The 144,179-nt window shown below is 42.0% G+C and overlaps 1 protein-coding gene across 1 annotated transcript; it reads right to left on the reverse strand.

Moving 5' to 3' along the window:
* Positions 1–21,667: 21,667 nt before the first annotated feature.
* LOC145401673 (UDP-glycosyltransferase UGT5-like) lies at positions 21,668–81,988 on the reverse strand. Its single transcript, XM_080273862.1, has 9 exons — positions 81,839–81,988; positions 78,210–78,479; positions 77,384–77,574; positions 76,721–76,816; positions 76,238–76,331; positions 39,430–39,521; positions 26,408–26,541; positions 26,047–26,266; positions 21,668–21,824 (listed from the first exon to the last, which is right to left on the reverse strand). The coding sequence occupies exons 1-9, from the start codon at positions 81,986–81,988 to the stop codon at positions 21,668–21,670; spliced, it is 1,404 nt and encodes a 467-aa protein (XP_080129988.1).
* Positions 81,989–144,179: the final 62,191 nt, after the last annotated feature.

A 144,179-nucleotide genomic window follows, 5' to 3' on the forward strand; every position in this document is an offset into this window, starting at 1 on the left:
GAGAAATTTCTTTGTGATAGCAAGCTGTTGTCTGGTGCACTTTTGGAGCACTTTAGTGCTCAAAGCACAGGCTTGTCGTAGAGAGCTGTTCTGATTGTTTGCAATGCGCCATGAACTAATTAGTTGTTGGCATTCACTGCTTTTGTGCTGAAAATACATCGCACACACATAGCCATTTGTATTGGCTCAGTTACGAATGGTGGTTAATGTGGCCACAAGCTTCCCTCTCTCTCTCTCTTGCATACCTACTCTCTGATGTTACAACAGTTCTTGAAACACCTAATGTATTTTCCTTATGAGTTTTCTTAGAATTTCACTCACTGCACTCGCCACTGATTCTTCATACACTCCACTAAGCTCACATTTATTCCTGAAACACCTATCTGTTACATTTACTTTTTCCTGGCAAAGTCAGATTTCCATAGTTTCAAACTTTAGTCGATGCAGTAATTAAGTTGTCACAAATTGTAAAAAAAAAAAAAAAATGCTAAATTAGATTAGTTATGAAGCTCTGAAGTTGGATGTCCTGATCCTTCGGCGGGCCTGTAGCTTTATGGCACAGCAGGCACCATTGGCAAGAGGAATATCAACATTAGTGTTGCGGTCATCGGCCACTCTCACAGGAAATCATTTACAGCGCTGGGTGGTAACCTTATAACCAACCGACACGTGTTCCCTACGTGACAAGTGGGTTAGCAGAGGGTTAGTGCCCCTCCCTGGAAAACAAACTAAAAATATAAACAAGAAACCTCGGACCAAGACTGACCAAATGATGGCGACTAAGGACCAAGCAAAGGACATGATACGGATGGCGACGCGAAATGTAAGGGGTGCAAATGATGGGGTGAAAGAGAGATTGTCCAGGTGCTTGAGGGCGCGAAAGTGGATGTATGTGGATTAACTGAAACTAAATGGAGAGGTAAGAGTGTGAGAGAATGGGAGTATGGGTTGGGTATATGTGCAGGAGTAGATGAGAATGAGAGGGCAAAAGAAGGCGTGTGTATTGTTGTGAGTAACTGATGGAAGGAGAATATAAAAGAGTATGGATCAGTTGGCTCAAGGATTGTGTGAGTAAGACTGAAAGTTGGACTACAAATGTGGGAGATTGTGTGCGTGTATGTGCCAACACAAGATCAGGGTGAGAGAAGAATTCTGAACAAATGTGGAAGTGTGCATGGAAAAGTTTGAAAGGAATGAGAGAGTGTTTTTGATTGGTGATAAGAATGGTACAGTAGGGAATGTGAACGTGGATCGAGTAGTTGGTGAGTGGGGTGTGCCTGCTGAGACAGAGGAGAATGGCAGTGCTTTAGTGGACATTTGTGCCGGGAGGGGGTTGGTAATAGCCAATACCCTCTTCAGGCACAAAATTATCCACAGGTATAAATGACGAGTGATAAGGGTGGATGGTGAACTGAATGAAAGGAAGGCAATGATTGATTATATGTGGGTGGATGAAAGGATGCGAAGATGTGCAATGGAATCAAAAGCATATAGAGGTTGGGGATGGACTTTCTGACCACCACTTGGTGGTGGTCAGAATCAAGGTCCAAGTAAAATGGAGAAATAGAAGAAGAGAAGGACGGGAGGAAGGAGTATATGCAAGAAGAGTGGAAAGGTTACAAGAGGATGAGAAAAAGGCAGAATATAAGAAAGAAGTGGAGGAACGATTGGGTAAATATGAATTGGAGCAGATGGGGGACATGGACGGTGTGTGCAAGATATTCACAGAAGAAATCTGTGCAGCATGTGAGGTGGTGTGTGGGGTGAAGACAAGACGAAAGGGGGTGCAAGGAACAGCATGGTGGAATGAAGAGGTGAGACAGGCTCTGGCACAAAAGAAAAAAGCATATAATGAACGGATGAGAAATAAGGACGTGAAAGAAGTTGAGAGACAGAAGAGACAGTTATATCTGAGAGAGGTGTAAAAGATTAGTAAGAGAGAGTAAGAAGAGAGTGGATGAGGAATTTGGAGGGAATTTGAGTGTCAAGTGGAGGGAATGTAAGACAATGTTCTGGAAAGAGGTAAAGAAAATCAGACAGGGTGGCAGTGAAGTTACTAGGGGAGTGAAAGATATAAATGATATATTACTAGTTGAGAAGGGAGAAGAAGTGAGCAGTTGGAGAGAACACTTTAATGAATTGTAGAACATAGAGAATGAAAGTAATGCGAGTATAAGCGGCTGGGGAATGGCTGGGAGAAGGAGGAAGGTGAGAACACAGGAAGAAATCAGTAGGATAGAAGTTCTGGAAGCAATGAAGAAAGTAAAAATAGGGAAAACCCCAGGACTTGATGGAGTGTGTGGTGAAATGCTGAAGCATGAGGTAGAAATAGTAGTAGAATGGATGTGGAAGATGTGCAGATTGGCCTGGGAGGAAGTTAGAGTCCCGGAGGATTGGAAGTCAGGTATAATTATTCCCTTGTACAAAGGGAAAGGGGAAAAAGAAGTGTGTGGTAATCATAAAGGCATTTGTCTTCTTAGTGTAATAGGAAAAGTATATGGCAGGATACTTATAGACAGAGTTAGGGAAATAACAGAGAAATTAGTTGGAGAAGAACAGGGAGGCTTTAGGAAGGGAAGAGGTTGTGTAGATCAGATATTCATTCTTAGATCTATAATGGAAAAGTTTCTAGAGAAGGGAAAGAAGTTGTATGCGCCCTTCATGGATTTGGAGAAAGCATATGACAGGGTGAATAGACAAGGATTGTGGAAAGTATTAAGATAATGGAGTAGATGGGAAGTTGTTCAATGCTGTGAAGAGTATGTATGAGGATGCTAAGGCTGCAGTGCATGTGGATAGTGAACTGAGTGAGTTTCTCTATTTGAAGGTTGAGTTGAAGCATGGATGTGTCATGTCTCCATGGTTGTTCAGTCTGTATATGGATGGGGTTATAAAAGAGATACAAGGTAGGACAGTGGATGTTCGAGTGGCCCTAATGAGAGAGGGCAGTGTTTGGAAACTCCCTGTACTGTTGTTTGAAGATGATAATGTGTCGTTAAATGAAGACGAAGGGGAGCTGCAAGGCTTGGTGGATGAGTTTGGGAGAGTGTGTAAGAAACGGAATCTAAAGGTGAATGTAGGGAAGAGTAGTTATGGTCTACGAGAGAGGTGAAGTCAGTGAATGTACAGTGAGGTTGGATGAAGAGGAAATGGAAAATGTGAGTACGTTTAAGTTCTTGGGTGGTGTGATGAGTAAGGATGGAAGTTTGGAGGGTGAAGTGCTTGAAAAGGTATATATAACAAGGAAGAAAATTTGCTGCTTCCTTGAAGGCAATGATAAGAAACAGGGGAGTGAGAATGGAAGTGAAAAAGTTATTACATGACAGTATTGTGATACCAACTCTAACGTATGGAAGTGAAGCTTGGACGTTGTTGGAGGGACGCAAGTCAATAGTGAGAGCAGTGGAAATTAGTTATTTGAGAGGAGCCTGTGGCGTCACATGGAGAGACAGACTGACAAATGAGGATCTGAAGGAGATTTGTGGTGTGGATGTGATAGGAAGCGTTAGGAGAAACACACTGAGGTGGTTTGGGCATGTGGAGGGGATGGAGAGTGAGAGACTGACGAGGAGTGTGTATGTTAGTGAGGTGGAGGGTGAGAGAGGGGGGGGGAGGTCAAGGATGAGATGGAGTGGAGTGGAGAGGTATATGAGAGAGGGGTGTGTGAATTGGGAGCAGCGCAGTGAAATGGCGAGGGACAGGATGACGTGGAGGCGATTTGATTGTGACCACCCCATTTCAGGGATGAAGGCGTCTGGTAATAATTAGATAGGATCATTGGATGGAGAGGAAAATCAAAGATGGTAGTGAATATTGAGATCACCTAGTATGGAGATTTAAAGGAATGGAGAAACTGATAGAATGTGATTCATCTTAAAAGAAAGATATTCAAAGAATTTTTCATAAACAGTAAAATTGTGGGATAAATAGACAGCACGGATATATTTAGTTTGAGATTGATGGGATGGCCTAAGCCAGAAAGTAGAGAATCCGGAAGATTTAAATTAAGAAATGTGACAACAAGTTATGTTGCATACATACACACAACAGTCATCTTTGGCTGTGAGGTAGGTATAAGCAAAGTAGTAGGATACAGAGATAGGTTTGCTATCAGTCACTTCAGACAACTGAGTCTCTGTGAGGAAAGGAAGCTGAAGTTAATAGGAAGAGGTGTGGTTTTTACTAAAAAGAAAATCAGTAAAATGGTCACGAATGCTGTAGCAGTGACTAATGGCTGAGCTGGACAGTGGTCCAATACATCTCACTTGCTCGTCACTGTGAGAAGGGCGGATGGTGGGGATTTTTATGACTCCTCCCCCTTGAGGACTTCTAGGCTGGGTGTAACCCATTTGCGCCCAGTGTCCTAAAAAAAAAAAAAAAAAAAAGGACGGAACTGGGCATTTTCAAAATTTATCAAAGAAGGGAATCCCGGGGAAGGGACGTATGAGCATCGCGACTGTAAGCCGAGAGGCGGAGGGCGGTACACTAAGTGTCCTTCCAGCAAAATCCCTCGCATAGGAACTCTGGGCACTTACGGGTTAATGCCATTTCTTCGTAATATAGAATTGGAAGTGTGGTGTGTAATGTGCATGGAGCTCTATGCTGACAGTTAGAGAAACCTGTATAGGAGTGTATGGTGGTCTAATCTCTATGTTACTGACACCATTACTACACTGCTGCTACTACTACTTATACTCACCAAAATTATTCGCACATGATACTGAAAATTATTATAATACATGAAATAAAAAATGTTATGATTACAATTGGTGTTACAATGTACAACACGTCCGAAATCCTTTGAAATTTTAAAATGTGTAAGTACTGTGAAAAAAGACTAGCAACAGATATTTCGTAAGGCATATTTAATTGACAGTGAAAATATAACAAACAGTAGCCTATATGTTGCTCAATCAAGGCAATCATTATGTAGCAGTTATTAGATGTCCATGTTTCAGACACTCATAGAGGCTAAACAAATTCGTCAAAGCCTGCACTGAACGAAGAATACTTCACAATAAAATTTAAATGATACAATAAGGCACGCCACATCATAACAAAAAAGAAAAAAGAAAAAGACTTAAGTAACTTTTTCTTATGCATGTCTTAGAATGCCTTATTTTTTTATTACTGTAATTGACCGAAAACTTATGTACAAACTCATCAATATTGACATTCTTGGTTGTTTAGTTCCCAGTACACCGATGTCAGTAAGGCGTGAGTTGGGTGGAGGGTCGTCAGAGATATTTTGGGAAGCGTAATCCTCCCACGTCCCCTCACCCTCATAGGTATATACGCTACTGCGCTCAGGAGTTGCTTCTGACCATCCCCCTTCGCTGACCTCTTCTGGTGTTTCGGTAACATAAAGAGTAGACCAACAAACACGTACTTTTATGTACATTTTCCTCTAACTGTCTACATCAAGATCTATGCACATTTCACATGATGCTTCTTGTTTCATAACTGCAATGATAATGACTCAACATATAGCCTCGAAAACCCCAGCGAGGAGTTGGAATGCTCCCACCATCCGTCCCTCTCCCATTGATAAAGATGTGAGATGTACTGGACCAATAACTGACTCACAGTTTATTCACTTCTTCAAAATTTGTGACTGAACACCACATCTTTTCCTCTGAACCTCTTCCTTTCTTCCTTACTAAGATTTATGATGTCTAAAGTAACTGGCGGTAAAGCCTTATTCGTATCCTCCAACTTTATTTATCTATCTATCTATATACCTAACCTGCTTCCCCCAAGAAAGGGACGTTGCCGAGACAGGACGACACACTCTCATTTTACTCATCCACACACACACATTCATTCTTATCTTAGTCCCAATGGGAGATGGGACAGATCCTCACCGCACCACACCGCACGAAGGTCAACTGCGCAGTGCAGTCAGCAACATCCGCAGTAAGGCCCAACAGCAGAGCTGGTTTACCCCTGTCACATCATAAAGGATCCATCCCCTTACGCGCACCTGCTCTGATCAGCTGAGCAGACCAAATGCTGGAGAATATCCTCTCAGGGCTGCGTCATCATTTATTCATTCACAATTTCTTTCCAGTCATTTCTATCATGCTGCTGTGTTAAGTAAGCAACTATATATCTTGCTCTTGTGTTCGTAAACTTCAACCCTTTCAATTCTCTACACTCTGGCTTTGGCGATCTAGTCATTCTTTAACTGAATATTTTTGTGATTGGTATTTATTCCTTATTCAGTTGATTATGAAAATTTTTTAGATTAAGTTCTAAGATGAAACACATTTTATAAATTTCTCCTTTCTCTGAACTCTCCATTGAAGGTGATTTCAATGTTCACTGCTAGTTCTGCCTCTTCTCTGAACTCACTGATCCATCTGCTGAACAAACCAGAATATTTTCTATCCTGAGTGACATAGAGTGGCTATTGCAACATTCCTCAAGTAACCTGGCTGCCTTACAGAAAACTCAAACATACTTGACTTTTTCCTTACAACTAGTCTGTCTGGCTACTCTTCTAATTTATTATCTCATGCAGGGCTCTTCTGATCACAGCCTTATAATGTTAACCTGTAACATTGCACCAATAGGGCGTATAGACCCCACCTGGAAGCAGTGGCTATGGCACTTTCAAGCTGCTGACTGGGGACTCTCAAATAATAGTTCTTTGATATTTATTATCGTAGAATGATTATTACTTTTAAGGCCGATAGCCATTTCTGTGTTTGTCAAACATTACAGAGGTTACTGTCTCGGACATGGAAGCCTACTGTCCTTGCTTTTATCCTGACTGATTAAAAAAAAAAAAAATCATATTTCCATTGCTCAAATGTTCATAACAAGGAGGAGAGGCCTTCAAAAGGTGCCAGTACAAACACATTCCTGAATCCCATCTCTTTCTATGTCTCTGCCTGGAATCATGCTCATTTCTTCTTTATCCTTCTTAGAAAAAATGCTCTGAACTCTCTAGCCCAAAGTCTTCCCACTCATTTGCACATTAAAACAAACCTTTCAAATAAATCTATTTTATTTGCCTTCACTCCACCTTTCCATTCTGATAGCTCTACAGCTGTTTCTTCTATTGAAAATGCAGAACTCTTCTCCTAGACTCTGTCCTCCAGTTCCACATTGGATAATACTGGTGTTGTTCCTCCAGCTTCTCTCCCCTCTATCGTCCTCATGACTGACAGTAAAATTTCTTCAATTGATGTACTTTCTACACTCATTGACTTCATTACTACCAAGGTGTACGGGCCTGGTATGTTATTCCTGTTGTGCTGAAATTATGCTTTTGTGCCTACACCATGACGAGGTAAACTCTTTCGCCTTTGTCTATAGACTTGTATCATTCCTTCTTGCTGGAAATTTGTTCTCATTCACCGTGTGCTGAAGAACTTTGACCGTTCTGAGCCCTATAACTATCGCCTAATTACTTTAATATCCTCAGTTTCTAACCATTTCATCTCTGTTCTGAAGAAAAATAAGTAAATAAAGTACCTTTCCTCTCATAACCTTTCCCGTCGCCAGTTTGTGTTCCAGCAGGGACACTGCACTGGCGATCTTCTCACCTTCCTTTCTGAAAGTTGGCCATCCTACTTTCGTGAAATGGTATAAGCTTTGTCATTCAACATAACATCGCAAAGGTTTGTAGTCGAGTGTCATGAATACTTAAAGGTCAATCTGATTCCTTACTGTTTCTAACCTTCTGTCTGAGCCTTCATCTCCAGCATCCTTTTTTATTGTTCTATAGCTGTAGCAGACAGACACTGATCTCCTAGGCTATAATGGTGTTCTTCAGTGTTCAGTCCTGTCACCAGTTCTATTAATTCTACCAAGTGACCTATCCACTCACTTGCTGATAATTTTATCCTTCACTCTCCGATCCACTTCTCATAGCATCCATCACATCAGTTTCTTCCACAAACATGGGATGTGGCTATGCCACACCTGATGTCTGACTTGGTTCATATATCTGACTGGGAGTAAAAATAATCTTGTTGGTGTTAGTGCATCATAAACACAGTACCTACATCATTTGACATGCCAAAATTTTACACAGGAGTATTGTTGAATATTCAACAAATTTCAGCTCAGTCTTACATCATCTTTCAACATTCTTGGGGTTTCATTCTCTCGGGAATTATCTTGGAACTTTCATATTACTTTTTTTTTCCAAAATTTGGATCCAAGTGACTAGGTGTGGTAAACTGACTGCATCTTTTACCTCAGCACATCTCTTGACTTTATACAGGGGGTTTATTCGCCTAATGTGGGAGGGGGTTCTCAACATAGGTAACACCTCTCCTCAACAGGGTGGAGACAAGGGTTTTCGTCTCATTAACTCTCCTCCTTCAAAGTGTGGGAAGGGATCCGAATAAGTACGCTGAACATAGACCTGAAAGAAATGGCCTGATAGAAAATTCTTCAAGCTTCGGCTTTCTTGTCATTCTCTGACTAAACATATTGGCACTGTTTACTTATCCCCTAATTCTACTGACTATGAAAAATTCTTCAACTATCTTACTTCTACAGTGGAACACATCCTATCCATTTCTTCTTTCTCTGAAATCTCCATTCTAGGAGATTTCAGTATTCACCACCACCTTTGGCTCTCCTCTCCGTTCACTGATTCACCAGGTGAACAAGTCTACATCTTTTCTAACTTTAACCCGAGGCGTCAAGTTGACGTATGACTACGTTGCAACATTATGTAACTGCCAGTCCCATCAATGTACTGGTATGTCGCGCAATTGCAAGGTTCATGATTTGCACAATTTTCAAATCTTGCACTTGATTTTGGGTACGTAGGGTCGCGCGACCTTCCCCTACCTGCCACCAGGCGGGGACACTCAGCGACCACGCACGACCTGCACTTACCCTCAGCTCGGTCACTCACCTGTTAGCAGTGACCCAGGTCAGACATGGCGCACATATGTCTCTCGGAGGAGGAAATTCAAGCTGCCCTGGACGCCTTCACAGGTGACAGTGATTCGCCCCTCGATGACGAGGTGGTGGACAAGGATTATGTCCAACCAGAGGAGGAGGAAACTAGCACCAGTGATGAGGAGGTCCCGTCCCCCAGGAAGCGGCGCTACGTGACATATCGTGCTGCTGGAGAGGGCCAGCCTGCACAAAAACAACATGCAACAACCTCTCGGCAACCCCTACGTGATGTGGAGCCCGATTTCGAGGACGAGGACGAGGACAGAGCCGTGGGACATGCTGCCACGTGATACGAACGCGAGATTATCACGCATTGCGGCCCTGAGCGGACAGCACGTCGTATAAGCAGGTATGGGCCTAGTGTTTGTTTGGGGAAGGCGAAAGTGGCATGGAGGGAGTAGGGAGTGAAATCGAAAGTTCTGGGGTGATTATTGAAAGTGAGAGTAGCAGGAGTGAGTCATCGCTCTCCTGTGGTGGTGTGAGGCGGCGGGGTGTATCACGTGGGGCAGTGAGGGAGCATGATGAATCACGTGGTGTGGTGATGGAGCGAGGAGGTGAGGAGCCACTCCCCAGCACGTCTTATGCTCTCCAATATTCCCGGACTTTCTCCCCACAGCCCCCTGATGTTCCCCAAGGCCGTAAGAGTAAGGTAAAGGGGAAGGGTAAAGGCCGAGGGAAGAGGAGTGCGAGTGGGGAAGCCCTCCGCACTGCTCCTCCCCAACCTCCCCCACCAGCATCTCCTCCCCACCCTGATGAAGGCGATGATGGGGATGATGGGGGCGAGGGTTATGTGAGTTGGAATTAGGAAGATTGCAGTGATTTTTCTCCCATCATTCACCCCTTCACTGAGCAAGGGCGCGCTGGCTGCACGGCTCCAGGAATTCACTGTTGTTCCACCAGGGTGAATTTTTTCTGCCTGTTTTTCAGTGAGGGTTTTGTGGAGCAGATAGTGGAACAAACCAACCGTTTTGCTAGCAGCCAGCACCGTGAGAGTGAAAGACTGGGCACAAGGAGCAGGCATTCCATCATTTATGATTATCCTGTCTCCCTTGCAGAAATGTTTTTATTTTTTGCCCTGGTACTTTTGATGGGTATAGTACGTACAAACAGAATTCTGGCATACTGGACAAGGGACCCTATCATGCAGACACCAATATTTGGCAAAATCATGAGCCATAATCGGTTTCAGCAAATTCTAAACTGCCTCCACTTTTTTGATGCTGATGATCCTGCCAATGCAAATGACACTGATAAGGTGAGGCGAATTAGGTTGGTTTTTGATCACCTATGGCAAACATTCCGTTCCTCATTTTATCTCTATAGAGACCTTGTCATAGACGAGAGTCTTATGTTGTGGAGAGCCAATATTTCCTTTTGGCAGTACATACCCAGCAAAAGGTACAGTTTTGGGTTCAAGATCTTTGTTATGTGTGACTGTAGGACTGGTTATGTGCAAGACATAGTCTTATACATCGGTGCACAGACATAATAGAAGATCGGAGTATTGGACTGTCTGGAGCAGTGGTAAAGACAATGATTGAAGACTTCCTTCATCGTGGCCACATCCTTTACCTGGATAACTGGTACACTAGCCCTCTTCTCGCTCGTTATCTCCACCTGCATGGCACGTGACTCTGTGGTACCGTCAAGGTGAACCGGCGTCACATGGTCAAGGTGGGGCGTAAACAAGAAAAAAATTAGGTGGTCTTTTTCCAGGCTAACAATATCCTAGCTACAGTGTGGAACCACAACAGTGAAGTCAGCCTCTTCTCCACGGTTCACCGCCCATTGATGCACCGTACAGAATCCGTTGATTACCGCAGTTAGAGGAGGCGCCACATCTGGAAACCTGAGTGTGTGCTTGATTATAAGATCAACATGCGCCTGGTGGACCAGTCAGACTCCATGATATCCACTGTTGAGTGTGCCAGGACCACGATGAAGTGGTACAAGAAGCTCTTCTTTCACCTGCTAGGTAAAACTGCCCTCAATTGCCACCACCTGCATGCCATGACAACAGGAGTGCAAAAACCTTTCTAACAACTTTACCTCATCATCCTTCTCTCCTTTTTTTCTACTCTGATGGCTCTGTAGCTATTTCTTCTACAATAAAGCAGATCTCTTCGTTCAGACTTTCTCTTCCAATTCCACCTTAGACATTTTCGGTGCTGTTCCTCCATCACTTCCCCCCTGTGACATCCTCATGGCTGTCATTAAAATTTCTTCAGCTGATGTATTTTCTGCCATCACCGGCCTTAATACTAACAAGGCATATGGGCCTGATGGAGTCCTTCTTGTTGTCCTCAAGAACTGTGCTTCTGTGCTTACACCCTGCCTAGGTAAACTCTTTTGACTTTGTCTTTCAACTAGTACCTTTGCTTCTTGCTGGAAGTTTGCTCTCATTTAGCCAGTCCCAAAGAAAGATGACCATTCCCAGCCCTCTAACTACCGTCCAATTGCTTTAATATCCAGTGTCTCAAAAAATTTCGAGTCAATTCTTAACAGAAAAATTTTAAATCATCTTTTCTATCACAAAATCTTTTCTGATCGTCAGAATGGTTTCCGTCAGGACGTTTCACTGGCGATCTTCTCACCTACCTTTCAGACACTTGGTTATCCTCCTTTCGGGACTTTGGCGAAAGCTTTGCCATTGCACTTGACATCTCAAAGGTTTTCATCGAGTCTGGCATAAGTCTTTAATTTCCAAACTGCCCTCTTACAGTTTCTATCCTTCTATCTGTGCCTTCAGCCATAGCTTGCTTTCTGGTCGTTCTATAGCCGCTGTTGTAAACGGCCATCATACTTCTCCTAGATCTATCAACATACTGGTGTTCTTCAGGACTCTGTCGTATCACCAACTCTCTTCCTTTTATTCATCAATGACCTTCTAAGCTGTACCTCTGATGATTCCACCCTTCACCTTTCCATTCGGTTCTCGCAATGTCCAACTCAGCAGTTACTTCAGCAATCAAGGGATGAGGCTATGGCACACCTAATGTCTGACTTGTCTAGTATCTCTGACTGGAGTAAAAATATTGTTTTTAATGCATCAAAAACTCAGTTTTTACACCTTTCAACCCGACACAATCGTCCACAGGAGTACCCACTAATGTGTAAAAATATCCAGCTCAATCCTGCATCATCCTTGAACATGCTTGGGATTTCATTCACTTGATACTTATTTGGAAGGATCATATTGCATCTCTTGTAAATTCTGCTTCCAAGAGATTGGGTGTGCTAAGCCAACTCCGTACCTAATTTTACCCCTGCTCAGTTGTTGACTTTTTAGACGGGTTTTATTCGCCCCTGTGTAAAGTACAACTCTCATGTGTGAGGAGGTTTCCCACATACAGCTCTTCTCAATAGGGTGGAGTCAAAGGCTTTTCGTCTCATTAACTCTCATCCTCTTACTGGCTCCCTTCAATCTCTGTCTCTTCGCCGTGCTGTTGCATTTTAATCTCTTTTCTGCCGCTACTTCAAGGGTCACTGCTCCTCTGAACTGTCGGCTTGCATCCCTCTGCCTCTATGATGGGTTCTAGCAACAAACTTTCATCGCTTTTCTGTCCAACTCTCTAATGCAAGAGTTAACCATTACTCCCAGTCTTTCATTTATGCAACTGGTCAACTCTGAACTGTCTCCCTCTGTCTGTATTTCCTACTTCCTATGATCTGCAGTTTTTCAAACATAGTTTGTCCAGGCATCTTGAAATGAACGGATCTTGAATTTGGCTCTCTTTTGTATTTTTTTGTTTATTCCTGGAAGGAGCGGTTTGTGGGCTCCTGGCCTATTGTTCCTTCTTTCTTGCATTAAAAAAAAAAAAAAAAAAAAAAAAACAAGAATGAACAGTGTGCAAAATATGAAAGCGCCAGGCAGTATCATATGCCTTCTCAAGATCAAAGAAAACTGCATTAACAGATTGGTGAGTGGCAAAGGCAAAGTGGATATAAGCTTCTAAAGTAAGGAGAGGAGTTAAGGTACCACGGGTTTTTCGAAAACCAAAGTGAGAGGATGACAAAAGCTGTTTGGATTCTAGGAGCGACATAAGACGATGACTTACCATACGCTCGAACAACTTCCAGAGACAAATGGTAAGAGAAATGGGGCGATAATCCTGAGGAGCATGGTCTAACTATCCCGGCTTAAAAAATGGGAGAATGATGACATTATGAAAAGGGGGGGGGGACATCCTTGGTCCAGATACGATTATAAATAGCTAATAAAAAGGATAGGGCCGGGGGGGTAGACGTGCTGGAGCATATTGTAATGTATGCCATCTGGACCTTTGCAAGTGCTCTTACTGAGACGAAGGGCAGAGGACAATGCTTGGAGTGTGAAAGGTGCATTATACAGCTGACTAGAAGACAGCTGGAAGATGACAGGCGTACATTCAGAAGCAGCTTTAAGGACATGAAATTCAGGGGAGAAATAAGAACTGCTACTAACATTACTAAAATGAAAACCCAAGCCATTAGCAACTAGATACGCATTTACAGTACTACTGATTCCCTATCTAGATGAAGGACAGAGGAAGGCATGGGAATATGTTTACAGGCTATTTTGTGAATACGTTTCCAGACGGAAGGAATGAGCGTATTGGTGGTTACAGTGGAAAAGTACAGCCTCCAGCCACGGTGTTTAGCCTGTTTAACAGTCTTGTGAAGAGAAGTTCGTGACTTTTTAAACAAAAGAGATGCACTCTGTTCATCTGAGGTGTTGCGTTTGTGCAGGTAACTTCTCAAACGTGCACGTTTGACACGTAGTGCCACGGTGCAGAGTCCCACCAAGGCACACATTTAGAAATTAAAGGACGGAACGGCCTAGGAATCGCAGTCAAAGCTGCCCTCAGAACTAAGACATTAAAAAAGGTAATCACATTTAAAACAGCAGGAAAGAAGTAACGGGGTATAGAGGAAACTGACAGAGAAGTAAAAGACGGCCAGTCAGCTTTCAGAATGAACCACCGAGGAGGTCTGAGCACAGGACAATAGGAAGTAAGCGTAAGTTTAATAGGATAGTGATCGCTATACAAAGCATCAGAAAGAGTAGACCACTGGAAATGTAAAGAAAGAGGGGAGAGCAGAACAAGAGACTGAGACATGAGAATGTCTGAGTTCTGGCATCAAAATGTGCCATTGCTGCTGTATTCAATAAGGACAAATCGTTAGTAAAAACGAATGACTTAAGGTGCAGGCATAAGAATTAGTAACAGTATCGCCCCATAAAGCATGACGACAATTAGAATCACCTAACAATTAAACTGGGGTGGGTAACTGGGACAATAAAAGAGATGCAGCATGAAAATGAATAGGCTGGAGGGGAGAGAAATAAATATAAATCACAGTAATCCAACGGCTAAGAAAAACACGAACAAAATTATATGGAACAATGGTGCTGATTGACAGATGTTAATGAGGAACTGTATAGAGGACTAAGATAGCTGAAACGGATAAGCAGGGCAGAACAAGAAACAATAGCCAGGTATAGGTACCGAAGGGGAACACAAACGAAGTTCTTGTAAACAGACTATGGATGGACAGTGAACCGAAAGAGGATAGCGGAGGTTATCGCGATGGGCAGTAAAACTTCGAATGTTCTATTGTAATATAGGCAAACTATAACTTTAAAACACCAATTATAGATAAAACCCAACAGAAAAAAAAAATCTAGGAAAGAAAAAAGGAAATAAATACTAAAGATAAAATATAATACATAGGAAGTAAAATATAACACAGGTTAGTAGAATACATTCCCGAGTCAGTACGTTAGTAGGAAATATGAGCATGGCAGGAGTTGGAATAGGCGGACAAGCAGGACGGTCACCATAGCCCGGAGGCATAAGGAGAGATAAAGGGGAAAGAGTATTGGAAGAAGTGGAAAAGGAGGGTGGCAAAGAGGAAGGAGGAACAGAAGTTGAAGGAGGATGAGATGAAGGAGGGAGAGGAGTGGGAGGGAGGTCAGGAGGCACAGGATGAACTTCAACAGAGAGGATGGAAGGAGAACTGGTCACTGAATCTGGCATGGAAGTTAAAATATAATCCATAATCTTGGGGATGGCTTCACTGTTGTCATTGCCAGAAGGTTTCGTGCGACAAGTAACCAGCAGTGGATCGGTCAGGGGACGGGGCTGAGGAGACTGCACAGATGTGGAATTCAGAGAGGCTTGTTGTATAGGTCTGGAGGGGCGGGTACTTGTTGCATGGACTTTACGAGCTGAAGAAGTAGAAGGATGGGCAGAAGAGGCCTTACAGTCTGAGGCAATGGACAGACTGGGCTTGCCACTAGAGGAGGATGTGGGTCGGATATTACGATGGGCTAGAGGCGTCAAAGGTGGGTATGAGAAACATAACTAGAGGAGTGAGAGGAGGAACGAGGTTGGGAATGGGGGGAAGGACGAGAAGAGGGAACAGGTATGGAAGGGAATTGAGAGGAAGTAGAGGTAAAAGAATCTAAAACAAAGAAAGTATTAGAGACAGGAACAAGAGGAGTCTGTAAGGAGAGCACTGAACTAGAGGGGTGTTAGGTAGAGAGAAGGGATTGCTGGAAATAGGAGTACTGGGAGGAAAGGAAGAGGAGACAACAGTTAGAGGGGTAGGGACAGAGTGAGAGGTGGAAAGACGAGAGGTGGAAGAAGAGGAAGAGGAGACAGATACAGAGACAGGTGTAGAAGGGGAAGAAGAAATAATACTGGTACTAGTAGCCACTATGGGAGGAGGACAGATGACACGTGCATAGATAACTGTAAGATGGTGATCGAGGCCGCGAACTCTACAGCGAGCCTCATGAGGGGATAGACCAGTTTTCCAGCAGATGCTAGACATTTCTGCCTCAAAGAGGTAGATGGGACATTGCCGGTAGGTGGAAGAATGGCTACCCTGACAGTTAGGGCAGCACCAGATGGTGATAGTGCAGTCTGAGGAAGCACAACTAGCCAGTGCACAGTTAGTGCAGACTGTAATTGATCAGAAGTATTTGGCAGGGTGGCCAAAATGCCAACAAGATGTGCATTGGTGAGGAGATGGCATAAACTGACACACCTGGACAACAGTACCCCCAATGAACACAGTAAAGGGCAGATCACAACCTTATCACCGTAACCTGTCCTATCGCTCAGGTAGGGCCTGTGGACCCTCCAAAGAAACGTCATATATGGCACGTTTGAGCTGAGGATTGGGAGGCCATCAGGCAGTACTTCTTTGATTTTCCCTGGAATGATTATTGCTTCCATGGCCGGGAGCCATCTGAATGTGCCTTGCGCATTACGGAGGTTATTCTCTCGGGCATGGAAGCATACATTTCTTTCTCATATCCTTTGACTAATGCAAGAAAGCCTTGGTTTAATCACGCTTGATCTAATACTGTCCGCAACAAGGAGAGGGCCTATAAAAGGTACTGGAACTAATCCACCCCTGAATCACATCTTTTATCCGTTTCTGCCTGGAATTGTGCTAAGTCTGTTCTTTGCTCTGCTAAAAATAATTTCATCTGTACTAAATCCCCTCAACTCTCCAACTTGAATTCTTCCCGCTCCTTCTGGCACCTTGCAAAAAACCTTTCTAGCAATTTTACCTCATCATCCTTCCCTTCTCTCTTCTACTCTGATGGCTCTGTAGCTACATCTTCTACTGATAAAGCAGATCTCTTCGCTCGGACTTTCTCCTTCAATTTAACCTTAGATGATTCCGGTGCTGTTCCTCCATCACTTCCCCCCTCTGACTTCCTCATGGCTGACATTAAAATTCCTTCAGTTGATGTATTTTCTGCCATCACTGGCCTCAGTACTAACAAGGCATATGGGCCTGATGGAGTCCTTCTTGTTGTTCTCAAGAACTGTGCTTCTGTGCTTACACCCTCCCTAGGCAAACTCTTTCGTCTTTGTCTTTCAACTTGTACCTTTCCTTCTTGCTGGAAGTTTGCTCTCATTCAGCCAGTCCCAAAGAAGGATGACCATTCCCAACCCTCTTACTATCGTCCAATTGCTTTAACATCCTGTATCTCAAAAGTTTTCGAGTCAATTCTTAATAGAAAAATTTTAAAGCATCTTTCCTATCACAACCTTCTTTCTGATCGTCAGTATGGGTTCCGTCCGGGACGCTCCACTGGCAATCTTCTCACCTACCTTTCAGACTCCTGGTCATCCTCCTTTCTGGAATTTGGCAAAAGCTTTGCCATTGCACTTGACATCTCAAAGGATTTCGATCGAATCTGTCATAAATCTTTAATTTCCAAACTGCCCTTTTACGGTTTCTATCCTTCTATCTGTGCCTTCATCTCTAGCTTTCTTTCTGGTCTTTCTATAGCCGCTGTTGTAGACGGTCATTGTTCTTCTCTTAGATCTATTAACAGTGGTGTTCCTCAGGCCTCTGTCCTATCACCAACTCTCTTCCTTTTATTCATCAATGACCTTCTAAGCTGTACCTCTAACCCTATCCACTCATACGCTGATGCCTCCACCCTTCAACTTTCCATTCGATTCCCGCAACGTCCATCCCAGCAGTTACTTCAACAAACAAGGGATGAGGCTATGGCACACCTAATGTCTGACTTGGCTCGTATCTCTGACTGGGGTAAAAATAATATGGTTGTTTTTAATGCATCAAAGACTCAGTTTTTACACCTATCAACACGACAAAATCTTCCACAGGTATACCCACTACTGTTTAATAATATTCAGCTTAATCCAGCATCATCCTTGAACATGCTTAGGGTTTCATTTACTCGGGACTTATCTAGGAAAGATCATATTACATCTCTTGTAAAATCTGCTTCCAAAAGATTAGGTGTGCTAAGCCGACCCTGTTCCTTCTTTACCCCTGCAAAATTGTTGACTCTATACAGGAGTTTTATCCACCCCTGTGTGGAGTACAACTCTCATGTGTGGGGAGGCTCCCCACATACAGCTCTTCTCAATAAGGTAGAGTCAAAGGCTTTTCATCTCATTAACTCTCCTCTTACTGACTCCCTTCAGCCTCTGTCTCACTGTCCTGTTGCATTTTTATCTCTTTTCTATCGCTACTTCAATGATCACTGCTCCTCTGAACTGTCTGCTTGCATTCCTCCACCTCTACGACGGGCTCGTAGCACCCGTCTAGCAGCAAACTCTCATCCCTTTTTTGTCTAACTCTCTAATCCAAGAGTTAACCGTTACTCCCAGCAAAAGGTCAACTCTGGTACTGTTTCCCTCTGTCTGTATTTCCTGCTTTCTATGATCTCCAGTCTTTCAAACGCAGTGTGTCCAGGCATCTCGAAATGATCGGATCTTGAATTTGTCTCTCTCTTGTATTTTGTTTTTCTTTTGGAAGAAACAATTTTGTGGGCTCTTGGCCTTTGGTTCCTTCTTCCTCATATAAAAAAAAAAAAGATCGTGAGAGGCAAAAACTATTTTTATTATATTTGCTGGTTCATGTCAGCATCCACAAGGAGGAATCTTATAACAACGCACTGATTGTATTTGCCGGTGTTGGTCAGAAATAATTAGCTCAATGTCATTAAAGCATTCTGCAAAAGCTCTATGGCCGAAGGACATTGACGATGGTAAACGGACAGTGCCAGTGAAAGAATTAAGTTGGATATCTGGGGACACAGAGATTGGTTGTCCTGAATTGTTGACTAGGGATGCCACCTTCTCGGCTTTGGCAGCACTGTGAATGACAAGGAGGCAGGAGCCATTCAGACGGACTGAGAAGGTGACATCTCTGCCTACCTGTCTAGTAGAGAAAGGTGGCGTGAGAGGTCGTCAGTCGTACCATGAATATTGAAAATTTTCAACCATGTCTGTAAACCGAATAGAGAGAAGGTGAGGGAAGAGGCAGGCACACAGGAAGAAGGACGAGGTCGGGATAGGGAGACAGAGGACAAAGAAGGAACAGAGACAGGAGGTGAAGGTGGAAGGTAAGGGTGAAATGTGACGATAGAAAAGGGACTGACAGAACAGGAGCTAGCAGAGTGGAAGACACAGCAAGCAAGGAGGATGAGTTGTTTAACCCATTAGTGCCCAGAGTTCCTGTGCAAGGGAGTGTGCTGGAAGGGTACTAAGCACACCACCCTCCCCCTATTGGCTCATAGTTTCTAAGCTCATAGGTCCCTACCCAGGGATTCCCTTCTTTATTAAATTTTGAAAATGCCCAGTTCCATCCTTTATAGAGGACACCGGGTGCAGCAGCATGGAATCGAACGTGTAGGAGGAGAGGAGGAATTCGAGGCCACGGTCGAAAGGGAGTCCTGGGTCGTCATCATAATCGGGTCAGTAGAACTGACAATATCCATATAACTGTAAATGGTAGATTTCACCACACCACTCCCCACCCATCACCAAGCCCAGCGAGGGGAGGCTGATGTTGGGTCAAACTCACTGAACAGCCCCTGGGATAGCAGGAGGGGTATAAGCGGACACTGTTCGGTGTGGAGTGGCAGCCAAAGACCAATCCACCAAACAGTGCAAGTGTGACCCTAGCCGAGGTCAACTGAGCCAACACATGGCCAGACGATTTGCCCAGTGGGGCCACACTAGACTGCCAGTCTCAATCCAACCCACCTAGCAAAGGAGCGTGTTGCCCACCACAGGGAACCGCATCCTGCCATATGATGGACTCAACTCCCAGATAGAGGGGTGCAGGGAATATACAGGACGCCATGCATGGCAAACATGTGGGGAGGAGAAAGTCTCGCCCGAGATGACAAAAGGAGTGGAGACTAGTAACATCACCAAAAGACCTCCAGTATCTGGTGATGATAGGGAAAAGGAAGGAAGAAGCAATGGAATAAGAAAAAGAGACCTGCAAAATTAGTTGAGGCAACGACAGGGACCCAAGCAGAGGGGAAAGAGAAGAGTAGAGACCCCGCCATAGCTCCTCCACTCGTCAAGACCCGATCGACGTCTCTGAAGCCCCCACACGACGACAGTGAGCGGGGAAACGGGAGGACCACTAGTTTATAGGGAGTTCTCCGTCACTCTGGTTAGGAGGAAGAGAATTCTAAAAATAAATAAAGTGGGACAGTGTTGTCAAGAGGTTAACATAAGGTCCGAACCTGGTGCAGCCACATGAACGATAATGAATCAATAAACATTTTTCAGTATATATAGGCCATGTCTCTGTCACATGGTAGGAGGATGAATATAGTTTTGAATGATGAGTTGCTTGAGGAGGTAGAGTGTTTTAAGTATTTAGGGTCACATATTGCTGTGGAGAGAATAATAGATGCAGAAGTGAAGTTTAGAATGAATGAAGTAGGAAAGGTGTTGACAGGAATGAAAAAAGTCTTTAGATGTTGTTTGTTTAGAATGGATGTAAACAGAAGGCTTTATGAAGGTGTAGTGGTACCGACAGCATTATATGGGACTGAAACATGGACTATGTGTGTAGCAGAGAGAAGTCTGAATGTAATGGAGATAAGGTGTCTGAGAAGTATGTGTGGAGTGACAAGTATGGATCAAATGAGATGTGATGAAGTGCAAAGGAGAACTGGAGTTTTGTGGGAGATGGCTGATCAAGTTGAGCAGAGGGTGTTGCATATGGTGAGAATGGATGGTGAGCAATTGGTGAAGAAGATAGCTGGATCGGATGTGAGAGGTGTAAGGCTGAAAGGAAGGCCACGAATAGGATGAATAGACTGTGTGAAGAGAGCATTGGATGGGAGAGGGATGTCTGTTAAGCAGGGAAGAGTGGCTGCGTGTGATAGGAATGATTGGAAACTTTGAATGAATAAAAAATGACACAGCCCCGAGGGGATATTCTCTCGCATTTAGGCTGATCAGCTGATTAGGTCAGGTGTGGGTAAGGGGATCGGTCCATTATGATGTGGCAGGGGTAAACCAGCTCTGCTGTCTGGCCTTGCTGCGGATGTTGCTGATTGCACTGCGCAGTTGACCCTCATGCGGTGTAGTGCGGTGAGGATCTGTCCCTTCTCCCCTTAGGGCTAAGATGGGAATGAATATGTGTGTGTGGATGAGTAAATTGGGAGTGTGTCGTCCTGTCTCAGCTACCTCCCTCTCTTTGGGGGAAGCAGCCTAGGTATACAGGTAGATTTATAAGCATTATTAGGAGAAGGGTAGAGTCAAAATGGCCGAAATAATAAGGACTGTTGTGGTCTATCCTCGGCCTCAGCCATGCTTTGGCCCCCAAACGAGTAACGAAAAATTCTTTCAATTTTTAGCTATTCCTACTATGCCAAGTAAATAAATGAATCATTATTGTGATCCAGAAATTCAAACTAAAGTAATGACTAATGTAATAAACTAAAGGTCACAACTATTGCCACTTATATAAACTAATGAAAGTCAATTATATATCCTAGCTGTTATGTGTCTACAATATATTATGTAGTACAGTCTCGGTGTACATAGACCAAGCACTCTTCTACCGAATCTCCTTTTCACAAGTTAATCAGACAGTAAGAGATAAATCCTCAGCCAGTATAGTTCAGCACGGTTTTGCGGTCAAGCAGTACCATATTTCACTTTCATATATAGGGTAATTTCACGCCTGTACTGTCTCATCATAAGAGTATGCATTTGGAATTCTCTTTATAACTATAAATATCACGAATTCTTTCTTAAGTTCCTCCTACAAAAAGCCGTAGTTTCTAAATCTTAGTTTTACCTGTGTGAACAAATAATACAGTAATGTTTCCAATGTAAGATATTAATTATAAAACTACCTATATCAGTGATAGGTAGTAAAAAATCCTAAAGTTGCTACATAACCAGCATCATAGGATGTTACAAGAACTATTGTACTACCATCAGAATTCATACCATGACATATCTAAAGCAGGGCAGCGGAGGTGTGCAGCTCCCTTATGCCTCATGACATATTCCACCCAGTACACAGCTACCTCACTGGGATGCTGAGGTTGGTCCTTCATCACCGCAGATTGGTGCGCTACCCGTGTTTTGAACCTGACGGGAAAGTAATTATTAAACATTGGCGATGCTACACTTTTGCAATCCTCAGTCTGATCAAGAACATACCCCCCACCTCCTTGCACACCTAAACAAGCACATGACAGCCCTCACCCCCATCTTTTCTTTAAAAGGTGGGCATAAGGAGAACACCTTGAGGACACATAACCTGGGCCCTTCAGATTCCTTGTGCAGGCCAAATTAAAATCTCTGGATTTTGTCTTTATTTTTTCCTTTTTTAAAAAGAAAACTACATAAGATACAGCATTCTACATATCAAAGGCACTAATTCACTATAAGACACATAACTGAAATTTCATGACCCCATAATGAATACTTTCCGAGTTCTGGCCCAGAAACGAAATCTCTACCCCCGGCTAGCTGACCTGCCGCCCAGCTCTATGGACGGACACCTGTTGATCCCAGTGGTAACAACAACCTCCTTTGTCTGTGTCAGGTGGAGGACACTTCAAGGATGTACATTAGGGTGGGCCAAAAATTTAAAATTCGACTATAGTATTTTCACATGAACTAATTATATTTTTTAAAATTAGTTGGTGGTACTCTAGAAACTTTCAATTTAGTTTTTACGGTACTGACGCTCCAAGCACTCAGTGATTACCGTCGATTGGCAACTCTGTAAATGATAACCCATTGTTCTGCATTTCTGGTACTGGTTTAGAGTACCAGCTTACGAACTGGTACTGGTTTTCTGTTTCGAATTTTGTATGAGTCTGCGTATTTTATAGGAATCATGGCCAGTTGCAGCAAACGAGAAAGCACGAAAGACTGTTTTCGGCTCATCACGCAGTCTTCCAGTAAATCAGTTGTCCACTAGCTGTGATGTCATAAGGGCATATTTGGAACATAAATCATAAATCCGTCATTGAGCACCCAAGTCTATGCGGAAACTGTTGCACTTGAAGTAGAAGGAATTTAGGAGAAAGCTTCCATCTCAAATAATGATTTCACCGGTGCTGTTACTCATGTGAAACGCCTGATAGCAAAGGCACAGGAGCTTAAGAAATATCCAGTGAACAAAAGGGCTTCCAACACCTACATATATAAACTCGCCAGCTTTGACACCTTATCTGACATTAGTCGCTGCAAATGTTACAAAAACTTCAATGCACATGAGAGGCCTGAGTGTCAGTGCGCTACAGCAGACAAGATATCGCCTTAGGAGTGGCCTTTCTGGGTTGACCAAAATAGTTGCAGAAAAATGTATATTGGTGGAATTGACAGGAAGAAGACAGCACAAAATAAGTGAGCAGCAAACACCGTGATGAAAAGGAAGCTCTATGAAGAGTCCACTAGAGATACTAAGCAAAATAATGAAGATATAATGACGGCATGTACTAATGAAAGTGATGCCTGTGACGAACAATATGATCAATATGTTGTTGATGATACTGCATAAGTAGATGGAAGCAAACAGTCAGAACAGTGTCAGAATAGATTATTCTATCCTGAGCTGAATCGTGTAGCTGATCGATGTCAAGTAAGCAATAGAGACATCTTTTCCATTGTGATTGCAGCGTTGAAAGAAATGAATATTCTTTGTGAAGAAAATAAAGTTGATCACAGTAAACTCTGCCGTCAGCGAAAATACTGGAAAGATGTCACATTGCAACAACATAAAAATGACTTGAAGGAGATCGTTTCAATCGGTTTCAATGGAAAAATCGATCAGACGCTCAAGAAAACCCACGGTCAGAGAATCGTGAAGGAAGATCAATACTCAGTAGCAGCTTTTCCTGACGCCGTTTATCGACCACGTTTATCCCGAAAGTGGAAGAGCAGCAAATATTGCCAATGATGTTGTCTGTTATTCGAGAAACAGATTCAACAGATTCGTTGCAAGCTAACGTCTGTGATGGGACAAATGTCAATACTGGAAAGAGAAATGGAGTGAACCGTGAGCTCGAAACACAGCTTGACAGACCACTACAGTGGCTAGTTTGTTTGCTGCAAGTTGCTGAAATCATTTTCCGAAGGTATTTCGAGGCAGTTGATTGTAGGACAACAGTTCCACGAGGCTGCAGAGGAGAAGTAGGTCAATCACTTGAATTTAACCCAAAAGATCTTCCAGTTGTTGATTATGAACGTGTTGCTGGAAAAACTTGCATTTTACCAGAAGCTGTTAGTGATCTCAGCAAAGATCAGGGCTACCAGTACCGGTCATATTTGGCAATGCAACTGCCAGGTGGAGATACTAATGGTGTGGGACCATCTGCACAACCAGGACCGCTAAATCATGCCAGGTGGCTTACAACAGCTAATTGCGTACCGCGACTTTACATGTCAAAGGAGCAACCATCACCATCCCTAAAACGTCTCATTTCATTCATTGTGAACTACTGTAATCCTGTGTGGTTCAGGGTGAAAGCCAACAGCTCGTGTCAGGATGGAGCCCCAGATTTCTATTTCATGGTGGCTCCTTCAAAAGCTGCCGTTGGAAGATCAGGTGGTCGTTCCTCCTGTGCTTGCCAATAACAGCTACTTCTGTCACCCAAAGAACATCCTGTTGTCGGCTGTTGTTGATGAAGATGTTGGCGTACGCTCGATGGCGATCAGGTTGATGAAACAAGCACAGATGAATGACAATGATGACCAGGCCTCAATTAGAATATTTGAAAAATCAGCACTGAAGATAAACTTCGATGCCAAGAAGTGCACTGAGCTGGTAAAGCTTTCTTCTGCCACAGTTCCTCCATTGCTGAAGAACTGACTGGAGCAAATAGACGAAAGCCAACCCATCATATTGGACGTGGACCCTTACCATTCCCAAGGAGTGGAACGCTGCGTCAAGGACGTCACATCAACAAGTAAAGTATTTAGGCATGAACCACGTCTTGGTAGGCTCGTCCAATGTAAGCGATCTCGCAGCTTGTTCCCGAAGCTTGAAAGTAAACAAGACTTTTGATGTCTTCAACTGTGCATGCCATTTCTACTGTTCTTTTTCTATTTCATGAAATAATGCCTTTTATACGATTTGAATACATTTATTTCAACTGATACTTTTAATTTTAAAATTGAAATTTAACACAGAAATTGCAATTTTTTAACATCTTTTTCGTAGTGTTATTGTCATTGTAAAGGAGCACCACTCTATGTTTCAACCTGGCAACACTAAGTTGGTTCCTTTTCGACCCGCCCTAATGTACATCATGATTTTTACTAAGGCTATCACAAAGCAATTTTACTGTGGAACAGAAACTTGCATCAAGTAAAGTATTAAGAGAATCAGAGCTATGTCCATTACTGTGGTACATCAGTGAAGTTTGCTGACTGACACAGGCTTTGTATCAGATACAACCATGGCCACAAGCTTTAGAGATAATGAAATCTGTATATAAAAATGAGGTCACCACTGAACCCTCGTCTATATCTGGTGCTGAAATATGAAGAAAAATGCAGCACCTGCTTGCGTTTTATGTGTTGGAATGGTGACTAAAGGCAGAGCCACAACAGGATGGGAACTGTTCCTCTTCCTAATGGCTTAAAGATACACAAACATTTGTATTTCAATCACCATTGTTTCTACCAGCGAGGAGAGGAAAATGAAACAGAACTGTCTCATCTTTGAACTGTATGTTGAAAGATATCAAAGAGCATTGCTCAAAATTTTTACCGCAGCTTGATATGAGAGAGACAGAATATTGGCATTTATAAAAATAAAACATGGGCAATGCTACACTGTTGCAACCCTCCAATGGACCTGGCGCATACCCCCACCTTCCTGCACACCTAACCAAGCTCATATCACCCCTCATGTCTCCCCCTCCCCCATTAATCTTTTATTTTAAAGGTGGGCATAAGTAGATTGCCTTGAAAACACAACCTGGACCCTTAAGATTCCTTGCACAAGTCGCATTGAAATCTATGGAAAAAAAAATTTCCTTTTTACTTTTTCAGTATCCCCCCCCCCGAAAAAAAAAGTACTTAAGATACAGCGTTCTACCTATCTAAATGCACCCGTTCACTATAAGACACATAACTATGTGAAACTCCATGACTATAATGAAAACATTCCATGGCCCTATAATGAATAGTTTCTGAGTTCTGGCCCGGAAACGAAATCTCTACACCCAGCCAGCCGCCCTGCCTCCCAGCTCAACAGACGGACACCTATTGATCCCAGTGATAACAATACCCTCCTCTGACTTCGTCAAATGGATGGCAAAAATTCACTGCAGAAGAGTATTAAGAAACTTACTCATTGTTTCCCATTACAAACTGTATTTTCTCCTTCAGTGTGTCTGGAGTGAGGTCGTCCCAAAGTAACACGCTACCCCAGCCATCATTCTCCACCTCCCGCATGTTGTTTTCCTGGTCTGCAAACACAGGCATGCCCAGTACCGGCACCCCATGGTACATGGATTCCATAGTGCTGAGCAGTCCCCCATGAGTGATGAACAATCGCAGCCGAGAGTCACCTAGGAAAATGGTCATTGAGGCTTGCTTGTAGATTTCTAAATAAAAAAATTACATCGTAACTAACAGAATGCCACGGCAATACAGATCATCAGTTGTTATAACACTAACCTTGATTAGAACAAAGGGCTATAAGTTCGTACCGAGAATATCCTGCTGGGGGAGCCACTTGCCAAGCCGGACATTGGGGGGAAGGTCCTCCATTGTGTCCTTGTTCCACTTCCACAGGACTCTCTGCTTCAGTGACCCAAACACCTCCACCAAGGTCTTCCGATGTCTAGCCAGACATAGTATAAATATAGTTATTTCTGAGCTGAGCTAACAGTGTAAAGGATAAAATTGTGCTAAATGTATACTGACTTTTTCAGGTACTCTCCTGAATCAAGAGTCCATGAATATTTAACTGAGTATTACATTATTACCATCTCTTCTGTCTGTGCCAAAAGTATTTTATTGAGCTTATATGAGAGCCGTTAGACTAAAGGAATTAGATGTGATTTGCATTTAATGGACTGTCACGCTTTAGTACTCGAAACCTCTTTAATGTTCATTGTCAGACAATTGCAGAAGAATAATTTGGCTAAAGATGAAACTTTTTTTCTTTTTTATTGATCAGGGAATGGTTTTGACAGAGTCCAAATGGAAGTGTTATATAAGAAACAAGATAGTTGAGGGTTTGGATATGGACTGTTGTGGTGGTGACAGATGTATAAGAATGTTAAAAGTATCCTTAAAGTCATTGGAACTTACAGTGGGGTGTCTCTGATCAGCACTTGCAGCCTCATGATCGCTTTTGTGCCTGGATTTTCGTCCATATTCAGGGCAAAATTTGCAGTGATTTCAGTTTTGCAGCACTAAATTATTGTTTCGTAGTCTGTCTGTGATAACACCTTGAAGATTTGACAGAAATGGAACCAGGTGTGTGCCATGAGTGGAGGATTCAAATCCCTCCAAGTTTCTGGTGTAATCTGTTGTTGACTTTGCATTCTTATGCACATGCACAGGATATGGCTGACCATGACTAAAAGTGTTCAGGCTGGGATACATCAGGAATCAGTCCTAAACCCACAACTGTTCTTAATTGTCATTGAACCATTACTGCTAGATTTGAAGGAGAGGTGCTCATGGGAACTTTTACAAGCAGATAATCTAGTGCTGACGGAAGTTAGTGTAAAAGAATGTAATGAGGAATTCCAAAAGTGAAAAAGAAATATGAAGCTATAGGTCCCCTAGTAAAAATCAGGAAATCAGTGAGTGTAATTTGGGATAGTTTCGGACCCGATCATGTCATGTTTTGGGTGTGGGTAGGAGTATCTGTAGTACATTACATAGTGGATTCCAACACAGGGGAAAAAAGAGATGTAGAGAAGTGCATGATAACTAGAGACTTGTAGTCTTTCAGTGTAACATATGTTGCGGTATCGCGAGACTACTTGAAGCTAGACCAATAAGATCTGTAGTAAGAACAACAGAACATATGAGGAGAGGATAACTGCGGTAGGCCGGTTGGTCCATGCCAGGCAGCTCCTAGATGAGTCACTGAGTCCCAGATGAGTCACTGGAAATTGAAGATTGTTTTTGGTATCTTATTGATGCCATTTCGTACCTGTGACAGGAATCATGTAAGACAGTGAAACATTGGGTAAAGGAGTAAGCTACAGGGAGATGAAAAGAAAAGACTTGCAAATGACTCGATAAATATCAGGAGTAAAGGTGAATATTGAGGTATCATCAGAAGAATGGAGATGACAGCTGGGAATGGAGAGCATCATAAAAGAAGTAGAAAGAAGACTGAGATAGCTTGTACTGTCAGTGTAATGAACTAAGCCAGTTTGGTGAGGGTGTGTACATGGATAGAGATACCGGCCCATCGAAGGAGAGGTAGTCTGGGGATGGCACTATACAAGCTGGTGTGTGCCGACCACAGAGATAGAGGTACCACTAGAAATCAGGAGTGAAACACAGCAGTCAGTGGGGGAGGCGGTGGCTGAATCAGTAGAGAGGCGGCCTGCAGTCCTAATGGACCCAGGATCGAATCCCGGCTGGGGTAGGGAACAGTTTAAGGATTTGAATTTCCTAAAAAGCAGACTTTCCTGATCTACCAGATGACCCGCTGACATGTCGTAAAAGTACCCCCGCTAATACCAGTACACCAGTCCTGGATGAGACAGCTCTAGCATGTATTCAATATGGACGGTGGGTGTTAGCGCCGAAGTGGTGACATGTGGAGGTGTAGGAGGACTACTGGACCTTGGGATAGGTAACTGCCTCCAAGAAATAGGCCCTGAGCCTTTGCCCAGAGTCGGACACGTAAAAAAAAAAAAAAAAAAAGTGCTGTAGGCCCCGTGCACACGAGTGGGCAATGCCAGACGGGCACTGCCCGCTGAGCGTATATCCCTCGCTTCTTTAGCAGTGTTACCAGATCGAGCAGTTTCTGACGGCCATTGGTCACTATCGGGCACACCTATTTTGTTGTCCACACGGCAAGCATTGCCTCAACAACGGGCAAGGGTGTTATAGATAGTTTGCCAGTGGTTTCCCTGCATATGACGTCATCTACGCTCGTGCATGCCAGCCACTTTCTAATTGTGCGAATTGGAATGTGATTTGGTATCACTGTTTGGCCGTTGGGCACTGCCCGCTCGTGTGGATGGGGCCGTAGGGTGAAACCATCAAACCCATAAAACATGTAATGTAGGCGTAAAACTGACAACAACATCAACAACAACAACAACAATAATAATAATTAAAATAATAATAATATTAATAACAACAGCAATAAGAAGGTCTGCATAAGTCCAACCCTACCTCCGCGTGGCGTGGATTGGGCAACGCAGGTATGGCAAGCCAGCGATACATAAGGCCAAAAGGGCTCTGACAGTCTGACACAATGATTCCAGTACAATCAAGCAGATCATCATATTTCATCGGTCGTCCTGCGGGTCAACAAAACCCGTGATCTCCAGTGAGGGACCAGGCTGGGATCGAAAGGTGTGCTACTGGAACAAACTCTCCCAACAATGTACTAGAGGAACCTCACACGAAGGAGAATCCTTACAGAGGTCTTCATTTATGCCTGTGAACATAAGAACCCACTACACGTCCAGTAGCTGGTTGGCGATACATGGTAATTTGCCATTGTAAAGGGTAGAATTCTATGACTGAAGTTCGTCACTTGTAACGGTGATTCTGGTTGCCTGATGGATTTTTTGGTGTAGTTACTTTGGAAAAAAGAAAGAATAAGTTCCGACAAATATGTATTTTTTTTTTTTTTTTAATGCGAGGAAGAAGGAACAAAAGGCCATGAGCCCGCAGTAACAGTTCCCTCCAAGAGAAAAACAAAATACAATAGAGAGCCAAATTCAAGATCCGATCATTTTGAGATGCCTGGACACACTGCGTTTGAAACACTGGAGATCATAGGCAACAGGAAATACAGACAGAGGTAGACAGTTCCAGAGCTGACCTGTTGCATAAATGAAAGACTGGGAGTAACGGTTAACTCTTGCATTAGAGAGTTGGACAGAAAAGGGATGAGAGTTTGCTGCCAGACGGGTGCTATGCGCCCGTCGTAGAGGTGGAGGAATGCAAGCAGACAGTTCAGAGGAGCAGTGACCATTAAAGTAGCGATAGAAAAGAGATAAAGATGCAACAGTGCGGCGAAGAGACAGAGGTTGAAGGGAGTCAGTAAGAGGAGGAGAGTTAATGAGACGAAAAGCCTTTGACTCCACACTATTGAGAAGAGCTGTATGTGGGAAGCCTCCCCACACATGAGACTTGTACTCCACACAGGGGCGGATAAAACCCCTGTATAGAGTCAACAATTATGCAGGGGTAAAGAAAGAGCGGAGTCGGCTTAGCACACCCAATTTCTTGGAAGCAGATTTTACAAGAGATGTAATATGATCTTTCCAAGATAAGTCCCGAGTAAATGAAACCCCAAGCATGTTCAAGGATGATGCAGGATTAGGCTGAATATTATTAAACATTAGTGGGTATACCTGTGGAAAATTTTTTTGGATTGATAGGTATAAGAACTGAGTCTTAGATGCATTAAAGACAACCATATTATTTTTACCCCAGTCAGAGATACGAGCCAAGTCAGACATTAGGTGTGCCATAGCCTCATCCCTTGTTTGTTGAAGTAACTGTTGAGATGGGCGTTGCGGGAACCGAATGGAAAGGTGAAGGGTGGAGTCATCAGCGTATGAGTGTATAGGGTTAGATGTACAGCTTAGAAGATCATTGATGAATAAAAGGAAGAGAGTTGGTGATAGGACAGAGGCCTGAGGAACACCACTGTTGATAGATCTAGGAGAAGAACGATGGCCGTCTACAACAGCGGCTATAGAACGACCAGAAAGGAAGCTAGTGATGAAGGCACAGATAGAAGGATAGAAACCGTAGGAGGGCAGTTTGGAAATTAAAGATTTATGCCTGACTCGATCGAAAGCCTTTGAGATGTCAAGTGCAATGGCAAAGCTTTCGCCAAAGCCCCGAAAGGAGGATGACCAGGAGTCTGAAAGGTAGGTGAGAAGATCGCCAGTGGAGCGTCCCTGACGGAACCCATACTGACGATCGGAAAGAAGGTTGTGATAGGAAAGATGCCTTAAAATTTTTCTGTTAAGAATTGACTCGAAAACTTTTGAAATACAGGACGTTAAAGCAATTGGACGATAGTTGGAGGGTTGGGAGTGGTCACCTTTCTTTGGGACTGGCTGAATGAGAGCAAACTTCCAGCAAGAAGCAAAGGTACAAGTTGACAGACAAAGGCGAAAGAGTTTGCCTAGGCAGGGTGTAAGCACAGAAGCACAGTTCTTGAGAACAACAGGAGGGACCCCATCAGGCCCATATGCCTTGTTAGTACTGAGGCCAGTGATGGCAGAAAATACATCAACTGAAGAAATTTTAATGTCAGCCATGAGGAAGTCAGAGGGGGGAAGTGATGGAGGAACAGCACCGGAATCGTCTAAGGTGGAATTGGAGGAGAAAGTCTGTGCAAAGAGATCTGCTTTATCAGTAGAAGAAATAGCTACAGAACCATCAGAATAGAAAAGAGGAGGGAAGGATGATGAGGTAAAGTTGTTAGAAAGATTTTTGGCAAGGTGCCAGAAGGAGCGGGAAGAATTCGAGTTGGAGAGTTGAGAGCATTTTGTATGGATGAAATTATTTTTAGTAGAGCGAAGAACAGACTTAGCACGATTCCGGGCAGAAACGTAAAGATGATGTGATTCAGGGGTGGGTTGGCTCCGGTACCTTTTGTAGGCCTTCTCCTTGTTGCGGACAGCATAAGAACAAGTGTGATTAAACCAAGGCTTTCTTGCGTTAGTCAAAGGATATGAGAAAGGAATGTATGCTTCCATGCCCGAGAGAATAACCTCCGTAATGCGCAAGGCACACTCAGATGGCTCACGGCCATGGAAGCAATAATCATTCCAGGGAAAATCAAAGAAGTACTGCCTGAGGGCCTCCCAGTCCGCGGCTCCAAAATGCCACAGACAACGTTTCCGTGGAGGGTCCACAGGCCGTACCAGAGTGATAGGACAGGTTAAGGTAATAAGGTTGTGATCGGAGGAGCCCAACGGAGAGAAAAGATTAACAGAGTAAGCAGAAGGATTAGTTGTGAGGAAGAGGTCAAGTATGTTGGAGCTCTCTCCAAGGCGGTCAGGGATACGGGTAGGGTGCTGTACAAGCTGCTCTAGGTCATTAAGGATAGAAAAGATGTAGGCTTGTTCACCAGGTGGATCCGTGAAAGGAGAGGAGAGCCAAAGGTGGTGGTGAACATTGATATCTCCAAGAATGGAGATTTCAGAGAAAGGAGAAATGGACAGAATGTGTTCCATCGTAGAAGTAAGATAGTTGAAGAATTTTTGATAGTCAGTAGAATTAGGGGATAAGTAAACAGCACAGATATATTTAGTCAGAGAATGACAGGAAAGCCGAAGCCAGAGTGTGCAGAATTCAGAAGAATCAAGTTCAGGAACATGAGAGCAAGATAAGTCGTTGCGTATGTATACACAACAGCCACCTTTGGCTTTGAAATGAGTATAGAGAAAGTAGGAGGATACAGAAAAGGGTTTGCTGTCAGTTGCCTCAGACAGCTGAGTCTCCGTTAGAAAAAGAAGGTGAGGTTTAGAGGAGGAGAGGTGGTGCTCAACAGAGCGAAAGTTAGATGAAAGGCCGCGAATGTTGCAGAAATGAAGAAGAAGAGAGTCAGACAGTGGTTCCAGGCACCTCGAGTCGTCACTGGGAGAGGGGCAGATGGCGGGGGCATTTATGGTCCCCCCCCCCCTTGGGACTCCGAGGCTTGATGAATCGACGCCATTTTTGGTGAATTTTGAATAGGAAGTGTAGTGTGTACTGTGCATGTAGTTTAGTGAAGATAGTTAGAGAAATTTGTACTAGAGAGCATGCTGGCCTACTCTCTGTGTAACTGAGACACTGAAAAAGTTCAGCAAAGGGGGATGGTCAGGAACTAGTCCTGAGGGCTGATGAAACGGGAGTTCCAGCACTCCCTGTCATCAGCTTTCCATCCACCTCGGGAGTACTGCCGAGTACTAGTGCTCTTTAAAAAATTTTGGCCATAAAGGTGTGATAGTTTTAATAGAAAGAAAACATGCCAGAGTTGGCAGAATCTTACCCCCAGGCTTACCACACGATATCGTAAGGCCAGCATAATTGCAATAATTGTTCATTGGAATTCAAGAGGTTGTGATGAATGTGTCCCTCACATATATGAAAGATTAATACATTTTTATTGCTAAAGCAACGGCTGCCATAATATATTGAAGGGAGCCCGCTGAAATTAAACAGTGACAACAGTTTACCATTCTGCTTTACCACCTCGTCAGAACACCAGGTCGGAGGCCAGTCGAGTTAGGGTAACCAACTTTTCCATCCCATAATCGCCTAGACAAACGGTACTTCTCTATAATTATTATCACTAAATTCATTAGTTACCGAACTCATTATGTTTCCCATAATACAGAGACTGCTACTGTGAGGTGTAAGGCTAGCAGATGAAACCCTGCCTGGGCCCTCTATAAAACTGATATATCTCTATGCAATATTAATCTTGCAGTCTGTTTGATATGAAACAGAGAATGTTTGGTGGAAAGTACTACCAATGATTCTCCAAGCGATAGAATATAATCACTAAGTCATTATTTTCAATGACATGTATCAGGTAAGAGATATGGAAAGACGATAATAAAGTGATTGTTTCATCAACCCGCAACTCTTAACCTTTAAATATGTCTCACTAAAATAAATTCGAGATATAATTACCATGCATGGGGGGGGGTCATATTTTTAACTATTTATTTTAAAAAATACCATATCGATTGATATTACTCCCATTCATATCATGTTTGAAACCATCACTATCATCATCAATAATGCCAGCTTCCTAACTGTCGGATATCCGTATTAAATCCTCACAGTCTCCCTCTTATTAATTTGCTGTTATAAATTTTTTCCCACCTCCCTCTGCCTGCTTCTATGACTGTCCCGTTCTCTGTGCATGAGGCGTCATACGTTTTTCTTGTATCAACATGATGTGCATGTTTGTACTATCTGCATGGAATAACAACATGAAGAACATTAAAGAACAAATGCTTTCATTATCATTTTTTTTTCTTGCAGAATCGAAAAACACTATCAACTACGATTTCAAAGCATCTTATCGTAATATTAGTCACTCACACTACTAGCACTTTATAACCCCATCTCTCCCACTTTCCACACTAGTGACCCGTCATGCTTACCCTTCCTATCACTTCCCAGGACTCCTTCTTGAAACCCTGACTAACAGTTTTTCAACATTAAATCAGGCTATACACCCACGATAGATGCTTTATGTAACCACAAATAATACTGCTAAAGCGTATCATGGTTTCTTTCTTGTCTCAGCAGTGGTAGGTGTGACGCTCACCATCCACTCACTCGAAATAGTGCTGCTCGGGTGACTGCCCTTTCCTTTCTTCCCTTTTTCCTTCCTTCCTCTTCTGTCTCTTTCATTCATTCTTCTTCCTTCTGTCTGTGGATGCCTCTAAATTGAGTGACTAGCCAAATGGTTTCCTGTACCCCAAGAACCCATTTACTACGCTGGGTGGTAATCGCATAACCAAATTATGGCGCCTGGTGGTTTAGTGAGTAATTAAGACTCCCCAGTCGGATTGAGCCTGTGCAGGCTTCCATATCCAAAGGGTGGTTGGGGTTTATTGCCCACGTACTGCCACTCAGGGATGAGTGAGGCTGGTCACTGTCATCTTAAATGTCAGGACCAACTTGCCTATCCCCGGACTCCCACGTTCCTCATGGAGCAACACAGTGTTAGATGATGATGATGATGATGACTCAAGAAGTAAGGATGATAACTATTTATAATGTGTGTGTTGTGAAGAATACCTCAGTGTCCGCCACCATACACTACTAAATATCGGGAAAGGTATATATCAATGATTGCCTGCTTTAGCTTGTGTCCTTAAGAATTCTTCTCGTAGCATACATAACATGATTAGGAGATAACAATACCTGTCTTAACAAGAATAGCAAGCATGACTGTAAAATGTGTGAGTTCATGGTGAGTATGAACTGAGGTAATCAAGGAACAGACATGTTGGTTAGGCAGTAAGCGTTACTGATGATGATTCTGATACTTTACATATATGAATGGGAGTAATATCAATCGACATGGTAATTTTATTCTCCAGTAGATAAAGACATCATGTACGATATGCATGGGAATCATTAATCGAATCAATTTCAGTGCAACAAATTTTAAGATGATGGGTTGCGGGTTAATGAAACAATCCCATTAGTTTTGTCTTAGCATCTTTCTTCTGACACATGTCAGGGGAAGTAATGACTTAGTTTATATTTTATCTTTTGAAGAATCATTGGTATTACTTTCCATCAAACATTCCCTGTTTCATATCAAACAGATGGTAAAAGTAATATTGCATTGAGATGTATCACCGTTATAGAGGGCTCAGTGTTTCATCTCCCAGCCTTACACCTCACAGTAACATTCCATTATGGAGGACATAATGAGGTCGCCAACTAATAAACTTATGTTCATATAGCAGTGTATCGAATATCTAGGTGATACGGAACAGTTGGTCACCCTGACTCGACTGGTCTCCGACCTGGTGGGGCGAAGAGGTGGTAAATCAGGATGGTAAACCGTTGTCACTGTTTAATTCCAACGAGTTTCCCTCAGTATACTATGGCAGCCGCTGCTTTAACAATAACAATGTATTAATCACATAATCTACACATATGTGAAGAACACATTCATAAACATCTTGAATTCCAATGAACGAGTAATGCATTCATGCCGATCTCACGATATCGTGTGGTGAACCTGCGAGTAAAGTTCTGCCAAATCTGGTATTTTTGTTGCTAATAAATTTCATCACACTTTTAAGATAAAAAGCTTGTAAGGAGCCCTAGTAAGAATGATTATTTAACATTAATGTGCCTACACAGTTGTCGATGATTATTCCTTTTATCCATTATAACCACACCAAAAATTACAGCAGCCAATCAGAATCACCGTTACAAGTGGCTAAATTCATTCATAGAATTCTAGGCTTGACTACGGCAGGTTACCAAGTATCACCAACCAGCCACTTGACATGCTGCAGATTCAGTTATGTCCAGAGCTGTATACCAGCCAAAATTCATCAAAAAGGAGCAAGACTGAGATAGTCATGAGAGGAGTACAAAGACGTCATGGAAGCATTCATCCCTGCATCACTAAACCCAGAGAGTCATCAACAACCGAAGCTGCGTGCAACATCTGGTGAGAACAGTACCTCACAGGCAGACTGAATTTTGGTGCCAACAAACTGGCAAATGTCAGGCATGACATAGTCAAGAACAAATGAGTGACAGACCTTAAACTTATGTTCATCCAGAATAAGAGTAAGGAGAATGTTCCCAATGCCAACACTGAGAATATGAACATCAACAGACCATTGAGGCACAAGCAGCTGAAGAGGAAGAAGAAGCACAAACCAACAGTGCTGACCCTTCTGAGGCAACGCACCAAACAGAGACAGTCCAGGAGGAAAACAAAAATAAGAAAGCAACAGAGATGACAACATGCATCCGGAATAGTTGTGAAATCTTGAAAGAAATGTCCATTAAAGAACGACCACCAATCGCCTGGATAAAGAATAGCGGCCAGTTCAAAGAATCCTTCATACTCGAAAACGAGGCCATCCAAACAAACAAGGATGAGATTTCAAGAAATCAACTAGCTAATACACGCAGCTACTTCAGCCATTGCAAACACATTAGGGGAAAGATCAAGAAAGCAACAGAAAAAGAACAGAAAACAACCAGCTTGGAAGGAGAAAATTCAGAGGGAGATAAGGAAACTACAGGGACAACTCTCCTGGGCAAAACTGATTCAGCATCAAAGAGAGGAAAAGGAAACAGGTGGAACTAGCTCAACATCAAACAGTCAAGGAGGTGCTGAAATAACAGATTCAAAGAAAGTCACAGAGACTCAGGAGATCTGACAAGGAAGAGAAATTCTTCAGACAGAACAGTATCTTCAAAGAAGATACCAAGAAAATCTATCGTGAATGTGGCAAGAAGACAGATGTTAATGAACCATATTCCAATAAGGAAGTCGAAGACATCTGAAGTAAGATCTGGGAGTACTACATAAGACTCAGTGAGGGAGTTCCTTGGATCCGGCAACACCGGGACCAATGCAAAGACATAGAATCAAGAATAGTCAGACATTACTGCCACAGAGACCACTGCTGCTATCAACAAGACGAGCAACTGGAAGTCACCGGAGATAAAGGAAACTGCCAACTTCTGAATCAAGAACATGCCTAGTATCCACAAAGACCTCACATGGGCCTACAATGACATTGTAATGAATCCAGAAAAATGCCCCGAGTGTCTCACAAAGGGAATCATATACCTGCTCCCAATGACAGTTGAGACAGCACCCAAAGAATTACAGACCCATCACCTGCCTTCCAGCAGTGTTCAAGACACTCACTTCCATCATCACAGCTTCCTTGACAAAAACAGCTTGCTACCACCAGAAGAGATGGGATGTAGGAAAAGAAGATATGGATGCAAGGACCAGCACCTTATCAACAAAGCCATATTCGAAGGAGCCAGGTCAGTCAAAAAGAGCTTGTTAGCAGAATGGAGTGATGGCAGGAAGGCATTTGACAGTGTGCCACACTTCTGGATAGAAAAGAGCCATGTGGCCAACTGAGACTGTCCGATAACTGTTTGATTCATCACAAAGAGCATGAAGACCTGCAATACAACTAAATCCTCATCGTGAAAATGGGGCATTAGGACCTAGACCAATCAAAATCAGGAGTGCGATATTCCAAGGAGATTCACTATCACCGCTCTTCTGCCTCGTGCTGGCTCCACTCAGCAATCAACGGAACAACAACAGTTATGTAAACAAATCACAGAATGGCAGACTGCACCACCTGTTCTACATGGACGACCTCAAAACGATAACAGCCAGCAGAAAGGTCAAATGACGTTCGTCAAGACTTTCAGTGATGGTATGAAGATTGAGGTTAGACTGGACAAATGTTCCAAAGCCCTCTTTAAGAGAGGAAAGCTGATGAAAACAACAGATTTAAACCTTGACATTGTCACCAGGATCTAAGAGCTGGAACATGAGGGCTCATAGAAGTACATAGGAAATAATGAAGGAGATGGCATACAACACTCGGCAATGGTGGAGAAGATCCATGAAGAATAGTACGAGGGTGTGTGCATGGTACTGAAGAGTGAACTCAATGCAACCAAAAGATTTGAAGCTACAAACACCCTAGTGATACCTGTAGTGATGTACAGCTTCGACATGATAACGTAGAAACTAAATGATACCAATAGACTAGACACCAAGACACAAAAGATGCCCACCAGGCAGATGCACCACCCAAAAGCAAATGTTGACAGGCTGCACCTACCAAGAGCTTCTGGAGGACGAAGCCTGATGCAGTTCGAACTAGCCTTCAAAATTCCCACCATAAGGCTAGATGAATACTTAAAAAAAAAAAAAAAAGAACAGATAACCCTCTCCTCCAAGTAGCAAAATATCACGAAAACGGAGGGAAGACCAAACTCCACCATAAAAGAAGCTGCAAAATTAAAGAAAGAGCTTGGCAGCATAGAAACCCCACCAATCGAAAATGAGACAACTACTGTCTATGCCAAACTAATGAAACAGAAGGCAAAATACCTCTGCCAGCAACAGATGCAGAAAAACTGGGAGGACAAGGCGATTCATGGAAAGTGCCCAAAAGGGGTAAAAGAGGATGACGTAAACCAACAGACGACACACCAGTGCCTGGGGAACAGTAGACTGAAAGCAGAGACAGAGGGGTCTGAACACAGCTGCACAGAATCAGTGTTGCCACCAGATCCTACCACCATCGCATCATCAAGTATGGAACAGACCCACAATGCAGGGTCTGTTGAAGGAATGAAGAAACTGTTGACCACTTGATCTCAGGTTACCCAGAACTGGCAAAGACCGGTTACATCCTCTAGCACAACAAGGCACAAGGTACCAGCACTGGAAAACCTACAGTAGATATAACATCAAGAAAGCAGAAAAGTGGTATGAACATCAGCTGGCAACAGTCACTGAGAACGATGATGTTGCCATCCTCTAGGACAGGCCAACATACAAGGACAGAGAGATAAAAGCCAACAAACCTAACATCACCATCAAGGACAAGAAGGAAAAGAGATGCATGCTAACAGATGTGGTAATTCCGTCAGAAACAAGCATTTATGTGAAAGTGACAGAGAAGCTGTCCAAGTACAAAGACCTAGAGACTGATATAGGCAGGATGAAGACCAAAACAACACCCGTGGTCACTGGAGCACTAGGACTTGTGAAGAACAACCTGGAACAGTATACTAACCGCATCCCACGCAACTTCAGCATCAATATAGTGCAAAAGATATCCCTGCTTGGAACAGTACACATACTGCAGAAGGTGCTGTCAGTGAAGTGATATCTGCCCTATAATTCCTCAGGTCCATAGTTTGGACCCAGCCCTACAGAGAGTAAAACATAATACACGATAGGAAAAAGTAGTAATAATAAAATGAAATACACCATTCTAGTGAATACATTACTCTGACTCACTTCTCTGGCATGCTGGATGGTGTCACTACTGATCCCAGGCTGAAGAATATATACCCATCTTTGCCAGCACCTTTCACCCAGTCTTCTAAGTCCTGAAAAAAAAAAAAAAAAAATACATTCTTGTTCTTTTAAAGGGATAGAAAAAAGGATTGTGCATACAGGTATGTGGTATAAAGTGCAAGAGATGGTTGCATATATATATATATATATATATATATATATATATATATATATATATATATAAAACGAAGCAATACTTTCTCCAAGTGGGATGCGAAGTCTAACGAGGAAGATGAATACCAGTGCTGGGATGAACACTGAACAATGGTTTATTGATCGGGAACGTTGCGGCTTTACTCTAGCCATCATCAGCCTTTAAAAAATGTGTATCTTAGATTTACAACAGAGAAGAAAAAGCAATGAGACTTATATTTCTCAATAACGTGAACATATAAGTAAATTAAATTATGAAAAAAGAAAAAAAGAAAGGACGTGCCTTATCACTTAACACATAGGTCAGCAGTCAGGTAATAAGCAAAGGTATAACGTGAACAGTTGTTTAAACATTCCACATGACTTAATAAGTCAAAATCATACTTTAAAAAAATGCAGAATACTGTGGCGGAGCAGACAACCAAGGATGGCAAGTGGGTGAAGAGAGTCGCTGCTACTCTTCTTGATGTGTCTTCACGGTAAGAGAATAGAGAAATCCCTTCTATACATTTCGTGGCCTGAGGCTTCTGAGTATTCACGGATCGCTGAATAGCCGAGTTTCAGTAGAGTGAGACCAGTTCTGTGTGACCTTCCACGATGCACCGAAATCCTGGCGGTGAAAGGTCATTTGGTTTGACCAATTTAAGTAGATTTACATCTAGTACACTTAGATTTGTACACCACCGATGACATCAGAGAATCGTAGATATGGTCCTTGAACTTAAAGTGGTTGGATAGCACTGTTAATGGTTTAAATAATATCCTCATTGATCTGTCTATCTATCTATTGCAGACGCCGTAATCCCTTATATGGGGTGGCCACAAACAAATCGCCTCCATGTCGTCCTGTCCCCCGCCATTTCACTGCCCTGCTCCCAGCTCACACCCCCTTCTCTCATATACCTCTCCACTCCATCCCTCCATCTCATCCTTGGCCTCCCCCTCCCTCTCCTTCCCTCCACCTCATTCACATACACTTTCCTCGTTAGTCTCTCACTCTCCATCCTCTCCACATGGCCAAACCACCTCAGTGTGTTTCTCCTAACGCTTCCTATCACAACCACGCCCACACCACAACGATCCTTCACTTCCCATTTGTCAATCTATCTTTCCACGTTACTCCACATGCTCCTCTCAAATATCTCATTTCCACAGCTGTCACTCTTAACTTTTGTCCCTCCAACACGGTCCAACCTTCACTTCCAAACGTAGAGTTGGTATTATAATACTGTCATGTATTAACTTTTTCACTTCCATGCTCACTTCCCCGTTTCTTATCACTGCTTTCAAGGAACCAGCAGCTTTGTATGGAATATATTCAGAGATGAGTGTCTTGATTCTGTTCTTTTCTTCAAAAGAACGAGGTCTTTAAAAAGGGGTTACAAAATAAACAAGAGCTTTTGGAGCAGTCTGAGCTTGTAGGGGAGGAGACATTATTTTGTTTGAGTTTTTTCCTATATGTGATTCAGTGAGGTGTGTGGGAAATCCGTTTAGCTTTAACATGTTCTGTAAATTATTTACTTCCAAGTGAAAATTTTTGTAAGATGAAGTAATGTTAAATGGTCCCCTAAGTGCATATCAGGTCCTGTCAAATTTTTAGCACGAGGATGTTGGAAGTGAATTTAGTTGTCAAACCAGTGTATTTAGGCTTTTGATAGATGGAGGTGCTACGTGAGTTAGCTATTTTTCAACAAGTATATCCAAAAATGGTAGTTTATTGTTTAACTCTATATCAGACGTAAAATGAATGTTTGGGTGTTAATAATTGAGGTATGTTAAAACGGGAAAATATGGTTAGGTGAGGCAAAAATAACAAAAATTATTTAACATAGCGTCTGTAAAGCAAGGGTTTGAAATTAGCTGGACGATGCTCGAGCAAACGAGATTCATGATAAGAACGGATTAGCAAGGGTCAGTACAAGGCGATTGTTCATTGCTACTCCGTCAGTTTGCTTGTATGCTGTACTTTCAAAAAAAAAAAAAAAAAAAAAAGTTGAATCCTTCACAGCAAGAGATAGAAGTTTATGGAAGTCTTTTTGGGCAAAATCATTGACTTTGTAACTCTCCTTGTATAGTTGGTCAGTGCACATTCTGAAGGTTTAGTTAAGGGTATATTAGTAAAAAGGGATTTAACCCTTCCGTGGCCGTGGGTCTGGAATTTTTTTTGTGCACCCCAGGCCGACGCTGGGGCCATTTTCTGAAGTTTCGAAAATTGATTTTTTTTCTTGTCATATTGAAGAGAAAGTTCAGACGCACCTAAAAGTGCGAATCCCAGCTTCCTAGACCCATTCTGTGGCTTGCAATGGAGTGCAGAGGTTGCAGAAATATCAGCAACTGATATCTGCCACTGAGAGGCGCTGCTGCAGTGCAACTTCGTTGGTGTTGTTATTATTTTTTTTACCCCCCAAAACAATGCAAATGGTGCAGAAATGCTGCGCATATATGAGATATGATGATATCGAATGATTTCAGCAAATAATATGTTAGGAATGGCTGGAAAAAAAATATTAATATTTTTTCACCTTTTTGATATAAATTATGTTTATGGTAGTTTCAAGTTATTTTTTAAGTCAGCATTGTGTCCATGCTTGGAAAAGGGAGTTAAAGGGTTGAATTTTCAGTCCTAAATGAGAAAATTGCCCATCCCCTGAGGCTAGGCTCTCCCACGGGGGATGAAAGTAAAGGGTCAGGTGGATTAGCACCTGGTCAGATCCAATGGGGTGCTTCTGAAAAGCCTAGTATTCCATCAGATGGCTCCACTGTAGCAGTAAACGCATTCCCGCGCTGTTTAAAAAGCATAATTTTATTTGTTAAATATTTACACTGTTGTGTGAAATTGTGAATCATGGTAATGTCATATGCCGTATAACGTATCATGAATTGTTTATATTTATCATAAACTGAAATTAAAATATCACTGATGGCATGTAATGGCAATCCGCCATTTCAGTGGTCCTATATTATTTAATTTCCGCTACATTTAGTGCAAGTTAGATTCTTAATACATAGTTTGTTCAGAGTGTAAAGTATGCCTAGTGGGTATCTCGACTCATCCAGTCTCTATGTGGGCAGAAATTTAATGTTGAGTAAATACTGGCATTCACCATCATAAATCATCCGGTCTGAGGAACCGTTCCAAAACCAAGATCGTTTACGCGTCATTTTTTGCCCGGTCTCACCGAGGACAGACGACTGGAAGGTAAACAAGCCAAGACATCGCCTCCAAGTGATCCACGAGATTCACAAGGAGTCAAGTGCAGTATTCAGGATAATATATATATTATGTATGTATATATATATATATATATATATATATATATATATATGTATATATATATATATATATATATATATATATATATATGCAAACGTGAGAACACATGACGAGTAAATATTACTGCATCCTCTTAAATGTCTACCCCCAGTGAGATTGCATCCAGGTCAAGAGGACTGGTATGAGCACAAGCTACTGACTCAGTCAGTGGAAGATCTTACAAACTTATGTGTGTGGACAGGTGGCCTGGAGACAGTTCTCACATGACCATACCATTAGGGACTTGCCAAGAGGGGGCAATGTGTGTGAGATATTGATGATAAGATGACCTTAAGGCATTTATTTGGTAGGCACTTGGTGAATCCGTGACATTACACGCCATCAAAATAAAAATTTTCATGGAAACTTGACATCCCTCGTGAAAAAACTTAAACACGGGACTGTCTTGTGGTGCGCATGCGTGAAGGAAGTGAGCAAAATGTTGAATGCCAGTATTTACTCAACATTAAATTTCTGCCCACATAGAAACTGGATGAGTCTAGATACCCACTAGGCGTACTTTACAGTCTGAACAGAGAATGTATTAAGAACCAAATTTGCACTAAATGTAGCAGAAATTAAATAATATAGGGTCACTGGAAGGACGGATTGCCATCACATGCCATCAGTGATATTTTAATTTCCGTTTATGATAAATATAAACACTTCACGATACGTTATATATACGTGTTCTATTTGTATTATTTATATTTCGGCATATGACATTACCATGATTCACATTTTCACACAACAGTATAGATATTTAACAAAGAAAAATATGCTTTTTAAACAGCGTGGGGAATGTGTTTACTGCAACAGTAGAGCCATCTAGCGGAATACTAGCTTTGAAAGCACCCCATTGGGAATAGGGGAGTGAAGTCGCAGATTGACTCTCCCATACCACGTGTATGGCTAAAAATGAATCGTAATGCAGTTTCAAAAATACAAATAAGTCTAATTATTACAAGTAGAGAGAGAAAACAGAAATAAGTACGTTTACAGATGGGGGAAAGCAAATTTGTTCCGTAATAACACATTCACCTTTCTCTATCATTTTACCTTGTTCTTTTCGCAATGTATGTTGCTGTCTGTCTGTCGTGAGGGTGGGAAAGTGTGATATTTTCTGCCTGGGTAAGGGAAAAAGGTAAAGCTGTCTGTTTCCCAACACTTCACACGGTCAAAATAAGATAAGCTCGGATTATCGCACAGTAACTGAGTGCGATATCATACTCATGTCCAACGCACGAATATATTACTTTCTACGTGATTTTGCAATGATTGCGAGTAGTTCAGAGTTATAAACAGGAAAAGAGGAATTGGATAACAATACAGGAACATACATTGATACTGGCAAGGCTGGCAGGGTGGAGTGGAAGGGGCTAAATATTTGTTGGGGCTACCTTCATATGGTCAAATTACGATAAAATCGGCATATCTCACGGTTGCCTTGTAAAACAGTATTTACCATACCCTATGCCTGTTCACTTACATTACAAACAGAATCTGCAATCATTACCACTCTACTGTATCTAGGGCAAAAAGACTGTAATAATCATATAAGAAAACAGAAGGGGGCTGGCATCTGAGAAATAAATACAGAACAGAGTAATTACTCACCTTAAGTGCATGATGCGATGAAAGAAGTCAGTGCAGGCGAACTTTTCCCCATCTCTGCCCTCCCCTAGCATGTCAAAAGTCAATAGAGAACTCATTGTCTGGAGAACACAGTCTTTGTACAAACTTCACTTACAAAACATAATCTACTTTACACAATACCACTATCTTACACTTCTATATCTTCCTTCGTAACACTCGTCCACACAGTCAGTACTTTGCAATGGAATGATACTCGGGGAAACAGGGAGTCAGAGAGGAACCTGGCACGAGCGGCACTGCCAGGTGGTCAACTTCTGCTGCCGTGGCCGCCTTTCTGTGGTGGTGCAGACGTGGCAGTGCACCTGTGCACTCCTACCACCTCTGGTGAGACTTTGACCTTCAGGTGGTGGTGGTAACTTTTCAAGATAGTGCTGTGAAGTCCAGTCTCTCCCAGCAAGCCTGTTGGGTGTGTCTTGCAGAAAACTTGTATGTCCCCATGGCATTGACGACTGTGGACCGTATTCCTGTAGGACTTCATACAGCAAGTCGTGTATGAACTTACGTATACCAATCGTCTTTCCTGATTTCTGGATAGTAGTGATGCGCATTCAGCACGCACACGTCCACCAAGTGGAAAAAGATTTTCTTATATCACTATATAGAACGACGAATGCACTCCACACTACCAATCTGCATGTCACTTTTATCAACCAAACGCATGTTTCGATTGTAGTCTGTGATTACATTTGGCTTACGAATATGCTTGCCTGTCGCATAGTCTCGTTTCCCTGTGTCGACGAGAGTACCTGTTTGCACAGTTGACAGCATGTGCACATCATGCTTGTCTCCCCAGTGCAGGGCAAAGAGATCCGTACTTCACTGCAACACAACTGTGCCTCTTTCCTGCACGTCACCAAACTTTGGCATGCCACGTCTGTCGTACCATACGGTGCCACAGCAACCAATCCCACGTGAGAGCAGGTGCATTGCCAATTCAGGAGAGGTGTACCAATTATCTGTGTAGAGGATGTGCCCTCTACCCACATAATTTTCCATCATTTGCTTCACAACTGCACCAGAAATCCCAAGACAATCATTATGTTGAATATCGGTCATTACACCTGTGTAAATAATCATATCAAGGACAACACCCATGTAACATTCACACAGTACAAAGATCTTTATGCCAAAACGATGCCATTTTGATGGGATGTACTGCCTGAATGATATACGGCCACGGAACAACATCAGCGACTCGTTGATCACGAGCTTTTGAAAAGCCCCCCAAAAGCATTAGAATTTGCCTCTGAGGTTTTCCAAAACAGTCCTGATCTGATGCAAACTGTCTGTTGGGTCATTGTCACTGAAATGAAAGAACCTGAGGATGTTCAGGTACGTGTTCCGTGACATCCACTTGCCGAATACATCGACCCTAGTCAACACATCGGTGGTCCAGTAGTCGACAAGCATATGTTTTTTTCACTAAGGGCATCAGCATCGTGAATGCCATGGACACATACATGGTGGTCACCATCACGTCTGTCCAGTGTCGTATCCTATAGGTCTCATCATGTGCCAGGTCAGCTGCCATCTGTGTAAAAAATCTATTTGTCTCGTCGCAAATTAGTGTCACGAGCTGCAGGTCAAAAAATGCCAGAAAATAGCTCATTATCAAGCTTGTTGCCGCCAGTCCAGTCGTGTCCCTGATTCTGGAGTTTGTCTCGTCGAAGTCAAACATCCTGGGTCGAAAGGCCGTCATCTCTCTCCACCTGTAGGCTGCACGTGAAGGGGAGAGTTGCACTACTCTCTGTTGCCTTCCACTCTGTGAGACAGTCTTGTGCACCTTCCGTCCTCACCGCTGAACAGTCCTGACTCCTTGTTCCGAGGAGGAGGACCCCGGGACACGGTGTGGTGATGAGGGGGCACGGGATGTGCTGGGCAGTGGTGAGGGGGCATGGGAGGTGTTGGGCGGTGGTGTGGGGATACGAGAGGTGATAGAAGGTGGTGATGGGGCATGAGAGGTGTTTGGCAATGGTGAGGTGGCACGAGAGACAATGCAAGGTGATGCAGTGGTGCCTGTGATGATGGTGGGTGGTGAGGTGGCCCTGGAGGTGGTGGTGGGTGGAGGAGTAGCACGGGCAGTGGTGGGGAGTGGTGAAGTGGCTCTTGAAGTGGTAGGAAGTGGTGAGGTGGAGCAAGAGGTTTTGCGGTATGGTGGGGTTGGGGTGGCATGATGTGGCAAGGCGATGCGGGCTGAGTGTAGTGTACCTGCACTCCAGCCTTCCCTACCTCCCCCTCCTCTCCCTCAGTGAAGAGCCACTTCACTACCATTCGTCTCCTCTTCGTTGGTGGTGGAGCTGTATGACGAGGTGGTGGTGACTTTCGATCATTGTCGCTGTCTATGGAACTGTTGTCCTCCTCAGTAGTGGGAAAGTGGTACCATTCATCACCACTCTTCTCACTACTCCCCACTATATCAGACTCTATTAGGTCCTTATCACTCTCTTGGAAACAGCTCCGACCTGATCTCGGGGTTGGTAAGTGGCCTATGGGGCAAGAGAGGGTGGTGCCAGGTGGGGGTAAGGGCCTGGAGACAGGTGGAACTTGAACGTCCACTCGTCACGGAAATGCTCGTTGTACTGACGTGTGGGGTGTATGGGAGTGTAGAGTAGGGTAGCCTGAAGACGTTCAGAACGTTCATTCACTTCCCAAAAATTTTTGCAGTTTTTTGTAGGCCGTGCTCAAACAACACTGGCTGCCATTTATCAGCTAAACATCATTCATCGCCGGCGGCCATGGAGGGGTTAATATCATGGGATGCCACGGTACACGTGTTGAAATTTATGTTATCAGTAATATAAAATTCAACACGTGTATCATGGCATCCTTTGATATTAAATCTCTATATTACTAATATACCCATAAACGAAACTGTAAACATTTGCACTGACCAATTATACAAGGAGAGTAACAAAGTTAATGGCTTTCCCCAAAACGACTTCCAATAGCTTCTCTTTCATCTACCTATCTATCAATCACCTGACGCCTTAATCACTTATACGGGATGGTCACAAACAAATCACTTCCACGTCACTCTGTCCCCCGCCATTTCCCTTCCCAGCTCCCAATTCACAATCCTCCTCTCTCATATACCTCTCCACTCCATTCCTCCATCTCATCCTTTGCCTTCCCCTCTCTCTCTCCCCCTCCACCTCACTCACATACACTCTCCTCGTCAGTCTCTCACTCTCCATCCTCTCCACATGGCCAAACCACCTTAATGTGTTTCTCCTAATGCTTCCTATCACATCCACATCCACACCACAATGCTCCTCCACATCCTCATTTGTCAGTCTGTCTCTCCATGTGACTCCACAGACTCCTCTCAAAAAACTCACTTCTACTGCTCTGACTCTTGACTTGTGTCCCTCCAACAACGTCCAAGCTTCACTTCCATACTTTAGGGTTGGTATCACAATACTGTTATGTAATAACTTTTTCACTTCCATGCTCACTTCCCTGTTTCATATCACTGCTTTCAAGGAACCAGCAACCTTTCTTCCTTGTTGTACCCTTTCAAGCACTTCACCCTCCAAACTTCCATCCTTACTCATCACACTACCTAAGTACTTAAATATACTCACATTTTCCATTTCTTCATCATCCAGCCTCACTGTACACTCACTGACTTCACCTCTCTCAAAAACCATAACCTTACTCTTCCCTACATTCACCTTTAAATTCCGTTTTTTACACACTCTCCCAAATTCATCCACCAAGCCTTGCAGCTCCCCTTCATCTTCATTTAACAACACAGTATCATATGCAAACATCAGTACAGGGAGTTTCCAAACACTGCCCTCTCTCATTAGAGCCACTCCAACATTCACTGCCTGCCTTGTATCTCTTTTATAACCTCATCCATATACAGGTTGAACAACCATGGAGACATGAGGAGTAGACTGTAGCACCAGTGGAACAGGGCAGTACACCTGAGGTGGATGGTAAGCCGGTGTTAGAGAGAGCTGGAGCTCCCGTTTCACCAGCCATCAGGACTTGTTCCTGACCATCTCCCTTTGCTGAACATTTTCAGTGCATTCATTTACACAGAGAGGAGGCCAGCATGCTCTCATAATATCTCTACCTTCAATTGTCTACACCACACTACATGCCCATAACATATCACACCTTCTATTTACTGTCTTTAGTAATGGCCGCTGCAATGTTACTATCAAATGAGTTGGTACCTCGGACTGCCACCACCGGCAGGGTAGGGCTGGCGGCACAGGGTCCTCCTGGTCGCCATCAAGGGACTGTGCCAGCAGCGACTGTTCCTATTTCTGGGAATGTTCGTCAGCAAAGAAGTGAAAGTGCGGCTTTATTCTTCACAAACATCTGCTGCTTTACCACAAATTTAAACTCAGTTCATGTTTTCCTTCAGTCCATACCTTTGGCCCTTTTCCTTACAGAACCACAAATCACACCCTCAACCGATATATCCACATTTTGTTTTCCCAGTTACCATCTCCTTACAAACTTCCATAACAAGGACGGCCCCTGTTGTTATATCAAATCCCAATATGCAGTTGACATTATTTCAAACTTCATTTCATCCAGTTTTGATTGCTCATTATATTAACTAAATTGTCAAAATATTACCAAATATATTTGTGTAGTTTATCGCTCCCCCAATGCTTCTTCGGAATCCAGTGTATTTGATTCCATATCCACACAGTTGAGTAACCTTAACCTTGCCCTTAGCACCGAAATTACTATTTTGGGTGATTTTAACGTACTGTACATAATATTGAATGATTATTGCATTCTGCCAGGACTGACGACGCTGGTCTAGAGTGCAAGCTGTTTGCAGAATCGTTTAACCTCACCCAGCTGGTAAAGCAACCAACCAGAATACCTGATAATCCTGACCATAATGCCTATCTCTTGGATTTTTTCTTGACAAATAATCCAGATCAATACAGGATAGAGGTACTGTCACCACTTGGATCCTCTGACCACAATCTTATCAAAGTCTCATTAGTTAATCCCCACACACCTCCCAATTCAGAACCTGTCAGGGTGACCCAATGGCACTTTGATAGGGCAAACTGAAATAGATTTAGAAATTATCTTGCTGACATTCCATGCTTCTCTAGTGATCCCAGTTCTACCCAGTCCCACATTTGCGACTTAATAATAGCTGGTGTGGATTTATTCATGCCAAGACAACAGTTCACTAAAAGATCGAACTCTCCAAAATAGTTTGATGGCAACTGTGCCAGAGCAACAGCCCAAAAGTCATTAGCATATAACTCTTACTAAAATCAAAACATCTGAATCACACTATCAATTTAAAATTTCTAGAAATCATGCAAAAGCTGTATTAAATCTAGTTAAATCAAACTTTCTTCAAAAGCAAACATCAAAACTACTTAACAGCCCTTATGACAATAGAATATTCTGGTGAACTCTTAATTCTTTCAATAATACCTTTAACAAGTCATCTTCCATTCCCCCACTAAAATCTTCAGATGGCAACATTACAAATGACCCGCATGGTAAAGTGGATATTTTTGCCAGTACATTTGCCAGAAACTCTAACATAGACGATACCAGCCAGAACGTCCCAGCACTAGAACTTGACTCTCCCGAAATTGCCCCACTTAAAATACAGACAAGATACGTAAAATCCATCCTAGACAATTTACCTACCAACTAAGCTCCAGGCCCAGATGGAATTCCGCCAATTGTTTTAAAAGAGTGTTCCCCTGAACTTGCCTCTGTTCTACCTAAATTATTCAGACTATGCATACGTACTTCTTTATTACCAAATTCATGGAAAGAAGCTAATATCCACCCAATTCCGAAGAAAGGAAGTTCCTCTGACCCTCTGATTACAGATCAATAGCAGTCACATCTTCTCTTGGGAAGGTATTTGAAACTTTAATTAATAAGCACATTGTTTAACATCTTGAATCCAGCAACTTAGTTAATGATAGACAATATGGTTTTCGCCACGAAAGATCCATCATTGACATAGTCAATCTCCTATCTCATACCATCCATCAATCAATTGATCTTCATGGAGAAACTCATGCAGTAGCTCTTGATATTTCTAAAGCTTTCGACAGAGCATGTCACCGTTCCCTGCTGTCCAAACTCCCTTGCTATGAACTAACGTCTTTTGTTCCTTTGATTTCTTCATATCTTAGTAACGGGAAAATAAGAGTAAAAGGAGATGATGTATATTCCAATTTCCACTCAATTAACCGCGGCTGCCACAGGGACCAGCTCTGGTGCCAACCCTATTCCTGGTTCATATTAATGATCTCTTATTTGTGACCCACAATCCCATCCACTCACGTGCAGATGACTCAACACTACATAGTTCATTCACACTCAGACACCCATTTACAAAGTCTAATATCTCTACCTCTCAACTCAGTACAGCCATCTCCATAAATCAAGACCTATCTACGATCAGTGAATGGGGGCAAAACAACCTTGTCTCTTTTAATGCTAGTAAAACTATGTTTCTTTTAATGCTAGTAAAACTATGTCTCTTTTAATGCTAGTAAAACTAAATATATACAATTTACGAATAGACAGATATTGCCAGATTCGTACATTACCTTCAGTGCTACTATTATTCCCATCTCCAAAAGTATTGAAATTCTCGGCGTCTCACTTAACATTGCCCTCAGCTGGACCTCTCGTGTCAGATCACTTGCTAAAACCGCCTCAAAGAAACTTGGATTATTGTACAGAGTCCGTAACTTCTTCGCTGATGAGCAGTTAGCTATAATTTATAAGGGTCATGTGTGCTCTCAGCTTGAATATTGCTCACCCTTGTGGAATGGATGTGGAGAGGTTGCATTAAAACAACTAGACAAAATTCAGAACAAAGCTGTTAGAATTATTAACAACCCTGCCATTACAAATAAACTACCTCCTCTGCAAGTAAGAAGGAATGTTGCCTCCCTTGCATTATTTTACAGATTTTTTTTTTTTTAGCAAATGCTCAGACGAAGTTCCGTCCATGATGCCACCTCTCCATGCCTTCCCTCGTGCTACACGGGCATCTGGTGGCGCTCATGGCTGGAATGTCACTCAGCCATATTGCAGAACTTCTCCCTATCAGAATTCTTTCACTCCCAGAACTGCATCTCTCTGGAACTCACTTCCCCAGAGTTGTTTCCCTCCAATTTTCAACCCACAGCTGTTCAAGTCTAACTGTTACAGATATTTTATGAACAAAGGACACCAGTGATCTGGTGTATGGATTATTTTTTTATTCATTTGTTTTTCCTTCCTCCAGTCTCTTATTAAAAATAAAAAATAAAATGACACATCCCTGTTTCAACCCAACTTTCAAATACAAAAATTCACTCAGTTCACTATCCACACACTGCAGCCTTAACACCCTCATACATACTCTTCACAGCATTCAACAGCTTCCCATGTACTCCATATATTCTTAACCCAAGGCATTCCGACAACCGATGGATACGTTGCCACGTTTTGTCACAGTGATACTCGACAACGTATCCATATGTTTTGCAACTGTGAGGTTCGTTATTTGCACATTTTTCAGGTTTCACGGGTGATTTTTGGTAGGCATATGTGGGAGACCTTCCTCTACGCAATATCAGGTGGGGATAATGCCTGGCCCCACCTGACCACCCTCCTCCTCTGCACGCCATTTTCTCGGCAACTCACCTGTTAGCAGTGACCTGGCCAGCATAGACATGTGGCACCATGGTCTCTCCAATGACTAATTTCAAGGCAAAAGTGATTCCCGAGGTCGAGAACAAAGGAAGAAAGGAGCCAGAGGATGAAAAAAAAGCAGAAGTGATGAGGCGGTAACGTTGTAAAGGAAGGTGCCATATGTTGATGTTTTTGGTGAGTGAACAATGCTTATATCGCCCCTATTATTGTGTGAAAACCAATATACTCTTGTACTACATATAAATTCGTACTAAATAAATAAATATTTACATGTAATGAGTGGTTTGGAATAGTTACCCCTCCCAAGAAAAGTCTTCTCTGGAGCCTGGCCTGAGAGAACACTGTACCAAGGTGGAGTACTGTTACCTGTATTTGGTATTCCTAAACTCAACTGAGAACTTTCTCTCTGAATTTTTAATGTTTGTCATAAAAAGCGGAGGTTTTAGCCAAAAATAAACTTTTCACAAATCTGGCGGAATTCGGGGGGGGTCAGTGGTGAAAAATCTGCCGGGACGCAGCGGGTTAATACTTTCCACAATCCTTGTCTATCCACCCTGTCATATGCTTTCTCCAAATCCATGAAGGCCGCACACAACTTCTTTCCCTTCTCTAGAAACTTTTCCATTAAAGATCTAAGAATGAATATCTGATCTACACAACCTCTTCCCTTCCTAAAGCCTCCCTGTTCTTCTCCAACTAATTCCTCTGTTATTTCCCTAACTCTGTCAATAAATATCCTACTGTATACTTTTCCTATTACCCTAAGAAGACAAATGCCCCTATGACTACCACACACTTCTTTTTCCCCTTTCCCTTTGTATAAGGAAATAATTATGCCTGACTTCCAATCCTCCAGGACTCTACCTTCCTCCCAGGCCAATCTGCACATCTTCCACATCCATTGTACTACTATCTCTCCCTCATGCTTCAGCATTTCACCACACACTCCATCAATTCCTGGAGCTTTCCCCATTTTGACTTTCTTCATTGCTTCCACAACTTCCATCCTACTGATTTCTTCCTGTCTTCTCACCTTCCTCCTTCTCCCAGCCATTCCCCAGCCACTTATACTCACATTACTTTCATTCTCTGTGTTCAACAATGGATTAAAATGTTCTCTCCATCTCCTTGCTTTTTGTCCCTTCTCAACTAGTAATCTACCATTTTTATCTTTCACCCCCATACTAACTTCATTGCTACCCTGTCTGACCCTCTTTACCTCTCTCCAGAACATTTTCTTACATTCCCTCCACTTGATACTTAAGTTCCTTCCAAATTTCTCATCCACTCTCTTGTTACTCTTTCATACTAATCTTTTCACCTGTCTCTTCCTTTCTACATATAACTCTCTCTTCCATATCTCAGCTTCTTCCCCGCCCCTATTTCTCATCCATTCATTATATGCTTTTTTTCTTTTGTGCCACAGCTATCTCACCTCTTCGTTCTGTTTCTTGCTGTGAAGAATTCAACATTCTTACTACCCGTCCCCGCCCCGGAGGGGCTGTGGGACGGGCATTATTTTATAACACCTGGGGCCCCAACATCACAGGTCAAAAAATCTACTGCAGTTCCGACTCAAAAGGGGGCAGGACGCTTCAAGAAGCCACCCCCAAATGGCGGAGATACAAGTGTCTGCCAGAGAAGGACACAGGCAGAAGAAGGACACAGGCTGTCTGTGTGCCCCACGGCCAGAAGTACTTCTAGCCCAAAACCGCCACACAGTCCCCATTGCCGATGAAGCCACCAGTACCAGCAGTGACAAGGGCTTGTCAACTTAGTGCTTGCTAGAGACAGCACAGTTGGGCTTGCTAGATGCGGCTTACCAATGCAAAATGAGTTCCTGTGTTCCAGTGTGCTTGCCAGATGCAGCACCTCCGACTTAATAGAGGCGGCTTGGCATCACAAAAGAAGTTCCAGACCATGCACTTCCTGTAGTCTGGCAGGCTTCCCCAGAGAGACACTGAAGCTGGAGCAAGTCCCCCACCCACACACACATCCCCTCCCACAGGTAGATAGTGCCCTCCTACCACTGGAAAAGGAATCCTGGGCTTGGTAACAAAAATTTGTTGTCCCGACTGTCTTGGGTCCCTTCTAACTTCATTGCTAGACCAACTGTGGGCACAAACCACAAAACCCTATTGCTAGATTAAGAGGGAGAAAGAGCCAGACATTGGGCCTCCACTTTTCTTTAGCCAGGGTCGTAGCCTAACTCCCCCTTAGCCTTATCACCACTAATTCACCACACTACAACACCCGTACAGATGTAGCCTAGTGTTAAACTCCGGCCCCCTTCCTATTCCAGATAATACTCCAGCGGCAAATGTGTCATATCTGGGACATCTCTCTCCAGATTACCCCTCTCCAACTGACCATTTCCTACAGATAGATCTCACGATCTCGGATAAAAAGCTGTGTATAAAGGCTAGTGAAATAATAGATCATTTGCCTTGTCATCTAGGGTTTCTGTGTTTACCCTCTACTCTTAAGGTGTATCAAGTTTGGCTTTGGTGTTCCTCCCTCTTTAGAAGAACCCCGCTGGACTAGGAAAATCCTAGTACAATAGTTATCACTTGGTTTGTCTGTCTGTTTGTTTGCATATCTGTCTGTTAACAACTTTACGTGAAAACTAGTGGTGTGATTTTCTCAAAAGTTACAGGGATGATGGGCCTTGACGTTCTGATCACCTAATTAAATTTTGGGCCAAATTGGGCCAAGGCCAACGCTGTAGGCCATAACTCCTTTCAAATTTGTCATATTGACATGAATCAAAACCTAGAAGTGTATCTTTCAAATCCGCATCCTACAACATGCCTCATTACATCAGGAAGGGGGTCATCGGTCACCCCCCAGTCAGCGGTGAGACAAACAGTGTCATGTGGGTTGGGCCTAAAATTTCAAGTGGGCATAAGATCGTCAATTTTCACCAAAATTACTCCAAGTCTGATGTGACGTTTTTAACTAAACATCCTGTTCTGTTTATATCTCAGCACAAAAAATATGACTGCCAGGGAAGGGTTTACTGTGCCTGGGCACCACTTCTTGTTTAATAATACAGCATACAAGCAAACTGATGAAGTAGCAGTGGGAAATCCCCTTGGTCTGACTCTTGCTAATGCATTTCATATCTTACCATGAATCTCGATGACTCGAGAATTGTCCAGCTGATTTCACATCCATGCTTAACAGATGCTATGTTGACTACACTTTTGTAATTTTCGCATCACCTAACCACGTTTCCCCGTTTTCAAATTACCTAAATTCCTAACATCTGAACATTCATTTTACGTCTCATATAGAGAAAAATAAACTACCATGTTGGATATACTCGTCGAAAATATATATAACTCATTTAGCACCTCTCTTTATCATTAGCCCACTTACACTGGTTTGACAACTAAATTCATTCCTAACATCCCCATGCTAAAACTTTAACAGAAACTGATATGCACTTTGCGAACTAGAGTATTGAACATTAGTCCAGCTTACAGAAACTTTCACTTGGAGTTAAATAATTTACGAAACATGTTCAAGCTAAACGGTTTTCCCTTACATTTCAATGAAACATGCATAGGAAAAAGGTTAACAAAATAATATACCCTCCCCTATAAGCTCAGATTGCTTGAAAAGTTCTTGTTTATTTTGTAACCCCCTTTTTAGGATCTCGTTCCTTTGGAGTAAAGAATAGAATCAAGAAAGTCATCTCTGAAAATTATTCACAGGTATCAATTAGGATAGTATTTAAACCATCAACAGTGCTGTCCAAACACCTCAAGTTCAAGGACCATATCCAAGATGCTCTGATGTCAGCGATGGTGTAAAAGTTTAAATGTATTAGATGTAAATCCACTTGTATTGGTCAAACCAAACGACATCTCACCAGCATGATTTCGGGAAATCATGGAAGATCAAACAGACCGAATCTCCCTCTATCAAAACACGGCAGTTCAGCAAATCTGTGAACACTCTGAAACCTCAGGCCACCCAATATATAGAATTAATTTCTCCAGTTTCCACACTTCTCGTGAATATACATCAAGACGAGTAGCAGAGACTCTCCTCACCTACCTCCACAAGCTAACCTTAGGTGTCTCTGACTCCTCCACCTCACTATTCTTCATTTTTTTACAAGCATTATATCAACTTTTATCATATTGAACATTTAAACCTTTGACCACATTTTACCTTTACATTTTACCTGACTGCTGATCTATGTATTAAGCGGTAAGGCACATCCGTTCCATTTTCTTTTTCCATTATTTATGAATTTACTTGTATTTTCCCTTGATTGAGAAATATAATTTACATTGTCTTTTATTCTCTATTGTAAATCTAAGATATATATAATTTTTTAAGTTGATGATGACTAGAGTAAAGCCAAACGTTCCCAATAAATAAACCTGATGTTCACTTCAGCACTGGTATTCATCTTCCTTAATCCTTACGAGTAACTGCCGGTTGACGTGTATGGACGTCAGAATTCAGGGCATGGAGCGCCGCTGGCTGATGTGATATACTGCACTCACTTTCCTGCCAGCCTTTGAATGCAAGATCATTTTCTATGATACCTACAAGGTAGGTAGGACCCCCAGGTACCCCACAAATGCACGGTTCAGTCTGTACACGGCAGTGGTAGCGTGAGGAGCCATGTCTTCTTTCTTGTCATCATCCGATTCCCTCACACTGCGTGAAGGGCAAATCGCCTCATTGACCCCAGCGAATGTTCAACTTTTAGTGCCAGGGAAAGGGCTAAGTGACAGTGCAATTGGATGTGCCTTGGACGACACCGTATCATCTCAGACACTCGGCATGAGCACGTCCTCGGAGGAGAGAAAGAGCTACCACGTGGAGAGAGGGCTCTCTCGCCCTCCAACCCCTACCCGCTCTCTGACATCAGAGAAGGCTCTGAGACTTCACCATGAAGAGGGGAGAGCCTATGAGAGTGATGAATTCGGCGGTGAGGAGGCGATACATGACCCAGAACATCAAGAAGGTGGCCGCAAACCTGGCGGTCACCTGTGGAATAAACGACACAGAGTCATTTCCCCCACACTTTCGCCGCCTGCACGCCAACATATCATCCTTCAGCGCTTCCCAGCATCTCAGCCTACCATCTCAAGGACTGAATCTCCAAAACTGGGGCCTTCGGGAGTGGTATTTCCCTCATGGGCCCCATGTGGAGATATGCAGCGCCGAGCATCTCCCCAGGAAAGTTCCGTTAGGTAGGTCATCATCCACTTACTCCCCCACCTCCCACACCTCTCGCTCTCCTTCTCGCCCACCCCATGCCCGTGAGTGTGCACATGGGCATGCACAAGTGCAAAAGAAACATCTGGGAACTGCCAGACGGCCAGCTGTACCACGTATGGGTAGAGTTGACACATTTGTGTGGGAGGATGGTGCTGGCTTTGATGAGGAGGGTGCAGGTGTGCAGGAAGATGAGCTTTTGCCCAGTCCCTGGACTATTAGCAGTCTGTTCAAAGCCATTTTCACGACTACAATAATGTAGTACCTGGTGGATGAGATAAATTCCCACTAGGCCATGTGTGTGTGGTGGCTGGATGTGGCTGCCAGCAAAAGGACGCACATGCATGACTGGATACCTGTGCAGGTGGGGAAGATGTTTGTCTGGCTCGCCCTGACCATGTTGATGGTGCACGTTGGAAAACATGTGCTCCTCAACTATTGGTCAGTGGATCAATTCGTGAGCACATCCGTCTTCACCAAGTATATGGCCCGTGATAGGTCCCTGGCCATCCTGAGGTTCCTTCACTTCAACCAAAATTACGGCACCTGCACCGAACGATAGGTTATGGAAAATAAGACCAATCCTTACAATGATCAAGGAGTCATTTTCCATGGTTTTTTTTTTGTCCATCCCAGAAAGTGGTTATTGATGAGTCACTGCTGTTAGTCAGGGGCAGGCTGGCATTTATTCAGCATGAGCCATCAAAGCATCACCAGTTTGGCCTCAAATTCTATGTGCTTTGTGACTGTAAAACTGGATATGTGCTGGATGTGATAGTTTATTCGGCAACAGATGATAATACACCTAGTGATGATTCTCATGGGTTCTCTGCATCGGTAGTGAAAGTGCTGATGGAAAGGTATTTCCATAGGCACCACTTATTACATTACCCTGGCACTGACCAAGTTTTTGCTTGACCATGGTACTGGGTCCTGTGGAACTGTTAGGCCAACAGAAAGAATTTCCCAGTATTTCTGGCAAATACTGAGAAAGGAGCCCTTCTGACTAAGAAACGTGGCAACATGTTAGCTTTTCTCTGGCATGACAAGAGACGGGTTAACATGTTGTCTACAGCACTGTTACATCCCCACCCCACACTGCCACACGCTCCAACAGCAGTAGTGCAGTACAGGAAGAACGTTGCCCAGTGAGTGGTTCTTCCTACGGTCAGCCCTTCGGTGTACAGCACACAAGATCAGCTGAGGCGAAAATAAACTTTGGCTTCTTAAAGTTCACTGTCTTTATTTTCCAAATAATTCCTCTTAATGCTTTCCAACTTCACTTCACTATTCTCACAAGAACTGGAGCTATACAAACTTTACTAACTGCAGTTATGCCTAATGCTTGATGACACCTCACAATTTTTACAATTTTTCAAAGATATAGAAACTTCAATAACTCTTCACTATTTGCCAACAACACTGTTTTTCACAAGGACCAAAAATATACAAACTACACTGACACTGCATCGACACTCAAACTGAACTGACAACTGACTAAACTTGAAATAGTCTCTTCTCCATCCTTATATAAACTTTCATTGTTCGAGAATGATCTGCTTCTTCACAGTTCTGCTGTATTCCAGAGAAAGAGCACAATTACCAACTCGGAGACAACCAAAACATGCAAGAGTTTTCTTACATTACATAACACTGTAAACTATTTACCATACAAACTTAATTTCAATTACATAATTTAACAGTCACATAAATAAAACATTATTGAGAAAAAGAGCATAAAAATTAATGCATAACTTATGAAATAACTACACTCACAAACAGCAGGCAAACTGGCAACTCTGACTCGTACCGAAACCTATGGTACCGTTAATGCTGAGAAGCTTCTCAAGCACCTAACTGGCAAATCCCGCTTCTTAACACTACCCCTCCCTAGTTCTTTGTTGTCCCGACAAAACTACACGAATAATCTTTCAACTTTATCAGGTCTTCCTCTATGCTGCTTCCGACGATGTCCCTGCTACTCCACACAGTCCACCCCTCCAGGAAGGTCTTGGTCCTCTTCGTGATTCACATCTTTCCTTGGGAAACTGTCACCTTCCTCTTGCACTTCAGCTCCTTGATCCTCCTCAACAACCTCGGCTGCGGGGGAGCAAGATTCCTCGAAGACATCTCAGCTGTACTGTCCTGGCCCACGGTACTGCCAGAGACGATTCACGTGTACCATCTTTGGGCGAGACTTCCTGCCTCCCCGAATGTGGTATGTTATATCTGATAGGCGGCCCAGCACAGTGTAAGGCCTGTCCCATGGGCTCTGCAGTTTCGGTGACTGTCCCTTCTTTCGCTGAGGACTGTATAACCAAACTTGGCCACCATCCTTTAAGTTCATCTCACTTGCCATGGCATCATATTTGCACTTCATCACCTCTCCCAAAAACTTAAGGGTTCCTTGCACTTGATGATGTACCTCAGCCAGCCTTTCCTGAAAGTGTTTCGCATAGCCAGTGGTGTCTGCAGGCAGCTCTTTACCAGGTGGTCTTCCCATTAACAAGTCAACAGGTAAGCATACCTCGTGGCCCAACATCAGTTTTGAAGAAGTGTAGCCAGTAGATTCATGGGGTATAGACCGATATGCCATCAGCAATGCAGGTACAGTAATTTCTGGTCCCATTCTGTTTGTCCCTCTATGCAGTACTTGGCTAGTTCTTGTCCCAGTTGAATTTCTCCACCATCCCATCTGACTGTAGCCTTGGGGGGGTCGTCCTGGTCTTCTTGATCCACAATAACTTGCAGCACTCACGGAACACAGCAGATTCGAAGTTTCTACCCTTGACTGAATGTAGCTCTTGTGGCATCCCAAAACGACAGAAAAACTGGTGAACGAACACCTGGGCAACAGTCACAGTCTCTCGATCGGGGATAGCATAGGCTTTGGGCCACTTTGTGAAGTAGTCCATGGCAACAATTATATACCAGTTTCCTCTTTCAGTGAATGGGAGAGGTCCAGCAATGTCCACCACAACTCGTTCCATCAGTGCACCCATTTGGTACAGCTGGAGAGGGGTTCAACCACATTTCTTGGGTCCCTTCTTGGCACAACGCACATCACAGGCCTGACACCACTCTTCGAAATCCTGCCGCATGCCAGTCCAGTGGAATCTCTGTCGCAGCCAGCTTATAGTCTTCTTTACTCCCAGGTGCCCCTAGTGATCTGGTTATGGGACTCATCCAGATCTCGGACCTCATCTTCTTCGGAACTACCAGTTGCCAATACTTGCTGAGGCCATAGGGCGTCTCCTACTGATGCTCCAGTAGTCTGTTGTTCAAACGAAGAAGGTCCTACTGACTCCAGTAGTCTTGGTTGCGGGGCTTAACCTGGCAAGTTTTTCCCAACATGGTCTCACTGTACTCCTCTGCAGCCATTCTAGCACTGGCTGTAAATCTGCATCCTCCACTTGCATCCTTTCGTCTAATGATATCTCGTCCAGAATTTCCACTGCAACACGTTGTGACTAGTAGCAAACAGCACTGCTCTCTCACACTTAGTGTTACATCCCCAACCCACACTGCCCCAGGCTCCAACAACAGTAGTAGAGTACAGGAAGGACGATGCCTAGCTAGTGGTTCTTCCTATGGTCAGCCCTTCGGTGTACAGCACACAGGATCAGCTGAAACAAAACTAAACACTGGCTTCTTAAACTTCACTGTCTTTATTTCCCAAATAACTTCACTTAATGCTTTCCAACTTCACTTCACTATTCTCATAGGCACTGGAGTTGTTATACAAACTTTACTAACTGCAGTTACGCTTAATCCCTGACGACTCCTCACTATTTTTACGAGTTTTGAAGATATACAAACGTCAGTAACTCTTCACTATTTGCCAACAACACTTCACCGTTTTCACAAGTACCAAAAAACATACAAACTACACTGACACTGCACCGACACTCAAACTGAACTGAAAACAGACTAAACTTGAAATAGTCCCTTTTCCATCCTTATATAAGCTTGCACTGCTCGAGAATGATCTACTTCACAGTTCTGATGTATTCCAGAGAGAAAGCACAGTTACCAACTCGGAGTCAACCAAAACATGCAAGAGTTTTCTTACATTACATAACACTGTAAATTATTTACCATACAAACTTAATGTCAATTACATAATTTAATAATCACATAAATAAAACATTATTGAGAAAAAAAGCATAAAAATTAATGCATAACTTATGAAATAACTATGCTCACAAACAGCAAGCAAACTGAAAACTCTAACTTGTACTGAAACCTACGGTACGGGTAACGCCGAGAAGCTTCTGAAGCACCGAACTGGCAAGTCCCGCTTCTTAGCAGTACATAAGGGTGTGTTAAAGGAAACTGGGAAAACAGACTACAGGACAAGGGAACCCGTGATAAAGCCAGATGCAGTCAATAGTTACAATATCAACATGCAGTTGGTTGATAAATCTGACATGGAAATTGGTGAGGTCGATTGCCTTCGCAAGTCCTGCAAGTGGTACGAGAAGGTGTTCTTACACCTTTTTGATATCACCATCCTGAACAGTTTCATACTGCTCAAGGAGCTTATCAGGAAACCTGTCTCTCTACGAGAGTTTGAGAGAGAGCTGGCATGCAAACTCCTTGAGGAAAATTTAACTTCTCATGTGACAGGTGCTAGGAGGGGGACAGTGGCTACCGTGGACAGGCTCAGCTGTGCTGAGTATTTGCGGCGGCACAAGCTGGTGGAGATTGGCAGAAACACAGCAGATCGTCTGGCATACAGGCGGTGCCACGTCTGTTGTACAACGAAATGCCGCCCCCCTGCACGAAGAGACCTCACACCAGTGTGCAGAGTACAAGGTTCCTCTTTCCCCAAAATATATCTCAGAGTATCACTCCGAGCGTAAATACTGAGCAGGTGTGTGGGAAAGTGTAAATAGTTTACAGAAATGCACAAGTTTGTGTATTTTCATAAATGAGTGAAGTGTGTGATGAAAGTGATTTATAGTAAGTTCTATGATATGTGTTTTATAATAAGTTCTACAAGTGCAATGGAAAAAGTGGTACTGTTTATTGGATACTGGTAAGAAAATTTTTGGAAATACCTTGGGCATGTGGAGTGACATGGAGGGACAGGTTGACAAATGAAGAAGTGAAGGATCGTTGTGGGGTGGATGTGGATATGGTTGAGAAAATTAGGAGAAATACACTGAGGTGGTTTGGACATGTGGAGAAAATGGAGAATGAAAGACTGACTAAGAGGGTGTATGTAGGTGAAGTGGAAGGAGAGAGAGGGAGGGGAAGGCAGAGGATGAGGTGGAGGGATGGAGTTGAGAGGTGTATGAGGGAGGGGGCAGTGAGTTGGGGGGAGGGCAGTCAAACGGTAAGTGACAGCAACATGGAGGCGTTTTGTCTACGGCCACCCTTTGCAGGATTTGGGCGTCGGGCTATAGATAGATAGACAGACCTTGAGTTAGCCTACCTGTTACCTGAAAGAAAACCACTTGTGGGTGGGCCACAAAGAAAAATACATATAAGAAAATTATTTCACTCAGTACTCAGGAAAATTGTGCTGAATGTGAGCATCAGTGTACCCGACCTGTTACCTGAAAGAAAACCACTTGTGAGCGGGACAGAAAGAAAATTTCCTGCTTGGCTATAACTAAATTATTTCACTCAATACTCGGGGGAATTGTGCCCAATATTAGCATCAGTGTATCTGTGATGTAAAGTACAAATAATGTAAATTATGTAAAACATTTATATGATTTTCATGATAAACCTGATTAGTACAAAGCAGTCTGAATTATAGTACAAATAATTACCTTATACTCAACGGTAATGCTTCAAACAGCAACAACATTTATTTGTCAAAGTGCAGTTACCCATAACAGTGATGTCAAGTGCAGTTCTAAGTGTCCTACTAAAGGGAAAATATTATAGGCCTACTTCATGGAAGAAGTGAGTACAGAAAAACGAAGAGATATTTCCCTTCCCACACACCTACGGGGCATAGTGGCACTATAGACAGGATGGTAAACATTTGCGGGAGCCACATGGACAGGATGGTGACTCATTCTTACTCTGGTAAGAAGTGTGGAAACGAGTGTAATTTTCCACATCCCTTCCAAGGCTATGCGGACAGTGTTGCAATCACCACTCCAGTCAGTGCGGTCAACGCTGGCCACCAAGGCTAAAGCCACGGCCAGTGGCACGCGGTCGGAGCAGCCCGGCACAACGTGAGAAACCACTCGTTTTCAGCTCATCCTTACTTATCATAGGACCATGTAGAGACCTCGGGATACATTCATTGGAAAGAGGAAGAGTTGTTGAGTCTTATGAGCTTTTATTTGCTTCTCTAGCTATTATAGTTTGGCAGACATTAGAGTTTAAAATAAGGGTATTGTTTCCAAAATCTCAGAAATCCACTGTAGGGAGGAGTGGGCGATGGCTGGGAACCGCCTACGGTTAAGGGTTAATAGACTACACTTCCCACTTGCAGAAAGTAATGCTTCTTCATAGAGAGAGAGAGAGAGAGAGAGAGAGAGAGAGACTGTGGTAGAGTGTGCATTTTCGTACACGGGTGAACCAGGGTTCGTGCCCCGCCAGGGAAATAAACTTTGGGAGTGTTCACCCGGGCACATACTGCATTGGCAGACACAAGGGGTGTTGTGATTGAACCAGTGTCGCTTACTATAAAGTATGCTTGCACGCAGTCGGCTTGCACGGGCCAATTACATTTGGTTCAGACTACACACACATCCAAAGCCACTCCAACACAACAATTAACTTACAAGCACTTCTCACCCTACATACAAGCCCTACTAGACAGCCTAAGCCACTTAGTAGAGATATATTGGCTGTATCGTCCCGACTTCGGTCGGCATAGGCCGGTCCTGCAGTGGATACTCAAACAGCTGATGATATATATATATATATATATATATATATATATATATATATATATATATATATATATATATATATATACCTAGGCTGCTTCCCCCAAGGAAAGGGAGGTAGCCGAGACAGGACGACACACTCCCCATTTACTCATCCATTCAAACACATTCATTCGCATCTTTGCCCCAAAGGGAAGAACGGACGGATCCTCACCGCACCACACCGCACAAGGGTCACCTGCGCAATGCAATCAGTGACATCCGCAGCAGGGCCCAACAGCAGAACTGGTTTACCCCTGCCACATCATAACAGACCCATCCCCTTACCCGCACCTGACCTGACTAGCTGATCAGATCAAATGCGGGAGAATATCCCCTCAGGGCTGCGTCATCACTTATTCATTCACAATTTCTTTCCACTTATTTCTGTCACGCACAACCACTCTTCCTTGCTCAACAGACATCCCTCTCGCATCCAGCGCTCTCTTTACACTGTCCATCCATCCTATTCGTGGTCTTCCTCTCAGCCTTACACCTCTCACATCAGATCTAGTTATCTTTTTCACCAATCGCTCATTATCCATTCTCTCCATATGCCCATATATATGTATATATATATATATATATATATATATATAGATAGATAGATATATATATATATATATATATATATAGATAGATAGATATATAGAAGGGTGCAAGGAATAAATGTGTTGGGAGAGTTAAATGATTCTTTGATCACGAAGGAGGAAGTGGAGAAGGCAGTAAAGGAGATGAAAACAGGGAAAGCTGCAGGTATGGATGGGTGTGCTGTGGAATGCCTGGGGTGGTGGAGTGACTATTGTTGACTGGTTAGTAAGATTGTTGAATGTGTGCTTTGAGAAAGGTATGGTGCCAATTAACTGGGCAAGTGCTTGTGTGGTCCCGTTGTATAAAGGCAAGGGTGATAAGTATGAATGTACTAGCTTTAGGGGTATAAGTCTGTTGAGTGTTGTAGGTAAGGTGTATGGTAGAGTGTTAATTATGAGAGTTAGAGAGGGTACAGAGGGAATGATTGGTGATGAGCAGTGTGGCTTTAGGAGAGGGAAAGGATGCGTTGATCAGGTGTTTGCTGTGAGACAAGTGTGTGAAAAGTATTTAGCGAAAGGCAAGGATGTGTTTTGGGCATTTATGGATTTAGAGAAAGCGTATGATAGAATTGATAGGGAGGCTTTGTGGACTGTTTTAAGATTGTATGGACTTGATGGTAGGGTACTAAAAGGGGTGAAAAGTTTTTATGTAAATACTAGAGCGTGTGTAAGAGTGGGAAATGCTGTGAGTGATTGGTTTCCCGTGAGAGTGGGGCTGCGACAAGGATGTGTGATGTCGCCTTGGTTGTTTAATATTTACATGGATTGTGTTGTAAGGGAGGTGAATGCAAGAGTTTTAGGTGGAGGTCTGAGTCTGGTGAATGTTGATGGTGGAGAGTGGAATCTGAAGCAGCTGCTGTTTGCAGATGATACTGCACTGGTGACTGATTCAGAGGAGAGATTGAGACAGTTGGTAGAGGAGTTTGGAAGGGTGTGTGAAAGGAGGAAATTGAAAGTAAATGAGAATAAGAGTAAAGTGATGAAGTGTACGAGGTTGATAGATGGCAGGGGGATGAATATAGTTTTGAATGGTGAGTTGCTTGAGGAGGTAGATTGTTTTAAATATTTAGGGTCAGATGTTGCTGTGGATGGAAGAATAGATGCAGAAGTGAAGTTTAGAATAAATGAAGTAGGAAAGGTGCTGGGAGGAATGAAAAAAGTGTTTAAATGTCGTTCGCTTAGAATGGATGTAAAGAGAAGGCTGTATGAGGGTGTTGTGGTACCGACTGCGTTATATGGGGCTGAAACATGGAATATGGGTGTAGCAGAGAGGAAAAGTTTGAATGTAATGGAGATGAGGTGTCTGAGGAGTATGTGTGGAGTGACGCGTATGGATCGGGTGCGAAATGATGAAGTGCGAAGGAGAACTGGAGTTGTTCGGGAGATGGCTGGTAGAGTTGAGCAGAGGGTGTTGCGATGCTTTGGGCATATGGAGAGAATGGATAATGAGCGATTGGTGAAAAAGATAACTAGATCTGATGTGGGAGGTGCAAGGCTGAGAGGAAGACCACGAATTGGATGGATGGACAGTGTGAAGAGAGCACTGGATGCGAGAGGGATGTCTGTTGAGCAAGGAAGAGTGGCTGTGCGTGACAGAAATAAATGGAGAGAAATTGTGAATGAATAAGTGATGACGCAGCCCTGAGAGGATATTCTCCCGCATTTGGTCTGATCAGCTAGTCAGGTCAGGTGTGGGTAAGGGGATGGGTCTGTTATGATGTGGCAGGGGTAAACCAGTTATGCTGTCGGGCCCTGCTGCGAATGTCACTGATTGCATTGCGCAGTTGACCCTTGTGCGGTGTGTTGCGGTGAGGATCTGTCCGTTCTCGCCTTTGGGGCTAAGATGCGAATGAATGTGTTTGAATGGATGAGTAAATGGGGAGTGTGTCGTCCTGTCTCAGCTACCTCCCTTTCCTTGGGGGAAGCAGCCTAGGTATATATATATATATATATATATATATATATATATATATATATATATATATATATATATATATATACAGTATATCATCCAGTCCTATTCCGCCCCATGAGGAGTGTAGAAGCCTGGTGCCAGGCAAGTTGGTCCTGATATCTAAGATGGAAGTGACCAACCTCACTCATCTCTGAGTGGCAATTTGTGAGTAATAAACCCCAACCACCCCTTGGATACAACCTATACCGGCTCAATCCTATTGAAGCACCTAAATTACCCATTAAACCATCAGGGGCCATAATTTGGTTATATGGTAACCACCCAGCGTGGTAAATGGTTTCCTGGTGTACAGGAAACCATTTGGCTTGTCACTAAGTGTAGAGTCACCCATAGGCAGAAGGAAGAGGAAAGAGTGAAGGGAAAAAAGACAAAAGAGGGAGTGTAAAGTCTCCTGTAGGCAGAAAGAAGAGGAAGGAAGGAATGAAGGACAGAAGAGGAAGTAAGGAAAAGAGGAAAGGGCAAACACTCAAAGCAGCACTACTTAGAGTGAGTAGATGGTGATATATATATATATATATATTGTTAGATAGCCTATGATTTCATCATCCTTTGTGTAATTCTAACGTACAGTATGCTGCAAGTTTGATCACGAGCGTGTTCAACCTCACTCCCCCCCTCCTCCCTTATAGTAGAGTAAGTCGTTCTTTCTGTTGTTCAGGGCAGGATTGTCAACTCTTTGTCCCCTCTGGCTTCATTTGCGCGTCCTTCTTACAAGTTGTATCAAGCTCTGCCGGCCCCTATATAATGAGCTCAGTTTCTACATTAATTGCCACTTAGATCTACTCCTCATTTTGCTCACATCTCTGTCCTCCCCTGTACAGTTGTTATTATTGTGAGTGCTCAGGAAGTCTCCAACCATCTAGCAGCTGTGTAATTTGAGTATAAGTGTTATTGCATTTTTTCTTCTACTGTGTAGCATAAGGTGTTAATTCTTAGGCCTAGTGGGGTTTTTGTGATTAATGTAAAGTTTCATGTCAGCCATTGTTCATAATAGTTTGTATCTGTAATAATTTATCTTGCATTAACTGAGCATTATCCAGTGGATTGTCATTTTATCAGAGCTGACTTAGATAAATTTACTCTTGCTAATTTCGTGTTAATAGAGGCTATTGCAGTTAACCATATATTTAACCTGTTTTTTGCCATTACATTATCCTTATGAGTCCTGAATGTTTTGTTGTTAGTTTGAGCATTAAACTTTAACTTGTAATTTTACCTAACTCTTTGTTTTGAACCTGGAACTTTGCGGGACAGTTTTCTCTGTTCCGTAACATAAATTTGGCGACCTCTTATCAGGATATTCAGGATATTATCATAAGGATATTGCTTGATATATTGTGACTGTGATTTATTCATGATGTCTACTATTACTACGCTTGATGAAGCCAAAGATTTTTTGTCAAATGTGCAAACAGTGTGTGATGTAGAAAACAGAACAAAGAATGAACTTAAGCTTGTTGCTAAACAATTGGGAATTGCTGTTCGCTCTCATCATTCTAAAGATCAAATTGTTGACATGATTAATGAAAGCTTGTTTAATGTAACTCCTTCAAATGAGCAAACGCAGATTGAATTAGCTAAGTTACAGCTAGCCCTACAGGAGGCTCGTGTTAAGGAGGCTGAATTTCAGGCAAATGCTAAGGAGGCTGAGTTTCAGGCACGTGCTAAGGAGGCTGAGTCTCAGGCTCGTATTCAGGAGGCACAAATTGAAATTGCTAGGATTCAGGCAGACCATGAGTATCGCATGAAACAAGGTGGAACTGGATCATCTAGCTCTGATGATTTTGATGTGGCTAAAAATGTTAAACTTGTCCCTCCATTTAATGAATCTGATTTAACAAAGTATTTTCAGTTGTTTGAGAGGGTAGCTACAGGTTTTAATTGGCCAAAAAAGTATTGGCCAGTACTCCTTCAAACTGTTCTCACCGGTAAAGCTCAAGTAACTTATGCATCTTTGCCTCAGAATCAATCTGATAATTATGATGTAGTTAAGAGCTTGATTCTTAAGGCCTATGAGCTTGTTCCTGAAGCCTATAGAGTAAAATTTAGGACAACTTATAAGCAAGGTAAGCAATCCCATGTTGAGTATGCAAAAATCAAAGAAGATCTGTTAGAGCAGTGGTTAAATTCTAAGAATGTGGGTTCTGATTTTGACAGATTTAAGCAGATGATTTTGCTGGAGGATTTCAAAAGGTGTATTAGTAAAGATGTAAGAGTATATCTTGATGAGAAAAGAATAGATAATTTGTCTGATGCTGCAGTTTTAGCTGATGAATATGTTATCACTCACAAGAGATATTCTAAAGAAAAAAGGAAAGCTGAGAGTAAGTACGTTGCCTCTACTCAGGGTACAGGTAACAGGAAAGAGAATAAAGATGATGTTTCTCAGGAAGTAAATACCAGCTTCACCTCTAGATTTCAGAAACGTAAATGTACTTATTGTAGTAAGCTTGGTCATACTACGGAGAAATGTTTCAGGAGACAGCGTGATGTGAACAAAAAGGAGTCTTTAAATATTCAGTCAATTGGTCTAGTGTCCACCCTTGAGAGTTCCCAGAATTCTTTAACTGAGTTAACTGAACCTGCTTTGAGGGGTAACTTAAATTCTCATGATCGAGCTCCTCTTTTGAGCAGTAACGTGGGTGACACTCTCAAGAGTTCATGTGCTAATTTCCTGTCTGATGGTTTTGTCAGTCCTCTGGACAGTAATAACAGGAAATCAGTTAAAATATATCGTGATACAGGTGCTTGCCAATCCCTTATGCTGACCAGTGTTCTAGGCTCTAATGTTAATTCCTCTGATGAAACTGTAATCTTACAAGGTGTAGGGAATAATTACTTCTCTGTCCCTCTGTGCAGAGTGAATTTAGAGTCTGGTTTTGTTAATGGTTCCGTTATGGTTGGGTTGGTTGAGACACTCCCAATGTCAGGTGTAACTTTTTTACTTGGAAATGATATTGGTGGAAGTCAAGTGTGTCCAGCTCCTCAGTTGTCTAGTGAGCCAGTGGCTGCGGCCCAGGACTGTGATGTCCCTGATGTGTTCTCTGCATGTGCTGTCACTAGGGCTAAGCCTAAAGTTACTGGTGATTTAGAGGATAATGATGATGATGATGATGTTACCCTAGCTGACACTTTTCTTGCTAATTTGGACCACTCACCAGATGAGGCAGTACCGCGTTGTGTTGATAATTTGTCTCATCAAGAGTTGGTTGAGTTGCAGGTTGCTGACCCTGAGTTGAAAGGTCTAGCTAACTCAGCTTGCAGTGAGGAAGAGTCAGCTGGTGCTTCTACTTGTTATTATATAAAGTCAGGAGTACTTATGAGGAAGTGGAGACCCCCAACAGCATCAGCCGACTGTGAATGGGAGGTTGTACATCAAGTTGTCATCCCTCGTGTTTGTAGGCAGGATATCATTAGAGTGGCTCATGATTCCAGTTTGGCAGGACACCTTGGAGTGAGGAAGACTGTGGCACGCATTTTGAAACACTTCTACTGGCCAGGTATCTTCAGAGATGTTTCCTGGTATTGTAAGTCTTGTCACACCTGTCAAGTTGTGGGGAAGTGTAATCAGACCGAAAAGGTTGCACCTCTAGTTCCCATTCCTCCTTTTGAGGCGCCATTCACCCGTGTGTTGGTGGATATTGTGGGCCCTCTTCCTAAGACTTCTTCAGGATTTTCTTATGTGTTGACCCTAATTGATATGGCTACTCGTTATCCTGAAGCCATTCCACTTAGAAATATCTCAGCAAAGAACGTGGTTAAGGAAATGCTAGGGTTCTTCACAAAGTTTGGTCTGCCCAAGGAGGTACAGTCAGACCGGGGAAGTAATTTCATGTCAAACGTTTTCAAGCAGTCTTTGAAAGAGTTGGGCATCACCCAGATCACGTCTTCAGCTTACCATCCCCAGACCCAAGGAGCGTTGGAGAGATATCATCAAACACTCAAATCGATGCTCAAGAAATACTGTTTGGAACATCAGAAAGACTGGGATAAAGGTCTTCCATTCGTTGTGTTTGCCGCAAGAGAATCTCCAAATGAATCACTGGGCTTCTCACCCTTTGAACTACTGTTTGGCCATGAAGTAAGAGGACCCCTTAAGTTACTCAAGGAATGCTGGCTGTCGGAGGAAGATGACATCAACCTGCTGGAGTATGTGATGAAGTTCAAAGAACGGCTGTCCACTGCTTTACAGCTGGCAAGAGAGAATTTAGGAGCTGCTCAGGAGAAGATGAAGACTTGGTATGATAAGAAGTCCAGGTTACGCCACTTTCAGCCAGGAGATCAGGTTTTGATTCTGCTACCGGTGCATGGGCAACCTCTTCAAGCCAAGTTTAGTGGTCCTTATTTCGTGGAGAAGAAACTCAGTGATGTCAACTATGTCATCGCCACACCAGATCGTAGACAGAACAAGCAACTTTGTCACATCAACATGCTAAAGTTATATCACAGGCGGGACGAAAATAACCCAGTCTGCACTGTAGCTGTTCCACCCGCGTCTGCAAGTGAAGTTCTCCCATGCAGCATGAGCCTGAGTGATAGTTTGGGGAAGAATCCTGATATCATGACTGATCTCCAGACTAAGCTTTCTCATCTAGCTCCCGAGGAAAGGCAGGAGTTTTCGGCACTACTGCAGGAGCACCCGCAAGTGTTCCGTGCCACTCCAGGAAGAACTACTGTATTGATGCATGATGTCGATGTTGGAGACGCAAAGCCAATTAAACTGCCTCCTTACCGTGTGAACCCAGTGAAAGTTCCTCTCATCCAGAAGGAGCTTGGCTACCTGTTGGACCACAAGATGATTGAGCCATGTCAGAGCGAGTGGAGTTCTCCTGTCACTCTGGTCCCTAAGCCAGGGGGGTCACAGCGGCTTTGCATTGACTACAGACGTGTTAATCAGATAACCAAAACAGACACTTACCCTCTCCCTCGCGTGGAAGATTGCATAGACAAGATCGGAAAGGCTAGGTACATAAGTAAGTTTGATTTGTTAAAGGGATACTGGCAAGTACCAATGACTGAACGTGCTAGGGAGATCTCATGTTTGGTAACACTAGGAAACACTTTTGCATGTTCTGTAATGCCATATGGTATGAAGAATGCACCAGCCACTATTCAGAAGCTCATGAATGTTGTAACAGAGGGTTTGGCAGGGTGTGTTGTTTATATTGATGATGTATTAATCTTCAGTGACAGCTGGAAAGATCATCTATGCCATGTCAGTAAAATTCTTGAGCATTTGGCTCATGCTAATCTTGTAGCTAATTTATCAAAGTGTGAGTTTGGTCAAGCTAAAGTTCAGTACCTTGGGTACGTAATTGGTGATGGACATGTTGCACCACCAGGAGCTAAGGTTCAGGTTATAAGTGATCTTCCCAGACCTAAAAGTAGGAAAGAGCTACAGAGATTTTTGGGAATGGTAGGTTATTACAGGAGATTTGTTCTTAACTTTTCAATTCTTGTATCACCACTTACAGACCTGCTGAAAGAGGGAGTTCAATTTGTCTGGACCGATAACTGTGAATCCTCTTTCAACAAACTTAAAGCTATCCTATTAAGTCAGCCAGTGCTCGCTACTCCAAATTTTGCTAAGCCTTTTAAGATGGCTGTTGACGCAAGTGATACAGGAGCTGTGGCTGTTTTGCTGCAAGAGGATGATCAGGGTATTGAACACCCTGTATCTTATTACAGTAAGAAGTTCACTCCACCTCAAAAGAACTACTCAACTATTGAGAAAGAGCTTTTGGCCTTGATTTTGGGTTTACAGCATTTTTCATTTTATTTGTGTTCTGGTTTTGACCCCATAGTCATTTATACCGATCATAACCCACTGAAATTCCTTAGTAAGTTTAAAGATAAAAATCAGAGATTGACAAGATGGAGTCTACTTCTTCAGTAGTATTCATTAGACATACAACATGTCAAGGGGAAAAAAATGTTATTGCAGATTGCTTATCTAGACTTTAGACAGATTGTTTTAGAGTAATAAGAAATTTCCTTTGTAAATTTCTTTTTCTTTGTGGGGAGGTGTTACATAGCCTATGATTTCATCATCCTTTGTGTAATTCTAACTTACAGTATGCTGCATGTTTGATCACGAGCGTGTTCAACCTCACTCCCCCCCTCCTCCCTTATAGTAGAGTAAGTCGTTCTTTCTGTTGTTCAGGGCAGGATTGTCAACTCTTTGTCCCCTCTGGCTTCATTTGCGCGTCCTTCTTACAAGTTGTATCAAGCTCTGCCGGCCTCTATATAATGAGCTCAGTTTCTACATTAATTGCCATTTAGATCTACTCCTCATTTTGCTCACAGCTCTGTCCTCCCCTGTACAGTTGTTATTATTGTGAGTGCTCAGGAAGTCTCCAACCATCTAGCAGCTGTGTAATTTGAGTATAAGTGTTATTGCATTTTTTCTTCTACTGTGTAGCATAAGGTGTTAATTCTTAGGCCTAGTGGGGTTTTTGTGATTAATGTAAAGTTTCATGTCAGCCATTGTTCATAATAGTTTGTATCTGTAATAATTTATCTTGCATTAACTGAGCATTATCCAGTGGATTGTCATTTTATCAGGGTTGACTTAGATAAATTTACTCTTGCTAATTTCGTGTTAATAGAGGCTATTGCAGTTAACCATATATTTAACTGTTTTTTGCCATTACATTATCCTTATGAGTCCTGAATGTTTTGTTGTTAGTTTGAGCATTAAACTTTAACTTGTAATTTTACCTAGCTCTTTCTTTTGAACCTGGAACTTTGCGGGGCAGTTTTCTCTGTTCCCTAACAATATATATATATATATATATATATATATATATATATATATATATATATATATATATATATATATATATATATATATATATCCAGCTTATGAGAAAAGGAAATGAAATGAAAACGAAAACAAATAAAGAAGAAATAGAATTAGCGAAATTAAATAAGCTCATAAACATGAGAACCAGAGGGGAAAAAAGAGAGAGAGAGAGAGAGAGAGAGAAACCTGGATCAGATCTAAGGAACCATTAAAAAAGAAAAAAGTCTGAAACAGATCCGACGTAAAATGGAACTCGGAAAGCAACAAATTACATCATTGTAAGAAAAAAACGGTGAAGTCATTAAATGCAGAGATAAGATGGTGAAGAGAGTTGAAGAATTTTACCAAGAACTATATGCATCAATGACCGTAGTACCAATAGCTAACTTTTCAGTTGATACAAGTGAAATACCTGAGGTAACACCAGACGAAGTAAACATTTCCCTTAAAAATACGAAAAGGGGGAAAGCTCAGTGAGAAGATGGAATAGCAGCAGATTTACTGTTGGATGCAGGAGTAGAAGTAAAAATCAGGCTTGCTCACTTATTAACTAAAAGTATAAGAAAGAAAAAAATTCCCCAAACATTGTGTAATGCAATAGTTAATTTACTTTACCAAAAAGGGTGACTTAAAAGATCGTAGTAAATATCGACCCGTTAGCTTATTATCAGTCATTTACAAACTCTTCACTAAAGTCCTTAGGAACAGAATAATAACAAATTTGGCGGAAATCCAACCTTGTGAACATTCAGGATTCCGAAGCGAAGATTCCAATACTTATCATCTACACACAATGAATTTGCTAACTGAGAAAATATAGATTGTAATAAACCACTGTGCTTAAGTTTTGTTGATTACGAAAAGGCATTTGAATCAGTGGAGCACAGCAATTATAAATTCATTGCGAGAACAAGGAGTGAAAGAGAACATTGTAAAACTGCTTGGAAATATATAAAAAGAGGGAACTGCTACAGTTAAAATATATAAGGACTCAGAGAAAAATAAGACTGAGAAGAGCGTGCGTCAGGGAAATACAATTTCACAAATTTATTTACAACATGCCTAGATAGTATTTTCAGAAGGCTAGACTGGAAGAACAAAGGTGTAGAACATAGATGGAGAAAAGTTAAACCATTTGAGATTTGCATATGACATTGTCCTAATCTCAGAAACAACAGAGGCATTGCAAGAAATGTTAAATGGCCTGAACAGAGAAAATCTCTATCAGGGATAAAGATGAACTGGAGTAAAACTAATGTTTAATCCAAATACACTAAGTAGCGTCATTAGAAAAGCGAAGAAAGTCTTGAGGAGGTCGAAGAGTGCAATTACTTGGGGCAAATAATAAAATTAACGAAAGATCATGATAGTGAAATACAAAGATGAATTACAATTGGATGGAAAGCTTTCTGTAAACATAGAGATATTACGAAAAATAGCATGCCAGTTTGTATGAAACAAAAAAACTAAAAACGAATGTATAATTCCAGCTATGACTTATGGTTGTAAGACTTGGAAACTGACAAAATCGATGGAAAAGAAACTAATCCTTTCTCAGAGAGCAATGGAAACTTCAATGTTGGGAATATCTTTAGGAGACAGGAAAAGACCAACTTGGGTTAGAGAGCAGACCAAAGTCAAAGGCATTATAGAAGTTATGAAAGAACAAAAATGGAGGTGGGCAGGCCATGTAACAAGAAAAAGGGATGACTGATGAAGGAAGAGGTTGACTGACTGGACACCAAGAGACTGTAAGCGTAGCAGAAAAGGCCAGACAGGAGGTGGCGAGATGAAATTAAGGAATTTGCAGGGGAAAATTGGCATAGATTGGCTCAATGAATTCGTGGAGAAGTTTGTGCAAGGACTTTGTTCTTCAGTGGACTTGTAATGACTGATAATGATGATATCTATCTATCTATCATCCATTTCTCTCTCTCTCTCTCTCTCTCTCTCTCTCTCTCTCTATATATATATATATATATATATATATATATATATATATATATATATATATATATATATGGTGCTATGTGGATTTGAATCACTCATATCTATCTATAATATTATGAAACTGACAACCATAAAACAGACTGTGAAAGAAAGCAGTGACTGCTGCCATAACTTAAGACAATACAAAAAGTTGATACAGTGCCTGTAGAAAGAAGAGTGGCATTATTACTACTTTGTCTTATAGGCCTCAGATGATGGGATGGCATATATCTAAAATGCTAAACAAGAGAGTCTTGGGTACAGATATGCTACCATAGTGTGGGTTACATACTAATGATTAATGAAGTTTTGTAAGAAGTCTAATTATTAAGTAACGTTAGAGATGTTTATGCTTTGAAATGCTTCATAGTTTACTCAAATACTGAACTGTTTTTCTTTTTCCGTGGCGAAAACTAAAACTTCGTTATAAGCATAAGTACACTGAGTCCTTTTTACCTTAGGGAGAGGCTGTGAAGGTTGACAGTGGATGCCCCCTGCATGTACAACAGCTGGGACAATTGGTCGATGTGGCAAGTCAACTGTTTTCACACTGTTGAGACAGAAGATAACTTATGTGTTATCGAAGAAGTTACTGAAGGTATGAGTGGTTTCAGAAGACACAATGTGTGCTTCAGTGGTAAAATGTTCATTTTACTAATGACAGAAAACTTTGGATGTGTTTGTCATGGCCACCCTAGATAATTTGGGATTACGATTCACCCATCATAACTTGGCGACGATTTTTTCCGTTTCCAGTTATTTTACATATCTTGGTGACAGAAAGCAAATCTCTTACCCTTTCCATAGCACCTCCTCATGAGTAACATTTTATTCAACATTCAAGATTTGAAAGATTGAAATTTTAAGCCAAGGTGAAGTGAAAATAATAGACAGACAAGAAGAAATGAGCGCTTCCCAGTGAAGTACATTACACCTTACCTGTTAATGAGTACGATACTGGAATTGTAGCGGATGGTATGCATACTGGGCATATCTTCTGGGCACAGACCTCGACGGCGACACTCATTCTCAATACTGCAATGCCAGAATTTACACAGCACAGTAAAAATATTTTTTCTTAAACAGCATCATCTAAGTATTAACTACTTCACTCTGATGACCCAATACTGATTTTAGTTTTGCTATTACTTGACAGTTTTCTTAACTTATGGGGAATTTTTCATAATAGCATGACTTTAATGGAGAGTGTTTCCTAGCCTTATACAACAAGAGATTTCTCATAAGTTTACATTTCAGGTATTTTGAGGCAGAGTGAGATATAATGGCATTATTGCAGTGTTGGCATTATACACATTATCAGCTCTCAGCGTCCACATATGATCAACAACCAGCTAACACCATCATTTTCCGTTCCTACAGGAAACTCTTATAATATCACATAACGTTCTTCATACTACAGTTTGCACTCATACATTCAGTACAATAGAGCAACAGTACACCGCAGAGCACTGACCTGTACAGCTTGATATATAAGATTAAGGTATTTAATATTTAAAGACTCCTTAATTGTTTCACATCTAACATTGTAAACAAGATATTTCAGAAAACAATATTAACAAACATAATAAAAATATCACGTACCTACGCGTGAAAAGTTCATTAAAAATCCCATATATGACCTCTGAGAGGGTATTGACAGCCCGTTGTGTAAAGGTCATTGGATGTGTGAAAGGAAGGAACTTGATAGGAACAAAAGAAGGGAAACTTGGATTTCCTGTGATATCAGAAAAAGGACTGACCAGTCCAGCTGGAAAAACATATATGAAAGGCACCTGTGGAGGAAATAAACATATGAGGCAGTATTAAAACAAATCAAAATACAACAATAGACAACAACAGAAGCTGCAACTGAATGTATACCAGCTTATATCAGTTAATAAGAAATGATCTCAGACACACCTGGTAATCAACACAACATACTGCACTGCAATATACTCAATTGTGTGCTGTTGTATGAAGACAAAGGATGAAAACTGGTAATATTTGTTATTCAAAAGAAAAACAAATCACACAGAGCTCTTGGAGAGTTCTGAGCGATTTTCTTATGAACGATTGCTCATCAGGTCACTGAAGATAGTTCCTTTTTGTTTAACCTTACTGTTAAAATCTTTTTTTTTTAATGTGCAGTCTCACCATGGACTGCGTAAATCTTGTTTTAAGTGTGTGTGTGTGTGTGTGTGTGTGTGTGTGTGTGTGTGTAATTGCCACACTTAGTCATTAACAATTCCTTGATTATGAAGTTTTTATGCTTTATAATTTATAATGTTTTGCTGGAAATAATTGCCACTTTAAGCACTGCTTCACGGTCTACTTTTCAGTAATGCATCTAGGGTGGTAAATGTGAAATTACTGATTCACGTAAGAAACATGGCACAAATAATAAGAGAATACATAAAAGAAAATTTACCTTCATTCGGTGAACAACTGACAGAAAACAGTCAGAGAACGCTGCAGAGAGCATTATAAGATCAAACTCTTCGGTTAAAAGATTTTGCATTTCTTCCTTTTCTAAGGCATCAGAACAGATTCCAGGTATCTCCCGGATGAAGGTAAGTGGTGCCGTCATTTTACTATCAGACGTGTTGGGAGCGATTCTCGAAACGTCCACGTCGGGCAGCACAACCTCTCGCACGTTCTCACGAAGATTTGACGGTTGGTAAGCAGACACTACTGTGATCTGCAGAATAACACAACTGAATAACATCATTCGTTATTTGTATATTTCAGACTTTATACGTAAATACCTGATTGCTAGACAATTTTGACTACCTCTCTTAAAAATGACCTCATTTTCCCCTATTACTTAGTAAATCCAATGGGTCATTGTAATTTATTGCTTACATAATGCCATTCAGGGGAAGACAACTGATTATTATTGCCTTACATGTTTAGTCCTGGGAATTTGGACTTCTGATGACTAATAACGATGTAAGGCCATAAAAAATGGAAAGGAAAAAATTATCACATACATCTATTACTGTTGATAAAAGATGAGTTGAATTTCTATGCAGCCTTTATAACCTATTCACTGCAGTAATGCCATTTTACCTTAATCCATTCTTGCTCATCGAAAGTCATATTATTAGATTTAGGATTGATTCTTTGATTTCAAATGATTAGGAACTTCCACCACTACCACTTGCACTTGGAAAGATCTTTCCCAAACATACAATAATCTTGGAGTTGCAGAATTAAAATACAGATGGTGTCAATCCGATGAGTGGATCCAGGGATGTCTCTCAAGCTGCCAGGGCAACACCCTTGACTTATCACAGTAAGGTAATACCCAGTACTGTGCATATATACAGTATAACGCATTTTTTACTTGTTATTATGTTTATTTCTGCAACACAAACCATCCTTGCTGAGAAATGTTGCTTAGTTAAAAAGAGCAAGGGGATGTCGAACACTCATTTCTTGGGAAAATGACGTGGGCAACACCTCAAAATGATTCCTGGCTCCGCCTCTGCATTCACTGGTGTTGGAGGAATAATTACCTGGTTTACATTTACAAGGGCATGTATATAATCAAATACTGCAGTGTCAAAATTTACCATTCCTGATTATATATTCAATGGTATAATTACAGTATTTAAGAAGGCAAGGATAATGACTGATATTACAGTTTTTGCTACTATTCAAGACGAAAAGGGGTGCAAGGAACAGCATAGTGGTATGAAGATGTGAGACAAGCTGTGGCACAGAACAATAATGCACATAGTGAGAGGATGGAAAGCAGAGGCACGGGAGAAGTTGAGAGACTGAAGGGGAAGTTATTCGTGGAGAGGAAACGAAAGGTGAAGAGATTAATAAGGGAGAGTAAGGAGAGAGTGGTTGAAGAATTAGAAAGGAATTTGAGTGTAAAGTAGAGGGAATGAAAGAGAATATTCTGGAAAGAGGTAAAAAAAAAGTTAGAAAGAGCGATAAAAAAGTTGGTAGGAGAGGGAAAGACAAAAAAGGTAGATTGATAGTGGAGGGAGAAAAAGTGATCAGACGGAGAGTACATTTTAAAGAATTGTTAAACATGGAGAAAGTAATGCGAGTATAAATGCCTGAGGAAAGGCTGGGAGAAGGATGGAGGTGAGAAGAGAGGAAGAGATCAGTAGAATGGAAGTAGTGAAAGCAGTGAAGAAAATCAAAATGGGGAAAGTCTCAGGAATTGATGGAGTGTGTGGTGAAACGTTGATGCATGGGGGAGAGATTGTAGTAGAATGGATTTAGAAGATGTGCAGATTGGCCTGGGAGGAAGATAGAGTCCCAGACGATTGAAAGTCAGAAGTCAGGTATAATTATTCGCTTATACAAATGAGAAGGGGAAAAAGAAGTTACTGGTAATCATTCGGGTATTCGTCTTCTTAGTTTACTAGGAAAATTATAAGGTTGGATACTTACTGGCAGAGCAAAGGAAATAACAGGGGAATTAGTTGCAGAAGAACAGAGAGGGTTCAGGAGGGGAACAGGTTGTGTAGATCAGATATTCATTCTTAGATCGTTAGTGGAAGAGCTTCTAGAGAAGGATAAGGAGTTGTATGAGGCTTTCATTGATTTGGAGAAACCATATGACAGTGGATAGAGGAGAAATGTGGAAAATATCAAGAATATATGGAGTAGGTTGGAAGTCAATGAATGACGTGAAGAGTATAAGAGGATGCCAAGACTGCAGTGCGTGTGGATAATGAACTGAGTGAATTTTTCGATCTGAAGGTTGGATTACAACAGGATTGTGTCATGTCTCAATGGTTGTACAGTCTATTTATGGATGGGGTTATAAGTGATACAAGGAAGGTCAGTGGATATTGGAGTGGCCCTGATGAAGGAGAGCAGGTTTGGAAACTTCATGTACTGTTGTTTGCAGATGATTCAATACTGTTAAGTGAAAACGAAGGGGAACTGCAAGGTTCGGTGAATGAGTTTCGGAGAGTGTGTAAGAAATAGAATCCAAAGGTGAACGTAGGGAAGAGAACAATTAAGATCCTTTAGAGAAATGAAGTCACTGAATGTACCTTGAGGTTGGATGAAGAGGAAATGGAAATTGTGAGTGCATTTAAGTATTTGGGCAGTGTGTTGAGCAAGAATGAAAGTTTGGAGGATGAAGTGCTTGAAAAGATACAAGGAAGAAAGGTTGCCGGTTCTTTGAAATCAGTGAGAAGAAATAGGGAAGCGAGCATGGAAGTAAGAAAGTTGCTGCATGATAGTATTGTGATACCGTGTCTAACATATGGAAGTGAAGCTTGGACTATGCTGGGAAAAAAACATGTCAAGAGAAAGGGCAGTGGAAATGAATTATTTGAGAGGAGCACGTGGAGTTACATGGAGAGACAGACTTACGAATAGGGAAGTGAAGGAGCGTTGTGGTGTGGATGTAATAGAACGCGTTAGGAGAAGTACATTAATGTGTTTTGGTCATGAGATGATGGAGAGTGAGAGATGTACAAGAAGTGTGTATGTAAGTGATCTAGATGGTGGAAGAAGAGGGGGGAGGTCGAGAATGAGATGGAGAGATGAAGTGGAGAGGTATATGAGTGAGTTGGGTGTAAGCTGGGGGGGGGGAGTCAAATGGAGAGGAACAGGGCAAAATGGAGACGATTTGTTTGTGGTCGCCCTTGCGCGATTAAGGAGTTTGGCAACAGATAGATAGCTAGTTACTCTTCAGAGTGGTTCATATACAACCCTCCTCTTGCACTTCAGCAGTAGAACTCTTGTATTGCACAGGGCGAAAGAACAACAGTTCTTATTGCTGGAGAAATCACGCGCCCCTGCCCAATAGTTCATAGGTAGGCAATAATGTAGAAAGTTTTGAGAGTGTTGGAAGAGAAGTGTGTAAAAATTTTGTGTAATGGCTCTGAGGGTAAGTGGTAGTCTGTGGGATTATATTTATATGAGGAGGATTGGCAGATGCATTTACTACCATCCACACCGCCTGAGGTTCCAAAACAGTGGATAAAGGGGGTAATACTGCATGAGGAAAACTCTCTCTCTCTCTCTCTCTCTCTCTCTCTCTCTCTCTCTCTCTCATGTGTGTGTGTAATAAGTCACCTGATTGCCATGGTCTGCCAGTGCGTTGACGATGCCCATAAAAAAGTTCTTGTGGCTCTTTGACGCTACAGGACTGAGGAAGAGGATACGACCTGCCTGCACAGGTGACACACATGCCACCGCAGCCACCAGCAGCAACCACACCCGCATCTGCACACCACAAAGTACAGTTAGGGGAGCTGGGGGTTAGGTGGTTTGCATGGACACCCATCTTAATACTGTGTCAAACAATGATTTTGCCTCGTGTTGAGTATTATAAAGTACTGTATGGATTGGTCTGCCAGGTATCTTCTGACCTTTGAATTGTTAAAACACATGTTGGCACATTCAGTTTTGATGCTGATGTTACTTTTTGTCTCTAAGAACCAGTAGTTCTTCGGTCATCTTGCTCTGATAGGTCGTTTTTGCATGTGAACTCTAAGTTATATAATACTTGTAAAAAGCCTTTATCAATAAAACTGTTGACCTTTCCTTCGGATCACTTCATAGCTATACCCCCTCCCCTCGCCGCTCCCCTCTCCCGTAACTTTGGTACAATATCTATTGGGTGGGGAATAAACTGGTATCAACTGCTTCATTCCTCAAATTTCACATGCTTCAGGGTCAAACTACGATTGTGAGCCGTGCAGGATTTTTGTTGCTGACTCTGTTCAGCTAGCAATATTAATAAAACGTACTATGTATTGCAAACTGAAGTAATCTGGCATACCAGTTTCATAGGTAGCATTGTACACCCACAAAAAAAAAAAAATCAGAACTTTCTGAGTGAGAAACATTGACACACTGGACGAAAGATCTGAAAATAAACTGAGCTCTCATGCGTGGCTGGTATCCCTGATCTGCTTAGCCTTAGGGCCGCATTCATAGTGGCATCAGAGGCTTCGTAGCACTGCCTACAAAGCACTTTGTTTTGAACAGAATTATCACTGCCTTTTATGATTTACTTTTTTTGTGTGAGTCCGAATCTGGGCATAGGCTTCACAGCCTGCTCTCAAGGGCCAGTAGTCCTCCTACATACCATACCCCTTACATGTCACCACTTCGGCGCTGATACCCACTGTCCATACTGAATAAATGCTAGGGCTGTCTGATATAGGAGAGGTGTATTGGTATTAGCGGGGGTATTTTTACATGTCGGCAGGTCTTCTGGTAAAGTATTATTTTTATGAAATTCAGATCCTTAACCCAAGGCGTCCCGTCGATGTATGGGCACATCGCAACGTTTTGTCACAGCTAGTCCCATCGACGTAGCAGTTTTCGTGCAATTGGAAGGTTCATAATTTGCGCAATTTTCAATTTTCGCGCGTGATTTTTGGTACGTATACACGGGACACCTTCCTCTACAAGATGCCAGGCAGGGACAATGCCTTACCCAGCATAACCCCCCCCCCGCACGCCATTGTCTCGGCAATTCACCTGTTATCAGTGACCTGGCCAATAAAGACATTCAGGGCCAGAGTGATTCTCCAATCGATGACAATGTGGAGGACAAAGTTTACGTAGCATTAGAGGAAGAAACAGTCAGAAATGATGATCAGGTAATGTCGCCAAAAAAGGTTAGGTATGTCGATGTGTTCGTGAGTGAAACAATGCTCATATTGCCTATATTACTGTGTGAAAACCAATATTCTCTCATATTACATATAAATTCGTATCAAATAAATAAATAAATACCGTTTATGAGTGGTGTGGAATAGTTACCCTCCCATAGAACTCGTTTTCTTTGGAGCCAGCCTGATAGCAGGTAAGCAGTACTGCTAGCTGTATCGTGAATTTTAAACCTCAGGTGAGCGATTTCTCTATGAATTTTCGATGTTTCTCACCAAAAGCGGAGGTTTGAGCAAAAAAAAAAAAAAAAAATCCAAAATTGGTCGGGATTGAGGGGAGTCAGTGGTGGAAAATTGGGCACGACAGGGCGGGTTAAACTGTGCCCTGCCCCAGCGGGGATTAGAACCTGGGTCTGGTAGGACTGCAGATCACCTCCCCACCGATTTTAGTATCAACATAATTTTCATTAAAATTATAAACGAGGCTGTTGATGTATAGTGGACAGAATAAATCGTTATCTAAGAAGTGTTACGAAAGAATCCGAAACCACTTTAAATATGAGCACTGCTCATTCGATGCTGAAATTGTTCAAGCTGAAGCAATTTCATAGGCAACACAATTCCTCACATTACATGCAGATCGAGAACCATTTGAGGTAAAAGCCTATCCTAAAATAATTGAATATGCCTACTGATCATCCCCTTCACGCTATCACCTTCAACAAACTGGTGGTATACTGTATATCATTCTCAATTTTCATAAGCCATGGACTACTACACTCGCGTGTTGCTTATGCCGTTAATTTATAAAAATGGAAACAAGCATCAGAAAATGAGCCCAGTAAGGCATATGGATTCACGGAGTGTCAAGTATACAGTTCTAAAGCAATACTATACTATGATACATACTGTGTATACTTTATATGCATTGTTCATGGGGTGTTGTATATACTGGACAATTAGGCCTATAAAGTTTGCCCTTAAATCCATTCTTAAAACGTTAAGGTTCTTGTCACTTCATCACAGCGTGTAAGGAAGTCCTAGGGTGGTAAAATTGGATTCAACAGGTGCAAAGCAGACAAATAGAACTTTGATTTCCATATTATCTAGAGGCATAAGTTCTGAGACTCTGCTTTGGATATTATGTCTATTGCCATGAATTATCCATTGTGCACATGAAACTACAGGAGCTATACTCTATCTAGTGAGAGAGAGAGAGAGAGAGAGAGAGAGAGAGAGAGAGGGAGAGAAAAAGAGAGAGATTAGATCAGGTGTACCAACCCTTAACATGTATTCATGGCTTCTGTGCCAGTAATTGTTGCAAACAAGTGCTCGTGGGCCTTCGGGCCCCTTGCACTTGTTCCTGCGGAGGGCTCTCGTGCTGTTATAATATATTTTAGTTACAGCTGGGGCAAAAAATTCTATGGAGATCCTATGCCAGGTACCAAGAGCAACGTTGTTTGGTCAGATTATGATAGCTTATTAAATATGGTGAAAGTTTTTCAATCGTGACGGGACCAAGTTTTTTCACATCAGCGAATTTTTTGCGATTATTGTGCCAATATTGGTACGATTTGCATATGTAGTTTCGGCTGCCCAAAATACACACACACACACACACACACACACACACACACACACACACATAGCCAACAGCCACAATGAACGGACGTCTCTTGACTGCTCCCAGGCCCAGGCCCAGCCACCGCTGCAAACCTTTAGTAGTTTCCAGGAATTATGTTTGTCCTGTCTCCTATGGTCTTGTTTTAAGTTTAAAATACTGTAAGTAAATGTAGACTACCAAAAATGTAAAGATTTACTGGCAAGAGTATACATGAATGTTTGTAGTATTTTCAGTAACAGCTGTTTTTGGTACTGTAACCAACCTTAAACATGGCCGATAATGTAAACATTGAGGGACTCGAATTTCCAGGATTTGATAGAAATACTAATGTCATGGATCTGGTTAAAACATTGATTATGAGGATTAGTGAACTTGAAAAGAAAGTGGAGAATCTAGTGTTAAAGGACATGTCTGAGAATACGGAGATTACTATAAAGAGTCTGATCCAGTCCAATGAGACGGTGAATGAGAAGATTAGAAATTTGAAGTGTGAAAATATCGAATTGAAGAGAAAACTAAAAGAGAGTACTAATAAAACGGAGAAGGTGAGTAGTGTATTAGAAGAGCATAAGGCAAAGTGGGCACACGTAGAAGAAGAAAAGAAAGAAGTGGTCAGCTTAAGAGAAATCATCCAGAAAGAAAGGGAAATGAACAAGAAAAAAAAATGGAAGAAAACGTAGTGAAAATACTGAAGAGAAAAGAGAAAATAGTGAGAGAAACTGTAGAAAGGAACAGATGTGTGGTAATATTTGGAAACAGGGAGGAGGAAGAAAAGGTTAGATCCATGAGACTCGAGAGAGACACGAAACTTGTGAGAGGAATATTAGGCATGATTGATCCCGAGGGAGACAAGTGGGTAAACGAAATTGAGGAAGTAGGGAGGATAGGGCCTTATAAGAAAGGGGAAACAAGACCAATGAGAGTCAAGTTGTCATCAGAAAGTGTAGTAAATGATATACTTAAAGTGACCTGGAAATTAAGGAAAGAGGCAGGGATGGAAAATATTATAATAAGAAAAGATTTGAATGAAGAAGAAAGAGAATTTTTAAAATCACTGAAGGAACAAGTAAAGGAAAAAAAATGATAAAAGAGCAGAGGAAGAATGTAATACTTTTTTTTTTGGACAGTGATGGATATGACAGTAAAGAAGTGGTATGTAAGGAAATAGAATTGAACGAAACTTAGGGGGATGGCTATGGAAGATCAGAAATTGAGGAAGTGGTACAGATGGAGAGAAGGAAAGAAGAGGGTATAAAAAACATAAAAAATAATTTGAAGGTGATATATACTACTGTAGATGGTTTAATATCGGCAAGGCTTGAAATTGACGATTTCTTGAGAGAACACGAACCTGATGTCATGTGCTTTGTAGAGACTAAATTAAGAGAAGATATTGATGTTCATTTGGGAGATGGTAAATACAAACTGTGAAGAAGAGACAGAGAAGAAACAACGGGAGGAGGAGTGATGATAGCTGTGAAGAACAGCATAAATGTAGATACCGTGGAAATGGGAGAAGACAGGGCTGAAGTGATATATATGAAATTAGAAACTGGAGAGAATGTCAAGAGAGATATGGCGGTAGTGTATGTCCCCCCGAAGACGAGAGCATGGAATGATGACGAATACCAGGAGATGTTGTCAGATATGGCTAGTTATTTACAAAAAATAATTGAGAAAAGCAACAATATTTTGGTGTGTGACTTTAACTGAAAAGAGGTGAACTGGGAGGAATGGGACTCAGGAGGCAGCGAGGATTCGTGGGGCACTATATTATTAAATATAATAATGAATAATGTGATGATGCAATGGGTCAAAGAAGAGACACGGTTCCGAGGTGAGGACATACCAGCAAGGTTAGATTTACTGTTTACCAAAGAACCCGATGTAATAGAATCATTGAAATATTTCTGTCCTATAGGAAAAAGTGATCATGTGGTCATTGAGTTCCAGATGATAATAGGGAACGTCGAGCCAAGAGACGAGCTTCATAGACAGGGAAGATACAGCTTTGGGAAAGCAAATTTTACAGGATTGAGAAAATTTTTTGAAAATGCGGATTGGAGAAAATTCAGAGAAACAAGAGAGATACAGAGAAAGTGGGATATCTTTCTAGACCTCTATAATCTGGGGGTGGAAACATTTGTACCAAGAGTAAGAGGGAAAGAAAACAGGAAAAAGGAGTGGTTTAATAGAAGGTGTATGATAGCAAAAAAAGAGAGAGATAAGTCATGGAACAACTGGAGAAGAGAGGTAACAACAAAACAAAGGAAGAATATAAAAGAACTAGAAATGAATTCACAAGAATACGTAGAGAAGAAGAAAAGAATTTTGAAAAAGGTATAATAGACAAATGCAAGGATGAACCCAAACTGTTTTATAGATTTGTTCATGGCAAACTGAAACAAAAGGAAGGAATCACCAAACTGAAAGTAAAAGGAGAGGTCTATAAAGATGCAGCAATGCTAGCTGAAATAATGAACAAATGTTTCCAATCGGTTTTCACTAATGAAAAAGAGTTTGTGGAAAGGGAGAGAGTGATTAGAAATGTACCGGTGATAAAAGATATAAAAGTGGAGGTACAGGAAGTGTATAAATTACTGGAAACTCAAGATGTAAGGAAAGCCCCAGGACCTGATGGAATTTCTAATTGGGTACTGAAGGAATGCAGAGAACAACTGGCGGATAAAATTCACAGTTTAATCGTGTGTTCTCTGGAAGAGGGGAAAGTGCCACAAGAATGGAAGAGCACAAATGTGTTACCAATTTATAAGGGAGGAAACAGGGAAGAACCCCTGAATTATAGACCAGTGTCTAACCAGCATGGTCGCAAAATTGTGAGAGAGAATCCTGAGAGACAGATGGATAAAATATCTAGAAGAGATGAATATTTTGGCTGAATGTCAGTTTGGATTCAGAAGTGGAAGGTCATGTGTTTCCAACTTGTTGAGCTTTTACTCAAGAGCGACTGACGTGGTACAGGAGAGAGATGGTTGGGTGGATTGTGTGTACTTAGACTTAGAGAAGGCCTTTGACAAGGTACCTCACAAGAGACTAATATGGAAACTAGAATATATAGGAGGACTGAAGGGGAAACTCCTGAAATGGATGAGAGACTTTTTGAGAGACAGATAAATGAGGACAATAATAAAGGATAGGATGTCTGGATGGAGGGAAGTAACAAGTGGAGTCCCTCAAGGCTCGGTGTTGGCGCCAGTAATGTTCCTGATTTACGTAAATGATATGGTAGATGGAGTGAACAGTTATTCAAGTCTGTTTGCTGATGATGTAAAGATCTTGAGGAAGGTAGAGGTTGAGGAGGATTGTAAAATGCTGCAGGAGGATCTGGATAGGATAGATGATTGGAGCCGGACATGGGAAATGAAATTTAACCCATCATTAAGCAACTTGGTTAGTACTTGGATGGGTGACCGCCTGGGAACACCAGATGCTGTTGGCATAACGTTCTCCCTACATGTCAAGTGGGGTTGGTGGAGGATTAGTGCCCCTCCCTGTAAAACAATTAACTCTAAGCCTTGGCCACCCTGTTTGGGATACATGGCGTCTGGCAATGAATGAATGAATGAATGAATGTCCCGACCACTTTCGCACCTCCGACACCCTCCAATCCTGACCATTTTTGGATATATATATATTTTTTTTTTAGCTAAAACCTCCACTTTTGGTGAGAAACATCGAAAATTCATAGAGAAATCACTCACCTGAGGTTTAAAATACTCGATACAGGTAGGAGTACCTCCTTACCTTACAGGGTTTTCTATCACACCACTCCTAAACGGTATTTATTTATTTATTTGGTACGAATTTATATGTAGTATGAGAGTATATTGGTTTTCAAACAGTAATATAGGCATTATAAGCATTGTTTCACTCACTAACTCATCACCATTCCTGACCTTCTTTTGCCACATTACCTGATTATCATTTCTGACTGTTTCTTCCTCTAATGCTATGTAAACTTTGTCCTCCACATTGCCATTGATTGGGGAATCACTCTGGCCCTGAATGTCTTTACTGGCCAGGTCACTGGTAACAGGTGAATTGCCGAGTCAATGGCATGCGGGGGGGGGAGGTTATGCTGTGTAAGGCATTGTCCCTGCTTGGCATCTTGTAGAGGAATAGAGGAAGGTGTCCCGTGTATACATACGAAAAATCATGCGTGAAAATTGAAAATTGTGCAAATTAGGGACCTTGCAATTGCAAACCGTTCCAGTACGTCGACGGAACTGGCAAATGCAAAATGTTGCAACGTACCCATACGTCGACAGGACGTCTCGGGTTAATGTAAAGAAATGTAAAATATTGGAAATGGGTAAAAGTACCAGGAGGCCATCACTGAATTATTTGTTGGGTAATGAATTAATCACCAAAATTTGAGAAGAGAAAGATTTGGGAGTGCTGGTCCAAGAGAGTTTGTCACCTGAAAAACACATTATCAAGATAGTTAGAGAGACTTATAAACTCTTGACTAACATAAGAGTAGCATTTCATTATATGGATGAGATGATGAAAAAGTTGAAAGTGGCCATGATCCGCCCCAGGTTAGAATATGCAGCGGTAGTGTGGTCCCCATACAAAAAGAAAGATATAAACAAGATTGAGAGAATGAGAGGGCAAAGGAAGGAGTGTGTATAGTTGTGAGTAAAAGATGGAAGAAGAGCATAAGACAGTATGGATCACTTGGGTCAAGGATTGTGTGGGTAAAGTTGAAAGTTGGAATACAAATGTGGGCGATTGTGTGTGTGTATGCGCCAACGCAAGATCGTGCTAGAAGAGTGAGAGAAGAGTTCTGGACAAATGTGGAAATGTGCATGGAAAAGTTTGGAAGGAATGAGAGAGTGTTTTTGATTGGTGATATGAATGGTAAAGTTGGGAATGTGAAGGTGGATGGAATAGTTGGTGAGTGGGGTGTGCCTGCCGAGATAGATGAGAATGGGAGTGCGTTAGTGGACATTTGTGCTGGGAGGGGGTTGGTGATAGCCAATACCCTCTTCAGGCATAAAATGATCCACAGGTATACATGGCGAGTGATGAGAAGGGTGGGTGGTGAACTGAATGAAAGGAAGGCAATGATTGATTATGTGTGTGTGGATGAAAGGATGCGAAGATGTGTAAAGGATGCAAGAGTGTATAGAGGTTGGGGGAGTGGACTTTCTGACCACTACTTGGTGGTGGCCAGAATTAGGATGCAAGTGAGATGGAGGAATAGAAGAAGGGAAAGACGAGAGGAAGGAGTAGTTGCAAGGAGAGTGGAAAGGTTACAAGAGGATGAGAAAAAGGCAGAGTATAAGAGAGAAGTGGAGGAACGATTGGGCAAATATGAATTGGAGCAGATGGGAGACGTGGAAGGTGTGTGTAAGATATTTACGGAAGAAATATGTGCAGCATGTGATGTGGTGTGTGGAAGGAAGAGAAGGCGGAGGGGGGTACAAGGAACAGCGTGGTGGACTGAAGAGGTGAAACAGGCTGTGGCACAAAAGAAGAAAGCATACAATGAATGGGTGAGAAATAGGGGCGTGGAAGAAGTTGAGAGGCGGAAGAGAGAGTTATATGTGGAAAGGAAGAGAGAAGTGAAAAGATTAGTAAGAGAGAGTAAGAAGAGAGTGGATGAGGAATTTGGAAGGAATTTGAGTGTAAAGTGGAGGGACTGTAAGAAAATGTTCTGGAGAGAAGTGAAAAGAGTAAGACAGGGTGGAGGTGATGTTAGCAGGGGAGTGAAAGATAAAAATGGTAGATTACTAGTGGAGAAGGGAGAAAAAGTGAGCAGATGGAGAGAACACTTTAAGGAATTGTTGAACGTAGAGGATGGAAGTAATGCAAGTATAAGTGGCTGGGGAATGGCTGGGAGAAGGAGGGAGGTGAGAAGACAGGAAGAAATCAGTAGGATAGAAGTTGTGGAAGCAATGAAGAAAGTTAAATCGGGGAAAGCCCCAGGAATTGATGGAGTGTGTGGTGAACTGCTGAAGCATGGGGGAGAGATAGTAGTAGAATGGATGTGGAAGATGTGCAGATTGGCCTGGGAGGAAGGTAGAGTCCCGGAGGATTGGAAGTCAGGTATAATTATTCCCTTGTACAAAGGAAAAGGGGAAAAAGAAGTGTGTGGTAATCATAGGGGCATTTGTCTTCTTAGTATAATAGGAAAAGTGTATGGTAGGATACTTATAGACAGAGTTAGAGAAAGAACAGAGAAATTAGTTGGAGAAGAACAGGGAGGCTTTAGGAAGGGAAGAGGTTGTGTAGATCAGATATTCATTCTTAGATCTTTAGTGGAAAAGTTTCTAGAGAAGGGAAAGAAGTTGTATGCGGCTTTCATGGATTTGGAGAAAGCATATGACAGGGTGGATAGACAAGGATTGTGGAAAGTGTTAAGAATATATGGAGTAGATGGGAAGTTGTTGAATGCTGTGAAGAGTATGTACGATGGTGCGAAGGCTGCAGTGCGTGTGGATGGTGAACTAAGTGAATTTTTCTCTTTGAAAGTTGGTTTGAAACAAGGATGTGTCATGTCTCCATGGTTGTTCAATCTGTACATGGATGGGGTAATAAAAGAGGTACAAGGTAGGGTAGTGGATGTTGGAGTGGCCCTGGTGAGAGAGGATAGTGTTTGGAAACTCCCTATACTGTTGTTTGCAGATGATACAGTGTTGTTGAGTGAAGACGAAGGGGAGCTGCAAGGCTTGGTGGATGAGTTTGAGAGAGTGTGTAAGAAACGGAACCTAAAGGTGAATGTAGGGAAGAGTAAAGTGATGGTCTTTGAGAGAGGTGAAGTTAGTGAATGTACAGCAAGGTTAGATGGTAAGGAATTGGAAGATGTGAGTACGTTTAAGTATTTGGGTAGTGTGATGAGTAAGGATGGAGGTTTGGAGTGTGAAGTGCTTGAAAGGGTACAGCAGGGAAGAAAGGTTGCTGGTTCCTTGAAAGCAGTGATAAGAAACAGGGAAGTTGAGCATGGAAGTGAAAAAGTTACTACATGATAGTATTGTGATACCAACTCTAACGTACGGAAGTGAAGCTTGGACATTGTTGGAAGGACACAAGTCAAGAGTGAGAGCAGTGGAAATGAGTTATTTAAGAGGAGCCTGTGGAGTCACGTGGAGAGACAGGCTGACGAATGAGGATATAAAGGAGCGTTGTGGTGTGGATGTGGATGTGATAGGAAGCGTTATGAGGAACACACTGAGGTGGTTTGGCCATGTGGAGAGGATGGAGGGCGAAAGACTGACGAAGAGAGTGTATGTGAGTGAGGTGGAGGGGGGAAGAGGGAGGGGGAGGCCGAGGATGAGATGGAGGGATGGGGTGGAGAGGTATATGAGAGAGGGGGGTGTGAGTTGGGAGCAAGGCAGTGAAATGGCGGGGGACAGGGCGACTTGGAGGCGATTTGTTTGTGGCCACCCCAAACGGGATTGAGGCGTCTGGCAATAGATAGATAGATAGAGAGAATACAAAGAACAGCAACCAAGATGGTCCCCAGTCTGGCAGATCTGTCATACAGAGAGAGGCTGGAAAAGCTGGATTAGCCTTCCTTAGAGGAAAGGAGAAAGAGGAGAGACATGATTGCAGTATTCTGGACGATGGTGGGAGTAGATGAAATTGACCGAGAAGATCTGTTTTTATGGGATAAAAGAGCAACAAGAGGATACGGAATGAAATTGAAAAAGTCAAGCTGCTTGAAGGATATCAAGAAATATAGCTTTCCTTACAGAAGTATAGACTTATGGAATAACCTGGACAAAGAGATCGTCCAGTGTAAAAACTTAAACGAGTTTAAAGCTAAATTTGACTTACTGAGAAACAGCGATGGGAACCCACGAGCATAGCACATTTCCTATATCACAATTAGGTATATTAGGTAAGTACTTAAGTATTTGGAAAGACTTAGACAAAAAGGTGGTGCAGGAGAAAAACATTCATGTGTGTAAAGGTAGACTAGATAAAGGTGGATATGGAGACAGGACAACACGAGCATTGCTCAATTCCTGTATACTACAAATAGGTAAATACACACACACACACACACACACACACACACACACACACACACACACACACACACACACACACACACACACACACACACACGCACGCACACACACAGTGTTGCCACCAAAAAATCTGGAAAATAGGAAGCAGGATGCCAAATAATCTGTAGAAATCTGTAGCTCTTCCAAAGCGACTACTGTATTTCATGAAAACCATTTCTGTATTTGCAATATTGGGTGGAAATGGAGAACTACCTGGTACTATATTTTCCACAGCTTCCTCCTTGAACCCCCCGATACCGCAAGCTGAAAACAGAATTTGGTTATAATATAATAGCACTACTACTGTATATGGCAGTTTAAAAATATGACAGGGAGTATTTTTTTAATGTAAAAAGTGGACTATGTTAGCCAGTTTATCATCATCTCATGGAACTGGGCCTGTCAAACAACTTCAGTACAAATTGATGATTGCATAAAATTTGATTGTCTTTCCTTATGAGATAGGACTGGATCTCCTTGGCTACAAGTTAAATCAAGCATCCAATCTGACTGCACTTGGTTATGAGCTTAGCTGGAAATGGGTTAATTATCTTTGCTAACTGATAACAAACCGAATTCAGTCATTCATAGTAACTCAGTATAGGACTGGACCCAAACCAAATTTAAAACAAATACAGTTCAAAGCGTTTGCAGGTTAGACTTTCATTCTTTGCATCTCCCAGCTATACATACGCAGCATTTGTGTTACTGGGCAGCTCCCAGTGAAGGTGGTAGATAACACAGCATGTGAAATAATGTTTTAGTGTGGAACTTTCAATAATAATCTCAAATGGCAGAAGTAATATCTTTATTTGTTAAGTTTCAGCTTATCTGCAAAAGAAACTGAAGTCCGTATTGATAAAGAAAATGTCTTCCAATGTGAAAGTCTGTAGATTAAGCCTCATTTCCAAACAAAATCTGAAATCTGAAAATACCCACAAAATCTGTAGATCTACAGATAAATCTGTGGAAGTGGCAACACACACACACACACACACACACACACACACGGCTAGTGCTATAGAACATTAGAAGGTATCGAAGCAAGGGGCACCGATAATTATATTCGTGGGTGTACCTTTAGTAGGCAATATTTCTATATCGTACTATGGATTAAATTGCAGTTCAAGAAATGGAAACAAGCATCAGAAAATGAGCCCAAGTTAGGCATATGGATTTACGGAGTGTCAAGCATACAGTTCTCAAGCAATACTAGATATCTATCTATCTATCTATCTATTGTGTTACGGAACAGCGAAAGATAATGTACACTTTAAGTGAGAATACTAAAAATCACTACTGTCCCGTAAAGTTCCAGGTTCAAAACAAAAGAGCTAGGTAAAATTACAAGTTAAAGTTTAATGCTCAAACTAACAACAAAAACATTCAGGACTCATAAGGATAATGTAATGGCAAAAACAGGTTAAATATATGGTTAACTGCAATAGCCTCTATTAATACGAAATTAGCAAGTATAAACTTATCTAAGTCAGCCCTGATAAAATGATAAACCAGATAATACTCAGTGAATGCAAGATATATTATTACAGATACAAAAATATTATTAATAATTGACTGACAGTAAAACTTTACATTAATCACAAAAACCTCACCAGGCCTACGAATTAACACCTTATGCTATACAGTACAAGAAAAAATGTAATAACACTTATACTCAAATTACACAGCTGCTAGATCGTTGGAGACTTCCTGAGCACTCACAATAATAACAACTGTACAGGGGAGGACAGATATGTGAGCAAAATGAGGAGTAGATCTAAGTGGCAATTAATGCAGAGACTGAGCTCATTATATAGGGGCTGGCAGAGCTTGATACAACTTGTAAGAAAGACGCGCAAATGAAGCCAGAGGGGACAAAGAGTTGACACTCCTGCTCTGAACAACAGAAAGAACGACTTAGTCTACTATAAGAGGAGGGGGGGAGTGAGGTAGAACACGCTCGTGATCAAACATGCAGCATATTGTACGTTAGAATTACACAAAGGATGATGAAATCATAGGCTATGTAACAATTGCTAGACGCCTTAATCCTTTAAGGGGTGGCCACAAACAAATCATCTCCATGTCGGCCTATCCCCCGCCATTTCATGGCTCTACTCCCAGCTCACACTCCTCTCTGTTGTATACAATGCCTCTCCACTCATCCCTCCATCTCATCCTTGGCCTCCCCCTCCCTTTCTCCCCCTCCACCTCACTCACATACACTCTCTTCGTCAGTCCCTTGCTCTCCATCCTCTCCATATGTCCAAACCACCCTCATTGTGTTTCTCCTAACGCTTCCTATCACATCCACATCCACACTACAACGCTCCTTTTTTCCTCATTTGTCAGTCTGTCTCTCCATGTGTGACTTCACAAGCTCCTCTCAAATAACTCATTTCCACTGCTCTCACTCTAGACTTCCGTCCCACCAACAAGGTCCAAGCTTCACTTCCATACCTTAGAGCTGTTATCACAATACTGTCATGTAGTAGCTTTTTCACTTCAATGCTCACTTCCCTGTTTCTTATCACTGCTTTCGAGGAACCACCAACCTTTTTCCCCTGTTGCACTCTTTCAAGCACTTCACCCTCTAAACTTCCATCCTTACTCATCACACTACCCAAGTACTGTATATAAATGCACTCACATTTTCCCTTTCGTCCTTATCAAGCCTCACTGTACATTCACGGACTTCACTTCTCTCGAAGACCATAACTTTACTCTTCCCTAAATTCACCTTTAGATTCTGTTTCTCTCACACTCTCCCAGACTCATCCACCAAGCCTTTCAGTTCCCCTTCGTCTTCACTTAACAACACTGTATCATCTGCAAACAACAGGACAGGTAGTTTCCAAACACTGTCCTCTCTCACCATGGCCGCTCCAACATCCACTGCCCTACCTTGCATCTCTTTTATAACTCCATCCATATACAGACTGAAAAACTATGGAGACACGACACATCCCAGTTTCAATCCAATCTTTAAATAGAAAAATTCACTAAGTTCACTATCCACACACACTGTAGCCTTAGCACCCGCATACGTACTTTTCACGGCCTTCAACAACTTCCAATCTACTCCATATATATTCTTAGTAATTTCCACAATCCTTGTCTATCCACCTTGTCATATGCTTTCTCCAAATCCATAAAGGCGGCATACAACTTCATTCCCTTCTCTAGAAACGTTTCCACTAAAGTCCTAAGAATGAATATCTGATCTACACAACCTTTTCCCTTCCTAAAACCTCCCTGTTCTTCTCCAACTAAATCCTTTGTTATTTCCCTAACTCTGTCAATTAGTATCCTACTATATACTTTTCCCATTAGGCTACACTAAGAAGACAAATGCCCCTATGATTACCACACACTTCTTTCTCCCCTTTTCATTTGTACAGTGGAATAATTATACCTGACTTCCAATCCTCCGGGACTCTACCTTCCACCCGTGCCAATCTGCACATCTTCCACATCCATTCTACTACTGAATATCTCTCCCCCATGCTTCAGCATTCACCATACACTCCATCAATTCCTAAGGCTTTCCCCATTTTAACTTTCTATACTGCTTCCACAACTTCCATCCTACTGATTTCTTCCTCTCTTCTCACATCCCTACTTTTCCCAGCCATTCCCCAGCCACTTATACTTGCAATACTTTCATTCTCTATATTCAACAATTCTTTAAAGTGTTATGTCCATCTGCTCACTTTTTCTCCCTTCTCCACTAGTAATCTACCATTTTTATCTTTCACTTCCCAGCTTTGGCACCCTGTCTAAGTTTCTTTACCTCTTTTCAGAACATTTTCTTACATTCCCTCCACTTCACAGTTAGTTCCAAATTCCTCATCCACTCTCTTCTTACTCTCTCTTATTGATCTTTTCACCTCTCTCTTCCTCTCTACATATAATTTTCCCTTCCACCTCTCAACTTCTTCCACGCCCGTTTCTCATCCACTCACTATATGCTTTCTTTTGTGCCACAGCATCTCTCACCTCTTCAGTGCATCATGTTGTTCCCTTCACCCACTTTCGTCTTCTCTTCACCCCACACATCACCTCACATGCTGCACAAATTTCTTTATATGAATATCTTGCACACTCATTTCACATCTCCCATCTGCTCCAATCTATATTTACCCCATCCCTTCTCCACTTTCCTTTTATATTCTGCCGTTTTTGTATCCTCTTTTAACTTTTCCATCCTCCTTGTATGTACTACTTCCTCCTGTCCTTCCCCTCTTCTATTTCTCCATTTTATTTGAACTTTAATTCTGACCAACACTAAGTGGTGGTCCGAAAGCCACTCACCAACCTCTATATACTCCTGCATCCATTACACACCTCAGTTGTCATCCTTTCTTCCACACACATATAATCAATCATTGCCTTCCGTTCATTCAGTTCACCACCCACCCTTCTCATCACTCGCCAAGTATACTTGTGGATCATTTTGTGCTTGAAGAGGGTATTAGCTATCACCAACCCTCTTGCAGCACAAATGTCCACTAAAGCACTGCCATTCTCATCCATCTCTGCAGACACACCTCACTCACCAACTACTCCATCCACCTTCCCATTCCCAACTTTTCCTTTCATATCTCCAATCAGAAACACTCTCTCATTCCTTTCAAACTTTTCCTTGCATGCTTCCACATTTGTCCAGAACTCTTCTCTCACTCTGCTTGCACTATCTTGCATTGGCACATACACCCACACAATCACCCACATTTGTAGGCCAACTTTCAATCTTACCCACACAATTCTCAAACCAACTGATCCATAGTCTCTTATATTCTCCTTCCATCTGTTACAACAATACACACTCCTTCTTTTGCCCTCTCATTCTCACCTACTCCCGCACATATACTCCATCCATACTTCCATTTTCTCACACTCTGACCTCTCCATTTAGTTTAAGTTAATCCACATGCATCCACTTTTGCACCCTCAAGCACCTGGACAATCTCTCTTTCTTTGACCTCATCATTTGCACCTCTTGCATTCCATGTAGCTATCCGTACCAAGTCTTTAGTTCGGTCCTTAGTCGTCTTCGTTTGGTCAGTCCTGGTCCAAGAATTCTTCGTATTTTTAGTTACAGTAGTTGTTTTCCGGGAAGGGGCACTAACCCTCTGCCAACCCACTTGTTGTCACGTAGGGATGACGTGTTGCTTGGTTCTAAGGTTACCAATCTGCGTTGTAAATGCTTTCCTGGTTTACAGGAAATCATTTGGCTTGCCACTCGATGTGGAGCTACCGTAAAAACAGAGTATCACTACACTAAGTGGGTGCATGATGAGCGCCCCCATCAAACAATACAATGGTAGTAAAGTACGGACAGCAGAGGGTGATCAATTGAGGCAGATAAGACCGATGGTACAGATCAAGATCTTGTCATGTTTGGTTACTAATCCGTTTCCCTCAAGCTCTGTGACTTTCAGTCCCAGTTAAATAAATTCACCTGTCATTAACTGGATTGAAATACAAAAGGCGTTCCAGTGACAAGAAAGTTAATGGTAGGACTATCAGCTGAGCTGTGAGGAGTTTGGAATCATGATCAGGTAAGAGAAGAGGAGGGATAAAAAAAACGCTCTACATTGATGCTGTTGAGTCACAATTAGATCTTTTGCATGATCAGTTCCCTTCTAGTGATAAGCAGTAAAAATCTACCCCATTGAATTATTCGCCCTTCAGCTATGAACTCAAGGGATGATATTTAGATTAAAAAACATTATAAACATTATATTTATTTTCCTAAGGAAGAACAAAGCTGGGGATAACTCCACAAACTCAGTGCCTTATTTTTCAGACACAAACATGCAAAGAAATTTATCATGACTGTACGCTGTGAAGTGACCTAACAACGTTGCCAACATGTTATGTACCGAATGTCTTTTCATCCCCCCCCATCCCAACCGATTTTCCACCACTGACTCCCCCCAGTCCCGACCAATTTTGGAAAAAAAAAAAAAAAAAAAATCGCTCAAACCTCCACTTTTGGTGAGAAACATCGAAAATTCATAGAGAAATCATACTCATTACAGGCAGCAGTACTCCTTACTTTACTGGGTTTTCTATCAGGCTGGCTCCAAAGAAAACGAGTTCTATGGGAGGGTAACTATTCCACACAACTCATAAACGGTAGGGGAGGGCGGTGATGATTCGGCCACTTTTTCGAAAAAAAATCATAATAAATAAAGTTTAAGAAATTCTTAAAATCTGCTTATTCCAAGAGGAAGCCACATCTTTTGGCTCTTTTGTGTGCTATTGTCAGTTCTTAAACTTACGTCATTTCTTGGCAGTAATCCAAACTCTTAAGGTCTCCAAAATGGCCGAACCATCCCTCTTGGTGTGGATGATTCGGCCACTGGCGTTGGATGGTTCGGCCACCATGTGGGATGATTTGGCCACTTGCCTCTGGGGCTCAATTAAAGAATTAAATACAGTAGGAAAATTAAGAATCAAATTTTCATCTGTGCTGACATGATTTATTGGATTTATTTTTACCTAAACAATCTCCTTTTAATGAAACAAGGAACAAACAATCTCCTTATAATGAAATTAAATGGCTCTACTCTTGCCTATCTCAGATAAAATAAAACTATAATTTTGTGAAAGAAAATATCCGAGTCAAATGAAAGCTACTTCTCTTACATGCTGTTTACTCTTAACGCATTTTAAATCCAGTGAAACAAAAATCCAAAGTTGTAATACCTTTGCCTTCGCTTAGTGCTTTGTGAAACTGGTTCAGGTAATACTCCAATTATAGCGTTTCTTGAAACAGAAGCTTCATCAATTTCTGAGGGAAAGTAGAGAGAGAGAGAGAGAGAGAGAGAGAGAGAGAATATGTAATTTTATAGAAAAAAGGTAAGGGGATGAGTCTGTTATGATGTGGCAGGGGTAAACCAGCTCTGCTGTCGGGCCCTGCTGCAGATGTCACTGATTGCATTGCGCAGTTGACCTTTGTGCGGTGTGGTGCGGTGAGGATCAGTCCGTTCTCCCCTTTGGGGCTAAGATACGAATGAATGTGTTTGAATGGATGAGTAAATGGGGAGTGTGTCGTCCTGTCTCGGCTACCTCCCTTTCCTTGGAGGAAGCAGGCTAGGTATATAGATAGATAGATAGATAGAAAAAAAATCTTTAAATAAAGAAAATAAATCATTAGATAATTATGAGAGATGGTTCGGCCACCTGGCAACCCTGCCGAACCATCCCTCACTTCAAGTGGCCGAATCATCCCCCATGTATAAAGATGTACACATGGCACCCCGAAACCCAGAGCTCATAAGCTGTTCGAGTGTTATCTACTCTCACGTCACCTATAGACAATAAATGATATTTGCACTATATATGGATAACAACCCTGAAGTATTAATGGAGCTACTGCTTACGTTGGATCACTGAAAAAGTACATAGGGGTCATGAAAAATCATAAAATCTAACCTGATGTTGCTGTTTCCCGGCCAACCAAAACAAAAACACATGTGAAATTTGTCGGCAAGACCACGCAACTTCATGTGAAATCTCAATGATCTAGGTCCCCTACATTATTCAGGAAGGCCAGTGGCCGAACCATCCTCCTGGCCGAACTATCACTGCGCTCCCCTACTTATTTATTTATTTGGTACGAGTTTATATGTTGTACGAGAGTATATTGGTTTTCAAACAATAACATAGGGAATATAAGCATTGTTTCACTCACTAACACATCAACATACCTGATCTTTTTTGGCGACATTACATGATCATCATTTCTGACTGTTTCTTCTTCTAATGCTACGTAAACTTTGTCCTCCACATTGTCATTGACTGGGGAATCACTCTGGCCCTGAATGTCTTTACTGGCCAGGTCACTGGTAACAGGTGAATTGCTGAGACAATGGCGTGTGGGGGTGGGAGGTTATGCGGGGTAAGGCATTGTCCCTGCCTGGCATCTTGTAGAGGAAGGTGTCTCATGTATATGTACCAAAAATCACGCGCGAAAATTGAAAATTGTGCAAATTATGAACCTTCCAATTGCGAGAAAACTGCTACGTCGATGGGTCTAGCTGTGACAAAACGTTGCGATGTACCCATACGTCGACGGGACGCCTTGGGTTAAGACATCATTCTCGTTGGGTAAACTAGCTCTCAAGCATCCCTTCTTACCAATTTATTTATGCTTATGGCGTGTTTATAATTATACATCAGTTTTTTTTATTATATGAATCTTAATATGAAAGTAATATTAATGAGGTAAAAGACATGAGTAATATGCAGTATGAAAAATAAATTGCTATAGAAGAAGTGGTAAACAGCCTCTCAAGCTGACGAGAATACGAACCGCACTGTTACTGATGTGATGGTCACGAAAGTTCGGCAATGCCTAGCCAATAATGAAATTAACTTCTTCAGTCCCAAGACGTATTTTCTAAATTACTAATTCCATGTAACTATAAATGGCTTATGAGGAGATGCCTGATTTTGGTGGGGTTAATGAAGGCTACCTCTACTGTAAGTCTTCCATTCTAAAAATTCCCTAAAGATAACAGGAACTCTCAAATTCCGAAGAACTTTCTCTACTTTTTCATGGATTAATGGAGTACAGTGCCTCAGTCTGCAGAGTGAAAAAACAGAAAAATATATTATTGTAAGCTCGAAATAACATTAAGAACAGGAACTTACTGTGACAATATGTTGGCTAAACACGATCACTGTTTGCTGTGATATCCAGCGCTGCGCTACTGTCTTCACAGTTCACCATCACACACACTACAATGGCAACCAGCACCCGTACCAACTTACCAGCGCCCCAACCTCACCCACCCCTGACCAATACACACACACACACACACACACACACACACACACACACACACACACACACACACACACACACACACACACACACACACACACACACACACACACACACATTTACCTCAAGGCCACATTTAGCCTAATCATAGAAAATCTTAATACTAGAAGTATGACAGTTGCTATTATTCCTTTCCAGATAACTACACACACGCGCTAACAATTATTTATTGACAAGAAAGCGTAATTTTATGACCGAAATATTGTTTCTGTTTTAACAGTTCCTCTACCAAATTAAGGAATATCATGACGTATTATTAACTAGCATCAACAAAATTGTTTTAATATTCTGAACGTTTCTTGTTGCTGGGTGTTGGCTCACAACCTTAACTCCTTCACTCCCAGGCCGTCATATTCGACTTTTGCTGCTAAAAGACGATGTTTTTCAATCCAGCTTAAGAGAACACCCCAGTGGTGAAGGGATTAATGAAGCCTGTATCAAACTGTTTAGTATAAGAAATCTCTAGTAAACAATAAAATCGCCTCGTGGTGGCAAGCACAAAGTAAGAAATTCGTCCCGGGATTCAAGGGGTTAAGGGATCGTGGAGGAAGGCAAAGGAAAAGACTGAGAAAATCCCATTTTTATTAGTCCTAAGCTCAAAATTTTATTCAAAAGAACACTGTTATTGTAACTTGATCACTTCATTCCAGTGACACATTCTTCGTCATTATTTTCATTTCGGTTACCTACACAACACTTTATTCAGTTAATACAGGTTTTCCTGGAGAAGGATACAGTAGTGTTGATCACACCCCTTCACATTTTGAGATCCTTTTTAAGTTTAATAGCATTCAGTATTGCTGGCTACAAATAAGTAAATTTGTCATAGAACTGAAGGGGTTAATTTGTTTTGTAAGTCTCAATCCTTTTTTATTATCTAGGTTGTATGCAGAGGCACGGAGCGCTCAAGCACATTAGCGAAAGGTTATCAGTTACGTTATCTATGTTATCTTTATTGCTCTGCCAGTCACCATGATGACAGAAGGTGGAACAACTGAGTGAGTGAGTAAGTGAGAGTGAATGTGAAGATGCATCATGCTTGAGAAGAACAGTCATGGAATGAGTCCATGAGTGATAGTGAAGGTGGAAAATGTGTTAGATTGGGTGAGATGCCTGGAACAACAGTTTGTCTCACTTCTTCAATTCTGTAACACTTGCGGCCTTTCTTCTAACTTTCTCTCTGTTAAACATCATATCTCTTCCTCTAAACCTCACCCTCTCTTCCTTACCGAGACTCAACGGTCTGAGGCAACTGATGGTAAACCCTTCTCTGTATCCTCCTACTTTCTCAATGCTCACCTCTAAGCCAAAGGTGGCTGTTGTGTATAATATGTACACAACAATTCTTGCTATCGTGTTCCTGCACTTGAATCTTTTGAATTATCTATTCTTTGGCTTTGGCTATCCTGTCATCCTCTAAATATATCTTTGCTCTTTGTTACTCCCTTAATTCTACTGACCATGTAAAATTCTTTAACTAATTTACTTCTAACTAACCCCCAATGGATTTAACATCCTGTGTTTAAAAAATATTTTATTCTATTCTTAATAAAAAAAAAAATCAAGCACCTTTCACATCACAGCCTTCTTTCCAATCATTAGTATGCGTTCCACCAGGGACGCTCCACTGGCGATCCTCTCACCTACCTTTCTGACTCCTGGTCATCCTCCTTTCCGGACTACGGCAGAAGTTTTGCCATTGCACTTCACATCTCAAATGCTTTCGACTGGGTCTGGGATGTTTTTAATTTAAACAGTCCTCTTACGGTTTTTATCCTTCTATTTGTGTCTTCACCTCTAGCTTCCTTTCTGGGCATTCAGTAGCTGTTGTAGTAGATGGTCACCATTCTTCTTCTGGAGATACCAATGGTGTGGTTCCTCAGGGTTTTCTCCTGACACCATCTCTCTTCCTTCTGTTCATCAATTACCTCCTAAGCTTTTTTTTTTTTTTTATGCGAGGAAGAAGGAACCAAAGGCCATGAGCCCGCAGTAACAGTTCCCTCCAAGAGAAAAACAAAATACAATAGACAGCCAAATTCAAGATCTGATCATTTTGAGATGCCTGGACACACTGCGTTTGAAAGATTGGAGATCATAGGCAGCAGGAAATACAGATAGAGGGAGACAGTTCCAGAGCTGACCTGTTGCATAAATGAAAGACTGGGAGTAACGGTTAACTCTTCCATTAGACAGTTGGACAGAAAAGGGATGAGAGTTTGCTGCCAGACGGGTGCTACGCGCCCGTCGTAGAGGTGGAGGAATGCAAGCAGACAGTTCAGAGGAGCAGTGACCATTAAAGTAGCGATAGAAAAGAGATAAAGATGCAACAGTGCGGCGAAGACACAGAGGTTGAAGGGAGTCAGTAAGAGGAGGAGAGTTAATGAGACGAAAAGCCTTTGACTCCACCCTATTGAGAAGAGCTGTATGTGGGGAGCCTCCCCACACATGAGAGTTGTACTCCACACAGGGGCGGATAAAACCCCTGTATAGAGTCAACAATTGTGCAGGGGTAAAGAAAGAGCAGAGTCGGCTTAGCACACCCAATCTCTTGGAAGCAGATTTTACAAGAGATGTAATATGATCTTTCCAAGATAAGTCCTGAGTAAATGAAACCCCAAGCATGTTCAAGGATGATGCAGGATTAAGCTGAATATTATTAAACATTAATGGGTATACCTGTGGAAGATTTTGTCGGGTTGATAGGTGTAAGAATTGAGTCTTAGATGCATTAAAGACAACCATATTATTTTTACCCCAGTCAGAGATACGAGCCAAGTCAGACATTAGGTGTGCCATAGCCTCATCCCTTGTTTCTTGAGGTAACTGTTGAGATGGGCGTTGCGGGAACCGAATGGAAAGGTGAAGGGTGGAGTCATCAGCGTATGAGTGGATAGGGTTAGATGTACAGCTTAGAAGATCATTGATGAATAAAAGGAAGAGAGTTGGTGATAGGATAGAGCCCTGAGGAACATCACTGTTGATAGATCTAGGAGAAGAACGATGGCCGTCTACAACAGCGGCTATAGAACGACCAGAAAGGAAGCTAGCGATGAAGGCACAGATAGAAGGATAGAAACCGTAGGAGGGCAGTTTGGAAATTAAAGATTTATGCCAGACTCGATCGAAAGCCTTTGAGATGTCAAGTGCAATGGCAAAGCTTTCGCCAAATTCCAGAAAGGAGGATGACCAGGAGTCTGAAAGGTAGGTGAGAAGATCGCCAGTGGAGCGTCCCTGACGGAACCCATACTGACGATCGGAAAGAAGATTGTGATAGGAAAGATGCCTGTACATCTAACCCTATCCACTCCTACGCCAATGACTCGACCCTTTGTATTCTTTTCAGCTTAACATTTACTTCCTGCAGCGTCCATCTCAGCATTTGCATCAGTTAACAAGGAATGAGGCTATGGCACACCTAATGTATCTTGGATTGGGGTAAAAGTAATCTTGTAGTTTAATGCATCAAAAACTGTTCTTATATCTTTCAACCTGTCAAAATCTTCTGCAGAAGTATCGGTAAATTTGAAATCATATCCAGCTCAATCATGCATCATCATTAAACATATTTGGGGTTTCATTCTCTCGGGATTGATCTTGGAAAGTTCATACCACATCTCTTGTAAAATCTATTTCCAAGAAATTAAGTGTCTTAAGCCGACTCCTTGCCATCTTTACTCCGCATAGCTGTTGACTTTATACATGGGTTTTATTCGCCCCTCTGTAGAGTATAACTTTCATGAGTGGGGATGCTTCCCCTATACGGCTCTTCTTTACAAGGTGGAGTCAAAGGTATCTTGTTTCATTAATTCTCCTCCTCTTACCTCCTCCCTTCAACCTCTGTCTCTTTGCCACACTGTTGCATCTTTGTCTCTTTTCATTCTCTACTTCAGTGATCGCTGCTCCTCTGAACTGTCTGCTGGCATCCCTCCACCACTTAGGTGGGCACATTAATGCTTGTCTTGCAGCAAATTCCCATCCATATTCTGTTCAACTCTCTAATGCATAAGTTAGCCACTACTATCAGTCCTTCAAGCATGCAACTAGCCATTCGTGGTACTGTCTGCCTCTGTCTGTATTTCTTACTGCACAAGACTTCCAGTCTTTCAAAACACATGTATCCAGACATCTCGAAATGAACTGATCTTGAATTTTTCTCTCTGTTATCTTTTTTTTTTTTTTTTTTGACGGGGGAGGGAACAATATTGCAGGCTTCTGGCCTTTGGCTTCTTCTTCCTTGCATAAAAAACTACATGGTTCATTAGCCCTTCTGCAAAGAGATACGGGAGAAGTTGAAGGATGTGTATATATATTAACTGGGGTTTGGTCAGTCTTGCAAAATAAGACTTATTAGTAGCCTTAATTTTCTCTAAAAACGACTAGATTAGAGAGAGGAAAAAACAATAAGGCGACCAGGCAATAAGCAAGAACGAAAGAAACGAACTTATTTCACGGATACAAAGAAGCAGGTGCTTTGAAGGCTGAAGGAGACAGAATATGAATAATCTATCTATATACCTTGGCTGCTTCCCCCAAGGAAAGGGAGGTAGCCGAGACAGGACGACACACTCTCCATTTACTCATCCATTTAAACACATGCATTAGCATCGTAGCCCCAAAGGGGAGAAGGGACAGATCCTCACCGCACCATACCGCACAAGGGTCAACTGTGCAGTGCAATCAGTGACATCCACAGCATGGCCCGACAGCAGAGCTGGTTTACTCCTGCCACATCATAATAGACCCATCCCCTTACCCGCACCTGACCTGACTAGCTGATCAGACCAAATGTGGGAGAATATCCCCTCATGGCTGCGTCATCATTTATTCACAATTTCTCTCCATTTATTTCTGTCACGCACAGCCACTCTTCTTTGCTCAACAGACATCCCTCTCGCATCCAGCGCTCTCTTCACACTGTCCATCCATCCTATTCGTGGTCTCCCTCTCAGTCTTACACCTCTCAAATCCGATCCAGTTATCTTTTTCACCAATTGCTCATTATCCATTCTCTCCATATGCCCAAACCATCGCAACACCCTCTGCTCAACTCTACCAGTCATCTCCTGAACAACTCCAGTTCTCCTTCGCACTTCATCATTTCGCACTCGATCCATACGCATCACTCCACACATACTCCTCAGACACCTCATTTCCATTACATTCAAACTTTTCCTCTGCTACACACATATTCCATGTTTCAGCCCCAACCTAGATGCAGAAATAATGAGATTTTATTCTTTGTACAACTATATTGTATGGATGCATCTCTTATGCAATATTGTTTTGCTCGCTGACCATGACGAAAGATATTGCGATCCGTGGGAGAGTTCAGGTTTGCACCACTAGAATGAACTCATCCACCAGACACATAGGACACCAAAGACTCTACAACTTATCGTTACAGTCTAGGTGTTTGCACGAGCAGTTACACAACTTAAGTTTTCAAAATCCTTCATGGTTTTGATAATATAGACTACCAATACATGTTTAGTTTAAAACTGTGTATAGTAATCATTTCGCTATTATTAGACTGGGAAACACGAGTGCAGACTTTTCCTTCTCTCTCTCTCTCTCTCTCTCTCTCTCTCTCTCTCTCTCTTTCTAGGCCGCTTACAAAAAAAAAAAAAAGAATAAAGAGTATGACTGAGCCGGTCGTGAAACTCAGGTCAGTAGTAGAGACAAATCACGTAAGAACTTCTGTGAGGAGTAAATTGTAGCACCAGTCGAGCAGGGCAGTACTCCCAAGGTGGATGGAAAGCTGATGACAGGGAGAGCTGGAGCTCCCGTTTCATCAGCCCTCGGGACTAGGTCCCGACCATCCCCCTTTGCTGAACTTTTTCAGTGTCTCAGTAACTCAGAGGGTAGGTCAGCATGCTCTCCAGTACAAGTTGCTCTAACTATCAACACCAAACTACATCCACAGTACACACTACACTTCCTTTTCCAAAAAAAAAAAAAAAAATCATTGCAGCAAAACACATGGCCTTGGAGTCCCGGAGGGGGTGGAGGACGATAAGTGCCCCCACCTCCCGCCCCTCTCCCGGTAACGACTCGAGTTGCCTGGAACCACTGTCTGACTCTCTTCTTCATTTCTACAACATTCGCGGCCTTTCCTCTAACTTTCTCTCTGTTGAGCACCACCTCTCCTCCTCTAAACCTCACCTTCTTTTTCTAACGGAGACTCAGCTGTCTGAGGCAACTGACAACAGACCCTTTTCTATATCCTCCTACTTTCTCTATACTCATTTCAAAGCCAAAGGTGGCTGTTGTGTATATATTAGCAACGACTTATCTTGTTCTCGTGTTCCTGAACTCGATTCTTCTGAATTCTCTACACTCTGGCTTCGGCTTTCCTGTCATTCTCTGGCTATATATATCTGCGATGTTTACATATCTCCTAATTCTACTGACTATCAAAAATTCTCTGACTCTCTTACTTCTACGATGGAACACATTCTATCTATTTCACCTTCCTCTGAAATCTCCATTCTAGGAAATTTCAACGTTCACCTCCACCTTTGGCTCTCCTCTCCTTTCACTGATCCACCTGGTGAACAAGCCTACACCTTTGCTATCCTTAATGATCTAGAGCAGCTTGTACAGCACCCTACAAGTATCCCTGACTGCCTTGGAGAGAGCTCCAACATACTTGACCTCTTCCTTACAACTAATCCATCTGCTTACATTGTTAATCTTTTCTCTCCATTGGGCTCCTCCGATCAGAACCTTATCACCTTAACCTGCCCTATCGCTCCGGTACGGCCTGTGGACACTCCAAAGAAACGTCGTCTGTGGCAATTTAGAGCTGCAGATAGGGAGGCCCTAAGGCTGTAATTCTTTGATTTTCCCTGGAATGATTAGTGCTTCCATGGCCGGGAACCATCTGGGTGTGCCTTGCGCATTACGGAGGTTATTCTCTCAGGCATGGAAGCATACATTCCTCTCTTATTTCCTTTGACTAATGCAAGAAAGCCTTGGTTTAATCATGCTTGTTCTAATGCTGTCCGCAACAAGGAGAGGGCCTACAAAAGGTATCGGAGCCAACCCACCCCTGAATCACATTTTTTATACGTTTCTGCCCGGAATTGTGCTAAGTCTGTTCTTTGCTCTGCTAAAAATAATTTCATCCGTACTAAATACTCTCAACTCTCCAGCTCAAATTCTTCCCGCTCCTTCTGGCACCTTGCCAAAAACCTTTCTAACAACTTTACCTCATCATCCTTCCCTCCTCTTTTCTACTCTGATGGCTCTGTAGCAATTTCTTCTACTGATAAAGCAGATGTCTTCATTCAGACTTTCTCCTCCAATTCCACCTTAGACGATTCCGGTACTATTCCTCCATCACTTCCCCCCCTCTGACATCCTCATAGCTGACATTAAAATTTCTTCAGCTGATGTATTTTCTGCCAGCACAGGCCTCAATACTAATAAGGCATATGGGCCTGATGGAGTCCCTCCTGTTGTTCTCAAGAACTGTGCTTCTGTGCTTACACCCTGCCTAAGCAAACTCTTTCGCCTTTGTCTATCAACTTGTACCTTTCCTTCTTGCTGGAAGTTTGCTCTCATTCAGCCAGTCCCAAAGAAGGGTGGCCATTCCCAATCCTCTAACTATCGTCCAGTTGCTTTAACATCCTGTATTTCAAAAGTTTTTTAGTCAATTTTTAATAGAAAAATTTTAAAGCATCTTTCAAATCACAACCTTCTTTCTGATCTTCAGTATGGGTTCCGTCAGGGACGCTCAACTGGCGAGCTTATCACCTACCTTTCAGACTCCTGGTCATCCTCCTTTCGGGACTTTGATGAAAGCTTTGCCATTGCACTTGACATCTCAAAGGCTTTCGATCAAGTCTGGCATAAATCTTTAATTTTCAAACTGCCCTCCTACGGTTTCTATCCTTCTTTCTGTGCCCTCATCTCTAGCTTCCTTTCTGGTCGTTTTATAGCCGCTGTTGTAGATGGCCATCGTTCTTCTCCTCGATCTATTAACAGTGGTGTTCCTCAGGGTTCTTTCCTATCACCAACTCTCTTCCTTTTATTCATCAATGACCTTCTAAGCTGTACATCTAACCCTATCCACTCATATGCTGATGACTCCACCCTTCACCTTTCCATTCGGTTCCCGCAACGTCCATCTCAGCAGTTACTTCAACAAACAGTGGATGACGCTATGGCACGCCTAATGTCTGACTTGGCTCATATCTCTGACTGGGGTAAAAACAATCTTGTTGTTTTTAATGCATCAGAGACTCGGTTTTTACATCTATCAACCTGACAAAATCTTCCACAGGCATACCTACTAACGTCTAATAATATTCAGCTTAATCCTGCTTCATCCTTGAACATGCTTGGGGTTTCATTTACTCGGGACTTATCTTGGAAAGATCATATTACATCTCTTGTAAAATCTGCTTCCAAGAGATTAAGTGTGCTAAACCGACTCCGTTCCTTCTTTACCCCAGCACATTTGTTGACTCTATACTCCCTTGTGTGGAGTACAACTCTCATGTGTGGGGTAGCTCCCCACATACAGCTCTTCTCAATAGGGTGGAGTCAAAGGCTTTTTGTCTCCTTAACTCTCCTCCTCTTACTGACTCCCTTCAACCTTTGTCTCTTCCCCGCACTGTTGCATCTTTATCTCTTTTCTATCGTTACTTCAATGGTCACTGCTCTTCTGAACTGTCTGCATGCATTCCTCCACTTATATGACTGGCGCGTAGCACCCGAATAGCAGCAAACTCTCATCCCTTTTCTGTCCAACTGTCTAATGGAAGAGTTAACCGTTACTCCTAGTCCTTAACTGTCTCCCCCCCCCCTTCTGTATTTCCTGCTTCCTTTGATTTCCAGTCTTTCAAACGCAGTGTGTCCAGGCATCTCGAAATGATCAGATCTTGAATTTGGCTCTCTCTTGTTTTTTGTTTTTCTCTTGGAAAGAACAATAATTGCAGGCCCACAGGCTTTGGTTCCTTCTTCCTCGCATTAAAAAAAAAAAAAAAAAAGAATACACAACTTATTTAATTCCTTCATTATTGTGTGGTCTACTTAATCTTACTCATACCATCTCCAAGTCATTTTATACAGTTTGAGAGAGACTTTCCAAGCTGGATGGGTTATACGTGGCCATAAGCATCTCCTTTCCTACTAGAGTTTAGTATAATCATTCAGTTAATGAAGTTTGATTGTATAATTAAATTGAACAATAAATGTACAGCAATACTGTATGACTATACGAAAAAAAATGTTTCCTGAATTTTCCTATAATCGTAGGACATATTTATTTTATCCTAGTAGCCTTATGATGGTTTTATTTAGCTTCAGGAAAGAAGTTAGCATGTAATGAGATTATTACCTCCGCCAGCGAAGTTGGAAGAAGTTACGTATTTACTCCCGTCTGACCTGATTATTTGCTTATCAACAAGATATCTAAAAAAAATTGATGGATTTTATTTAAATTCTGTGTATCATGATGAAATGTTGGTGGTGCTCTGAGTTGTCTGGTATAGACGCTGGCGGAGGTATGAGATCTCTGAGCGCAGTGTTATTCTTGGAGACTGTAACCCCGTCACTACAAAATTCTCTGAACAAAGTAAAAAGATCGTTCTGAAGTAGCAAGAATAAAGTGAAGATAACATCTCTCTGAAGATGATGCTACATCTTGTCCTATCCTGTAGTTCATTCTAAATAATACTTTCACTCTGCTACAACTCACACTCTTTCACACCTGCCCATATTCCTTCACTTTAACCACCACATGTAACTATAATCCATTCCAAGCTAGAATCACACCCAGTCTCAATTCACTCCCTGTCACAACTACTCATACTCAATCACTCTCATTGGCATAGCCAGAAGGGTGCCACTGGCCGCCCCTAACATTTGTCTTGCCACCCTAGTTGCCAGCCTATATTTCCATGGAATTACTGAATAGCTCTGCCTGGGACACTTTCATAACTGGGTATGGCCACCACTAGGCCAACCCACTAATAAAATTCTAGTTATACCCTTGCTCACTGTATAACTTTACAAATAACGGAGTATAAATAAGGGATATGGGTAGGCGTGGTAGGGTGTTTCTGTGAATCTGTGCACACTATATCAATATGGCATTAGGTATTAGCAAGATAAATGGGTTTATATTTGTGATTTGGGCAGACTGTAGATATTTGACAACCTGTGTTGGCATGAATGGTGGATGGGTACGTGTCTACAGTGTATGTGCACAAAGAACAAACTGACAAACGCATTGGCATGAAGAATGAATGAATATTTGTAGATTACTGCATACTTCTCAACCTTGACAGACTATGTTGGCATGAAGGATGGATGGATATTTGGGGACCTGTGTACAGTCGCTCAAAAAAGTATCCTCCCAAAGGTGCCGTGAGTCAATCTGACACAACGAACGAAGAAATATGGAGAATATTAAGTGAGCGTGCGATCTGTTAGTAGCCCCGGTTTACATACGGCGCGGCGGTGTACGAGTTAGAGTGTCGTATGGAATCATTATGCCCTTGTGAAATATAATAAGGGAATTATCTCGGATATATGAAATGGGATTATTCATGTATTTCCGATGCGTAGCCTGTATGAGTAGAACAGAACCATATTGACTCTGTATCGGATATCTGAAATCCTCGACTCAAACTTCGAGTCTAGATATGAGGTACCGAATCTATCGTGATATTTGAGAGAACCAGGCTTGCTAACAATACCGACACTGCTTCAATCGCCCGACATATTGTGAAGTCCTGGGTTCATACGGTGGGAGGATACTTTTTTGAGCGACTGTACACTGCATCAACTTGACAAACTACTGTGGCATGAGGTTAGGAAGGATATTGTTTCCCAGCTAAGGATGACTGTCAAAGACACTATCTTCGTGTCTGTTGAGAAAACAGTAAAAAAGTTGTACTTGTGATGGAATAATAGATAAACTATATATCAACCATGAAAATGTGGTTCTATGTATACTTTTATGGATAATTGCTTAATTCATTTGCCGAAAATCTACAGTATGTTCAGTAACGAACACATTTTTTTAGAATACCATTAAAAGTAAGTATGTGCATTGTATAAATTAAATGTACTGTAATATGAGCAACACAGTAATTTTTCTTGTAAATCATTTACTAAAAACACTTCAGTTTATTGATGATCAGTGTTAAGCCAGTAAACATATTCTGGTGATATACTGAACAAAAACCTTCATTTTATAGGAGAACTTTTTAGCTATATAGTAACTAGAAACCAAGTTTAATATACATAATATGCAAATAAGTTTTCTTGAACTTAACAGGATCTGGCAGTATTCTTCTTAAGCATTTATAATGAATATGAAGTGCAGGGGAGTCAAGGGTCCATCCAGTATCAACATTCAGGCTCTAATCATACTGGAAATAAAGGAATAGAAGACCACTAATTATTGTTGCTGATAATTTGTTCATAATATAGACTCAGACTAAACACAAACAAGTGAGTCTGTTTAGCCCCTTCAGTCTGGGGACACATTTTAGCTGCCAACAGACTATTTTATTTAACTTCAAGAAATGAAGGGGCTAATGAAGTCTGTATGAATAATATCGCCCATTACTAGTAATAATACAAACGTGAACTTAGGTGCAGTTATTGTTTTTGTTGTTGTTGTTCAACCCCAATCTGTCTGAGCAGGATTACAGGAACCCATCAGACATTTCACTCAGTGTAGAGCCGTCTGAAGTGGAAGAAAGAGTAATAAAAACTTACTAGAAGGAAAGGAAGCAACGGGAAGAGAAGTGGGCGGACAAATAAAATGAAAAAGGTGAAGGCAGCACTGAATCAACTTAGTGGACTAGAAAACGAAAATTTTCTTCAAAAATGATTGTTAAGAAGTAGGGATGGCAAAAGTACACAGACAAGAGATGGAAAAAGCACAGAAAAAAAAGAAGCGGTACCATGGCACTGCAAACCCGTCCCTGGCCGTCATTTTACTGCTGACGTATAAACACAACAGGATATCTATTGAAAGATGTCACATAAATTTTGGAGTAAATCGGGTGTAAAATGACGATTTCGTGCCCATTTGAAATTTTAGGCATGGCCCACGTGACATTGACCCCCCCTACCGCTAACTGGGGGGTGACCTCCCTCATGTAGTGAGGCATGTTATAAGATGCAGATGTGAAAGATGCACCTTTAGGTTTTGGTTTCATGTCCATATGACGAATTTGAAAGGAGTTATGGGGAAAAAAAAATCTTTTTGCCCGTCCCCATTTTTTAAAAATTTTCTTCGGGCCGTGGCACACTTTGGTCAAAAATATCATCAGGTGACCTGAAGGTCATCGATCATCCCGATAATTTTAGTCAGAATCGCAACAGTAATTTTCGCGTCAAGTTATTAACAGGGAGACAGGCAGACAAAAACAAACAAACAAACAGACAAACCGATTGAAAACAATACCCGTCCCCGAGCCCCTCCTGGGCGGGGATGGGTAACAAGAGAGCATTCAGGATAGGAGATTTGAAGACCCATATCCATTACTAGGTTCCACATTTTTGCTACAGACTCGTAGCTGGTGGAATGTAGTAATGGGTATAGGTCTCCAAATCTCCTTCCATCCTGCATGGTCTCTAGTTTCTGTGCTTTTTTCATCTATGTACATTTTTGCCATTCCTACTTCATAACAATAATTTTAAAATAAACATTTTTGTTTTCTAGTTTTTTATCTTTCCGTGGAAGTATAATTATGCATAAATTAAGTGTTAGATTTGGATTGTTACATGCATAGCATACTTACAGACTGAAACGAGGGTGCCTTCTCGTGCAAGAAGTGAGCTGTAGCCAGCCAATATTGCGCAAAATGGCGTACTTACCGTGATGCTGTTTTCAGACAGTCACTCGGAAACCGTAGCATGAATGTTTTTCTAAAAATGAAAACAAACATTTACATTTGACAAAAAGCTTATGCCTTTTTGTTTTGGAGTTATGACTGATGAAGAAGAAAGAAAAGATAGAACAAAAATCCAAATTTTTGCGACTTAATTTTGTGACTCCTATAAAGGTTAGCAAGTTTTTGCGAGTAGTTTTGCACTTGAATAGCGAAGATCGTTTAGTTCATAAGCTTAGACCTGGGCTTTGCAACCGTTTTTGCATGAATTCTCCTATACCCTATGTACAGGACGACATTTTGAACCTGCACCAGTCCTACTTACAGAGTGGCTACCGCACTCTGTGATGATGCATGCCACCGCCTACCACATCACTGCAATAGACAACTGGACTGGACATGGGTGAAATGGTTGTGGCAAACGGGTTTCAAGCCCGGATGATGACAGTGCTGAGGAAGAGTTCAAAATAGTAGCCAGTGTAATGGAGAGAGAGAGAGAGAGAGAGAGAGAGAGAGAGAGAGAGGAGACTATAGCAGGCAAATAAAGAAAGCACTTTGTCAATTAATAATATAAAGGAATATACAGGATACCACAAGGAAAATGATAGATTGATTTGTATATTGCTAAGGCTAAGAGGGTAGTTATAAGGAATATGGTGTTGAGCAAAATGATAGAACAGCCAAGTTTTGAGGCGTTAGAAATAAGGCGGCTTTTCCTTCCACTCAGAAATGATAAACACATGTGCATTTAATTGTGCCTTCAGGCACTATGACTGCGGTGATATGTTAGATATAGGGCCATATATGCATTATCAAGATTTCATGTTATTCTTAAAGATTCCGTATTACTACTGGATGCTTTATTGGAGGAGGGTTGTGTTACACTCCTGAAGTCTAGTCGATCTGTCTCTTCTAAAATCATCTGAAGCAAAAGCAAGTGAGTTTCCCTTGGGTTGTTACATCCCCATCCCACACTGCCACAGGCTTCAACAACAGTAGATCAATATAGGAAGGACGTTATCCAGTGAGTTGTTCTTCCTAGAGGCAGCCTTTAAAGTACGCAACAAGACCAGCTGAGGAATTGTAAAAAAAACACTAGCTTTTAAAATTCACTGTCTTTATTTTCCTTAGGATTACACTTAATGCTTGCGAGCAACACTTCATTATTTTCACAGTTACTGGAAACTGACTGCAATTACACTTAATGCTTGCCAATAACACTTCACACGTACCGAAGGTATACAAACTTCATTGACACTTAACTACACTCAAACTGAACTCAGACTGAATTGAAAACCAACTGAAACTCATCTAGTCTCTTCCCCATCCGTATATAAGCTTCCCATAATTTAAAGTGTTCTACACCTCTCCACAGTTGTAGTGTATCCCAGAGAGAACAATGATTACAAGAGTTACCAACTTGGAGACATACAAAACATGCCAGAGTTTTCTTACACTGCATAACACTGTAAATTATTTAGCATACAAACTTAAATTAAATTACATAATTTGACAATCACATTAATAAAACATTATAAAGAAAAAGAGGACAAAAATTAATGCAAAACTTACAACAACAACAACAAAAAAAGCTACGTTCACAAACAGCAGGCTAACTGGCAACTCTGGCTCATACCGGAACTACGAGGAACATTGAGAAACTTCCCGTCCACCTAACTACCAAATCCTGCTTCTCAACTGTGTGTTACGCAGTGCCATGATTACGCTGAGTTACGTGACTGTCCGCTGAGTACACAAAACAATCTTCTCAGCAGATTTGGCCAGAGGCAGTTGCCACTGCCAATTCAAGACATGACAACTAAGTAAGTCTGAGTCGTGACAACTACGAAACTAACATCCATTCGCTTACATTTGTCTCTCCACCCCCCCCCCCGGAAAATATAATGTTCCTTACATGTTATAGATATTGAGAACAGTAGAATACAATCTAAACAATAAAACAACACACATATTGTAAGTGAATGATAATATAATTATATGACAATATATTGTACTAATAATTAGAGCTTACTAGTTAACAGGAAGAATATTTAGCTAAATTAATGTACACGAACTAAAATAATTACTGGCACCCTTTGTTTCGATACCCTTCTCAATTATCACCTGATCCTCCTTCTCTCAATCTCTTTACCCTTCCCAACCACCCCATCTATCTCCCTCCCTCCCTCTCTCTCTCTCTCTCTCCCCCCCTCTCTCTCTCTCTCCTCCTCCCTCTCTCTCTCCCGCTCTCCCTCTCCCCCCCTCTCTCTCCCTCTCTCTCTCTCTCCTCTCTCTCCCCCACTCTCCCTCTCCCCCCTCTCTCCCTCCCTCCCTCTCTCTCCCCCCCTCTCTCTCTCCCTCCCTCTCCTTCTCCCTCTCCCTCTCTCTTTCCCTCTCTCTCTCTCTCTCTCTCTCTCTCTCTCTCTCTCTCTCTCTCTCTCTCTCTCTCTCTCTCTCTCTCTCTCTCTCTCTCTCTCTCTCTCTCTCTCTCTCTCTCTCTCTCTCTCTCTCTCCCTCCCTCCCTCCCTCCCTCCCTCCCTCTCTCTCTCTCTCTCTCTCTCTCTCTCTCTCTCTCTCTTTCCCCACCCCCCTCTCTCTCCCCCTATCCCTCTCTCTCTCTCTCTCTCTCTCTCTCTCTCTCTCTCTCTCTCTCTCTCTCTCTCTCTCTCTCTCTCTCTCTCTCTCTCTCTCTCTCTCTCCCTCTCTCTCTCTCTCTCTCTCTCTCTCTCTCTCTCTCTCTCTCTCTCTCTCTCTCCCCCCCCCCCTCTCCTTTCTCTCTCTCTCTCTCATAACTCCTGTAGCTTCATGTCCTGCATAACAAATAATTCATACTAATGTACATAATGCTCAAAGGATGGTCTCAAAACGGCATAGCTCTATCTGTTAGATAATGTAGAAATCAAAGTTCCGTTTGTCTGCTTGGCAACCATCGTATCCACGGTTACCACCTTAGGATTTTCTTACACGTTGTGACACAATGACAGCCATCATTAGCATTTTAAGAATACCTGTAGATTCATGGCAAAATTTACTGGCCTAACTGTCCAATACATACAGTACCCCATGAACAATGCATGTATAGTACACAGTATGTGTCATAGTATATCTATAATTTTAACCACATCAGTGACACATGAATGTAATTGTGCATGGATTATGAAACTGAGAATAGAGTATCACCATTTTGACAAAAATGATAACACTGCGGAAGGGATAATTGATAGACATATTCGTTTATTTTAGAATAGGCTTTTACCTCAGACGTTTCTCGATTTGCATATAATGTGAGGAATGTGTTGCCTACGAAACTGCTTCAGTCTGGACTATTTGAGCATTGAAGGAGCAGTGCTCATATTCAGAGTAGCTTGGGACTCTTTCGTAACACAGACAGCAATTCGTTCTGCACATAACACATCAACATCCTCATCATAATTTTTATGTACAGCCATCAGAAAAACTATCGTTACCCTTCAGAGCTATGCACTATGACACAGCGACGAAGTGTTGTGGAATGATGGGACAGGAAAGTTTGTACCGCAATCTTGTCACTGTCGGTTATGTGAGACAGATAGTAGAATTTTTGCTACATGTAATAAAAGCTAATTAGATCGTTTGCCCTCTGTGTATAGAGACAATACATTGCATTATCCAGCATCGAATTCATTAAATAAAAATATAACAGAATGGTATAGAGTCGGCAACACACATGCAGACGGGCAATGAGTATGTGCACCCATGCCAGATGTATGATAGTAATTCAGCCGATACAAGTCAGGTTAGTAAACTTCATTGTAATAATAATATGTATTGCTTTCTACATATAGTAAATGTTGGATAGAAGGAAAATAATAATACGTGTTCAGTCTCAATACTTTACTATTTTATATACCCACCCCTCTACTTCCAAAACAACCTCTAGACGTCGACACGAGGATGCCACTAACTGAAGCATCCATGTGAAGCATTTAACCACCCATCTAAAGGAAACAAATGAACTCGTGCACCCCTGCAACACTATCACAAAAAAAAGTCTATGTCTGTAGATTTAATACAAATAAAAATAATTTATTTGTTGTATTCTGTAGATAATAAGTGTTGAATAGTAGAAAAAAATAAACGTGCCGAGTTTCATTATTAATCCCTGGAGGGGTGCTCAGGGTAACGCAAATACATCCTATATACAGTAAAAGTCCAATTCTTCGGCATCCAATTCCCTGGCAAATCTGACATTTCAGCAGTTTTGAGAAATAGTCCCATTTACGAATATCTCTGATCATTCGGCAGATTTTCCGATTTTTTTCGTCAGTCTTGAAATTCTCCATGAGGACCCTCTACTGCTGGGGATTTCTTCCAGCAGTAGCAGACTCCAATCAACCCCTTCTATTGTACATATGTAAATAAGGAACCTACTATAAGTTTAGGTAAGTGCATGTGAACTTGTAGGCCTACTGTACCATTACAGTTATATACAGTATGTTCACTAATTTCTTTATTTTTCATATTCATGTATAGTACTGTATTCATTACAGTATTGTACAGTATCAAACAGTATACAGTACTCTCTCCAAACACATTTGTAATGATATGAGTAGTGATGATAGTGTTCACCGAAACATATAAGGTATTGAGTGGGTAGGGTTTTTGATAATTCGGCAATTTTTATTTTTCGGCACTAGCCTGGTCCCATAGATGCCGAAAAATCGGACTTCTACTGTATTTCCCAGCCGTATAGCTCATTCTTGCTCATTATTCTAACTCTTATTATGGGATTGAGATATGGCAACACTAGATAGGGGAGGGGTGAACAACAAGGACCCGCCCACATAGCCATGCTAACGTTCGTTTTGTATTGAACATCCCGGGGGTAACAATAGTTTTTCTTATGGCTGTACACTTTGTTGATACTCAAAGTCTCGTAGTAACATAAATGTAGTGATAACTGATAACCAAAAACAAATTGCTTAGCCCCTAAAACGCGGATCGTCGCATTTGCGACGGTCGGCCCAAAGGGCAGAACGGCGGGTCATCGGGTTCGCGATTTGAGTTAATTTTGAATAACCGCGGGCAAGCAGGCTCCAGCTGGTATTGTCTATCAGTCCCGCCACCCGTGAGCTACGTTTAGCACACTTGACCTTTGTACTACTGACCTCGGTTGTTGCCAAGTCTCATTTTTTTTACCCACCGACGCACCGATGCGCGGCCCTCCCTCGTCCCAGTTGTCACACTGTCATTTTTTCGCGCGGTTTGCCCCAGAATAGCGTCAGTCCACGCAAATCTGCCACGGTGACACCATGTCAAACTCGAGCTCTTCTAGTTCCGTGCCTTCTAGCCCTCCGAAAAAGGGTTTTGTTACCTCAACCCCCTTCAAAACTTTACCAGTGACTACCAAGGGGCTAAGTGACTCTGCAATAGCCTCAGAACTGTTGAAAGCCTCTATGGACTATGGCAGTGACGTGGGTGTTTGGTCTAGCCTAGCTGAATCTGAGACACAATCGAGTGCTGATTCAGGCCCTGAAGTGATTCTGTCTGTGCCGGAGGAGACTGTGTCTGTGCCCAGCACCTCAACAGGGAAGGCCCCGGTGAAAAGGGGCCTCGAATATGGGAAGGGGGAAAAAAGGAAGAGGAGCGGAGACCCCAGTGCACCGCCATTGTCCCCTACGCCACGTCACGCCACCGCAAGCCCGCCACGTACTCCCAGCCCTGTTCTCTCGTCCTCCTCGTCTGCTGTCCTGTCTCCTGAGTCGTCGGAGTCTCCTTCACCACCGAGAAAGGGAAGTAAACGAGCAATTTTACGTTTGAGAGGTTATCGTAGGCCTAGTGTTCGTGTAAGTAAAGTTAAGTCCCCTAGGCTAACTCGCACTAGGCAACTCAGGAGTCACGCCACCGCGGGTGACCTTGACCCAAGTGATAATGTCCCTCCCACCACCACCACCACCACCACAACACCAACACGGCCTGGGATAGCCTCTCCCTTACCTACTATTGCCCAGCCTGTCTCACCCACTCCCACACGACCTGCCTCACCCCCCGCCGCCCCAAGCACCTCCCAGCCTAGGCAGGGAACTTTAGATGCTTTCGTGTGGTCAGAGGGATCAGATTTTGTGCCTGAAGATCTGCCCTTTGACGACAGTGAGTGTGGACTTCAGGCTGACTTCCCTGTGGACGACGATGGTGAATGCGTTGCCTACCTGTTGGCCTTCCTTGACGACGAGGTTATGGAGCACATCTGTACCGAGACAAACAGGTACAAGGGGCAATGTGCGCCAGTTCGCGAAGGAGAAGGTGAGGCTGCCACGCCATCCACGTCGCGGATGGCATCATGGGTGCCTCTTACGATCCGCGAGCTTTTTGTATTTATTGGATTGATGTTGCTAATGCCGCACAACTGGAAACATAAGTTAGAAGAGTACTGGACTTCCGACGAGCTGTGCCCAACACCCATATTCAATAAATACATGAGCCGCGATCGTTTTAGGCAGCTGATGACTTATCTTCACTTCGCGAATAATGATGAGCCTTCCCAAACTGACCCATTATGGAAAGTGAGGGGAATCCTGAACATGATCAAAGATAAGTTTACGAGGTTCTTGCGCCCGTTCAAGAAAGTCGTGATTGACGAGTCTTTGGTATTGTTCAGGGGCCGTCTTTGGTTCGTCCAGTACATTCCAAGCAAACGCCACCGCTTTGGAATCAAGTTTTTCGTGCTGTGCGACTGCAAGACGGGGTTCATCCTTGACTTCGTCATCTACACCGCCAGCAATGTCGATTTGGATAAGACTGACCCCCTTGGATTCTCTGGTTCTGTGGTGAAAGTGCTTTTGGAAAAGTACTTTGGCGAGAATCATGTCCTGTATACGGACAATTACTATACAGCTCCAAAACTCGCCAAGTACCTTTCTGAACACGGCGTCGGCTCCTGTGGCACTGTCAGAAGTAAAAGGGCACATTACCCTGCCTTCCCCAAGGCTGAAAAGTCAAAACGGGGAGACGTGCACCTGAAGAAATCTGACAAGATGCTTGCGATCAGGTGGCATGATAAGAGAGTCGTGAACATGCTCACCACAGTACACAAGGGTGAAATGCTGGCAACAGGGAAGGTCGACAGAAGGACTGGCGAGCCTGTGATGAAGCCTGATGCTGTCATTGACTATAACGTCAATATGAGGCTGGTGGACAAGTCGGATATGATGATTGGAGAGATTGACTGTCTGAGGAAAAATCGTCGTTGGTACAGGAAGGTGTTCTTGCACTTGATTGACATGTGCATGTTGAACGCCTTCATCCTGTATAAAATCAAGAACAGGAAGCCAGCCAACTACTCTCTCAGATGATTTTCCAAGACTTGTGTCTACCAGCTGCTTCAGCGTTACGGCCAGGTGCTTTCTACAGGTCCCAAACGCCACCCTCACACACCTCCAGACCGCCTACAGTGTATGGCCTACCTTCAGCGACACCGCCTGGAGCCACTGCCAGCCACTGCAAAGAGGGGGAAAACACTGAGGAGGTGTCATGTGTGCAGCCACACTACCAGGCAGGAAAGAACTTTTAGGTGCACCTCCTTGCAGGGCAAAGAGTGCAAAGTTCCCCTCTGTGCTTACCCGTGTTTTTTTGACTACCACAGCCTAAGTAGATTTTGAAAATAAGGGTAAAAATATTGGGAAAAATACTGAGAGTGACAGTGATAATATTGTTTAGTTTTCTTTTACGTGCTGACAGTGACAGCCTGATGAGTGTAAATTAGTGTATGTACTTGTAAAAGCACTGCAGTTACAGTGTTTTTTGTTGTAAATAATTGTACATAGTAATAATATAAGTATTGCGAGTGACAGTCACTCCAGTGTAAAAAGATGAAAGCATATTTTCCTATTCTATGTTCTGACAGTGAAAGTTTTTTGCGTATAAAATATTATTTTTATAACACTGGATAGTGACACTGATGAATAAGGCAAAAGAAAAAACAGATACAGTGAAAGTGAGCGATAGAAATGAAGTGCGAGTGGCCGACAGGAGCGAGAATAAAATGCCTGCCGTAAGGCTGAATAAACTCACGCCGCGGTGGTCTTCCTCAGTCCCAATCCACAATACTGGCAGTGACATTGATTTTTATGGCCGTAATAGTGACAGGCAAACGTTTGCGAAGTCCTATGATGGAAAAAAAAGGAGTATACGTGTTTTTTGCCGAGAAAAGGCAAATGTGACAATATTGACGGGAAGATCGCCACCGCGCTGCATGTCGGCCGTGCGCTCCGTCCATTTTAGCCTTATTTTCAGTTCTTATTTACAAATACAGATTCCAAACAACCTGTACGTTGTTGTATAAAGTGTACTGTGACAGATTGAGGCTGTGGTAGAAAGAAAACCGGGTTTCTGGAGGTGTGAGAGTGAAGACTTTGTTACCCAACTTTGCAAGTCTTCACAAGCCCTTTGGTAGTCAACGAAGGCTCAACATGTGGCTCAGGAGATAGCTGAATGTAAGTAATATATGCCATAAAAATTTTAATGCTCTAGGGTTAATCTATGATTTTTGGCAAATATTTTTCCACAGGTACTCAGACCCCACTACAACCCTGCCACAGCGGGGGGATCGCCCGTACACAGCCGCGTTTTAGGGGTTAGTATGTGGTGGTACGAAGCCTGCAATGCCAATATCAATATGGACCTAACAAAGAGCAGTTTACGGGTACCAACCTGGCAGGTTCGTGCAAGATATTATTTTCAGATCTTTCCTGCAGTATGTCAAAGTTTATCATGCTAAAAGAGTGCCGATAATATTTTAGTGAGTGTACATACGTAAGAGAATGATAAAATACGGACAAATGGTACAGTTATAAAGAATAAAACTATGTTAACCCGTTCGTACACGATGACGCGTTTGTCGTCATTAGGGTCTGGCTGCAACAATACACATTGATGCTTTTGGTGTCTTTAAAGCATAAAAACTTTCATCAGAGGAAAAGTTTTTGGCCGATTGGCATCATTTTTGGAGGAGTCATAGCTTCCCTGCTCCTTGTCAATAGTTGGCAACTGTGGGTCCCAATACCAGCAAGAGAGGGGACAGGATATTCAGTACCAAATGAGCTGTAAGTGGGAAAGTTACTGTGCGGTTCTGTCCATTCATTCCCCTGTCCCGGCTGTGCAACATATTTCACAATACCAGTAATGCTTGTGTATAGTGTTTGGGCACTGTTGTGATTAGTTTTGGTGTTTGCAATAGGAAATTGGTGTTTGTGAAGCAATCCTGGTTGTTATCAGCCGTTGGCCCAATGAAGACTATGCTACTGTTTCTAATCAATAACACTGCATCTACACTGCACCAAATGTGAGTATTCAGCTATAAAAATAGTGACAGAGAATCATGTGAATATAGTGCTCATATCTCGTGTACAAAGAATTGGTGAAATACCTGCAGTAACTTAACCCGCCCCATCCCAACGTTTTCTGGGCAGTGGTACGCCCCAGTCCCGACATTTTTGGACCTTTTTTTTTTTTTTTTGGCTCAAACATTTGCTTTTCGTGAGAAACATCGAAAATTCATAGAGAAATCGCTCACCTGAGGTTTAAAATACTCAATCCAGGTAGGAGTACCTCCTTACCTTACAGGGTTTTTTATCATCTCTTTTCTGTCCAACTCTCTAATGCAAGAGTTAACCGCTACTCCCAGTCTCTCATTTATGCAACAGGTCAGCGCTGGTACTGTCTCCCTCTGTCTGTATTTCCTGCTTCCTATGATCTCCAGTCTTTCAAACGCAGTGTGTCCAGGCATCTCAAAATGATCAGATCTTGAATTAGGCTTTCTCTTGTACTTTGTTTTTTTCTTGGAAGGAACAATAATTGCGGGCTTGCTGCCTTTGGCTCTTTCTTCCTCGCATTAGAAAAATAATATATATATATATATATATATATATATATATAGACATATATAAGATCATAGTAAGAAATGCAGCTGTACTGCAGCAACAGGGCTAGCGTCAGATGAAGAAGACCTGAAGAGGACACAGATGGAGGATGCAGATTTACAGCCAGTGCTAGAGTGGCTGCAATGGATTCCAGTGCAACCATCTTGGGAAGAAGTTTCCAGGTTAAGCCCTGTGACCAAGAGCTACTTGAGTCAGTGGGACCTTCTTCGTTTGAACAAATGACTACTGGAGCATCAGTGGGAGACACCCGATGGCCTCAGCAAGTACTGGCAACTGGTGGTTCTGAAGAAGATGAGGTCTGAGATCTTGGATGAGCCCCATGACCAGGTCAGTAGTGGGTACCTGGGAATGAAGAAGACTCTAAGCCGGCTGCAACAGAGATTCTACTGGATTGACACGTGTCAGGATGTTGAAGGGTGGTGTCAGGCCTTTGATGTGTGCTGTGCCAAGAAAGGACCCAAGATACATGGTTGTGCACCTCTCTGGCTGTACCAAGTGGGTGCACCAATTGAAAGAGTTGTTGTGGACATTGCTGGACCTTTGCCATTCACTGAAAAAGGATACCAGTATATATGTGTCGCCATGGACTACTTCACAAAGTGGCCAGAGGCCTATTCTATCCCTGATCAAGAGGCTGCAACTGTTGCTCAGGTGTTGCTTGACCAGATTTTCTGTCGTTCTGGGATGCCTGGAGAGCTACATTCAGACCAGGGTAGAAACTTCGAGTCTGCTATGTTCCGTGAATGCTGCAAGTTATTGGGGATCAAGAAGACAAGGACGACCCCACTAAGGGTACAGTCAGATAGGATGGTGGAGAAATTCAACTGGACCATGGGACAAGAACTGGCCAAGTACTACGTAGAGGGACAAAACGCATGGGACCAGAAATTACCTGCGTTGTTGATGGCATATCGGTCAGTATCACATGAGTCTACCAGCTACACCCCTGCAAAACTGATGTTGGGCCACGAGTTACACTTACCTGTTGACCTGTAAAAGGGAAGACCACCTGATGAAAGGCTGCCTACAGACCCCTCTAGCATTGCAAAGCGTCTTCTGGAATGACTGGCTGAGGCACATCATCAAGTGCAAGGGGTCGGTCCTCAAGTTTTCAGGAGATGTGATGAAGTGCAAGTATGAGGCCATGGCAAGTGAGGTGAGCTTCAAGAATGGTGACAAAGTCTGGTTATACAATCCTCAGCGAAAGTAGGGACAGTCACCAAAGCTGCAGAGCCCATGAGACGGACCTTACACTGTGTTGGACCGCCTATCAGACATAAAATATCGGATTCGGGGAGGCAGGAAATCTCGCCCAAAAGTGGTACACTTGAACCGCCTGCGGCAGTACCATGGGCCAGGATGGTACCTGGGACGTCTCCTAGGAATCGTGCTCTCCTGCAGCCGAGGATGTTGAGGAGGACCACGGAGCTGAAGTGCAAGTGGATGTGACAGTTTCCCCAGAGAAGATGTGAATCAGGAAGAGGACCAAGACCTTCCAGGAGGAGTAGACTGTTTGGAGGAGCAAGGAGGTTGTCGGAAGCAGAACAGAAGACTTGATAAGTTGATGGATAATTCTGTGTATAGTTAGATGTTTCAATAGCGTTAAGGTTTATGTTTGTATATATTGTGTAGTTTTGTCGGGACAACAAAGAACTGTGGAGAGGGTAGTGTTAAGAAGCAAGATTTTCCAGTAAGGTAGCCGAGATGTTTCTCTACCTTTCTCGTACTGTAGGTTTCGGTATGAGTCAGAGTTGCCAGTTTGCCTGCTGTTTGTGAGCCTAGTTGTTTCGTAAGTGATGCATTGATTTTTGAGCTCTTTTTCTCTATTATGTTTTAGTTATGTGATTGCTTGTTAAATTATGTAGTTAAGTTTGTATGGTAAATAATTTTGCAGTGTTATGTAGGAAAACTCTTGCATGTTTTGGTTGTCTCTGAGTTGGTAACTGTGCTCTCTTTCTGGATTACACCAGAACTGTGGAGAAGTAGAAGTTTCTTGAATAATGCAAGCTAATATAAGGATGGGGATGAGATTATTTCAGGTTCAGTTGGTTTTCAGTTCAGTTTCAGGGTTGTTCAGTGGCAGTGTCAGTGCAGTTTGTATATTTTCAGCACTTGTGAAAAGAGTGAAGTGTTACTGAAGTTGGTATAACATTGGTACTTGTGAAAATAATGAAGTGTTGTCAAGTATTAAGTGTAATTGCATTTAATAAAGTTTGTACAGCTCCAGTTCATGTGAGAACAGTGAAGTTGGGAAGCATTAAGTGGATGATTTGGAAAATAAAGACAGTGAACTTTAAGAATATAGTGTTTATTTCCACCTCAGTTGATCTTGTGTGCTGTACACCAAAAGGCTGACTATAGGAAGAGCAATTCACTGGGCAACGTCCTTCGTATACTGTACTGCTGCTGTTGGAGCCTGTGGCAGTGTGGGGTGAGGACATAACAATATCAAGAAGTCACGGGACAAGTTTAAACAGTACAGACAGGACTTTAGCGAAAGTGTACATAGGGACGACATGAAGGGCATGGCCCAGGCCTTGCACACCACTATTGACTGGTCGACATTGTTGTGGTTTCACCAGCAATGTGCTGCCGGTGTGCTTGTGCATGGGACCGAGTTGTAGGCTGCAGCCTAGAAGTTTACACACCTGCAAAACTTAGAGGCTTCCAAAGGTTGGCTCTTTTGCTTTAAGCTTTGCCATGGACTTACAGGCCGTAAAACACATGGTGAGGCCTTGGACACAGCAGCTGAGCATGTAGACCCATTTCGCCAGACAGTGCAGTGCCTGATCAAAGACTACGGCCGTGCCCTTGGTTACATCTATAATGCTAACGAAACTTGTCTGTTCTGCTGTTCATTGCCAACATCACCCTGGCAGAGGAGATGGAGAAGACTGTGCCTGGTTGCAATTTACCCAAACAACATGTCTTTGTTTTGTGGTGTGCTAATGCTAATGGGATGCACGGCCTAAAACCCGTTATTGTTGGGCGTACAAAACAACCACACTGTATCCGTGGGTTGTTGGATACCCTGTCTGTTGTGTGGTACCATTCTGTGAAGGCCTGGTTTAGGAGGGTGCTGAACACTCAAATGATCAACTGAGAACCTGTTAAACATGTTCAGTTAGTAATCTATATATTGATACCTGCCAATTGCAAAGCAAGAGCGGGTGTTATATTTCTTTGGTGTAACAATTGATGGTTAACGATGAGTAAACAAACAGTTTCTGAGAATACTAGGAGAAAGGTCATGGCCACAGGGCTAGGTCAAGTTTGACCGAGTAATATCAATCTAAACAGCTTTATATCCAAATTAAAGCAACTGTGGGAAATAGGTTGATGGTAAGGCAACTGATTGTTTTCAATTTTAAGAACAATCAGTCAAAGGTTAAGGTTACTGGGCAAAGTTAAAATGTGTGTTTAAAGCCCATATGTGTATAGTACTAAGACAAACAGCTTTAACCCAATTTTAACCAATCCTGGTGGCAGGGTTGAGGTATAGCCAAGGAGTATCTAAATTCGTCAGAAGAGCTCTATGCCAAAGGACTTTAAACTTAAAAATTATGTATCTGAAATGAATCAAGTTTTGTGGAAGTGTAGATGATAACCCAAGGATAAATGCTTTCGATTCTGAGAAAATCCTGTGAGGCTCAAGGTCACAGAGAAAAGTCAAATAATAAGGTTATTAGGCAAGGTCAGCTAAAATAATTTTGATCTCATTGGATCGAAACTTGGTGGAAGATATTTGGGTTAGGAAAGAAAAAAGGGATTCAAATACCAGAACAAACAGGCAAAGATCTAAGTCACAAGGCAAGGTCAAAATTCGGCCCATATTTGCGTGAAGGAAAAAAACTAAAACTTTTGATCTAATATGGGTAAAACTTGGTGGATAAGTTCTTGATCAACCAGAATGCTGAACTATTATTTTTTGAATAACAATAGGTCAAAGGTCAAAGTTGCATTGCAAAATCAACTTAACCAGCATTTGTAGAATGAAGACTGAGCTTTATCAGTGAGTTTAGGTAAAATAAGAATACGGTTTTGAGAACAGTCGCTCAGAGGTCAAGGTCAACGGGAGAGGTTAATGTATAATGTCAGTGGACAAAGGCAATTCAAGCATAACTGCTGTCATTTGATCCAGAGTTGATGGTAGGAGTATTAGGGAGTAGGGAAGAATGAAGCACGACTATTTTGAGTCTACTGAAGGACAAAATCACTGAACAGGGTCAAATATTTGGTCTGTTGATCAGCTGATGGTCGCGGGTGTTGCACTGTATGTGTGCTTCTTCTTGGTTGTTTTTAATAATACCGGACAATTGTCTCAACCTTAATGGAGACCTTTTTTTAGCAGAGGTTGGTTCCAAATCTGTCCAACACTAAATGAATTTTCTTAGCAAGAACAAAATCAAGAATGTCACGGGAGTTAATGAGTTAAAGGAATATTGTACTGTGCCTGTATTTGAAAATATACAGGAGTAAAAGATTTACTAGACTGGGTGGTAACCATATAACCAAATTATGGCACTTGGTGTTTTATTGGACAATTAAGGCGCTCCAATCGGATTGAGTCTGTGTTGGTTTGTATCCAAGGAATGGTTGGGATTCATTGTTCACATAATGTCACTCAGGGATGAGTGAGGTTGGTCACTCATCTTAAATGTCAGGACCAACTTGCCTAACCCTGGGCCCCTACGCTTCTCATGGGGCAAAACAGGATTGAATGATGGATAGATGAAGCTGTTTGTAGAAAGCAGAAAACAAGTATAACTACGCATGGTAGATAATTATGTCTTCCAGGATCCTATTATTCATTATAGCTGACAAAATACGAGTACCTTCTAGCACTACTGTAGTTGCAATAAAATAATGGAGTTCTCTGCCCATATTACTATCATGCTGCTATCTGCAGTAGGGTACTAGAGTTCGTCCGACCATAAGAGGGTTAACAGTTGAGGTGTTAACACTATTAGCTCCTATGATGCATCAGGTGATAAAAATCGTCTGGTGTCAGCTGAAATGGAATAGAGGATTTACCCAAACCATAATAAAGTCAGTGATAGTATGAATAATTAACAAGTTCCTGTTTCACCGTCAGGTATAAATCGTCTGACGGCAGAACGAATAAAATACCAGGGATGACGCTTCATGAGAATGTTACAGTCCTTCCTTCTGCTCGTGCCACTCAGTCTATAAATGCTTGCGTTGCTTGTGTGTACGTCTTTATGTATTCCGATGTAAAATGTAGGCTAACCATGCTCTTTTATAAAGTGTATGTAAAAACGTCTTTGTGTGTGTGTGTGTGTGTGTGTGTGTGTGTGTGTGTGTGTTAGGACTCCATATTATAATTACAAATCATAATAGATAAATAGATAAATAGATAGATAGAGAGACAGATAGAAGCAGGAAGTCAGATGATGAGAAGGTATTGTGTCTGCGAGAATCGAGCAATGCTAAACATGCTTACACACTCTTAACTCAAGGAATGCTTTATAGGCACACGACAGCGCCTAGTGACCATACACACACATACTCACACACAAGCTTCTAGAACTTTCCAACCACAGTGAACACACGTGACACGACCCCTGTTTCACCAGAATTTAGGAAAGAGAGCTCAGAAGAGAGGCCATAGAATCGGCAGGTAGTGGGGAGAAAGGCTTAGCAACTTGGAAGAGAGAGAGAGAGAGAGACAGGGAGACAGGGACTCTACTTATACTCACTCATGTGCGAGAGACTTGTTAATATTTCCAAGACAAATAAAAATAGTCCCATACTCTTCTTTATCTCTCCTGTCATTGCATGACAAATGGGAACCAAGATTATCAACATACAAACAACTCAAGTATAGCAACCGCTCGTCCACAAGTCTAATATATATAACTTCTCTACAAGGAACTACAAAGTCCTTTTTGTGACATTTGGTGGCAGCGGTGGGATACGAACCCACGCCTCCGAAGAGACTGGTGAATTCCTACAAAATATCAAGATTGAAAACAAAAAAATACCTCTCACAACCAGCTCCTGACAGTATTCTCTCCAACCAGCCCCCTCCGTCTCCGCGATCATCACGCTGATGTAGAGGTGAAGAGGTCACAGGACGCCTTGCAAGTAGTTTAACAAAGTACTGATACAATCTTGCAGTTTCTACGACGACCCAACTAACTACAACCATCTACAATCAACTACAGGTAACAACTCTACGATGCATCTATCTGTATAATCTACACGCACCTACAAGTAAAGACAGTCTTCATCCCACAACGAGTAATCACAAGAGAAAAGGACCTAGAAAACATCGAGAAAGAAAAACAAAACAAACAAACGAAGAATGAAACACAACTCACACCTCACAACCACCAGACCTCACCCTCCTCTCTCTGCTACATCCACCCAACCTCCACCGCTGACGCAGGAGTGAAGAGGTCAAGACAACGAAGCGAATACCAAGCCCATATTCACTCATTTTACTCACTTATCTTCACTGAAGTTACTCATCGCTACTCATTTACTCACCACAGCTACCAGTGTGGGAAGTCGACATCACCATACGTGTGCTGAGACGACAAGCCGTGTGTCTGACACCCCACAACACGTCAATCAACCCATGAAGAACAACGCTATCACCACGTGCAACACCACTCACACCATTTCCACCACGGTAAAAATTAGTGAGTTACATATTTACTTCTTCTATACAATACACAGTGATAGACAACACATTTTGCACAAACATATAAAACGTGCTGTATAGTTACAACTTAAATTCATATACCTACTTCAGTTATCATCATAATTCAGTCATTAAATACTTGCACCAACAATAAATATTCTACACTGTATATATTCATTCATTTATTATAGCATTTATTTACTACCAACGAGTGTTACCATTTATACCTACATAAAATACGTGTTGCATACATACGGCTATACATTATTACATCTACAAAGTGATAAAGAAAATATACCATCACAGTTACTCAGTGAGCGATTAAAAGAACTGTATTAAACATTTATTAATTAAAACTACCTAGTGGAAACATAAATTAAGTTATAAGGAAAACCAGAAAAAAAAAGGAAAAAAAATGGCCAACACAAATGACATTAGCGAGAATGAACATCTTCCACACAGTCGTGGAGACAATGATTTCCACACAGTGTTGACACATATATTGTCCACGATAGGTACAAGTGAAGAACAAGTCAGTGTATATAGTTAATACTGTATATAGTGTATATATAATTTTTTTATATAAAATAACAAAATATGGGACTATATAATATCTTTCAGTAATATCTGTGCAATATAAACTAAACCTTAAAAAAAAAAGGGTCCCAAGGGAATTAACCAGCAATTATGCAACCATGAACAACACAGAAAAAGCGTAGACAAACGAAGAAAAACAAACTATAGAAAGTCAATACATACAACAACAAAAAAAGAAAGAAAAAGAAATAGAGTAAGATCACATAACAAACAAATGAAAATAAGTGTAAGTGTTACTACAAATGCCAAAATACCACATAAACTACAAACAAAAGAGCAAATTGTTGTCTCCACAAGCTAGTGGCATGGCACATCATATCATCGACCGCAGCATGACCGGATTTAATGTCAGGACTACAATTACTACAATTATGTAACTACAAACGATATGTAACAATTATGTAACTACAAACGATATGTAACAATTATGTAACTACAAACGATATGTAACAATTATGTAACGAAAAACGATTGCATTATGTTACACTTGCTACAATTATGTAACTACAAACAATATGTAACAATTATGTAACAGTTGCATTAACAAGAAGTAACTTTTATGTAACTTTAACTACAATTATGTAACTACAAACAATATGTAACAATTATGTAACAGTTGCATTAACAAGATGTAACTTTTATGTAACCTTAACTACAATTATAAGGCCAACACAATTATGTAACACTTGCATTAACAAAATGTAACTACAATTATAAGGCCAACACAATTATGCATTACCACAATATTATGTAACAATTCATAAAATGTTACAATTATGTATTATTACAATGTAATAATTACAATACAATTATGTAACAATTCACAATGTTACAATTATGTATTACCACAATTCTGTATTACCAGAATCATCTTACAAGTTAGGTGAAATATTAGACATTACTAAAGGGATAACTCAATATGTAATGTATAACCTAGCAGTGTTACCATTGCACAATTATATGCGTATGTCTGTTATACATACACATCTTACAATATGTCATAAAACAACCATTGGATTTATTCAAATATATATACAACTTGTTTAAAATGTAATATTACTGGATAATTGCTATTTACTATGAATTTTATATGTATACAATATTATAATCAATATTATGTACTAATAGATTAGCATATGTCAATGATAATTGCTGTCGGAGGACCTCTAGCGGCGTGTGCCGAGCATATGTTAGGACTCCATATTATAATTACAAATCATAATAGATAAATAGATAAATAGATAGATAGAGAGACAGATAGAAGCAGGAAGTCAGATGATGAGAAGGTATTGTGTCTGCGAGAATCGAGCAATGCTAAACATGCTTACACATTCTTAACTCAAGGAATGCTTTATAGGCACACGACAGCACCTAGTGACCATACACACACATACACACATACTCACACACAGGCTTCTAGAACTTTCCAACCACAGTGAACACACGTGACACGACCCCTGTTTCACCAGAATTTAGGAAAGAGAGCTCAGAAGAAGAGAGGCCATAGAATCGGCAGGTAGTGGGGAGAAAGGCTTAGCAACTTGGAAGAGAGAGAGAGAGAGAGAGAGAGAGAGAGAGAGAGAGAGAGAGAGAGAGAGAAGGACAGGGAGACAGGGACTCTACTTATACTCACTCATGTGCGAGAGACTTGTTAATATTTCCAAGACAAATAAAAATAGTCCCATACTCTTCTTTATCTCTCCTGTCATTGCATGACAAATGGGAACCAAGATTATCAACGTACAAACAACTCAAGTATAACAACCGCTCGTCCACAAGTCTAATATATATAACTTCTCTACAAGTAACTACAAAGTCCTTTTGGTGACATGTGTGTGTGTTTTCCCACAAATATGATTTACCTTCCTCTATCCTAAACACTGTCCTCATATTTTCACACACCCTTTCATGTATTGAAATATATAACTAGAAAGGGTTTACATCTCTAAATAAACGAAGATGTTGATATGAAAGGAAGACCTGTCACAAGGTCTCCCACTATAATCCTCATACTGTATACTTTACTGGAAGAACTTTACTGACCAAATACAGGGTGATATTCAATACTAAGAACATAATAATACACAGGACACCAACGCAATATCACTATACAGTACATGAGAAATTCCTTGCCTGGATCTGAATGGAGGCTAGACAGGTAACAAGGTCATACCGCAGACTACATCGGTGGAACTCACTCTCTCTCTCCCTCTCTCTCTGGATAGATAGATAGACAGGAAGACAGTACATACAGGTAGCCTACAACATCGATTTTCCAGCAACTTTAGTTCCAGAACCTTACTGGATGAACCGTTTTACTAGACTAATGGAGGCCACATATCACATAATTATAGTAATTCTTCGTAGACAACGATAGTCATGTAAAAAAAATTAATGATACACCTCTGACCCACTATCTTTCCATGTAATCACACATTTGTAATAATATAAATTCTCTCTCTCTCGTCAGCAACTGAGCCCGGGTCGTTACCATACTCCCTAACAAATCCACTTCATCACTCAGACGCTGTAAAAACGATTCGGTCATCACTCAAGTAATCAGAGTACTCCAATACCTGGGGGAGGGAAAGTTAAGAGTAGGTATGAGATGGGTGAGAGCTGGGAGGGTTAGGTGTGGCAGGGAGGTTTTGAAAGTGAGTGAGTTGGATAAAAGAGAGAAAATGATAGAGTATCAGGAGAAATTGAAAGATGAGTGGAATACAGTGAAAGATCAGGAAAATGGCAGTGTGGAGGAGGAATGGCAGTTGTTTAAGAGTGCTGCGGTGGGGCATGCAGAAGAGGTGTGTGATGTGAGACGTGTGGGTGGTGGTGAAAGAAAAGGAAGTGAATGGTGGTGCGAGGAAGTAAGTATGGCTGTGGCAGAGAAGAGACGTGCATATGAAGTGTGGCTGCAGAGGAAGGATGAGGTGTCATATGAGAGGTATAAGGAAAGGAGTAATAGGGCGAGAAGAGCTGTGCTTGATGCTAAAGTGGCAGCAGATGAGAGGTGAGGTAGGCGGCTGACAGAGAATTTTCAACAGAATAAGAAAATGTTTTGGAAGGAGGTGAAAAGGGTGCAAAAGGGAGAGTCGGGGAAGGAAGAGCGAATAAAAGCAGAGGATGGAAGGATGTTAATTAAGATTGATGCAGTAAGGAAGAGATGGGCAGAGTATTTTGAAAGATTGTTAAATGTAGAGGAGGAAAGGGTGGCTGAGATTGTGGCAGATGGAAGGGTGCAAGGAATAAATGTGTTGGGAGAGTTGAATGATTCTTTGATCACGAAGGAGGAAGTGGAGAAGGGAGTAAAGGAGATGAAAACAGGGAAAGCTGCAGGTATGGATGGGTGTGCTGTGGAATGCCTGAAGAGTGTTGGAGTGACTATTGTTGACCGGTTAGTACGATTGTTGAATGTGTGCTTTGTGAAAGGTATGGTGCCAATTGACTGGGCAAGTGCTTGTGTGGTCCTGTTGTATAAAGGCAGGGGTGATAAGTATGAATGTACTAGCTTTAGGGGTATAAGTCTGTTGAGTGTTGTAGGTAAGGTGTATGGTAGAGTGTTAATTATGAGAGTTAGAGAGGGTACAGAGGGAGTAATTGGTGATGAGCAGTGTGGCTCTAGGAGAGGGAGGGGATGCGTGGATCAGGTGTTTGCTGTGAGACAAGTGTGTGAAAAGTATTTACGAAAGGCAAGGATGTGTTTTGGGCATTCATGGATTTAGAGAAAGCGTATGACAGAATTGATAGGGAGGCTTTGTGGACTGTTTTAAGAGTGTATAGACTTGATGGTAGGTTACTAAAAGGGGAGAAAAGTATTTATCTATATAGTAGAGCGTGTGTAAGAGTGGGAAATGCAGTGAGTGATTGGTTTCCTGTGAGAGTGGGGCTGCGACAGGGATGTGTGATGTCGCCTTGGTTGTTTAATATTTATATGGATGGTGTTGTAAGAGAGGTGAATGCAAGTGTTTTAGGTGGAGGTCTGAGTCTGGTGAATGTCGATGGTGGAGAGTGGAATCTTAAGCAGCTGCTGTTTGCAGATGATACTGCACTGGTGGCTGATTCAGAGGAGAGATTGAGACAGTTGGTAGAGGAGTTTGAAAAGGTGTGTGAAAGGAGGAATTTGAAAGTAAATGAGAATAAGAGTAAAATGATGAAGTGTACGAGGTTGGTAGATGGTAGGGGGATGAATGTAGTTTTGAATGGTGAGTTGCTTGAGGATGTGGAGTGTTTTAAATATTTAGGGTCGCATGTTGCTATGGATGGAAGAATAGATGCAGAAGTGAAGTTTAGAATAAATGAAGTAGGAAAGGTGCTGGGAGGAATGAAAAAAGTGTTTAGATGTCATTCGCTTAGAATGGATGTAAAGAGAAGGCTGTATGAGGATGTTATGGTACCGACTGCATTATATGGGGCTGAAACATGGAATATGGGTGTTTCAGAGAGGAAAAGTTTGGATATAATTGAGATGAGGTGTCTGAGGAGTATGTGTGGTTTGACGTGAATGGATCAAGTGTGAAATGATGAAGTGCGAAGGAGAACTGGAGTTGTTCGGGAGATGGCTGGTAGAGTTGAGCAGAGGGTGTTGCGATGGTTTGGGCATATGGAGAGAATGGATAATGAGCGATTGGTGAAAAAGATAACTAGATCTGATGTGAGAGGTGTAAGGCTGAAGGGGAGACCACGAATAGGATGGATGGACAGTGTGAAGAGAGCGCTGGATGCGAGAGGGATGTCTGTTGAGCATGGAAGAGTGGCTGTGCGTGACAGAAATAAATGTAGAGAAATTGTGAATAAATAAACGATGATGCAGCCCTGAGGGGATATTCCCCCGTGTTTGGTCTGATTAGCTAGTCAGGTCAGGTGCGAGTAAGGGGATGGGTTTATTATGATGTGGCAGGGGTAAACCAGCTCTGCTGTCAGGCCCTGCTGCGGATGTCACTGATTGCACTGCGCAGTTGACCCATGTGTGGTGTGGTGCAGTGAGGATCTGTCCGTTCTCCCCTTTGGGGCTAAGATGCGAATGACTGTTTGAATGGATGAGTAAATGGGGAGTGTGTCGTCCTGTCTCGGCTACCTCCCATTCCATGGGGGAAGCAGCCTAGGTACATAGATAGATAGATATTTGCTTCGAATCACTGGCTGCATAACATTTCAGTATTTCTTTTCCCTTTTCTTCGTCATAACACAAACAGATGACGATGCAATACCATATTTCTCACACAGCTTTCGCACAGGAACACCACTATATATATATATATATATATATATATATATATATATATATATATATATATATATATATATATATATATATATATATATATATATATATATATATATATATATATATATATATATATATATATATATATATATATATATATATATATATATATATATATATATATATATTTTTTTTTTTTTTTTTTTTTTTTTCCAACAGTCCTACCTTACCCCCCTTATTGCTTTTTTTTTTTTTTTTTTTTAGAATAATGAGTATATCCTACTGCATTAAATCCCCCAAATAACCGCCAATACACTATTGTGATCAGAGAGAAGAGTGAAAATATGTGAAGATAGGGCTGGTCAGTATGGTACGTCCCTTTGGTAGCTACATATCGGTTTTTATGGTAACGGCATACCTCTTGGGGACTGGCTTCCGGACTCAAACAACCCCGAAACGTAATAACGAATTATCTATTCCACACCCATACAGTTTCCCAGTAGATGCCAGTGGTGGAAATAACCTTTTGACATGACTGTGGTAGTATTTAAGAATAAATTGAAGTGGTGATACACTATTTTAGGGTAACCTTATTTAGAAGAACGAAAAATATGTGTTCTATTCGCAGGATCAGAAATTAATAGTCAGGAATGGTTAATTTTAAGAATTTCGGATATATGAGAGAAATACAGTATGCCGTCTGGTTCACGATCGATAGTAGTAGAATCGGTGTAAAAATTGCTGATACAGTTCCTCCAGTCTTTTTAGTGTTCATTATATTCGAGTATTAGACAAAGGCCCTGAACCAATAAACGTCTAATTTATTGCTTTATCTGGCTATTGAGGAGTTTCGTCATTCCTTTAGTTTTGCGGACCAGGTAACAACAATCAGGGAAGTTTGACTATACTTAGACTGTTTATGCCTGACAGCACCACTTACACTTGCATGTTTCTTGGAAGCCATAGCTAGGCGACAGTATATGCAAATAAATTATGAGTCACGCAAAATACAGCGGTCACCACCAAGACATCCGGTGAAAGCAGCCTCAATGGGCACTCACAGAGCGCATACCTCCGCCAACTCATATACCAGACAACTCAGATCACCTCCAAAATTTAATCAACTTTTTCATGGCCCATGACCCACATAGGCCTATCCGCAAAATATAATTGAAATCCATCAATAATTTACTGGGACATCTAGTGGACAAACAAACAAATAGACAAACAGGGGTGAATGCATAACCGTCTCCAACTCCGTTGGTGGAGGTAATCATAATTATTAAGATCATCACTGCCACAATCATGATAATATTATTAATGTTATCTCTGCCCCTATCATCAGTACAACAATCATTGCTACTGCCATTATCACTACGACTAGCATCAAAATTGCTGTCATCAATCACTGTCACAATTAGTAATATCATCGGTGCCACTACCATTACTACAACAGGCATCGTTAAAGGTGTCATCAACATTATCATCATCACTACGACTTGCACCACAACTGGTGACAACTGGTGACCATTCACGTAGCCACTGGGGGGGCAGGGGGGCCAGTTTGCCCCCCCCCTGGGAAAATTTGGGGGAAATGCTGAAAGGGATTTTTGGCATAGTTCTTGTATTACAATACAGTTTTCTTAATTTTCCCACTTGTATATTAAACAATATTATCTATTTCTCTCCTCCATCATTCTTTCCTTCCATCCTCTTCTTTTTTTCATTCTTTCCTCGTCCTTCTGCCTACGGGTAACTTTACACTCCCTCTTCTGTCTTACTTTCCTTCATTCTTTCCTCTTCCTTCTGCCCGTGGGTGATTCTACACTGAGTGACAAGCCAAATGGTTTCCTGTACACCAGGAAACTATTTACTACGCTGGGTGGTAACCATATAACCAAATTTTGGCGCCTTGTGGTTTAGTGGGTAATTACGACACTCCAATCGGATTGAGCCGATGAAGGTTTATATCCCAGGGGTGGTTGGGTTTCATTGCTCACATAATACCACTCAGGGATGAGTGAGGCTGGTCACTCTCATCTTAAATGTTAGGGCCAACTGGCCTAGCCCCGGGCTCCAACGCCTCTCATGGGGCAACGTAGGATTGGATGATGGATGTATTATCTATTTCCAAAAACATTTGGAGCAATTAGACGTGTTCCCGGTTCTTGGTAAATATAGCAAGTGCACTCTGCCATGTACTTAAAAGCTTACGGTATATGTATCTTTTAGTTTAATTTATCAGTTTCACTGATCAAGGCGTCATAACTTTAATTCTTTGCGGCTAGAGGGAAGCAGCCGCCATATTGGCGATGACGTCAGTATTCATACTGCAGACGATGCTCCAATCCATCATACAATACCTTACCAGTAACAGCGATAATAGTTGTCAAGATATTCAGCGACATGGCCACTGTAGATCCAAAGTACCCGCTTCAGGTATGTTGTGAAGGAACACTTTTCATGGTGTAAATGGCTGGTGCTTGTTGGGTAAGTAAATTGTGGTGAAATCGACTAGAAGTAGCTTACAGCTATGCCAGTCCCGAGGGTGCTCGTGTACCTCATGAGGTGGAAAGAGTTTAATGTATGGCGTACAGTATCAGTTGTATGAGTTTATATTGGTATTATGCTGATGACTATTTAATATTTGGCCTCTTCATTATTAGTTTCCTGAAAGAACAGCTTCAGTGAGTGACTCTGAACTTGACTGTAAAGTACCTTCAGGAGGGTGCAATGAAATACCTAATCTGCGGTCATTTACCGAATCAACACCGAATTGGCACTTTTAATTGGTAAATGTTATAGATTTTATCACCAAATACGTTCAAACTCACCTTAATTATCTGAAACCCGGTCATATTTTTGTTTAGTTTTATAAGAAAAAAAAAAATCGGGATTCACAGCGAAAACACGCTAAAATTAGCAGGTGTTTTTTCTGTACCTCAACAATTTGCCTTGGCAGACTTGCACTTTGTATAAATATTGATTTAACATACAAATGCATTTATTTGCACATTAAATCAGTATTTGTGCAAAACAGAAGTCTGTCAAGGCGTGTTGGCGATCTAGAAATACTCTCGAAGCTTAGCACGATTTCGCTCTGAATCCTACTTTTTTATTAATAGTTAACTACCCCTTGGGGGTAGGGAGGTTTCAAGAATACTCCCCCAGTATCCCTGCTTGTCGTACGAGGCGACTAAAAGGGTTGGTGGTGGATTAGTGCCCCACCCCGTAAAAAGAACTAACTAAACAAGCGAATAAAGCGCCTCGGACCAGAACGGACCATACGTTGACGACTAAGGAGCGGACAAAGGACATTCCGAGGGTGGGAACGTGGAATGTGAGAGGAGTGAATGATGATGTGAAAGAGAGAGAGATTGTTCAGGTGCTTGAGGATGCAAGAGTGGATATATCTGGATTGACTGAAACTAAAAGGAAAGGTGAAAGAGTGAGAGAATGGGAATATGGTTTAGGTATATGTGCGGGAGTTAATGAGAATGAGAGGGCAAGAGAGGGAGTATGTCTGATGATAAGCAAGAAGTGGAAGGAGAATATAAGAGAGTATGGAACAGTGGGTGCAAGGATTGTATGGGTGAGGATGAAAGTAGGTATACAAGTGTGGGCGATTGTATGTGTGTATGCTCCAACAGAGGACCGAGTGGCAAGAGTCAAAGATGAGTTTCGGGAGAGAGTAGAAGCATGTATGGACAAATTTGAGAGGAGTGAGAGGGTGCTTTTGATTGGAGACATGAATAGCAAAGTTGGGAATGTACGAGTGGTTGGTCAGTGGGGTGAGCCAGCTGACGTAGATGGGAATGGTAGTGCTTTGATGGACATCTGTGCTGGTAAGGGGTTGGCAATAGCCAACACCTGCTTTCGACATAAGATGATCCACCGGTATACATGGAGAGTAATGAGGAGGATGGATGGTGAACTTGTTGAACGAAAGGCAATGATAGACTATGTGTGTGTGGATGAGTGAATGAGAAGACAAGTGTTGGATGCAAGAGTGTGGAGACTGTGGGGGAATGGAGTCTCGGACCATCACTTCGTGATGGCCAAGGTAAAGCTGCAGAGAAAATGGTTGAGGAGATGAAATGGAAGACAGGAGGAAACAGCTCCTGTGAGAAGAGTGGAGAATTTGCAAGATAGTGAGAAAATGGCAGAGTAGAAGAGCATAGTGGAAGAAAGATTGGGAAGGCATGAGCTAGAGCAGATGGAAGGAGTGGAAGACGAATGTAAGATATTTACGGAAGAGATAGGAACAGCGTATGAGGTGGTTTGTGGAGTGAGGAGGAGATCCAGTGGTGTGCAAGGGACAGCATGGTGGAATGATGAGGTGAAACGAGCTGTGGAACAAAAGAAGAAGGCATATAGTGATCGGTTAGTGAGTACAGTAGGGGAGAAGATGAGAGAGAGAAGAGAAAGTTATATGTGAGTAGGAGAAGGGAGGTGAGGAGACTGGTGAAGGAGAGTAAGAAGAAAGTAGATGAAGAGTTTGGGAGGAATCTGAGTGTGAAATGGAGGGAGAGTAAGAAATTGTTTTGGAAGGAGGTAAAGAAAGTAAGGCAGTGTGAAAGGGGTAACAGCAGGGGAGTGAAAGATAGGAATAATAGATTGTTGGTGGAGAAGAGAGAGAAATTGAGGAGATGGAAGGAGCACTTTGAGGATTTGTTGAATGTAGAGAGTGACAGCAGTGCGAGTATAAGTGGTTGGGGAATGGCTGGGAGAAGAAGAGACGAGAGGAGGGAGGAAGAGATCAGTAGGACGGAAGTAGCGGAAGCAATGAAGAAGATCAAGTTGGGAAAGGCCCAAGGAATTGATGGAGTGTGTGGTAAAATGCTGAGGTATGGGGGTGAGATTGTTGTGGAGTGGTTATAGTAATTTTGTAGATTGGCTTGGGAAGAGGGAAGGGTTCCAGAGGACTGGAAATCAGGTATAATTGTTCCTCTGTACAAAGGAAAAGGGGAGAGAGAAATATGTGGTAACCATAGGGGTATTTGCCTTCTTATTGTGTCTGGTAAAATATATATGGTAGAATACTCATTGATAGGGTTAGGCATATGACAGAGGAGCTAGTTGGAGAAGAACAAGGGGATTTAGGAAGGGAAAAGGGTGTGTAGTTCAGATATTTGTTCTAAGATGTTTAGTGGAGAAGTATCTAGAGAAGGGAAAGAAAGTGTATGCTGCCTTCATGGACCTGAAGAAAGCTTATGACAGAATAGATAGGCAAGGTATGTGGAAGGTATTAAGAATATATGGAGTGGATGGGAAATTGTTGAATGCTGTGAAGAGTATGTACGAAGGAGCTAGGGCTACGGTGCGAGTGGATGGTGAGCTGAGTGAGTTCTTTGATCTCAATGTGGGACTGAAACAGGGTTGTGTGACGTCTCCATGACTGTTTAATATATACATGATGGGGTTGTAAAGGAGGTGCAGGGTAGGGCAGTGGATGTGGGGGTGGCTGTAATGAATGAGGGTGAGATTTGGAAGATTCCAGTGTTGGTGTTTGCTGATGATACAGTATTGTTGAGTAAAGACGAATGGGAGTTGCAAGGTTTGGTGAATGAATTTGGGATAGTGTGTAGGAGGAGGAAGCTGAAAGTTAATATAAACAAAAGTAAAGTTATGGTGTTTGAGAGGAATGGAGTCACAGAATGTACAGTGAGGTTGGATGGTGAGGATATGGAGAGTGTGAGTGCATTCAAGTATTTGGGTAGTGTGATGAGTAAGGATGGAACTTTGGGGGATGAAGTGCGTGAAAGGGTACAGCAGGGAAGGAAGGTTGTTGGTTCACTGAAAGCAGTGATGAGAAATAGGGAGGTGAGTATGGAAGTTAAGAAGTCACTGCATGATAGTATTCACCGGGTCGGTCATGATCACAGGATGATTATGATCATCAGCTCTTTACCTTCCCGCAAAAGAACTGAGAACTCATATAGTCCGATCTAAGGGGATAGCCTTGGCCTTGACCCCCTTGCTCAAGGGAGATAGTACCCACCAGCTCGCTCAGTGAAACTTTTCGCATATCGAGCAAAATCACCCCTGTCTGTGTGTACATATATATATATATCATATATATATATATATATATATATATATATATATATATATATATATATATATATGTATGTATATATATGTGCCCCCTCCACAATAGGTCTACCCCCGATGTATATATGTCCCCCCCCAATGCATACATGCCCCCACTAAATTTGCTAGGTCAGCATGCTCTCCCACGCCTGAAGACGCCGTTATTGCATCAGTTCTTAGCAGACAGCCGACACGGGCAGACTGTTTTACTGTGAGCTTGTAATAAACTCCTGATCTAGCTGTTTCTACATGGAGTTTCTATCACCAAAGAATTGCAAGTTACATTTGGTAGCAGCGGTGTTTCGAACCATCACGTTCTGACCGCCTCCTTGGATTTTTAGTGATACAACAAGATACACGACGACTCGCATCTGCCAGCCTCGCCCCTCCTCTGTGCCTCTATACCTTGGCTGTGCTTTTCGAGTGTACCATTTTTCTCACCAGTGCTCACCTCTCTAACAACCGCACCCATACGCCTTGTTCCTGACCGCACGTGTCGCCGTCGCCGACCTACACACCTGTTGCACCTGTTCCCAGCTCCTGTTCCGGACTCATCATAGCTCCTGCCCCCACGGTGCCACTTATCACTGTCTGCCCGCTGCCTGCCCACCACCATTCTCTGCATTTGCAACTCACCAGCTCTACACCTGCCTTGCGCCGACATCTGCCTCACCACCCACGACCGGCCTCCGCCGTCGCCCGCATCTGGTCTGCATTACGGAGCCTCCTAAGACCGCCACTCCCTGCCGGTGATTCATCGCGGCGTCTCTTCTCCTCTCCGCCCAGCTGTCTCTCCACCGCCGCCCCCCCCCGTCGCCCCGCCCTGCCCCGCCGCCCCGCCCCGCCCCAGCCCAGCTACGCCCAGCCACCCTGCACGTCATACATCTCAACACTCCCGTTTCTACTGTGT

Source organism: Coenobita brevimanus, chromosome 56 (assembly GCF_032717465.1).
Source record: "Coenobita brevimanus isolate Jiangsu-jjx chromosome 56, ASM3271746v2, whole genome shotgun sequence".
In the NCBI taxonomy this organism is placed as follows: Eukaryota; Metazoa; Arthropoda; class Malacostraca; order Decapoda; family Coenobitidae; genus Coenobita; species Coenobita brevimanus.

Bases quoted from the DNA above. Each gene is read 5' to 3' on its own strand.
- LOC145401673 (XM_080273862.1), bottom strand. From the start codon at position 81,988: ATGCGGGTGTGGTTGCTGCTGGTGGCTGCGGTGGCATGTGTGTCACCT. The intron at 39,522-76,237 runs GTAAAAAGGACT...TTTTTTTTTCAG, and splicing joins CTTCACAGCCTCTCCCTAAG to GACTTAGAAGACTGGGTGAA. The intron at 26,542-39,429 runs GTGAGTCAGAGT...ATGTCTGGCTAG, and splicing joins CCATCCAGCATGCCAGAGAA to ACATCGGAAGACCTTGGTGG.